The sequence below is a fragment of the Sphaeramia orbicularis genome, chromosome 13, assembly GCF_902148855.1.
Source record: "Sphaeramia orbicularis chromosome 13, fSphaOr1.1, whole genome shotgun sequence".
Classification (NCBI taxonomy): domain Eukaryota; kingdom Metazoa; phylum Chordata; class Actinopteri; order Kurtiformes; family Apogonidae; genus Sphaeramia; species Sphaeramia orbicularis.
The window spans coordinates 2,053,708-2,172,646 of NC_043969.1; the positions used below are offsets into that span (position 1 = coordinate 2,053,708).

The 118,939-nt window shown below is 37.6% G+C and overlaps 2 protein-coding genes across 3 annotated transcripts; one reads left to right on the top strand and one right to left on the bottom strand.

The window, feature by feature from the left end:
* Positions 1-30,106: 30,106 nt before the first annotated feature.
* brip1 (BRCA1 interacting helicase 1) lies at positions 30,107-92,300 on the bottom strand. The gene is made up of 20 exons (XM_030152884.1): positions 92,049-92,300; positions 91,679-91,801; positions 89,687-89,798; positions 87,169-87,384; positions 85,772-85,917; positions 84,569-84,706; positions 75,572-75,844; positions 73,109-73,330; positions 72,698-72,897; positions 71,447-71,579; positions 69,675-69,829; positions 69,394-69,571; positions 69,142-69,282; positions 66,395-66,556; positions 50,477-50,636; positions 50,130-50,251; positions 35,212-35,324; positions 35,046-35,128; positions 34,614-34,925; positions 30,107-32,519 (listed from the first exon to the last, which is right to left on the bottom strand). The coding sequence occupies exons 2-20, from the start codon at positions 91,769-91,771 to the stop codon at positions 31,753-31,755; spliced, it is 3,726 nt and encodes a 1,241-aa protein (XP_030008744.1). The 5' UTR covers positions 91,772-91,801; positions 92,049-92,300; the 3' UTR covers positions 30,107-31,752.
* A 3,295-nt stretch (positions 92,301-95,595) lies between these two features.
* ppm1da (protein phosphatase, Mg2+/Mn2+ dependent, 1Da) lies at positions 95,596-112,216 on the top strand. Of its 2 annotated transcripts, none has more exons than XM_030152647.1 (6): positions 95,596-96,248; positions 98,602-98,830; positions 102,849-102,973; positions 104,611-104,792; positions 106,215-106,439; positions 109,684-112,216. In XM_030152647.1, exons 1-6 carry the CDS (start codon positions 95,726-95,728, stop codon positions 110,047-110,049), a joined length of 1,650 nt encoding a protein of 549 aa, XP_030008507.1. In that variant the 5' UTR covers positions 95,596-95,725; the 3' UTR covers positions 110,050-112,216. The 2 variants fall into 2 exon arrangements, with proteins under 2 accessions (XP_030008507.1, XP_030008506.1); XM_030152646.1 differs by having other exon boundaries at positions 95,597-96,248; positions 109,681-112,216.
* Positions 112,217-118,939: the final 6,723 nt, after the last annotated feature.

Here is a 118,939-nt window from a genome sequence, read left to right on the forward strand (position 1 = left end):
CAGGCTGCATACATTCAGTCAGGCTATGGTTATGAAAAGAACACAGTTTAAAGGATCTGTGAGTAGGATTAAGAGGGATCTCCTTGCAGACACTGGATATAGTAATCATAATTATGTTCAGATCTGTTTATAATCACATGAAAAGGAGAACTTCTATGTTTTCATGAGATAGGAACGAGCATTTATACCTATGGAGAGAGCTCAAAACTGTGGCATCTAGCATAAAAATGCATTCCCATCACCTGCTATCACATTAAGTAGTAGTAGCAGTAGCAGTAGTACTAGTAGTAGTAGTTAAGTAATATAATTTTAAAATTCCAAATAGTGAATAATTCATATTGGAATTTAATAAAATGAGGCCTTCTCTGTCCACTCTCAGCCACCTTTAACAACCCATAGGCTGATTTCCAACTTGAGTACTCAGATCAGAATCAGAATCGGAACTGGGAAAATTCCATTTGGTTTGCAGACATTATTGCAGGATTTGCATGATCATCCAATAACTTTGTCAATATTCACACTGTAACACCTCTTAATGAAAGACACCATGGTATTTGATAAAAACAAGAATTGTTAAAGACTTTCATGGCCCTTTAATAATCCGAATTTAATCATTTTATTTATTATTAAATTAATTAAAGTCATTCATTCATTCATCTTCTGAACCTGCTTTATCCTCACTAGGGTCATGGGGGGGGGGGGGGGGGCTGGAGCCTAACCAAGCTACCTATGGGTGAAAGCGGGGTACACCCTGGACAAGTCGCCAGTTCATCGCAGGGCTGACATGTAGACAAACAACCAGTCACTCTCACATTCAAACATATTGGCAATTTTTTAGGTTGACCAATTAACCTATCGGTGCATGTGTTTGGATGGTGGGAGGAAGCTGGAGTACCCAGAGAGAACCCTCACAGACACGGGGAGAACATGCAAACTCCAATTAATTAAATTATTTAATGAATTTATGTACCATATTTATTTATTTATTTAATCATTTTTAATGCAATAAGAAATTTAGCATTCAAAAAAGCCCAGAATGAAAAAAAAAAACACTTAGCTGTAATAAGTATCATTTGTATTTTTATCTGCCTCCATAGTACAGTGTTAGATAAGGGGTATTCAGGTCTTCAGCGGCAAATGCCACTACCAGGTACATGCTAAACCCTGTAATTTTGCCAGTTGTTCATTAAAACCTGCAAAATCAGGTGTAATCCTCATTCAGCATTAAATGACTTGGAAAGGAGGCCCTCTAAGGCAGGGCTGTCAAACTCATTTTCTTCTGGGGGCCACATTCAGCCCAATCTAATCTGAAGTGGGCCGGAACCAGTAAAATAATAGCATGATAGCCAAAAAATAATGACAGCTCCAAATTGTTTTAGTGCAAAAAATAACATTCAATTATGCCAATATTTACATTTACAAATTATCCAAACAAAAAGGATGTGAATAACCTGAAAAAAGAAATTTGTAAGAAATTTAAGTACAGTTTTATCAGTATTATGCCTCGACTTATCGTTTATACATATGCATTACAGATCATCAGACAAAACATTTATTAACAGGCAGAATATTGTTAAAACTGCACTTAATTTTCTTTAGACATTTCAGGTTGTTCATATTTGTTCAGGTTATTCATGTTTTATTGTTAAAGGATAGTTTGTTAATGTAAAAATTTTCATAATTTAATGTTTTTTTGCATGAAATCAAAGACAAAAAATTGGTGTTGTCATTATTTAAAGATTATTATGATATTATTATGATAGGTGTGAATGTGAGAGTGATTGTTTGTCTCTGTATGTCAGCCCTGCGATGAACTGGCGACTTGTCCAGGGTGTACCCCGCCTTCGCCCCTATGTAGCTGGGATGGGCTCCAAGCGACCCCCGTGACCCTCGTGAGGATAAAGCGGGTTCAGAAAATGAATGAATGAATGAATGATATTATTTTTGAGTTTGATGCCCTAACTTGCACTTTGCAAATTCATCTCACAGGCTGGATTGGAACATTTGACGGGACGGTTTTGGCCCCTGGGCCGCATGTTTGACACCTGTGGTCTCAGGTATTTTTAACTACGTCATGATGCAGTTTCCACTGGTTCAAATCAAAACAAAAAATTAGCACCGGCCGGTTCTCTTTGTCTGCATGGGTTCTCTGTGGGAACACGAGCTTCCTTCCACCACCCAAAGATTTGCACTTATCAGATTAACTGACCAATCTAAAGGTCCCATAGGTGTGAATGGGACAGTGAACGGTTGTTCATCTGTATTTATCAGCCCTGTGATGAACTGGGGACACGTCCAGGGTGTACCCCGCCTTCTAGTCTCTGGTACCCTCATGACACTCTAGAGGACTATGTGTTTTGAAAAAGGAATGAATGAAAATGAATGAATCCAACTGTCATTACAGTTGCCATCAGACAAGATTTGAAGCCAGTGTCTGTGCAGTGGACTCATGGGGGTGTCACATCCACCTGACGGTAGTCCACCTGCGATTCTGACCCATTCAGTACTCCAGTTAGTAGGGGTGTAAGAAAATATCGGTTCTGCAATATATCGCAATATTTCATTTCACAATATTGTATCAATATTAAAAAGTACTGTATCGATATTTTTAGGTATTTATTCAAATGCAAATATTGTGGAGGTTCATTTTTGGGGTTTTTTGTTTTTCTTTTTTGCTTATATATATTTTTTATTATTATTTAACACTCTTTTATTAAATCATGTTAGTTCCTTTGTTGGGATCACACAAAAATACTGTTCTGATGTTACTTCTGAACTAATAGAATATGAACATTTGAACAGGATCTGAAACTGTAATGTCTGTAAAACAGAATTTCAGTTTGAACACAGGAACATTTTGTGATATAACATTAGATCCTGTTGTAATCAAATAAAAATGTGTTTAGTATTTGTGCAGATTTCTGATGTAATTCAATTCTTCAAGGAAATAACCATTTAAAAAAAGAAACAAACAAAAAAATTGCCTTTTTAACAGTATCATGATATATCCTGATATATCGTATCGTGATCCTAGTATTGTGATTTGTATCGTATCGCCAGATTCTTGCCGATACACAGCCCTACCAGTTAGTCACTATAGCTGACAATCACACATTTCTTTTAATATCTGATAACTTTTTAAAAACAGGACCAATGGGCCTGTAGCTCACCGGCATCTTCTATCAAGAATCAATAACAAGTTGAATTGGTGAGGTTATCAGGTTCGGTCTCTATGTTAGAGTCCTGTGGTCTGGATGCAGTAGGTCAGTCTGCAACAGAAGTGGGTGGTACTTTCACTGGAGGAGAACTCAATTAATTCAAACAAAGTCCATATGTGACTTCCAAACAGTTCTCAATAGTAAATATATTGATATCTCTAACCAGGGGGAGTGAGGGGGGAAATAATAATTGTTGTAATAATACAAAAATATAATAATGATAATAATAATAATACATTTTATTTATAGGCACCTTTCTTGGCACTCAAGGGCACCGTACAGTAAAACAGTAAAACAGGAGAGTATAAAACAAGCTTGTTACAAATTTGCTTGTTTTTTTTTGTTTTTTTTTAATAATAATAATAATACCAGTAGCCTAATTTGCTAGTATTATTGTGGCAGTGGTAGCGGTGGAGGCAGTCACAATACAACAATGAGTTTAGTAATTTAATATTTGTAATAATGTATTTATATCAGTTACTGTCTGTTTTGAGTTTATATGAATCAATTTAAATTAATATGGCTATGGGGGTAGGGGGGGGGGGGGGGGTGGAGCCCAGCACGCAGAGCCCAAGGAGGGGAGGACACCATTAACCCCCCACACAATCTAATCATTTTCTTGTTATAAATCATCAAAATATGGCCCATTACAAGTAAAGGCAAATTTGTAATATTTCAATAATTCATAAAAAAATGCAAAAATCTAAATTTCTCAAAACTGTGAACAAACTTTGTAGACATTGTCCTAAGGAAGCTACACATAAAATTTGAAAAGAATCCAACCAGTAGTTGGAGAAGATGATGAAGACAGTGACAAAGACAATGAAGATAACAAAGATAACAAAGACAAAGTGTCATGTCGGCTATTGGACTTTGTCTGTCTTGTCTGTTTTGTTTGTCATTTCCTGTTTTATTTTGTTAAGTTTCCCTCATGTGTCTTGTCTGTTGTCTTTACTTCCTCTCCCTGATCGTGTTCACCTTTTCCCTGATTACCTGACTCCTCCCTGATTATCTCTACCTGTGTCCAATTGTCTTCCCGCCCTCTTGTGTATTTAAACCCTCAGTCTTCCCCTGTTTAGTTGCCAGTTTGTGTTCTACAACTTGTTGTGCTCACTCACCAGCGTGTTTGGATCCTGTTAGTCTGTCTGCCGTTTTTGTCCCTCGACCACTGATTCTGCCTGTGCCTATCCTGCCTGCTCGTCAACGACCTGGTTCGTGTACCCGACTCTGATTCTGCCTACTCCCTTTGTTACCTCAGCCTCCACCATTTACCTGTGCTTCGACCATCCGCCTGGATTACTGACCGTGAGTTCTGCCTGTCCCCCATGTACTGTTGCTTGTTTGATTGCTTCCCCGTGTATGACCTGGCTTGTTTTTTGACCACCCTCTGTTTGTCCCTAGTGGGGATTCCGTTGGGGTTTTCCCGGCTCGGCCAAGCCGGTCGTCAGCCGTATCCACCCGCAGCCCAGACGTTTACCCCCGGAACCAGAGGCTCCACAGAAATTATATTATCTCTGTGTTGTACCTTGTTCTCTGTGAAAGTGTTTAATAAAAACACTAAACCTTATTTTCTTGTGGTCTTGCTTTTGGGTTCAGCCTTTGTACTTAGCCTTTCACACAAAGATGATTTCGGACACAGTGCCTTCACAACAGCTCTGGCCTATCAGCCGGTGAGTTAAAGACAAACTGATCAGGAGGATGACAAACTGAACACAATCTACCTGATGAAATCTACCATTAAAGTTGAAAATATAGCAGTAATTTTTTTCTCAATTGAAGTAACTCGTTTGCATCTTTGTACATTTATAGATATCTGTATTAAATGAAGTTTTTCTGTTCAGTGTGGTAATGTCAGACTCATTTTGCATAATAATCCTAATTGTTTATAGTATATTACATTTTATCCTTAACAATAGTATTGGCATGAGACTAAATATCCAATGTTGGGGCAATAATTTTAACCTTACATCCAAAAGTTTGCTTCTAGTTGAATAAATGTGCACTTTCACTTAGCTGAATGTTTATGACTCATATTTTTTCCTCTAAATGTTGGCTGACAGAGGGATGTTGAACAAAAAGGCTGATCTGGAATGTAAAGTGTACCTGCTAGGATCCCTTCCTCTCCAAGCTATAACTCTGGCACCTGAAAATTTACCACCTAAAGGCAAACAGAAGATGTCTGTAAAGTGTTCTCAGTGATCTCCACCTTCCCCATCCTCAACCTGACACAGGTCTGTAGATCTAGAGGACTACAGAAGCTTTTGTGTGCTAATAATTCAGCAGGTCCACAGAAGAGTCAGCTCACTTTCTTTTTTGTGGCATACCAGACTAATGTGAGTTTAAGTAGAGAGGTCATCCCCCCGGCCACAAAGCCTCCATTCAAACCCAAAAGTTATTCCCAAATGAGAAGCAAATGTTTCCCATGACAGATTTACAACAAACCATCATTTAATTTAAAGCAAACTATGCAGGTCAGTGAAACATATGGCAACAAAGGCCAGGTAGACAATGTATGCCTGATACACAATACACCTAATAAATACAAGAAAAAAGGAGCCTCTGATCCACAGCATCCTTCCATACAGTCATCAAATGGTGATGACTGGCTTTTTTCACTGTCTTTTCCTTTAACTCTGACTTAAAACTCTATCATCTAGTGCAGACCAATCAATGCTATTGACTTGTTTATAACTGGTTAGTGAGACCTCAGCTCACATAACTCAATTACAGGAGTTCAACTGTATTGATTGAAAAGAGATAATCACACGATAACTGCAAAATCAATAAAGAAAGAAGAAAAGAAAATAGCAGATAATAATTTTTAACTTTGTTATGCTTTAGATCTGGGCTGTCAAACTCATTTTAGTTCAGTTCCACATTCACCCCAATATGATCTCAAGTGGGCCAGACCAGTAAAATGATACCAGTGAAAAAAAGCAAAATTATATTATGATAATGTTTATATCTACATCGTTTCCTTAAAAATCTGAATGTGAACAAGTTGAAATGTCTGAAGAAAAACAAGTGGAGTTTTATCAATATTCTGCCTCAGTTTATCAGTTTATCATTTACACATGTGCATTACAACTTACATTACAATTATAAATATACAAAATATTTAGTAACAGGTATAATATTGATGAACTTGCATTTATTTTTCTAAAGACATTTCACCTTGTTTGTATTTCTTCAGATTATTCACATTTTTTTGTAAAAGGATAGTTTGTTAATGTAAACATTTTCATGTAATTTAACTTTTTTTTTTTTTTACACTAAAACAAAGATAAAATCTGCAGGTGTCATTATTTATAGGTTATCACAGTATTTTTCTGGTCTGACCCAAATGAGATCTAATTGCTTTATATGTGTATGTATGGAACCTGAAATAAAATGATTTTTACACTACTGATTGTTAATATCGTCAGTGTAAATTTTGCATTTCACAAATTCATCCTACGGGCCAGACTGGACCCTTTAGCGGGCTGGATTTGGCCCCCGGGACGCATGTTTGACACCTGTGCTTTAGATTAAAGGAAGTTGTGTGCTACAGTATATGCACAACCTTAGATGAATGTACAAATTGATGCACATCTTGAGCACAAGTCCAAAAATCTCAGACTTGCACCACAACAAAGAAGTTAAGAAGTTTAATGGATCAGTGTTTCTGGTTATTACGGAGTACGATTGCATAAATGGTTAATTGTTGGCCTTTAATGCTCTCCTGCTGAGATCCGACTAAAGTATGCGCAACCAAAAAGGCACAAGCTTTCAGCTACCAAATGGTTGCCACAATCACACTTATAGCATTAACCTGCTTATGGTGTAAGCAACATAAGATGAGCCCAAACAACGGATGTCTATATCAAGATTAGTCAACTTATAAAAGCACATAGGCAGATTAGGTGTCTAATTCTACTGACCCCCTGAAATAAATCTGGGTTTATTATCCAAGGAGCTCCAAACCTATGACTCAAGCCAAGTTCTGACAGCTGCACCAGCAGACAGATTGCTAAAGACCCCGTGTTAACAGATGATCCGGTCAGGCAATCCTTATCAGGATACATAAGCTTAAAGAAATCAATTTCATTAGCTATTTACCTAAAGGAGAAGAGGAGCCAAAGCTCTTTACCTTCATTTAAAAGGAAATTACAAAATGCAAACTAATTGACATAAAACACTCGTCTGCGCATCAGTTTAAAAAAAAAAACAACTAAGTGGTAACAACAGATGTACTATTTAGAAACGGTCTTAGGTTCCACAAATCCTTCATCAGTTTCTTCACAGTTTCCACTTACAGTAAGTCATTCAGCAAACACGCTCTTTTTACAGAACTGCTCTGAGCTGCCAGCATCATTTAAACCTGATACTTTCAGCACAACAGCTGAATTACAGCTGAATGGCCTGGGATCATTTATAAAACTACTGAGCCTTAAGGAGTTGGTTTCACTAAATGTTATTTAATAGGAGAAGGAATTTTAAAGTACTTGGAGGTGAAGATATTTTGACTGATATAATGTCCAAGTTTCATGTTGTTAACGATGTGACAAATTTCCAGATGGAGATTTTTTTAGATTTCATTATTGACTGATTTGTAGTTTTCTTGTGACCTGTTAATTGTGTTACTTCCTGTCTTGGCCTGGATGCTCTTCTCAGACAATTTTAACATCACAGACTCTCCCTTATTAAAAAAAAGGTTTAATAACATTAATAATAAATCTGCACACTCCCATTTCTCATTGTTCTGGTAAGACTAATTGATTAGTTGTCAACTACACTGCAAAAAAGGGGTGTCTAAAAACAAGATAAAAAATACTAAATCTGAGGAAAAAGGTACTCAAAACAAGGGAAATATCTGTCCATGCAGCAAGAGCATTTCACTGGACAAGATTTCTTGAATGAAGATTGTTAAATGTAGAAATAAGCCTGTCTACAGATGTATGAACACTTACAATAAGAAATTAACTCTTAAAACAAGACAAATTATCTAACACTTCTAAATCTGTTTTTTTTTTTATCTTGGTAAGAACCAAATAATTTGCAGTGTACTAAATTAACTGGCAACTATGTTGATAGATAACAAGTGGTTTAAGTAATTTTTTTTACATAAAAATCCTCCATCTTTTAAAATATGATTATTTCTGGTTTCTTCCCTTCTCTGTTAAAATAAGCCAACTGTCTTGCTGAACAAATATGATGTTTGAGGATGTCATCTGAGGTTTTAAGAAATACTCAATTTTCTATCATTTTATAAAGGAAACAAATACCCCCTCCCAAAAAAAGAAGACCCAGTCCAATGCAGTTACAAAGTACATGACTATGAATAAACCAATGATGAGTATGAGTAATTGTACTAAGTGCTACCTCTTAAACATCTCAAATTTAATCTTACATAAGATTTAATTAAAGAAAAAAAAGCCTACAGACTAACATCTTTGTAGAGTAAATGATTTCCTTTTGGTTTAATTTAAACCAGCGAACAGAATTCATGCGGTGGTTCAAATAAATCACTCAGATGAAAATAATCACCTTTAATATCCAGTGGGGCGTGAATATGAGGCCTTTTATTAAAGGTCACTATATCACCGTTTGCAGGCCTCCAATCTGTGCTATAACAAAGCAAACTATCCCAAACATGGTGTCTGCATGCCAGGCCTTTATCTAAACATCATCTGAACATGTATTGTATAAAATGCCTCCCGCAGCATTACAAAAGATTATAACAGAAGGTCGTGTGTCAAGATTTTTACGGTAGATGTTTGAGGGATGAGGAGTGACACGTTTATGATGGGGGGGGGGGGGGCTACTGACATCGATGACAAATTGAGATTAACAGTTTAAAATGACACTGATCGATGATGCCGGCGGAGTTGTTGTGAGCGTGCTGCGGCCCACGCCAATAGTGTTGGAGTCTGTGAACGTAGCTGCGTACAGATTGGAGTTCAAGTGTCTGCTGACTGCACCCAGACAGACTCCAAAGCTTTATACGCAATATGGTGTCTGTCAAATTCACAGCTGAACAGCAGGAACCCGAAACTCCTTACATGAGCATCTGAAAAACAGTGAAGGGTGGACCAAAGTGTGTCCCTAAAGCCCCTCGGCAGCAGAGGGGGGCAGAGATGTGGCTTTTGGTTTGGTCTCAGTGGGCTTAGTCAGATTCACACTGTGATCCAGATGGCTGAAATGTTGAGGCTATTTATCAAACAAATCCATTATATAAACTCTAAGGATGAGAACTTCTTGTTTTTCATTTAATCCATAAAGACCCAGTACTACCTTTGTGGCAGTTCCCAAATACATTTTTCTATCAATTTAATCTTTCTTACGTGATTTATCACCATTTATTCGAGTATCATCCTCAGTATTTTTTTTTCTCAGTGAAAATCATGTATTTTCTTATATTTAATTCACTGATCATGTAGATGTTCATAAAAGCTCAGATTAAAGTTGACGACAATTACATCAGAAACAGAGAAAACTCAAGAAAAAGTGACTCTTTCAGCAAAGATTTCTATAACTGAACATAAAACGAGTGTCTCCATTCACTGACATTTGTCAAACAGGGCTGTCAAACTCATTTTAGTTCAGGGGCCACATTCAACGAAATTTGATCTGAAATGGGCCGGACCAGTAAAATAATAACATAATAACATATAAATAATGTCAACTCCAAACTTTTCTCTCTGTTTTAGAGTGAAAAAAGTAAATTTACATTATGAAAGGTTTACATCTACAAACTATCCTTTCAAAAGGTGTGAATAACATGAACAAACTGAAAAAATAAGTGTAATTTTAACAATATTCTGCCTCAGTTTATCATTTACACATGTACATTAGAACTTACAGATCACAGTGGATCTACAAATACACAAAACATTTAATAACAAGCAGAACATTGTTAAAATTGCACTTACTTCTTTTGAGACATTTCAGGTTGTTCATATTTGTTCAGGTTATTCCCATTTTTTTGCAAAATTATACTTTGTTTTAGTGTAAATACAAGAAAATTTTTACATTTACAAAGAGAAACATTTGCAGTTGTCATTATTTCTATGTTATTATGATAGTGTTTGACTGGTCCGACCCACTTGAGATTGAATTGGTCTGAATGTGGAACCTGAACTAAAAGGATTGTTAATATCTTCAGTGTAATTTTTGCATTTCACACATTCATCCCAAGGGCTCAACTGGACCCTTTGGCAGGGCCGGATTTGGCCCCCGGACCGCATGTTTGACACCTGTGTTGTAGAAGATGACAGTGTTTCCACATTTACTACGGAGCTTCTGAACGTCCAAATGGGTCATATCTGATGACCATGAAAAGATGACAAACTGCATTTTACACCAATTATTTACATAGGTTTAGTGGATCAACAGGTATTAAAAATGTTACAGTAGATGGTTTTGGTCACATGTAGCTGTTTGGGTCTTTCAACAAAGAGGAGCCTGTCACAGAAAAATCTAAACACAAAAGAAGCACTCAAGTAGAGCTGAAGCAGTTAATTTTTAATAGTATAACAAAAAAAATACAACTATTCTGATGATCAGTTCATTTGTTGTTCCAGCAAAAATATCAAGATTCGCTGGCTGCAACTTATCAAATTTGATGTCTACTCACTTTTTTGTATTTTATCTGGTTTCTGCGTGTTTCAACATCTTCACCTTTGCAAGATGAAGACACTGATGACGCCTCTGCTGTTGATACATTCATCTATCTTTGTTGTTTTTCAACTAACATTCCATCTGGAGTCAAATTTGTGATTACTAACAGGCTTCAAGTAGCATTAAACTCAGTCTTAAAGCTCTGAAGACGTTGCTCTGACCTGTTTTCAGACTTTTTATTGATTAAATGATTAATCATTGCATTCCGGATAAAATCTGCAGTCTTTAATATGAACAGATGGACACTCATGGCAAGTTTTTATTGATATTATAAGCTAATAAGGATTTATTTTCATGTCATTCAGAGGACTATTGTGTCCTTCCTATTATTTTTTTCTGACTTGACACGTCTTCTTCACTTACATTTATGATGCATGTTTGTTCCTTTCAGTGATGTTTACAGGTCTGATGACTGTTAGAGTGAGGCATATGAGAACATCCTCCCAGTAATAATCTGTGAGGGGATTAACATTGAGCATCATCACACAACTTTAAACTGAAATTCACAGAAACTGTCTGGCTGTATTCAGAACTCATTATGTAAGTGAACATATTGATCTAGAATTATCACACAAAAAAAAATACATTTACCATTCACCACTTGTTCACAAAAGACAAAAACATTGATATTTACTTCCGTCAAATCAACATTTTCTTCATCTACTCTTTGGTTTATAAAATCATTTTTTAAAATAACTTTGGATATGTACTTTAAACTGGGAAAAGAGTTGGTAAATCCACAGATACCTCTAACACGTATCACAGTGTTTGGAAAGTTGGAGTTTGACCTCAATTTACGAGTCACTCAGGGTTAATCTTGTTAATCTGACAAGTCACTGTGATAATCTCAACAGTCTGATGTTCCAAAATCTGCTTCAACAAAGGGAGCATCTACAGTAGCAGTGACAGGATAAACTCCAACTGTAGCTGCAACTGAAAAAGGCATCTTAAGCTGTAGTTAAAAAAAAAAAGACGCAGTTTTTCACTAATGTAAGGTGAACAGTTTTAGTCATTTTTTCCAATTTAGTCAAAGTAAAGATAAAATTGTATTTCAAAAGGGAATGATTTATTTTCAGATTTATGTGAAGATTTTTTTTCATTACAGATGAAAACTTTAATAAAAATGGAATTTCAGTTGTTAAATAGACTCAACATGTTCTGAAAAGGTTCATAAAATATAGGTTTACTGTCACAATAATAATAATAATTTTATATAATACAGGGTGGGAAAGCGAAATGTACAATATTTTGAGGCAGGGATTGAAAGACAGTGTATGACCAATTAGTTTATTGAAAGTCATGAGAATTTATTTGCCACAAGAAAATTGACATAATAGAAAATGTTTTTATTCTCTGTGTCCTCCTTCTTTCTCAATAACTGCCTTCACACGCTTCCTGAAACTTGTGCAAGTGTTCCTCAAATATTGGGGTGACAACTTCTCCCATTCTTCTTTAATAGTATCTTCCAGACTTTCTGGTAATAGTTTTGCTCATAGTCATTCTCTTCTTTCCATTATAAACAGTCTTTATGGACACTCCAACTATTTTTGAAATCTCCTTTGGTGTGACGAGTGCATTCAGCAAATCACACACTCTTTGACGTTTGCTTTCCTGATTACTCATATGGGCAAAAGTTTCTGAAAAGGTATGGATAACAGTGTTAGGTATGATTATGACATTAATATATGTTTGGTTTCAAAACAATTGACGTAGTGCCTGCTGAGAAAAAACAACTAAATGTTCATTGTACATTTTGCTTCCCCACCCTGTATATAAAACAACATTATGTATTATATTATAATAAATAATCATTTAAATTATATGAATAATTTTATCTGAAAACTGCTGAAAATAATTTGTTAATTTACATGCCTTTAATCACTCCAACAAGGCATCTCCCAATGTCTGTAAACCACACTGTTAAAAAAGCAGTCTAAGGATTTACAAATCAATGAGGCCATAAAAACGGGCTAGGGCATTCCTGGACCCTGTGATATTTTGTATGGTGTCTCTGTTTTGTTACCACTGTAAGTCGGATTATGGAGGGTGGGAGTGGTTATTGATTGAAATATGTCTCCTGGCGCAGCATGTGTGCACTCAGCAGAAGTTGGAGATACAAGCGACAAACAACAAAACAAAACGGTCGAACAATTCCATTAAATGTCCTCATGAAGCTACAGAACCTCTGCAAAGGGCATTCCCTTTCCAGACTTTAAACAAGATGTCAACTCTGATTTTAATGAATGAAGAATAGAATAAAAAGGGTTACAGGGCAGGCTTGTTTGAAAACTGTCTGGTACTCAGACAGACCGGATAATCAACCAGTTTTTACAGACTCATTCGGCCAAATGGTCATTGTTGCTGCTGCTTGTGACTGATTATGCCGTTTGTTCTTATAGGCTGATAAGCCACAACATTATGACCACTGACAGGCAAAGTGGTTTCATTTTGATAATCTTCCAACTCATCAGCTTCGAGAACTAAATGTTCACTTGCTGGCGTACATATCCAACCCAGTGAAAGGTGCCACTGAAATGATCAATATTGTTACCACTTATTACATAATGTTATTGCTGATCGGTATGTTTCCAGTGGAAGTAATAGAGGACAAAATCGACAGGTCTCTTTTGTTGTAGTATGGCTCATTTTCATCCAGTTTTATCTAATCACATCTGGTTTACTTTAAAAGGCTTTTTAGTTTTTTTTTTTTAAAACATGACGCCTTTATTATATATATATTTATTGTGTATTTAGTCTATTGTCTTTTTTTTTTCTCGTGATTTTTGTCTATTGTCTTGGTTCTTGTCTATTGTCATCTATAAGTTTTTTGCTTTTTTTTGTTTTTCCTTCATGGCTGTTGGGGGTTTTTTTTTGTTTTGGTTTTTGCTTATTGTTTTTTTTTTATTTCTAGTGACTTGTAATTTCTTGTTGTTGTGATTTTGTCAGTAAAAATAAAAATGATTAATTGAAAAAAAAAATAAAAAAACAACAAAAAAGCATGGTGCCTTTATGATTTATCTGTTTTTATATTGCATTAAATTGCATCATTATGTATTAGCGCTAGATCAATCTTTTAGTTACATTTTTGGTTACTTTCACCTCAGGTCACCACTGAAACACGGTCTGGAGTACTCAAACACAGAATTCCAATGACAGACTTGGAAAGTAGAAAATACCAGATATTTTTTACTCCTCTGAGCACAAGAGTACTACTATTACTACTACTACTACTACCATCAAAACACAGAAATAAATCTCACCGGTGCCCTAGGGTTTCCATTGTACTCATAAACATCTGCAGGTGACCTGGTTTGTTTAATGCACCATCCTCTTCAATCCCAAACCGAGCTCACTCAACTGTGTGTATGTCTGTGTTTGTATACATTAGGTGCTGTGGTGCATGGTCGAGTACCTTTAACACTAGCGTACAAACATCCCATGGGCCCAGCTATTTCTGAGAAACTCCAACTGCTGCCAATGGAAAACACTGTTAAGTGGCATGGTTACAGGTCCAGTCTGACTCTGAATATCACTGATCTAGACACAAACTTGATATGTGTATATATGTATATATATATATATATATATATATATATATATATATGTTAACATATTTAATATTATTTCTTCCTGCTGCTTTGTATTATACTTGAATGGACCTACTGTAACACCCAATAACTTCCCCCTCGGATTAATAAAGTATTCTGAATCTGACAGACACATAGCACCACATGCTCTCATTCTCAGTCTTCAGCTCTAGTGACTCATCCACTTCCTTTCTCCTGTGACTTGTGTAAAGGAAAAATATGTGACAGTTTTGTAAAAAAAAAAAAAAAAAAAAAGGACATTCATACAGTGATAATCCATCTCACTCATCACATCTGAGCCTCTGTCAGTGTGTGGTGGTGGATTAACCTGCAGTCACCCTATCCTCTGCCTGTATTTTCTTATTTTCCTCTTGTGTCACGTTCAGGACATTTGAGTAGGAGGAGTATGCTTTTGCTGCATTTATTTAGATTCTTCTCTTATATCTGTGCAAAGGTGAGGGTGTGTTTATTCGTACTTTAGAACATAACCACTGTGAAACAATGAGAACATAATGTTTTATGTCTTAGTTTTTTAATCACTAATGCCACTCCCTCAGTCAATGACGGAATCAATCAAATTTTATTTATATTGCACCATATCATAAATAAGTTATCTCGTGATACTTCACATTCAAAGCTGGTCTAAACCAGACTCTTAAGCCAATTTACAGAAATCCAACAGAATCCTCCAGGACCAAACACTTAGAGACAGTGGAGAGGACAAACTTCTCTTCAACAGGCAGAATCCTCAGGCAGACCATGACTCTTGGAGGACGGTCCTCTGCCTCGACCATTTGGGGTCCCTTAATTCCTTACTAGACCTTAACTTTCTCCTTTGGCAGAGAAAAGCTTTGTTTTTGAAAAGCAAGAAATGTGGTACATATGCTCTTTATATCCATTGCCACTGACTGTTTAACTAATTCTCTTTGAACATCAGGTATTTAAATAATTTTTACTTCCAACCTCAGAGTTTACTAAAAGAAAGTGTTACTTTGTGTGTTGCACTCCTCTTCTTGTCTGTTTGGAGTACTTTAGGAATACAATGAGCTAATGATAAACCGGTCTATCACAACAGTTACATCACTTCACAGTCACTTCATTGTGTTTATTTAAGTTGATCCAGATAAGTGTGTGTAATTGATTGATTTCTATAATCTTTTCCATCCACCTGTATGAAAACAACTGGAACATCTATCTGACAACAGACTGAATATATTCCTGACTACAGAATGCATACAGTGATGCTACAGAGGAGGTGGGTCTGAAAGTGGCCAGCTGACACAGCAGAGGTCACATGACAAACAATTAATACTCTATGAACACTTAGCCATGAAGCTAAATCTGTGTTTGCAGTCACTTTAAAGAACATGTAGGATGTGTGTAAGATGTAGCGGCATCTAGTGGTGGCTAAATGCACATCCCTTCCCAAAGCTGTAAGAGAGTGTGTGGCGGTCACTTTAACATAAAAAAGTGAAATGACCTGTGTCGAGCCGGTGTTTGCCATGGCAGACTGTGGAAGAGGACCTGCTAGCTTTACAGATACAAAGGGCTCACCCTAAGCTAACTATAAGACAGCATTTTATCATTGTGGATGATTTTGGACTAAAGAAAACATATGTTTTAGTATTTCATTCCATTTCTATTGGTAAAACACAATAAAGCTTACACTCTGATCCTTTACTGTCTCAATGCACTGAAAAACTATTTTCTGCTTCTCTGTTCACTGTGAAGAATTTGTAAAATTCTGGTGGAGGGCACACAATTAAGATCAGTACATAACCTTTACAAATGCAATGAAAGCTGAAGCCATCACCACATGAAATTAGATTTTTGCATTGTCAAACCAAAGCCTAGAATCCCAAACTAAATCTAACTGAATGGTTGTACGGAAGTGGATAGTATCTGTATGAGGGAAACCTTTCCTGGCCATGTACAGTTTTTACACTTACTCCTAACACATAGAGTTAGTCCTTGGTTTAAAGATCTTAAAAGGCAACTCAGTGTAAATCTACAGATGCTGAAATGTACTTAATAGTTTTTAAAGAGCCATATAAATATCACTGTCAGGATGTAGCAATTCTTGGCCTTGCTACAGCTTGACTGAAGGCCTACTGACAAGTTTCAAGGAGAAAACCAACTTCCTGTTTCTTAAAGTCCCCAGACCACAAGCAGATGCTGCTGCTTTTACAAAAAGAGAAAACACACACACGTACTCTAAAAGCGGTGAACCTGGAATTAAATATTAGAGACCATTTTCACCTTTGTGGCAAGCGCTGCTTTTTGCAAAAAAAAAAAAAGATAGCCCACTGCAGATATTTTTGTCAATGACCAATTTGTAGCTAAAACAGAAAAAGAAAAAGGATGAGTCAAAAATAAAAAACACAGCTGCACAATCTGATAAAAGACACATAAAAACCAGTGAGCTGTGTCAGTTTATATCTTTAGTGTTGCGGCTGCTAAAAACCATGGTCAGTACTCAAAATATTGCACTGGCACAGAACATTAGCAAACTACACATTGCTAAAATATATAAGTAAAATAAAGAGGACAAGAGGGTTATAGATTGGTGATTACTAATCAGTCCTATTTTCATAGTCATTACAACGTTGCAAAAGACTCAATTTCCAGAACTGTGACAAATTGGTGGTGTCAATTTGGTGCCCACTTGGTCTGCAAAGAGTAGTTTCAAAACCATAAAATCTATGTCTTCTGTCTTTATGATCCAATTTATTTATTATTTCAAAAGAAAATAATCTGATTTGTTAAATAAGTTGTCTTGTACGCAAATATGACATTCAGTTAATAGCTATTCTAGTGTTGAGTGAAATATTGCAGAGAGCACCCAAATAAGCAACTCCCTCAAAATCCACATCTGACTGAGTTTTGGAAGGCTTTCTTCAGACTTTACCCCAACAGTATTATGTATGAATATTTTCAGACTCTTCACAACCAACACAATCAAAAGAGTGAAGTCTCATGTAGTTCCATAACCCGGTATTATCAGATTAGAGTTTTCTGCTTTGATACTGTTGCTGAACACTTCTTTTGAGAGGTCATGCCTACCAGCTTTGCTAAAGGTCCAAAAAGCTGACTATTATAGAGCCTTCTGAATTCTTCCCAAATCCAAATAAAGGGGAACCTTGTCAGTTTTGAAAACCAGATCTTACCTTTCAGTTTCAGGGACAAAGTTTCTATGAACGCTGCTGATATAGTTAATGAATTGTATTGACTGAGGCTAGAGTAGTACTGGTTTGTGCTGTGCAGACATTAATATACATTTACCTGATCTTCAGCTGTGTTGTGAGGGTAATGAATCTCTGCTGCAATCAGTGCTGCAGGTTGAAGAGGTCTTTGAGACAAACAGCCTCCGCACTGCAGAAATTTGGTAACAGAGCAGTCCTCTGGATTCCAGGTGGCATTATAAGCTTCAGAGTTGAGAAACAACAGGAGAACATGCATGAGACAGCTTGAGAGGAAAAATTACACCAAAAGAATCATTAAAATATTTTACATTCATTCTAAAATGTCCCAGACATTTGATAACACATATCAAACACATATCAATAAACTTCCTATGGGTGTAACAAACACATGTTTAATACTTTTTTCGTAGTAAGGTTGTAGAGCATTCCTGAGGGCCTTCAGAGATGGTAGACTTTGGGCGACCAGTAGTGAGCCTGAGTTGTCTGAAAGGGTGGTCTGATGAGGAGCACACGTGCAGCAGGTGGTTACTACTGCACGGTGAAAAGTTTGCAGAAGAGCAAGATGTGCAAATTCACACACAGCTCTTTTCAACACACCTAGAAAATGAAGTGAACATTGAAAATGGAATCAGCTTCAAAATGGAGCACGTTCACCTGAAGCAGCACTTATGCATACATTTAAGATACTTGCACTTGAAGCTTCATATTTCTACTCCACAATATTTCAGAAGCAAATACTGTACTTTGACTTTATCTTGATTTGTTTTATAGTATGTTCATGATAAGATGAAGGGTGAAGTGTTCCTTTATGGGTCCACTATAAAACTGTCCACATTCTTAAACTAAACACACACTGGAAAATATTTCATCACAAAGATGAAAACAGGCCTGTTTTACTGAGCTCATGAAAAATTATTTCAGAGTTGCATAGTTCTCATCTGACAGAAACACTACAAACATATAATGATCTTACAGAATATGATACATTGCTGTCGAACAACCTTCCAGCAGTTTATAGAATTGTTGAAATGGGCTTGACATTAAGTATACAGAGCAGGAAAAATGTAACATACACAAGACTGCAACAGTAAAATGAATCCAAAAACATCAGATGTAACAATAAGACACTGAAAGGGATCATGATACGGCACAGTGACTACTTTTTTCATCCCCCACTGCTTATTGCATATTTCTGAACTGTTTAGTTGAAGTGAACCATGACAGATTTGTGTGAAATCACCTTGTGCCTCAGGGAGTAGTTCTTCCCCACACTGAGAACAGTGCAGTCCCAAAGTGCATGGCCTCTGGTCTTTGACTCTCTGCAAGTACAACAAACATTTGAAGCCTTGTTGGTAACTGGATTGAAATAAATGCAATGATTGGTGTGTTTGATGGACAGTATACACTTCACATGAAATTTAGGTACAATAGGAATGTGACGATTACCGGTATAACAATAAACCGTGGTAAAATTGCAGATGGTTAGTATTACCATTTAAATTCTAATTATCATGATAACTGTTTGATTACGGCACTTTTCTGGAGAAAACCCCTATGTGAAGATCTGCTTTTATGTCAAATATTTGCGTATAGTTTTAATTTATTACAATTTTAATTTTCTATACCTAATATTTGGAACCAATATTCACTTTTAAAGTCTCTGAAAAGGTTTGTTAAGCATCTGTGTGTTATTTATGCAATAAATTATATACATTTTTCAAATCGGATTTTATGTATTTTTTGTGTTTTTTTGTCCTTTCATGTTTTTATAGTAGGTTAAAGTGAAAAAAATAATAGACAGATGATATAAATGAAGTTGTGCTGGAAAAAAAGATACCAAACATGGGTATAGTAAACATTTGTTTATATAATATATAAAGGCAAAATCAAAAGGACTGAAAAACAGACAAAATAGACTCAGACCACTAAGGGTTAATATTTGAATGTTTCTGCAACAGAGGGTACATTGTGCCTATTATTTTCTTTGTTTTGTTTTGTTTTTTTTTTTTCAAAATACAACTTGGTTAAATTATTTCAGTGTGTATGTAAGTACTTTTTGAACATCTTGAGCACAATTTCAACAATACCGCGATAATAATAACCGTGATAATTTTGGTCACAATAACTGTGATATGACATTTTCATATCTTTACATCCATAAGTTACAACAATGGAACTTGGGTCAAAAATACCTTTTCACACTTTGAATCAGTAGGTCTGAGTATTTTACACAAAGTCAAGAGAATACACTAAATTATCGACTTTTACCAGTTCTTTAAGTGACTTAAGCTCAAGTTATCAAAAGTCGTTAAAAATACTCTACTGCTATTTGTATCTTTAACACAATGTGTGATGTGGAAGGATTTTCAAAGCTTTTAATGCTATGGCAGATTAATAACGGATACTGTCTTTTTTGTCCATGTGGTGTAAACCTGTTTACTTAAATAAATCATGTATTGTATTGCGTCTATGCCAACATCTCTTACGTCTGTGTCAAACCCTTCAGTACTTTTGCAGACCGGATATGTAACCAAGTGATATGACTCACATCCACCATGTTTCCACTGAGTGAAAACAGACTGACTCCAAGTTATTGGATGGTGGCCAACACAGATGAAGGCCTTTAGTGGCTTTATGCTTGAAACAGTCCTCATGACTGAAATAAGAACTATTTTAAGACAAAATGGGAAGTGACACCCAGACAACAAATGAACCAGTTCATTAAAATGGGCAGTAAAGAAACAAACAAACCTGTTACTGTTTTACTGTACCTTTGTTCTTGGAGAGGTCCAACATCTCTGGCGTTTCTGCTTGAAAGTTCTTTGTACTTTTAAAGCTTTGTTGAAAGAAAAAGAAAAGCTCATAAATTTCAGTTTGGAATTAAATAGACAGCAAGAAAAAACAGCAGGTGCAACATCCTTCATCCCCACTGTCATCAGAGTCTGATGACTGGTAACACTTTATTACCTCCGCCAAGAAACAGCGGAGGTTGTTTTCATCGGGGTTTGTCTGTTAGCAAGATAACTCAAAAACTTATGGACGGATTTGGATGAAATTTTCAAGAAATGCTGATACTGGCACAAGGAACAAATGATTACATTTTGGTGGTGATCGGGGGGGGGGGGGGTTTGATCTGCCTTGGTGGAGGTATGTGCTCTCTGAGTGATTTTCTAGTTTCTATTTGGTTCTCTTTATTTTCCTGAGCTGAAAAAAAAATTGATTTCATTACAACTCATTGCTCTAATATGCAGGATGAAGTATGTAATAAATGTGACATAAATTTTTAAAAAAAAGTCATTTAATTACATGCAGCATATCATTATCTCAATAATATACAGTATATACATTTGGGGGAAATTATAATTCATGAAAACTAATCTTTCTTACTTCATCAGGTATTACTTAAATTTTTCTTTCCATCATTCACCCAGTCAGTTATAGTGATGTATTATATGCCTTCCTTATGCAAAGAGTGAAATAAAGGAATTTGCAAGTCACTTGACTAATTAATAATGTTCATGAAATATGTTGTGTTGGATTGTAATAATATATAAGCTAAGTATAACCAGTTTCTTTTTACAGATAGTAAATTCCTCAGCCCTTGTGTTCCAATTTGCATTAGTCAGGTACATTTTAACCCATAAAGATTCCTTTTTTTCTATATTTAACCTTTCCTAAGTGATTTATCACTGTTTCTTGCAATATTTGTATTTTCCTATATCTAATTTACTGATCATGTAGATGTTCATAAAAGCTCAGATTAACGTTAAGGATTAGAAAAAGAAAAAGTGACTTTTTCAGCAAAGATATCTATAATTGAACATAAAACAAGTGTGTCCATCCACTGTCAGTGATCCAACTCCATGGGTTTTACTGGTGAATCAATGTTGTAGAAGATGACAGTGTTTCCACGTTCACTACGGAGCCTCTGAACATCCAAATGGGACATATCTGATGACTATGAAAAAATGAGTAACTGTATTTTACACCAATTATTTACATGGCTTGATAGGATTAGTAACATTTTACACCAGTAGATTATGTTAGTTGCCAGTAGCTGTTTGGGTCTTTGTGGGTTAATGAAGTCAGTTTCCACATTTAGTTTCTACATGTGCAAATCTTGATGTTGTACTCAGTCAGTATCTACTCTTTATGACTGTGACATACTTCTCAGAACAGCAGATAAGCAACAATTCGTTCAAACTTCACATTTGAGTGATTTGGATTTTCTTCTCACTTTAACCCAGCGGTAGGATTTGTGAATCTTTTCAAACTCTCCACAACCATCCCTCTACACTAGCACACTGAAAAAAGTTGGACCAGGTCACCTTCCAGATCTAATTGGATTCATCCATCACATATCTAAGAGCCAGGTTACATGACTTTTCGGCTCTGTTACCTCTGCTAAACATCTTTTCCGAGGTCAAGTTTACCAGCTCTGCTGACAGTTCAGTCAGCTCACATTTTAAGCCCCATTTTAATTCTTTCAGGAAACCAGTGAAGTAGAAACCTTAGAGCTTTGGAGATTGCTTTTGACAGCAGGAATCTTACTTATCAGTTTTGAGGTATTTACATATTAGTATTTACATTTTATACTTCTACCTGACTGCATCTCATCAAGTCAGTGGCTACATTTTGGTATAGCAGGTAATAGAACAAGCCTTTTAAATAGAACACACAGCAAACAGTGGGCGACACTGTAGTAGTAGCCACATTTCAGATTTTTACTTGTGAACAACTCTATCAGTGATTTTGTTCATCCTAACCTTTTTCATGTTTACTAAATTCTCACTCAAAATCAAAACAAAGCTCTAAAGACTGAAAACAAGTTTGTGCATCAGATCATTGTTTTCCTCCTTCCTTTTCCATTATTTATGTGGAGCACTCAGATTTATACAAAACAAATTGGACATATAAGCATTATTAGCATTGTCAATTTGCACATTAAAAAAACTCTGAATGGAAATGAAGGAAATTTAGATAAATGCCAATAAGTGTAATGGAAAGAGATTTAGTGAATAATTGCACCTGTGCATATTCACTGAATTAGACAAGAAATAGTGAAAGAGGTTAAGACTTCACTAGAACATTCTGACCAGTGATTGAGTTCAGTCTGGTCTGTCAGAAACCTGCATGTATACAGACCTTATGTTTGACAGCTTCTCAGGTTAGTGTATGAAACACTTCGTCTAATGCAGTGGTTCCAACCTTTTTTGGCTCGTGACCCCATTTTAACATCACAAATTTCTGGTGACCCCAAACATTTAAAACTGAGACTTTTTTTTTTTTTTGCTAAAATTAATTTGTTTTTGATCATGTAATAGTTTGCTATACTATGCTGTAAATAAATGTTAATTTTAGAGGACATTTAGCCTATATAATGTATATTATTATGGACTGAGGCAGTGAATCCAGGTGTAGATTACTGCACAAAGGGAGAATTTGATTTTCCTTGGTCAGGATATGTACAGTCAGTCCAGCTGTGATTTACAAGGAGGACAATTAACACTGAACAAACAAGAACTGAAACTATGAATTATGAAAGAGCTGCAGCATCTGAAACTGACCACAATGAACATTTGACAGATAAACAGAACCACAGTGCTGCAGTTTCAGACTCACAGTTTGTCATGTCTTTTATGGATTGGCATTGTCTCTGTCAACTCACCAAATATTTTTTTATTTGTACTTTTTTTTAAATTTTTTATCAATTACTAGAAAATTCAGGCGGCCCCATTTGAATTCCAGGTGACCCCACATGGGGTCCCAACCCCAAAGTTGAAAAACACTGGTCTAATGAGAAAACTTTGACCCATGATGATGGTGAGTTGGTGGAAAAGTAGCTCTTAATATTCATGTGACAGTAGATGAAGTAAACCCACATTAATTCACATTTTCCTTTGCAGATGTTCTGATTTTCTGTCAAAATTTAAGATACATTTACAACTCACCTAGTAACATGCTACAACAACGTTTCATAACTCTATTGTCAATCAGAGGGGCCACACTAGTACTTCCATCGAAAACACTTTACATACATTTTGCTGCAATTTCATTAAAGACATTAAAGACTTGTTTCATTTGTACTTTTACTACATGCAAGGGTCTAAATCAGGGCTATCAAACTCATTTTACTTCAGGGGCCAAACAGCCCAATTTGATCTCAAGCAGGTTATAAAATAATAGCAAAATAATAGCATAATAGCCTGTTAATAATGAGAACTCCAAATTAACACTTTTAGTGTAAAACAGTAAAATTTAATTATGCACAAATATGTTTACATTAACAAACTATCCTTTCACAAAAAAACTTCAATAACCTAAAATTTATATTATGTACAATATTATACCTCAACTTTTCATTTTTATATGTGCATTACAGATCATAGTGGATCTACAAATACATAAAACATTTAGTATTAGGCAGAATATTGTTATAATTGTGGAGATTGGAGTTTGGAACTTAAATGAGTTTTACACCCTTGACTATTAATATCTTTAGTAGGGGCGTTAGAAAATATCGGTTCAGCAATATATTGTGATATTTCATCTTACAATACTGTATCGATACTAAAAAGTACTGTATCAATATTTTTAGGTATTTATTCCAATGCAGATATTACAGTTTTGTTTTTCTTTTTTGTTTATATTTTATTTATTATTATTTAACTCTGTTTTATTAAATAATGGTTATTTGAATCATCCTAAAAGCACTTTTTACTGTCTGAGAGGCAGATGGTAGTTCCTTTGGAAACTAGGAGAATTAGAAAAATGTTGTGATATAACATTAGATCCTGTTGGGATCAAATAAAAATGTGTTTAGTATTTGTGCAGATTTCTGGTGTAATGCAATTCTTTAAGGAAATAATCTTAAAAAAAAAAAAAAAAAAAAAAAAAGAAAAACAAAAAATGGCCTTTTTAACAGTATCATGATATACCGTGATATATCGTATCGTGATTCTAGTATTGTGATCTGTATCGTATTGCCAGATTCTTGCCAATACACAGCCCTAATCTTTAGTGTAATTTGCAAATTCATCCCACGGGCCGGACTGGAAGCTTCTGCAGGCCAGTTTTGGCCCAGGGGCCATATGTTTGACACCCCTGGTCTAAATACTCCTCCCACAACTGGTCATCATGTAGTCGTAAAGTTAGAGGCTTGAGGTTCTTGATGCATTGTAAGGACACACACTATACAACCTTTGATGTATGACTTTATATATAATGAAGTTAATTTACCTCTTGGCTTGGCGTGCAGACTTCCTGGACCAGTCACTGCTGGACTACAGTGACTCCATTCCGCCGCTCCTGCTTCCTGCAGACCGCTGAGGTCTAGTAGTTTGGGAGTCACTACGTCGAACACAGGCCTTGCAGAAGCATCAGGTGTATTCTGCTGCTTTGTGGGAGCTTTATATTCAGTGGATTCTCCAGAGTTCCTCACTGCATTGTTCACACTTGGATTTGTTTTTTGGCATGTTTTTTCCTGAACCTCTGACAGCGGATGTCTCTGAGAAACATTCTGTTCACCTCTATTATTTTTTGATCCACATCCTCTGTGAGGTCTGCCCTTTGCGTTCAGGTTTACCACCTTCAACTCAACATCTGCTCTGGCCTTTCCTGCTCTCCTCTGGCTGCTCCTGGTGTGAATCTGCTGATGACTGTCTCTCCCTACACCTCTGCTTTCATAGCCTCCATCTGGCATTCGGAATAAAGTCACAATTTTAGCAAATAATCCAAATGTGGAATAAGCTACAGCAAATGAAAAGCTATTAAAAATAACTGGAACACATTCAGTGGTTTGAGAGACAGATAAGACCATGAATCCTGTCAAGACTTTTGCAGTTTCACAGCAGTTTGTCCAACTTTAAGAAAGTATTTTACAAAGCAATCACTTAATCTACACAAAGAATTATACTTATTCAATTTACAAATTCAACTATATTGTGGAAACTAATGAAACTAATGCACTTTCTTTGTGCCACTGCCTATTTAAAGTCAAATAAAGGAATGAGCATTTTTTGGGCTTTAGGCCACTGCAGTAACACCTTCAACATAAACAACCAGGCAGTTTGACAAAAAGGAATTAAGTAAAAGTGAAGACGTTGCAAAAGCAGAGGTTGTTATTCAGGTTGTACATTCAGCCGGTGCTCATTCATGTGACACTGTTGAAATGAAGTGCCACACAAGAGACTGGTGTCATATCGACCCACACAAGATGAACAAAATGTCTGGCCACATTTTAAGGACTCATTCAATTTCAAGTCCATAATTTGCTACTCTTTACACCAGTGTTTTTCAACCTTGGGGTCCCGACCCCACGTGGGGTCGCCTGAAATTTCTAGTAATTGATTAAAAAAAAAACAAAAATAACAAAAACTTACTAATAAAAAACCTATGGTGAGTTGAGAGACAATCCGAATACATAAAAGACATGACAAACTGTGAAGCTGAAACTGAAGCACTTTGGTTTTGTTTATCTGTCAAATGTTCATTGTGGTCAGTTTCAGATGCTGCAGCTCTTTCATAATTACTTCCACCAGGAAGTAATGTGCTTTGCTTTGCTTTGTGTGTCTTTGTTGTTTGTTAGCCAGATAACTCAAAAAGTTATGGACGGATTTTCATGAAATTTTCAGGAATTGTTGATACTGGCACAAGGAAGAAATTATTAAATTTTGGTGGTGATCGGGGGGGTCAGATCTGTCTTGGCGGTGGTCTGCGCTCTCCGAGTGCTTTTCTTGTTCATAGTTTCAGTTCTTGTTTGTTCACTATTAATTGTCAGCCTTGTAAATCCAAGCTGGACTGACTGTACATATCCTGACCAAGGAAAATGAAATTCTCACTTTGTGCAGTAATCTACACCTGGCGTTTCTGCCTCCGTCCAGAATAATATACATTATATAGACTAGTCGGATGACGCTTCTGAGGAAGACTGGAGTCACAGTCGAAACTGTCAAGCAGGTAACATCTAAAAACTATTCCTTGTCTGAACAAAAGAAAATACTATATTTATATAGACTAAATGTTCTCTAAAATTAACGTTTATCTGCAACATAGTATAGCAAACTTTTAAATGATGAAAACAAATTAATTTTAGCAAAATGTCTCCGTTTTGAATGTCTGGGGTCGCCAGAAATATGTGATGTTAAATTGGGGTCACAAGCCAGAAAAGGTTGGGAACCACTGCTTTACACCCTTACAAATGATATGGTAGGGTTTCTTCAGGTTTAAGTAAGTTCAGTTTAAGATTCCAGTTGAAGATCTATTTCATATCCTGGTGTGCTGAGGCGAGACTGTGATGATGCTCCCCATGTGAAGAAAGAGTGACACTGGGCAATGGTGTGTGTTTCTGGAGGCTCTTGACAGTGGTGTTATGTTTTTATGACTCTCCCATGGTGACTCTCATGCCTGAATACCACAGGCTTCGACAAAGTAAATCCAATAAAATTTGTCAAAATGGATTTCAAGATAATTTAATGCCTAAAAATCCGTTTATTGGATTTTAGACTTTAACCCACAGATACCCTGTATATTTTTATCGGTGTGGCTGGTCTTCAATCACTACAATGAGTTTAAACTTTTCATACCAAGCACTTATGACCTGACCTTCTCATGTCTCACTGTAAATAATTTGATATTTCCAATGTCTATAACCCAATAGTCACACAGCGCAAATCTGTGTGATTTAAACTAATGGGTACAAACTCCTTTTTCTGTTGTATGTGCACTTAGTGATTTTGGTAGAGTGCGACACATTTTTCAAATAAAAATGTTGTCTTGGTGTAGCTTTAATGATTTGAGGTTGGGGAAGGGGCCAAATTAGGTTAATGTGAAAAAACAGTCATTCAGAGCCATTACTGAGTGGTTCAGTAATGTGGGTCTGCCTATTAAGTGCTTTTAACACACATTCGCTGGCCTCTCCACGCTCTGTGTTTTGATGATGTTAACGAGTGGTCATGCATGATTATCTATACGAGGGTCTTGGGCAGGCAGCTGAGAAGCAAAGAAAGGCTTTAATGGAACACTTGTCTCCACCGCTCGTCTACAAAAATCACACATTGGTGAAGTTTGTGCTGTAATGAGATAAATCACCTCGGTGTAATCATGCTTAATCTCATTTTTCTGGCTGCCTTCAATTTATCCTTTTTGATGAGTCTGCATTTAGCACTGGCTTGATTAGACGGCCTCAGCTCATCAGACTTGAACATCAGCTACTGTAGGGGCCATTAAACGGCTGATCTGTACTTCACATGCATACGATGCAAAAGAATAGAGTGCGCAAAAGAAAAGTCAATTAGAAAAGTAAATTAATACCCAAAAGTATACAGAAATAAAACCAGAGACCCAAATGGCTGACATGTGAGTGATTTAGTTTTGCAGGTTTACATAATCAAGAAAAACCCAGTGGTGAGCATCAGTCATATTATTTGTACTACACAGTATATTTGTGTTATTATGAGTTTTATGATGTGGTGCTGTCACACTATATGCCAGATATTGTCTTATGTCTAAACTATGTGGACAAAAATGATGGTACACATAACACCGACAGCTTGTAGGACTTCCTGTTCTGCTTAATTTGGAATATTATCATGATAAAAATGACCATGTCAGAGTAACTTTAAATAGAAGCAAACTCTGAAGCATTCTGGATAATAATCCTATAGATCAGTGGTTCCAAACCTTTTTTTCGCTCGTGACCCCATTTCAACAACAGAAATTTCTGGCGACCCCAGACATTCAAAACTGAGACCTTTTTTTTGCTAAAATTATTATTTTTTTGATCGTGTAATACCTTGCTATACTATGTTTCAAATACACATTAATTTTAGAGGACATTTAGTCTATATAACATATATTATTATGGATGGAGGCAGAAAAGCCAGGTGTAGATTACTGCACAAAGTGAGAATTTTATTTTCCTTGGCCAGGATCTGTACAGTCAGTCCAGCTGTGATTTACAAGGAGGACAATTAATACTGAAAAAACAATGACTCAAACTATGAATTATGAAAGAGCTGCAGCATCTGAAACTGACCACAATGAACATTTGACAGATAAACAGTACCACAGTGCTTCAGTTTCAGCTTCAGAGTTTGTCATGTCTTTTATGGATTGGGATTGTCTCTCTCAACTCACCATATGTTTTTTTTATTAGTACGTTTTTATTTTTATCAATCACTAGAAATTTCAGGCGACCCCATTTGAATTCCAGGCGACCCCGCCTATGGTCCTGACCCCATGGTTGAAAAACACTGCTATAGATGAAAGACAAATGTATATTGCAATAATATTTATTGCAATTATAAAATATCATCATATTTGTTGTCATGGTTTTGTAGGTCAGGCCCATAGTAGCAATGGAACATATGAATTCAATATGTTCTGATACTTTTGTCCATATAGTGCATCTGGTGCTGTGACGACATAAATGGTTTTAGATCTACCTGCTCAAGGACTCCCGTGAGATGAGTGTTTTTAAAACGTTCCTGCCAAAAGTTCCTTCATGTTGATCATGCTAAATGATTCCAATGTTGGGAATATCCTCAAAGAATCATATATATTTTATAAATCACTTCATTGTCTCTTAAAACACACACTTAAGATATGAATCGATCGATAGTTTTAAAGGTAAGTGGATGTGATTTCAGTGTCAGTCCTATTATCAGATTAAGTCTGTACAGCAATCATAAAGCAAACAATAACAAAACAACATTTAGAAATTAAAAATGTTCCAAGTTATTGAAGAATCCTACTACAGAATATGGATCCTAATCCAGATGTGGACATTAGGAGGGCAAAGATATGAAAGAGACTTGTGAAAATTTTTAAGTTTAAATGTCTGTAGATTTTACGTTTCACATGCACTTTCAATACTGCTGCAGGGTGATGGTAACAAAGGTCATGTAAACACTCCACAAAAAGATGATTAAACTTAATGGTTATCATAATGGTGACCGTCATCTTTCCAGAGTCTGTCTGTCTGTCTTTAGTCTTTTCAAAGTATTTTAAATCCATCCATTTTATGACAGAACCGTTTCAAACACCACAATGTTAAAAATCATCTGTAACAATGACAACAAAAGGGTAACATCCCCTAGCAATCGGTAGTGATTACTATTTAAATTGTTTTTTTTTTTTGTTTTTTTGTTTTTTTTTTTACAAAATCTTATCACAAAAAACTGCTAGAAAATGAACATAGAAAAAAAATATTTTTTTGACATGATAGGTTGACGAATACTTCAAATAAAGGTAAACTAATGTGCATCCACACTTTAATGACCTTAAAATGCCTAATTATGTTTAAGCGGGAATGAAAACACACTTCTTTAGATGAAGTGAGGCATGTCTAAAGCCTACTAACGGCCATATTCTACAATCATATCATTAGAACAAAACTGAACAGTCAAGTGTTTCTGCAAGAAAGCAAATGAAGATTTGCGTGTTTTCATGTTTTAATGATTTGTTAAAACATACATTCAAACAGCACTGTAATTTACTAATGTTGGTTTGTATGTGGTTTATGCTGAGAACAGAAATTAATGGCCTTAATAAGACATACTGTCACATGACATAAGAAGCAGCTCTGTGAGATGGAAGCTGGCTTCACTGAAGCCTCATCATCCTCTGTATGTTTGGTAATAGTGTGTGAGCCAGTGGCCGGAGGCAGCTGAATACAGAACAAGACAAACTGTAAAATACAGACAACATGACGTTGAAAATGCCAAGAACACGATGTCACTACGTATGTCATAGTAACCACATTTATACACACACTAATATTCTAGTATTATTCTGAATATGATAATAATCTGAATTTGAAACAGGTATTCTAGACAGCATATTTAGTTTAGATATTCTGAGTTTGGTCATTTCTGAACTAAGCATTTTCTGATTCAGTCATGTAGAATACGCTGAATTCAGAATGTGGTCTACTGCCTGATTTAAATCAGCTCTCAGCAAAGTACACAAACTAAGGAGCTAACAGTCTGTAAAGGTGCAGCATAAATTTATGACCAAAAGAAAAGCCCCCAATTTCTCACTGGACGGAGAAACGAATGAGAAAGTACATTTAAACATTATCAACGACTTGGACAGTAATGAGAATATCTCACCTTTATACGAAGGTGGTTGAAGGAATCAAAAAGAAGAAATGAAGACTACCAAAGCCCATGACTGGGTGTGTTGCAGCTCCAGCCCACCTGGCGGCAGTAATGCCAACTGCTCATACAAATTAAATAAGATAATGAAGAAGTACTACCGCTGGTGAAACAGCACCACCTTCAGTGCTGCAGAGACTTAAGCAGCATCAAATCAAAAAACGTAAGCTTCTACACTGGACCGGACTGGTCAAATCAGAAACCAATTCAGCTCTAGAAAGCTACTGAACTGGCTGTAAGATCCACCCTTACATGTCACAAAATGTTGCACACTGCTACATTAATTAATTATTTTAGTCAAATATGAAGAGAATATATGGTTCAGGTGGTAAACAAAATCATATACAGTCACAGAAAGAATTATTAGACTGCCCCTTGTTTTCTTAAAGAACAAATACAATAACAAAAATAGCTCTTAGTTTAATTTCAGAGCTGATATCTCGCCATTTTCCATGTTGAGTTCTTACATCAATAACTATGGCACTGTACTGCCAAAAACAGTGCTTTTAGGCATTCCATGCTTTCTTTTGCTTGTTTTAGTCCAATGAAAAACACAGGCGTTAGTACTGGATTGCATAACCGTTGTTTTTGATGACTTTTGATGGTCTAATAATTTTTTCTGCAACTGTACACAACACACTTAGAATAATTCACCTGAGATTGGGGATTTTATGGCAGTGGGAAACACACAGCCTCCTGCCTGTTTACAGTCAGCTCAAACCAACTAACCAACAATTTGCAAGGCTGCCATAGACATGAGTGGCCAAAAGAAAAGCTCGTATATCAGCTTCATTGGACAACCACGGATACCATCAAACATGAAAGACTCAGATATAAAACTGGAACATTCAACTGTTTCAGGAATGATCCACCGCCTGTTTCTGATTGTCACCATAACGTTCATGAAACGTATAACATTTAGCTTTGTTTACAACACATTGTGTGACCCAGGTTGTTGGTTACCTGCTGGAGTGGGGGGAGCTTTATGTCTGGACCTGGACAGCCTGCGAAGCCTATTGCCTGTCTGCCTGTTCTGGTTTTCCATCTGCTCTTCCTGCTCTGGCCTGACTTTTTCTTCTGTCTTTTCCTGTGACAGCTCTGTGCCGTCCCTACTGACTAAAAAAGCACTCTGTCCATCAGAGGCAGGGGCTCGCCCTTGCCCTTGGGCCTGCTCAGAGCCAGAAAGTTCTTCTGACAGCAGGACCTGGCTGTGTGACTCCACAACAATTCTCGGAGGTGTCTTGGCCTCACTCTCTTTCTGTGGGCTTCCTTCTTCTCCTTCATCACCCTCAAATAGTTCTGGAGTGAAAAACACAGTCTGGTCCTCATCTTCGTCATTCCCATCATCCAATGAGAGTGGTTCACTTTCACAAGTGGAAGGGGATCTTCTTGTAGGAGGCTCTGGACCCACACTATGAGTTTCTGGTTTTGTTTCACTGAACCCATTTTCAGCGGGTGGTTTTTCCATTCCCTGGTTTTTCTGGGGTAAAGAAGTGTCCTGTTTCAAAAAGGACTCAGAGAAACAAGCTCTCTCTAAATGCATGTTGGAATCACTCGACCCTTTTTCCTTAAAGATTGGCTTCTTGAAGCAGGTGCTGATGGGACTTGAAGTGAAAATGGGGTAGAGGGGCTGAGCTGTTCTTTTTGGATTGTAGATGGGCTCCGCTGATGGATTGCACATCATCTTCAAACAACCTGAATGAGAAAGATAAATTAATATATATTATATGAGAATTTGTTAAAAAAGGGGAAAAAAAATCTACATGTATTTATAAATATATATAAACATGTATTTTTAAACTTAGCTTAACTTAGGACTGGGCATTACAAGGATCTCGAAACAGGGCCACAATAACATTTACATTAATAATGATAAGATCTGGATATTTTTACTCAATATGAATATGTCTATCACACAGCAGCAATAACCACTTCAGACAATCAGTCTGCAGTTTTTGGTTTGCACATTAAAATAAAACGGAAAATGTTTGTACCTTTCTTGTTCTTTTAGGTTTTTGATCATTTAAAGTGGAGGTCATAACAATATCCCAATCACTTTTACATAGTAACAAAAAATATATATATATACAATTGTATATGTATATATATTGGCCTGTGGGGGCCATGTTATGATCTGGGCTTGCTTTGGTTGGGCTTGTTTACATTCAGCAACATTATGTGTCCAAAAAATGACAGATAAATGTTGCCATATTGCATAAGCTTATTAAAACAATGCCATGGCAAATAAGTTCTGCTGTAAAAGCTCATGGTGTGAGACAACAAAATACTTGAGGTTTTGGCCAAGCTGTGTATTATCAATCAACCAATGACACAATATATTCTTTCAGTAGTAAAACTCATCAATCCTCTTTCTTAAGATGCCAGTAAAGTTACAAAGTAATATTAATATCAATACTGATCAATGTGGAGGAAAACATCATGATCACGTTTTTTGCCACTATGTCCAGTCCTGCTATAACTGACAAAAAGACGTTACAACTTGGAAAGCAGGTTTTAAGTGTCAAAATGAAATGAGGCTGGCATCCCATGCCTGTTCCATAAAGAAAGATGTAAATGCAGCCTTACGCTCAATATAGCCCAAACAAAGGTCAAGGGGATTTAATTAAAAGCAACAGTCCAACATCTGCTCATCAGCTCGCTTCAGCGCCACTCAGGCACGCAAAAGACCTTACAGTAATGAGGCAAGCCACTCAACTGATCCCATGGCTCCCACCCCCAACCACAAGGAGGAAAAGGAGGAGGGTGGGGGCGAGTTAGGGTGGAGGTCTGCTACTGCTCTGCTATCACCCCTCATCCACCACACAGAATTCAGATGGACAAACAGCTCGACCTTGTCATGACCCCAAAAACAATGGGTGTTCGCCAAGGCGATGTGCAAACATGTCACCTTGACATATTTTTGGGGGGTGATGTCATGCTCATACATCCTTTAGAGTGGAAAAGTAGCTTGCACACTCTTTTACATGGTAAAGGAAGAAAGACACAGGGCAGAGTAGGTCCCGGTCAATGTTTCTATTGCATAAAATTTAAAATTCATCAAAGGTTTAGGAACTTTTTCATCACATTACTATGATCAGAAAAACTGAATCAAAGCAGATTCTATACTTTTTTGTTTGATAAATGGTGTAAAACATTTGTGTTTTCACATAAATTTAGTAGTTAAGGAGGTTTTATTGTCAGTCTTGTTTCCATTTTTTAATCCTAGACATTCAAACAATAAGTGTCAATAATAACTTTAACACTAACATAAATTTGAAGACAAAAATGCATGATGCCCAGAAATATTGGCCTTGTTGACTGCCTTTTGGCCTATGGGCAAATAAGATCATTTCACTGTGGTCAGTATTTACCCGTTTTCTTATAATAAAGATTGTTTCCAACTTAATATTATTTACATGTGCTCATTCCAATGTAGTGTGATAAAGGGATGACAGATTATAAGTGATTTCAGTTCACTTATATTTTACAATACTGATTGCATACTTCCCCTGGTAGAAAAACTGGGATAAACAACCAAGCAAAAAATGGCTTGAGTCAGCTATCAGCCAAATTTTAATTTTAAACATCAGTATTGGCCCAGAATTTCACACTCAGAAAAACTTTCAATTTACAGACCTTTATTTATTCTGTATAAACCAAATGAAAGCAGAAGTACGATTAAAAAAAAAGTCCCTGACAAAAGTTGAAGAGACACTGATGTTTGTAGGGACTTGAATAAAAAAAATTATCTGGCTGGACTGAAGTCTTGAGCATTTAACTTGAACTTACCTGCATTACCATCTGTTTCTGCCTTTAACTGTTTATCAGAAACAAAGGTCGGGGGACACGTGTCCTGCTGGGGTTCAACTGGGCAGACCGCTGATAGGGGTGTTTGAGGTTCAGAGGCCTTCGACAGATCTGGTCCTGCTACAGTTGTGGGCATGTGACAGGTTGGGAATGAGACGGTAGAGCTGAGGGGTGGGCTGTCTGCAGCGGCCGCCCCCACCTTCTGCTGCAGCTGAGAGAATGCTACTAAAGACTGCATGGCATTACTGAAGCTGTCGTGATGCCGGACGAGCTGGCGGACCCATTTGGATAGACCTGAGATGCACAAACACACACAACAGAGCCAAACGTTCTTTCAAGCCTTAGAATGGATAACTATTGCCATCTAGTGTTCAAGCTGATAAGCTGTTCAGTAGGACAAAGAATACCAAGTACCTGTGATATACTTATTTGGATTATTCCTGTAACGGTCATCCACTAGAATCAGGGCACCCCAGTCATTTCTGTGGCGGATACACCTGTAAAATCAAATGTGAAGATTAAAGATAGAGCACAAGAATAAATCTTAAGTGAAGAGCCAACATGGAAGAGCCTGCTTTACCTTCCCAGGGCCTGATTCAAAGCTCTATAAGCCTGAATCTCATACCAGCGACTGCCTGGAAGCAAACCTCTAGTCTTGCAGTGCTGGTCATTGTACTTCATCTTCAGCTCCACCTGAATAGAAATTATAGTAAAAATCACTGAAGTAAACATTTAAATCATTCAATGTTTCTTTACTGAAAAATACAGTCGCATTCTACAGTTTGTTTTCCAAAATAAAATTTTTGACACTCATTTGGTTTGTACATTATACTGTGTAGCATCAATATGTCAACAATCATATTGTCCACACCAAACAAGGCTGCAGGAAAAAAACCCTATAAGCAGCCAAAAACTCAAGGGAGTCCATAAAACAGGCACTTGTCTGATGTCAGACCAATTCCATTTTAATCCATGTCCAAAAGTCCATTTTCCAATCACTTCCATAGTTTAAGGCTAAACTTTTTGGAACAGGATGAGTGTACAGTTTGTGTTTTGCAGCAACTTCCTGTCCCAAAAATCAGTCTTTTCAGTGATTTCAAAGCCTACTGAACTTGCATTGTTTTTTGCGTAAAACAGTCATTTGAAAAGCCTGACAGTTTTGCCATTTGCAAGTTGGACTAATAAAATGCTTGGGTGAGATCCTCGAAGGAGAGCTGTGTTCAATGTGGACTTCACGGTCCATATTGACCATATAGAGGGAAAAGGAGAGGGAAAAGGAATGTCAACAAAGTTTGTAAAATACTTAAATAAAGCTAAGGTTCTTTCACCATTTCACCTTAGAACACAAGCCTTTTTGCTCATCTTTCCACACCTTGGGTTCATTTATCATCACTCAGGTAACATTCAACAATCATGTGTCAGTCACAACAATTAAAGACTAGAAATATTGCACAAGTTTTTAAAAATCTTTACAAGTATGACTGGACTCCAGACTGGGTCCATCTGGGCCCAATCAGTCGCCACAATTGTCACATTTAGATTTGACCTGAAAGTCATTTAGTGTGTGCCCACTATAGGCATATAAGATCACACCCTTCACTATCTCTCGAATATGAAATATATACAAAATACTGCAAACATTACAAAAACCTGATTAATCGAGTATATGAGATGGTAAGGTGAGTGGGTGAGAGATGCAAGATGAACCAAACCACCAGTGAATATTACTCAAGGCCTGAAAAGGTCGCTATTAGCTGCCCTTACAGACAGATGTGTTCTGAAAGGGGAACAGAAGGGCTAAACAGAAGCTGTGACAGAGCAGCATAGATGTTGGGGGGGCAGACAAGGTGGTCTAGGCGACATGAACCATCCCTGCACAAAAATGCCAGGAAAGCATCCATCCATTTGCATCCGTCGCTGCTGATTTTAGCGCTAACCTTTCAGAATTGACAAGTGAAAAGTTCAGCTGGCGTCTGATGGGTTGCCATGCAGGGCAGGCTGCTGAACGGGGCTCTAACTGCTTTTGACAGGTACCGTGTGTTCGCCCAGAGCCACCAAACACGGGCCCGTGGCAGGTACAGCCTGTTCCATCACGCAATGCCACTGTGGCCTGTCTAGAGCTCGTGTACGTAAACAAACAAGCAGAGTCACCGAACATCCTAAATGTCGCCCCAAAGCTGAACTATGACTAATCACACCTCACCTAAGAATCAGACAAGCAAGTATGCAACACCTGCCCCTATGAAGACCGTCAGAACTGGCACAAAAGGCTTTAAGAGTTTGTACAGTGCAAGCCTGATCTGGTGACGAGACTTAAATTTACACCTTCAAATAGAATAATGGCATATACTGTCTGTGGGAGGGAAATCAAACGGGAACTACATACAGCTGCACATACAGCTGGCTTCATGCTGAGATGTTTGCCAATGTATGAGACAGTTAAAGAATCCACTTCTAAACCCACAGCTTGAGCACAAAGGCCAGTAGCCTCAAGCCGGTGGTGTCATCTAAATCCAATCACAATCCGTTGCAGCGTTTGAGCCATCACGTCTCCCCTCTGTTCCATGTCATTGTCCAATCTAACATGACAGGTTGCATATGTGAAAAAGCCAATTCTGGCTGCTAGCAAATCTCACAAATGTGCAAGAAACCACAAGCTAGAAGGAATTAGTTAAAATGTCAAGAGATCACTCGCTTGCTTTGGCCTTGTCTTCTACAGCTACCTGTTCATCTTTAAAAACATATATTTGACCAGTAGGCATGATTCGCAGCTGAGGGCATCTGTTTGAGCTACATTTTATTCAGTGTGTGTGTGTTTGTTGCCGGTGTGTGTGCGTCAGTGTCAGTGTGTGCGCCGCTGGCAGTCCGGGACATCTTGTGCCTGTCACTGAGATTGCTGAGCGCCTCATCTGTCACATGTGGCTGAGCTGACAGCTGAGTGGCTCGTCTTAAAGACACTGTCCAAGTGTATACGTGTATACACACACACACACACACACACACACACCTTTTGCCAACATGCTCACACTGACACTAAATATACTCAGATACTTGTAATGTTACACTTAAAAGTAAACCTTTAGTAAACTTAATGGTAACACTTTGGATGGTCCAGCTACAGAGTATTTATACCAGGGCTCTCAAACTCATTTTCTTTCAGGTTCCACATTCAGCCTGATTTGATCTCCAGTGGGCCAAACCAGTAAAATAATAACAGAATAACACATAAATAATGACAACTCCAAATTTCTGTCTTTGTTTTAGTGCAAAAAACCCCATTATATTATGAAAATACTTTTATAAACTATTCAAACAAAAAAGATGTGAATAACCTGAAAAAACTGAAATTTCTGAAGAAAAATAAGTGCAATTTTAACAATATTCTGCCTCAACTTATCATTTCTACATGTGCATTATGGATCGAATCTACAAAGACACTAAACACTTAGTAACAGGCAGAAAATAGTTCAAATTGTGCTGAATTTTCTTTAGACATTTCAGGTTGTTCATATTTGTTCAGGTTTTTCACATTTTATTGTTACAGGATAGTTTGTAAATGTAAATATTTTCAGAATTTAATGTCATTTTTTGCACTAAAACAAAGACAACTACAAAAGCACTCGGAGAGCACAGACCTCCGCCAAGGCAGATCAGTGCCCCACCCCCACCCCCACCAAAATTTAATCACTTGTTCCTTGTGCCAGTATCAACATTTCCTGAAATTTTCATCCAAATCCGTCCATAACTTTTGAGTTATCTTGCACACAGACTGACAAACAAACCAACGCCGGCAAAAACATGACCTCCTTGGCGGAGGTAAAAATTTGAAGTTGTCATTGTTTATAGGCATAGTGTAATATTTTTTGTCACATCAAACTGAGAAGAAAATATGGATTCATTATTTTTTGTCGGTTATTCTGCTGTTATTATTTGACTGTAGATCATATTGGTCTGTATGTGGAGCCTGAACTAAAATGAGTTCCACAGCCTTGACTGTGGAATTTTTGCACTTTGTAAACTCATCCCAGGGGCCGCATGGGAACCTTTGGTGGGCCGCATTTGGCCCCCGAGACGCATGTTTGAGACCCCTGATTTGTACCATTTTAACGGATAACATTCAATATTTAACTGAAACATATATATATTGCATTACTTTAGTATTACTGCACTAAGTACATTATTTTGTTTTTTGTTTTGATCCATGATTTACTAGGTGAGTCAAGCACATCTAAGTGGTGTAAAGAGATGGAGAGGATAGAGGAGGAAGACAATAAAAGAACAGACACACTAGAATTAATGTGAGAAACTGAAGTGGAAAAGTCAAGATGCAAAGCAGAGGCAGTTAAACTGATCAAACAGACTGTGATCTGTTTGCGTTTGCAAACCTGGAGTGAAAAAAGTGTAAAAAGAATTAAAAAAAAAAAAAAAAGCAGAGATAAGTCATGTATTAAAAGTAAGAATGTGTTATGAGTGGGTAATGAACAACTACTTCAGCAACTTGCACAATTTATAGCTATAACAAATTCTTAAGCAGGAGTGATAATATAACCTTTTTGGTAAGAATAAATATGGATAATTTTTTCTGATAATTCATGCATTAAAAGTTTGAAAAAGGCAGTGATGTTGAACATATTTTCTGAAGTACGTGCAATGATTCAACTACAAATAAACCAAAACAGCTCTTGAAATGTTACAAATACTCTTTAAACTCTTTATAAGTGGACTACAAATAAAATGTTGCCATTTTAGACACAGCAAATAAAAGCTGCTGAATTTTGCATACCTTTGAATGTTTTAAAAGACCTTTCATCTGCATCTAGAAGCATTGTGTCTGTTTTCAGTCATCTCACACTTGTGGAGGTTTTGACTTGGACTTGCAGGTTGTTGGCTTTAATTTGTATCTGAGTGTTGTGACTCCAAACTCTCTGTCTTGTGGGTGTTTTGGTTCAACCTTGTCTTGGCCTCATGTCAGAACTGGGTTTGAACAGCCGTCTTCTCATGGGAGGTTTTGGTTAGACATGTGTCATTCTTCTGGGTGTCTGCACTAGGAACTGGCCTTACCATTTAGAGCTGCTGCACTGCATCACTTACAGGTGGACTTGGCAACCGCTTTTATATGTAAAATAATTTTACATTACATACAGGGTGGGGAAGCAAAATTTACAATATTTTGAGGCAGGGATTGAAAGACAGTGTATGACCAATTAGTTTATTGAAAGTCATGAGAATTTATTTGCCACAAGAAAATGTCCATAATAGAAAATGTTTTTTTTCTATGTGTCCTCCTTCTTTCTCAATAACTGCCTTCACACGCTTCATGAAACTTACGCAACTGTTCCTCAAATATTGGGGTGACACCTTCTCCCATTCTTCTTTAATAGTATCTTCCAGACTTTCTGGTAATAGTTTTGCTCATAGTCATTCTCTTCTTTCCATTATAAACAGTCTTTATGGACACTCCAACTATTTTTGAAATCTCCTTTGGTGTGACGAGTGCATTCAGCAAATCACACACTCTTTGACGTTTGCTTTCCTGATTACTCATATGGGCAAAAGTTTCTGAAAAGGTATGGATAATAGTGTTAGGTATGATTATGACATCAGTATATGTTTGGTTTCAAAACAACTGACGTAGTGCCTGCTGAGAAAAAACAACTAAATGTTCATTGTAAATTTTGCTTCCCCACCCTGTACATGTAATTAAACTTTTAGCAGATAATACAACATGCAGGCAAAGACGATTTACCTTTGTGGGAATCTTACCCATGAAGGTCACATGTTATGTTAAACTCAAATAATCTCAGTATTAACAACAGTAAGATAAGTGGAGTGAACAATGAATGAGTGGCCTTGGCCAGATTTACCTTTACACAAACTTCACACATGTACTCAAGAATCCATGCAAATCATGTTCACATTAGAAGGAAATCATGTGCAGCACAAAGTGAGCAAGACTCAAAATGTCTGGAGTTGCCTTCAAGTAGGAAAGTGGCTTTAACGTCACCCTCTTAGTTTCAGTACAGACTTCAGAATTCCTACAGTAGAGCGCAACACTGCTTCTAAGAAAAACAGTGTGTCAAAAAATGGTTTCAGCATTTGATCTGACACGTTTGTGTCTCGACAACATTTACAATTTGAGTTACTTGGCTCCAGTTGTTAAAAAAAAAAAAAAAAAAAGGAAAGGAAAGGAAATGAGAGAATTCCACAGAAAAAATGTCATACTTGTTTTGGTTTCAGAAAAAATACTGTATCAAGAATTCCCAATATAAAAGATGAACCATGTAAGAATGTCTACATTTTGTCAAAAAGTAAATTAAAGCTTGAACACGCATTAGCAAAGAAAACTGTTGACTGATGCATTTTTCTACAGCAGGACTGTAGTGCTGCCAAGGACGCTACAAGTGGTGATCGTGTATTTTATAGCATTCCTGCAGTGACTGATGATAAAGCCATATGTACAGACTTTGTGTGTGCCTAGAGCATCTATCATCTCTTCTCCTTGATGATTTCCATGAACTCTTCCATGAACATTCCTCCAAAATCCCCTTTATCCATCCATTTCACATGCTCATTGGCCTCAGAATTAAAACACTCTCTTGGTTGTCTTTAATGAAAGGCAATAGCAAAAGGTTGGCTGAGCCCTTCATTAAGCTAAGTGAGATGCCTTATCAGTTGTAAGTGTCTTTTTATTGCTTGTTAAAGCCACTTATTGTTCAACTCACTCACGCAGGACATGACTGCTCACTGTAAAACCTGCCATTGGAAAAACTCAACATAAATGTAATACCACCTTTGGCAGAGCTTTCTCTGTGGAGGACTTTTCAAGTTCAACCTTTGATCTTTGTCACAATAACACAACAGGCCAGTAAAATGCCATGCTATGTGCTTAGGTTGTAGCGTCGAAGAGTTATGCCTGTCTGGGAATGTGGACCACGCAGGCATCTAGAGAGCTGGAGTAGTTTAAATGGAGAGAAGCAGGGCTTACACATCTTATCCTAGCAATGGGGTGCTGCCGTGTGACTGTGGCACAGAGTGAGGGAGTTAATATGTCTGGGTCCGTGTGTGCTATTAAAGAGAATGTGCACATGTTAGCACTAGTGCATAGAAATGACAATGTAGAACAAGTCACGAGAATGTATGTGTACATGAGTGCAGTAAGGGAAGACATATGGTGTGAATATGACAAGGTGTTAATATAGTGTGTACATGGAGGTGAATATGTGTTTAAATAAAAATAAAATCTAACGCATTAACACATCAGAAAAAAAGGTGTTTCCAATACTAATGCAGGTTTCACTTAGGATATGTTAACGCCATACTGCTTGCCCCGAAACCTCTATGAAATCTACACTGATATAGAGCAGTGGTGGAATATTATACAGTAGAGTTAACTTTCTGGGTTTGAGTTGGAAAAAAATATTAAAATTGGCAGTAATGCATATATTTTACTTCATGACCAAGCAAACATCATCTAAACTTGAAATATTCTCCATAGTAATCGCAATATGATTTTTTTCCATCAGTCACACAGCCCTGTAAGTGTGATCTAATTAACATGTGAAAAGGTTTATGTAGTCCATCTCATACCTAAACTGATCTCAGTGGCTACGACACGATGGCCATGTAAAATATTAAACTCATAGTAAATAATCAAAGCTTCACAGTCCCTATGTACACTGCATACATGCATACTGCTGCTCACTAATTCAGCCCAAAATATTGTCAATGTGACATTCTACATGAACTGGATATTCTGAATAATGCTTTATTCTGGGTGTGGCTTTTTTTTTTACTAAGATATGTGAGAAGACTGTGTTCAAGTCCACCATCAGTGGAATCAGAGAGTTATAGGGGACAAATATCATCACAGAATATTTTTTGCCTGCTGACATAGTTAAAAATAGGACCAAAGACCCTGTAGCTTACCGGCCAAATTAAAAGCTTTGGGAAATGTATCCAGATGCCATTTATTATCACCCAGTTATGTGTATTTATTATATTACAGAAATAGCCAATGTTTTGGTCATATTCCAATCAGATCTGTAAAAAATTCAAATTCCAACTTGATATCATTGATACTTACTGATTCAATCCACTTCCTATCTCTTACAATGGGAACAATTTTCAAAGTCACACCAAATCCAGAATCAGATCCGGATAGAAATAATTTCAATATTTTGTGTTGACATCATCATACAGAAGCTGTATACCAAGTTTGAAGTCAATCAGAACTGGAGTTTCAGAGAAAAAGATGATTGAAATGTTTTCCCCAGAAGAGCCCATGTTAAATTTTCCGTAAGTTCCCGGATCCAGAAGAAGATCCTGATCAGCATGTGGACATTATGTTTTGGTCATCTCCCCATCAGGGCTGGACTGTAGAAATTTACACTGGATATCATTTATATTTACTGAGTTATTGCATCCATCCACTCCCTATCTGTTATAATGGGGAAATTTTTCAAAGTGGCACCAAATCCAGAATCAGATCCAGATCCAAATAATTTCACTAACTTTTGTTGACATGATCATAAAGAAGCTGTATACCAAGTTTGAAGTCAATCAGAATTGTAGTTTCGGAGAAGAAGACAACTGAAATTTTTGTAACGGACGACGATGACAGACGACGCCGACGGAGGCCGCATGACGACAAAAGCTTACGGCCTGTTGGCCGGTAAGCTAAATATCCCAACATGGACAACTGATAGCGGAGGTACCTCCGCCAAATGGCCTGACAGTGATGAAGAACTCCAGGCGTCACCCTTTTTACGAATCTCCTTGATAAAATGTAAGGAATTCAACCTTGGTCCAAACCCTAATCTTCCACCAAGATTCATCAAAATCAGTTCAGCAGATTGTACATAATCCTGTTGAGTGAGGTTTCAACAACCTTCACTCAAATCTTATCTGTTCATCCGTACCTGTGCTCAATTGTCTTCGGAATTGGTGTGTAAGGTCTTGCGTTATGGTCAGAAATGTGTTTTATGATGTTTTGTGAATGTCCTTGACCTATGGCCATCAAAATCTTAATTCAGTTTTAGTCCAGCTCATCTCTTAGTCCTGCTGAACTTTTGTGCCAAATGTGAAAACATTCTGTCAAGACATTCCTGAGTTGTTGCATATGAAACAGAACGGGGACAAAGTAACAGGATAGAAGTAACTCAGTAATGCCTTCTTCCCTGATAATCTAAATGTGCATCTCATACAGTCCATATGCATTCAAAGTACAAGCATGCCTCATCACTCAGAGAATACAGTAACTGAAAAAGTGCACTGTTACAGAATTTCTCTTGAAACACAAATATTCATTAAAATGTAATAGTATTGATTATTCATCAGTGAATATACCATAATCTGTGGTGGAGGACATATATGCCTCTCTACAACCTCTTGAAGAGCCTATTATCTCCTTGACATCGGCCTGAAGCGCTATCTGTGTTGGTTTGACAGGCTTTGAGAGCTAGCTGCATGGCTCTAACAGTCATTAGTGTCAGTGTCCCCATGCTCTCAGCAGAGTAATGGGGTTAGCTCAGAGACCTTTACAGCCCCCCAGGGCTTCTCTTGGGGGCATACTGCCTCTGCTACTGAAAGAGGAGACAATAAGAGGAGGCAAGTGGAGAGAAGAAAAAGAACAAGATGATGAAGAAAGTAGCATAGGTAAAGGCTTGGCTGTAAAGACAGGATGAAGAATAAAGGGAAAATAAATAACCACTAAAATCCACAATAATGTAAGCTTGGTCTGATAGGTGTGAAGGGCTGGACACTGACATTAACAACTCTGCAAAATTATTACAATCAATTTAAGAGCACTGAATAAATGTAGTCCTGTAACAGATGAACTATAGAATTTGATCATTCATAAACCATGCAATCCAGAGAAAATAATGAATGAATTCATCAAGGAATGAATGAACGAATGAAAGAATGAATGTTGTTCTGATTAGATATTTTAACTTTACTGTTTGCACAGATGCAAAAAATAAATAAGTACCAGATAAACCTGAGCATTTAGTCAAAATACTGCTTTTGTGACAGGAAAAAAATGATTGCACTCACTGTGAAGTGTACACTCTTGCAGAACTTTGGCTTTTATTCTTGTGATAGGTGGGCTTCAGACTTTATTTGCAGTTTGTGATATGGTTTATTGTTTGGAGGACACGTCACCAAGCTTCTGTGTCAAGCTATGAAGTAGAGCAGCAACGTCATGTCTGACTGAATATGAAAAGCAATTTTTATATCACATTCACAGAAGTGGGTAGAATTCTTGTTCCATCTCAGATTACAATATATTGCAAGGTCATTAATTTCAGGAATGTAAAAAATTACCTGCTGTCTGATGAAGGCAGTGGGACCTACAGACTTTGTCAGAGCAGTCTTAGTTCACAGTAGACATTATCTGCAGAACCCATTCGGACTAATAATAATAATAATAATAATAATAATAATAATAATAATAATAATAATAATTAGAATAAAAAATAATAATGGAATACATTTCTATAGTGCTTTTCAAGGCACCCAAAGTGCTTTACATTACTGATCCATTATTCATTCACTCTCACATTCCCACTCTGGTGGTGGTAAACTACACACAGCTGCCCTGGACAGGCTGATGGAAGCGTGGCTGCCAATTCGCACCAAACGGCCCCTCCGACCACCAAACATTCATACACATTCACACACCAGTGAGTGACAGTGGAGGCAAGGAGGGTGAAGTGTCTTGCACAAGGACACAACAGCACATGACTAGGACAGGGTGGGATTTGAAATGCCAGTGCTTCAGTTATTGAACGACCCGCTCTACCTCCATGGCCACCACAAATAAATAAATTGGACTGTCATGGTCACTGTCGACAAAAAAATAAAATCAAAAAATAAAACAAGCTCAAAAGGAATACCTTTCTGCAAAAATTCCACACTTGTTTATTTTTAGATTGTATTTATTTATGTTATATTTTTTATTTGTTGATTCATTTATTTTGAGGCCTAGAACATCAAAGATTAAATTTAACACACATAAGATGACACTCTGCACAGGTTTCAACACATATCAAAGGCTGTTGAAGTGAAGCGCTGAATATGTCATTAGACATGCACAGTGGCTTCATGCTTGGTCAGTTTCACCGTGGTCCTAACTGGCTTTGGCTTCCTCAATCTTCCCCATGTCCTTTACATTACTCATCAGCTCAGCTGCCTTTTTACTCTTGGGCCAAAAAAAACATAAAAACTGCTTCGAAGTTGGATTGGTATATGTACTGTTTTTCTCTTATTTAGTTAACACAAAAAAGACAATTATCTCTAAACACATCGATTAATACCATCTAAACATTAAATTCAATAGAGTGTAAATTGGAAAAATTCTGCTGCAACTTAAAGACAGAATAGTTTCTATTAATATAGATATAAATACACTTGAGTTGGTAGAAAATTAAGTACAGCAATTTCATATATTGTCAGAGTCATTATGCCTTTTTTAGTCACTGAAGCTTCTGCCTTTGTTGAAAAGCATTGTGGATTAAAAACCTGAGCTTTATGTGATACATATTTTTACTTTCCATCTGCTTTTTCTTGCACTTCAGTATTTTTTTCTATAAACATTATTCAATTTTATTCAGCGGATTTTAGCTTTTGTCGTATGCAAACAATTTAATGTCTTCTAATTTCTTATAAAATGGGTCTTATCCCTGTTTTTATGTCCCTTCCATTTCTATTTTGGGTAAACCACAGGGTATTTTTCTTTGTAAACCACTGTGACCTGTATTTCTTTCACCAAAACTAAACACATTATATTTACTGTGATTATTACTTGTCAGGATCAGTGTCTTATGGAATTGTAAATCTGTATAATTCAGAAAATATCTGTAAATAAGAGCTTCAGTAAAAAGCTGAAGCCTCTGGACTGACACCTCTCCAAATCATTAGTTAAATGTTGTTCAACTTAAAAAAAAAAAAAAAAAATCGTAATAAATGCAGCACAAAAGAAGATGCAGTGGCCTGAGAGCTGACAGAGGTGAAAGTGGCAGCTGTGGCTGAGGTGAAAGGGACTGGGAAGCTTCAATCATCCACACGTCTTGGCACACTGACAGAACAGGTTAGTGAAAGCTCCGTCGTGCTCTGACAGGAGGATGCGGAGGAGTACAAGGGAGGAGAGGTAGAGGGGGTGGGGCAGGGCGGGGGGCGTGTGGTGGGGACTCAAACTTAAAGGTCAACTTTATCTAAGGACAGGGCAGACACAGCAACATCGCTTTGGGATTTTTTTTCACGGATCACCAAAAAAAGGATGCTCCTACTTGGTGTGTGTATTTAGGTGTGTGTACATCTGCCAGATACACTTTTTGTGACTTGGTATTCAAAATGCTGACAGTTAGCCAAAAAAAAAAAAACAATAAGAACTGGGGACTATACAGACACAGGTTACAGGTCACGACACCAGACACTGGTGTTGTGTAGTGTGTAGTGTGTGATGGTATGTGTGTTACCAACACTGAGTCTTTCACTTTGGAGGTGAGGATCTACAAGAATTTCATTTTGGGACTAATACTAGTAAAACCATCTATGGCATGTTAAAATGAAGTCCCAGTAGTAAGGAGCCATGACAGTGTGCACACATCCTGGCTGACATCCGATGGAGGGTTAGGGGAACACTTGTCCCACTGGCCTATATATCCTTGCATTTGTTGAATTATTTTGGGTTGTAGATCCAAAACTGTATCCCGCATTAATGCCGATTAATGCCACTTAACCAGGTGTCTATGTAAAATTACTTCCAACAATTAGAAAAGTCAGCAAAGCTTACAGATACAGCCACCAAGTCACACAACACTTTGTCTCTCCAGCTCCCTGATACCCTGCCTACCCAGCAATTAATTTTTAGTCTTAACTAGCTCTTAAAGATCACAAATTACCTCCTTATGCTGCTGACTCTGGACTCCTTACAATACTCATTCTTCTTGATTTAACAGCAGCTTTTGACACTATCTCCCACTCCATTCTCATCCACAGACTAGCCTCCACTGGCATCTCAGACACACCTCTAGACTGGTTCATCTCTTACCTCTCTGGCCACACTCAGTTCATTCAACTGAAAACATTCACATCCCACCCATCCCCCCTCTCCTCTGGTGTTCCCCAAGGCTCTGTTCTTGGGCCCCTTTTATTTATCATTTATCTCATCCCCCTTGGTCAAATATTTCATAAGTACAATATTCATTTCCATTGTCATGCGGATGACACCCAGCTCTACCTGTCCACCAAACCCAATTCCACCCTTCCACCCACTTACCTCTCTAACTGTCTACAGGAAATTAGAGCTTGGTTCTCCATCAACTTTCTCAAACTTAACAGTAACAAAACAGAAATTCTTCTTATTGGCACTAAATCCACCCTATCTAAAATAACTTTTCCATTCAGATTGACAATTCCCCAGTTTCTCCCTCCCCCCAGGTTAAGAGTCTGGGTGTCATCCTTGATAACACCCTCTCTTTTCAATCTCATATTAATAATATCTCCCGTTTAGCCTATTTCCACCTGCGCAATATCTCCCGTCTCCGTCCATCCCTCTCCCCCAACAATACTGCAATTCTGGTCCATAGCCTGGTCACATCCCGCCTAGATTACTGCAACTCCCTTTACTTTGGTTTACCAAACAAATCTCTTCATAAACTCTGCTGCCCATATCGTCACCAGAACCTCATCCATGAGTCACATAACACCTGTCCTGCAACAACTCCACTGGCTTCCTGTTAAATTTCGCATCATGTATAAAATTCTACTTCTCACTTTCAAGGCCATAAACCACCTCACCCCTCAGTACCTCAGTAACCTCCTCCACATAAACACTCCCACCCGCAGTCTCAGGTCATCTTCATCTATCCAACTCACCCTCCCACCTGCCCGCTTGACTACCATGGGGTCCAGAGCTTTCAGCCGCTCAGCCCCCCGCCTCTGGAATGCCCTCCCGAAATACATAAAAAATTGTGATTCTATTACCACCTTCAAATCCCAGCTTAAGACTTATTTATTCAGACAGACCTACTCAATTCTATAATTTCACTTTTATCCACTGCCATTTTATGAACCTTTGTGTTTTATATATGTATATGTGTAATTGTAATTGTGTTTTATTTATTTTATTTACTTTTAACAACTTTGTACAGTGACCTTGAGTGTCCTGAAAGGCGCCTATAAATAAAATGTACTATTATTATTATTATTATTATTATTATTATTATTATTATTGACTTTCAATGTTTTAAAATGCAATATGTGAGAGAAAGGCACATGTAAAGAACATGTGTCAAATTTGAAAAGAATTAGGTGAAAAACGTTTGAGGAATTGACAAATTTTCTAAGTTGAAATTTTTACAGATTTGTAAAAAAAAAAAAAAAAAAAATTAAAAATTGAAATACAGCCATCAAACTGTGGACTATACCTCTCCCAGTGGTAAAGAACACGTGTGTCAAAGTTGAAAAGAATCAGGTGAATAGTCTTTGAGAAATAGGTTGGACAAAAATCTTGGATGGACAGATTCCTAACATAATTCCTGGGACACCTGGTTTAATACCCCCGCCCGCCCTGGGGTATAAAACATATTTTGAAGTGTATCCAAGTAAAGCATTACAGTGTGACAAAACATATGGTGCAAACAACAGTAAAATCAGAAATGGACTTTCACTGTTGGTGCTGATCTGACAATAAAGTCCATGATTCAAGCAATCATTTTTCAAAGTAAAACCACAAAACGATATGCATTTCTATTATTAAAATAAAAAGTATGAAAACTGGTTGTTTTCCTGTTTTTGATTTTGTAGTCAAATCAAAACAAAACAAAAACAGATAATACTATTAAAAATATCACACTCAATATGCATACATTTAGACTGTAAAAATATACTCAGATAGATATAGTTAGACATTAAATTCAAATTCAAAGTCCAGCATCCACAGTGTGTTTCTGGAAAACTTTCTTGTGGCCCATGGATACATGTAGTCTCCAATCAGTTGGTCTATTTTAAAGTGATAAATACAGCTACCCAAATGAAACAAAATCATAAAAACACTTACGGTAGCATGTAATCATTTCACAAGACCCTCAAAAAATGTTGAAATATAACACCTGAGAATGAGACTACAGAATATTCTATTATTTGGACAGTGGAGAACATGTCAGAAATTTAGATCCTTGTATTGTCTTCACCTTTAAGTTTATAAAATTGTTTTGCCACACCTGACTGTGCTGCTCTGTACGAGAAACTCAATCATGAATTTAACTTGTCAGTTTGAATGAAAATCTAACCTTTTGTTTTGTATAAAACCATATCCTTTATGTGTCCACCCAAAACATGAGAGTGAACTGTGATGTGATGAACTGCAAATGCAGTGGTTAACAGACAGTAGAGGACTAAGTGCACAACATTTAAAAATAAGTGATGCAGAGGTGAGCAATTCAAGGACTTTTGGGCCTGATTAATTAGTGGGTACAGCTTCTATGATCTACTTACTTGGAGGTCTTTGATGTTTGGGAAGGGGATTCCAATAGTGACCACTGCCCTGGCATTATCATCAGTGAAGTCCAGCCCTTCACTTACTTTACCCCGACAGACCGCGATCAGCAGAGCACCATCTAAAAAAAAAATCAAATGAAGTGCACCTTTAAACATGTATATGTGCTACAAAACCATCTTCACATGCAAAAAGCTGTCAATATCATCATCATCATCATCAAGAGACCATTCGTTCATTCACTCATTCTGCATTTGCAGCCATCAAACACCAGTGAAAGCTCAGACCGATGCGCCAAAACCACTTGCTGATCCAAAGTCCATTTTATGACGTGTCCCACTCTCACCTCTTTCTTCACAGTATTTGATGGCATCGTAGTACATCCTGAGCAGTTCATCAAAGTCCCCTTTTCCCCCGCCACGGGGCTCTGCAATTACAGTTTTGTGTTGTTCTAGCTTCTCCCAGAGTCCGGTGTTGATCCATCGATCTCGGAGTTTGTCCAGCATCTGATCATATCAAAGTAAGAATCAGGTTCTAAGTACTGACAAGAAACATGAGCCAAAAATAGAAACAGATTCCTGAGACTGACAATCCCCCGCAGAAAACAATGCAGAAACAAAATCTGCTGGACAACACACATGATAGACTACATATGTTTGAACATATTTTCTTTCACCTTACTCTCACAAACATTAATACCCTTAAAAGTAAGTAAGTGTATTTTTTAAACTTCAAAGAACTCTAAACATTACATGATATATTCAGACTTTGCAAGACTTGAAAAAATCTGCAATTTGATAATACATTTCCCAAGGATTTGGGAAGATGATGTTGTATTTTTAATTAAATGATACTAAATGTATTTTTCTGTAAAAAAAAAAAAAAAAAAGTTTTTAAAATCAAAACCTGCATTTAGCAAGATTATATTTTATGCACGATCAAATACATTATTGACAGAAGTATGGATGCATGCACCAATTGTTGAAATTGTGGATGAATGCCAAAATTACTTTCTCTTTAATTATTTTTCTTTATTTACCATGAATTTTCACCCCTGTTGTTCAAGGGAGGCAAATTAAAAAAAAACTGTCGTAAAGACTTAAAGGAATTCATCATAATATCTTTACATGAACACAAATTCAAAATTGTGCGACAACCTTAAATATAACAACAGATAAGCATCATGCATCACAACATATGGTAAAATATCTTCGAATTTACTGATAACTAATGAGTCTACCTGCTGTTTCTACGCATAACAGTGGTAATTATACATAAAATCTAAATTTCCCGGAAAAGAAGTGGAAAAATGTTGGAAATATTATTATGCAATGAAAGATCCTTGCAAGTGACTTTTGTTGTTTTTGTGTTATGTGTTCTTAATTTGATCACAACAGCTATTTACATATATAGATTTTGCAAATTATGAATGTTCAATAAAAATTTTATCCGATTCCAGTGAAAAGTAATCAACTGGTTAAATTTAGAATAAACATACTAATAAGGCCCCAACTGTCAACCTCAAAAAACTCAAATTAAAAACAGTATTTGGAGTAGAAATTTAGAATTTCCAAAGCCGTCTGAACTAATTAGAAGTTGTCACATGACTTTTCTCCAGACAATCCATGACATGAAGTGGGAGGGCCTCAGTGAGTTGAGGTAGTGACCAATGAGGTACAGAAGAAAATTCGGGGAAAATGGTGCTGACAAATTCAGGTAACGACAACATTTTTCCATTCTGAAACACAAAGCTTGTGACAGAGAGCAGGAAGCATTTAGCTACCCATGTTTTGCTTGCATGTCCTCAAACAGCTTGGATTTCTTTTCATGCTTCCTATTTGGCAGAGAGCTGATGCGCTTAAGCCTCTCTGTAATAAAATCACTGTTGCTGTACTATTGTTAGTGCAAAAAGTCAGAAGCTCCCAGAGGAGGCACATTGATCTAAAAGCCTTCATCCTACCACAGCCCCACTCATGTCTGTGCTGTGCAGATTATATCCTTGAATAAGCATGGCTTCACAACCAAAGAGCAGCTTCACTGGCTTGGAAATGTGTTAGAAGGGTCAAGTAGAAGTTCTTGTAGTCAGCAAAAAACTTCTCAACGGGCTAATGGTGTCAGGCCGTTAAGCTTGTGCCAGATGCAGATGGGGCAACCAGATAGGAGGAATGTGGGGAGTATTCAGTAACATCTTGTCCCCAGTAGTAAACCTTTTCTGTCTACCAACCTCAATAGCCAAACCAAGTGTTTTGCAAGAACACCACACAAGTCAAAAACGGGTTTACTCTGTGGATTATGTGCAGCGCAGAGGAAAACACTGGAGGAAAAAAGGGACAAGAGTCAGTGTAAGAGTGTTAGTTTCTAGCATGCTAGTGTAATTGCCTCATAACAGTGAACTGAAGCATGGGCAAGATTTCGTCAAGTTGGGGCCTACTAAAGTGAAAGCAAGTGAAACCAGGACAGATGCATTAATAAAACATGGCACATTCACTAAATATGCAGTGTTACATAGACAAGGACCACTTTTACGTGTGCCTTCAACTCTGCAAACCGTTTGTCCTGTATTTGCTTTCCAGTGCGGTCTTGAGCAGAAGATGCATTATTCATGTTATGTACTTTAAGTAAATCTGCCACTAAACAAAACAGCCATTATCTGCCAGGGTGAACTCAGAAAGGAGCCGATTCCTCAAGGATTGTAAGGAGAACAGAGACAGAGCAGATAAAAACCAGTGTGAATAAAGGAAGTAAAATGATTGTACTGGGGAAAGGCCAACACTCTTGAGGCCAGAGATAATATTCCACTTCCCAAAATCCAGTTTTTGTTACTTGGGGCAAAATGGCAAGGCTCCTGCCTTCACTTGCTGCAAAATTAAAAACACTGCAGACCGGTCATGTGGTTGCATATTTTCTACTCTCCAAAAGTTCAGGCCAGAAACCAGATGCTATCATCTAAACTGTCCTCTTAGGCCTGGTTCCAGCACCTCAGAGCAGGGAAGGTGATGTTTCCATCAGATGTCATTCTATACTGGTTCTGAGTTACTCTTACGCCCCATTCAGACCTGGCATTAACATGCACGATGGGTGACCTGATCGCACGTGGACAGCTATAATGCCAGGTGTGAACGCACCCTCGACATATTTAGGACGCACTGACATCCAATCACCCAGACCACATTCGAAGGTGGTCTGAGCCTCATTCGGCTACTTTCTCTCTGCAGTGTCTTCACAAGCAATGAAGGGCAGCCAGTCTGACATCCTCTGCAGCAAAAAAACAAAATAACATTCATATGCAAGCAGTATCATAATTAAGTGATCCTAAGTTGTTCTGAAAAATTAAAAAACTCACAGGAAAATATTACGCGTGCTTCATAAGTGTAGTGCTACCTGAGCGCATTAGAACAAGCTCTACCACATCTTTTCCTCCAAACAAAACCAAAATGTATTTACAGTTGACAGACAACAAACCACAAACTGTAGGGCCTAACAAACCCACTCAAACTCACTCAAATCAACCCTTCTGACATGAAGAACAAGGTCTATATGGGTTATATCCACCAGGCTACCTGAACCAAAAGTTGAAGACATTTTTTCCACAAAATTCAGTCTATGGCAAACAATGGTTGATGACACTTACATGTTATAAATGAAACCCATTTCCACAATTTTTGAAGGGTAACTGAAAACACCATGAGTAAAAACAACAGCATTAGGCCGTGAAAAAAGTACAACAAAACCACCACTCATCTTCCAACTTGTAGATTTTGCATGGATACCTCCCCTCCAAAAAAATCTTTACTGGTGATGAGACTAATGACTGAACAGTTTGTAAGACTGGAAAACAAGGTGTTGTAAAGACAGAAGAGTAATTAAATTAGTTTGGCATTTAGCCATAATGACATTTAATGTCCCCAACAATTGCTGCAGTCTCATTTAACCACAGGAGTTTCATGTCAAAGAGCAAAGCCTGGCAGGCTCTTCATTTTGTGGTAAAAGGTTAGTCTATACCGGTCTATCAACAAAGCACTGGAATACAGAACAAATAACTAAATGCATGCAGAAGTTATCATTTTTTGAGCGCATACATGGAGCAGGTATAAAATGAATTTCAATCATTTGTCATGATCCGTTAAGTTTGCATAATAATGTGATTGTGCAGTTCTCTCAGTAACATCCTGGAAACCTATAATTACTGACAGATCATATTGAATCTTGAGATATAGAGTTTTAAAATACAATTCGGACAGACGGACAAACTGTCTTGGATAAATCTATAATACTATCACTAGTAGTACATACATGCAATGTCCACATTTCTTTAAAAAAAAGGCAGTAGTAGTAAATTGCAAGAAATTACAATATGAAACTGCATTACATTTTCAGTCACATTTAAATTGATGCCTGGTTCCCAGATGCATTGATGTAGGCCATAGACATGGCAAGGTCTGTAAATGGCACAGATGTAGGTGTGAAGCAGAGCATTTTATTGTGCAGTCAAATGGATCTTCAGCACCTTCAGCAAAGGCTTTCAACCAGGTAAGTGTTAGACACTCAACACAGAATTACAGACACAAAATTTACAGACATGAGCACCTGCATGAATAATTTAGGGAGAACATCTGACAGGGAGCTGGTGTTTAGCTGACACTGACTGAGATGAGCTGTAAAATGTCACTCTACAAACTCAAAGTGTACATCCCTTTGTGTGATTTCAAGATAAAACACACTGTGTAATTAAAGACACAGGGTGCAGGGGGAAAAGAATGTGTCATGTGAAATGCGGTTTTCTCTATAAAATTAGATGACTATGAAACCTAAGTTAGACTGAATTGTTCTAATTGGGACTGTGTGATTCTGAGTTAAAACAATATTTATGATTGTAAACTTACACTAATCTTCCTGCACCAGAATGCCCAGGCGACATAAATGGGAATGAGCAGTATTTAGCACATACAAGGGCACAACAAAGAGTGAATAATTTATGGTTCATTCTAGGCATGAAAGGTGCAATGCTCAGCCTCTGCCAGTGACACGGTAAAATGGACCAGATCTTTCTGCCAACTGGGACAGGGTGGTGAAACAATCAGATAGATGCAATGAACTGTGGTCTTTCTTGTACTTTTACACTTTCCCCCTCTTGCCCCCTGCTATCTCCCCATCTTCCACCTCCTCTGCATCCGGCCTCATCTCCTTCCCTGCGTCCCTGGTGTGACTGAGCTGTGTGGCGACACAACGCAGCTTCTCTAGTGCCTGCTGAATAATGGAAGGACTTTGGAGGCGATGGCATTAATGAAACATGCAGCCAGGAGCCACATTTCGCAGTGGCGAGGGGAGACGTGTTGTTGCGGTGTAAATTATTCAACCCCAAAATATCACAGCAACCATCACGCCAAGACTGGTGGCAAGAAGCCACCTGTCACCTCTGGCCTGCCACCCTTCCCTTGTCGACTGCTCTACACGTCCCAGCCACACTGCTGGTGACGAAGAACGCTGCAAAAACACTGCCTGCTGCCCAGAGAAGATGACTCTCACTGATACGTCATTTTCTCCTCTGTAAGTTGAGCATGGACTACAACTGTGTAGAACACAACACCCAGCTATCAGTATAACAGGTGTACCAAACTAAATAAATCCAATTTGAAACAACAAGACTGCAACTCCCCCAACTATAATGAAAGTTACGATATTCAGTTTTTGTTTCAAATGGTAAGAAAGGTTCTTAAACTGTATAAGCCAGGGGGGTCAAACATACAGCCTGCGGGCCAAAACTGGCCCATCAAAAGGTACAATCAGTAAAGGGTGTCAAATTCATTTTAATTCAGAGGCCACATACAGACCAATATGATCTCAGGTGGGCCAGACCAGTAAAATATAGGAGTGCAACAGTACAGGTAGCCCACGGTACAGTCCGTAACTCGGTTTTTGGGCCATGGTTTCAGTACGTGTTTTGTGTGTAAAGAGAACTGTTTTTTTTTCTCCCAAAATTATATTTTTATTTTGCTTGTCAGCAAAAACTGAATTTCACTGTCGGAACAAATCATATCGCTGTAATTAATAAAATAACACTTTCTGTACTAAGCAATTTAACACTTTCTTGTTCCTTAACTACTTGTATACAGTAGTATCAAACCAACACGTGCACACATAGGGCTCAAAAAGTGCTTGAGTCCCTGCCCATTTTGCGTCATTGAAAAAAGTGCCCTTTTTTATTTTTTTTTTAAATAAATAAATTCCTGTTCTGCAAAGTGATGTAAAAGAAAACGGCGGCATAAAAACGCCACAGTTATCTACCGTACGCATTTCCTTGTAATAGTGTGTCACGTTATTGTATGTGTGTTGAGTCTAAGGGCATTTTCACACTGCGTACCCGAGTCCATATCTGAGTACGCTGGACCCCCAAGTCCGCTTAATTTGATCAATGTGAATGCAAACGTTTCGTGCAAGAGTACCGTACCTGAGTCCAGCTCAGAAGGTAGTCCTGAGTACGGACTGTGTGGACTCCATTATGGTACGTTGCAGTGTGAAAGCAATCCGTGCCTGAGAACGGACATGACCTAATCAGCACTCCGACAACGGAAATGACTTAATCACCATGAGACCATAGACAGTGCTCCTGTTGTCTCCTGAAAAAGCCTCAGATCCGCACAGCACGGACTCGCCTTACCGACCGAACCACTCGGTGATATATCAGGAACAACGAAGGTTGCTCTTCTTCTCTTTGCCTCAAACACACTCACAGATAGAAAAATATTCCCTTTCTTGCCGCCATTGTAAACAAATGAACAGAACAGTTGCTCAGTTGATGATGTAAGGGTTTGTCTTCTTCTGACTTCCACACCGCCACCTACTGTTTCAGTCCTGTAACACCAACTCGTACTCGGGCATGGGCTGCAGTACGTGCTTGTGAACGCAACATCTCCGGGAAAGATGTGAGCGTATCCAAGTACAGCACGGATATGGATACCCAGTGTGAAAACACCCTAAAGCCGCTTGTCAATCTGCGGTCTCTCATTTTGGGGTGGGACTTCTCCACACTGTGCGATCAAATGCAGAGAGAGAGAGAGAGAGAGAGAGAGAGAGAGAGAGAGAGAGAGAGAGAGAGAGAGAGAGGAGAGAGAGAGATAGAGAGAGATAGAGAGAGATAGAGAGAGAGAGAGAGAGAGAGAGAGAGAGATAGATACAAGCCGCGGCTGCATCTACACTCCATGTGTAGTTACAGCACAGATGAGACAGTGGTAGGGATGGGAATCGAGAACCGGATCCCCATAGCTTGATTCCTTGGAATCGTTTGCCTGCTTGCTTAACGATTCTGCTTATCGATTCCGCCTTCGTTGCGCATGCGTGATGACATCACGTGTACGCTGCACTGTTTTGGTCAGAACGTGGCCAACATGGCACTGAGGCAGAAACAGTCTAAAAAGACGACACCAGGTCCACTTGTAACACTTGAAAAGCTTCCATTTCTTCAAAAGGGTGGAATCCCTGCAATTTGCTCAAACATTTGTCCACAGCATGTGATTCATTTGATTTGTTACTTAGCGGCGCTTGTGAATCTAGGACATGAGGTGCACAACAACGGGAGACGGGCCAAGTCGAACCGGTTCCACATAGTAGAAATGTGGCAGTAGAGGAATTAGTAAAGCGTCTTTAGTTTCACTTTCACTGTACGCCCCCCCCAAACCGGGCCCGGCGTCACCTATTATTACTATTTGTACATACTGTATATGTTATATTTTCTGTGCAGAGATGGACAATATAAAAGATCATTAATGCAAACACACCCGTTTGTACTCTCTTATTCTCTCGCCCAATAAGAATCGATAAGAGAATCGATAAGGAATCGAATCAGTAAGCAAAATCGATAATGGAATCGCAATCGTTAAATTCTTATCGATTCCCATCCCTAGACAGTAATAAATAGGAGTTCAGATTTTTCTGCCTGCTTCTACATAGCCAAAGTAAAGTACTCACCTGCATTTAAGTAAGCAAATATATAAGATCGTTTACTACTACCTTTACATTAATTACTCCTCTTTCGCAAAACAGCATATGACTTTCATCACAAATTTTTCTTTAAAATTTGCACAAGCCAAGTGACATCCTAATTATCACTAATCCATTAGTCTTTACATGCTTACGCACCTGAATCCCTTTCCTCACTTCGAAGATGACTCCTTCATAAACACAGTCCACTTGTTAACATAACAAACCGAAACGTCACTCGGGCCTTTTTGGAAATTTTGTTGCGAAGTGCATTGTGGGAATGGGAATTCAACACAACATCAATTTCGATGTCTCTTCGTGAGTGCTGAACCCAAATCTGGCCTTTACCTCCATCCACCAACTAGACTCATTCTTTAAAGTGATCTGGCTCGTTTTCTTGCTGAATCTGTGAGAAACCGCTTTTGTTTGGTAGCCATCTTTGTTGCTGCTTCGTGGAATTCCCAAGTGCATAAGGACATGTGTTGATTGTATGACACAGTACACAAATACAAGCACAGCATAGCAATGGAAATAATCCATAAAGATCTTAATTTCATTTGGAAAGTTCTTATCAAGTTTAACTGTATTTTAAATGGACTGACACAAATCTCAGCTACTGTGTTTTGACAGAGAAATCCAAACAAGCACATAAAAAAGGCTTCATTTGAGGCTTTGAGGTTTTTTTCAAAGTCTGATCCCTGAGCCAGCCAAAAGTTCCAGCTTAGTCACACAGCAATAACCCTGAAGTTTCCACTGTAAAAACTCATATAAAACATCACCTCAGCTCTAAAAAAAATTAGGAGGGATATGCTACACTGGGCAAATTGCCTCATGAATCTAGGATGCTCACAAAGACAGACAAAAACAGTCTCACTCTGGGATGGCAGCGATCCTGCAGTTGTGTGATTGGTGCTTGGGAGCTGCTGAGCGCAGTGCGTGCTGGTGGGTGTTTGCCCTGCAGTCCGCTTTGACTTTGACACACGCTTGGCAGAGCCCAGGCGCCAGCGCTGGGTGCGTCTTCACACAGACAGCGAGGCGACATCACCTAATGGCCCTTATCTCAATCTCCTTTAAAAGCATCTTGTATTCCCAGCCATCTTTTCACCTCCACAAAATCCCACTTTTTCCTCCCCCCCCCATTTCTTATTCTGTTTTTTTTTTTTTTTTTTTTTATAAATAAAGCGTCAGTCCCTCGCTCCTGTGGAGATTTGGTCCCTTTCCTTGGCGGCTGGGACCAGACGGCGGGGCTCGCTGTGGTTTTAATGGGCATTAACTGGGGGGCTGTTGAGGATGAAGTGCTACAAAACCACAGCAGAGGAGCAGGCGCTCAAAGAAATTGTGTGCGTCTGTGATTACAGATACGCTTTGTGCGTCTTAAGACAGACTTCATTGAGCTAGCATTTTTGTTTAGTTTAGTTTTTTTTTTTTTTTTTTACATCATCAGTGGGAAAGCATTATTGAACTATTTTATCTCCCATAAAAGCATAAATGTCAAGGGTTAGTCTGTAGAATCACAATGTCTTTTTATATCAAGTATCATCAGTGTGATAAACATTTGTTTTTTCTGCAGTTTAATTTCTTTAGACTAAAACGCTAAATGTTGTTATAATTTTACTTCAGTACATTTTGGAAGTGAGTCAACATTTCATCATTAGAGTTGTTTTGAATATTCTAAGTGTATATATGTGAAATGTTCTCCCACTTGTCAAGTGTTTGTATGGTTATAAAGAAAAGTATAAAACCACAAAGAAACATCTGGTTTACCAAGATGAGAAAAACCCACCTTTTAGACCTGAAAGAAATAATGTTTTGAAATTTATTGTGATAATTATTAATTCATTTATACTGCACTTATTCATAATCCCTTTGGCATAAATGTGAAAGCTGATAATAAATATGGCTGAAATATTATTTAATTGCAAATTCAAAATTCTCATTTTCACAACAAATTGTGATTTTGAATAATGTAAAATGGGTTTGCTTGATTTCTAATGATCAGAATCGGCCCTGAAGGAAGCTTAAATACTGATCAATAAAGTAAAACAAGTTATCCAGTTTTGAACAGGATGGTGTATACATTCCAGTTTGCTGCTGGACAGGGTTTTCTGATGGCGAGATAAGGCAATATAAATATTCTAATGAACATACAGTAGATTGCACTGCATTATTCGCGTCTGTTTTGCCAGATCTGCTGTAGGTCAGCAGGACAGAATACAGATAAACACCCTATGGATAAATAACCTCACTTTAAAAGTCCAAACAAACTCTGTACAGATTCAACATCTAGTATTTATTGACATCTAGCAGATTGTAGCTATCTGAATAACCTCTTCTCCCTCTCCTACAGTGGCCACACCAAACATTAAATGCTAAAGGCAGATTATAGCCGGTATTTATTTCAACCATTTTGAAGTTTTTAGTTAGGGTATAATAAATAGTTGACACTCAGACATTGTAGATAACAGTAATATACCTGAACGCTGGATGCTACATTAAATAGAATGAAATAAAGGAGAAGAAGTCCGTTCTGGGTAACTGTAAAACCACAGCAGTGCAAAATGGAGAACTTTATGAACAAACAGCCACTGTCTGAAGATATAAAGAAGAGGTCCAGTAAACTGAGGACCTTAGGATTTTTAAAGACCAATAAAACAATAAGTCCAGGTAAAAGCTAAGAGCAAAATGATTGACCAATACCAACTTCTATGCAACACTTTTGGCTTCGATTGATTTAGAAATTGGTTAACTGTTGAAACAAACATCTAAGTTTAAGTAACTTATCTATACAGTTGTGGCCAAAAGCTTTGGCACAGGTTGGCAACACAAATTGACTATTTACATACACGTCATTTAGTTGCTAATAAAAGTCTTACAGAATGCTTGGAATTGTTCTTCAATGTACTGTAATGTAAACAGTAAAGCATGTGAAATCAAAATTTATGTCACCCCAAAACTTTTGGTCACAACTGTATATTTAAAAAATGTATAAATCCAGACCACTGAACATCAACTCAAGGTAAGTAATAAATCTGGAGCTGACAATTAAACCAAGTATTTAAGAATTAAGGAAATTCAAGGTTTCCTGTGATTCTTGTCAGTTTCCTTCAAACTCAGTGATTCCTTTTGAGAAACGCAATGTCTGCCATTGTCCGAGCAAAGTTCTGATACCAATAGTTTATAAAATGTCCTGCTGATACTATCAATCAGTCTACACATCAAATATGAAGGACTAAATCTCCATTTCCTGTAAATGTAATGGATAATAACGTTTACCATACTATTGTATGCTATTTATTCTATTCTGGTCTATCTAAAACAAACGAAAACATAACAGTAATTCTGAAAATTAACTTTAATTTCTCCAATTAATTCCTTTTAAAACCCCCTTAATCCTACACACTGAACCTTTAAGTGGTACTTTGTCGCTTACAGTGCAGGTTTTCATGGTGTGAGTGGAACTGCGGACCCTTGAGGGACAGTTCCTGGAGCCTGTGGGCCTGTTTGCCTCACTGCTCTTTCTGTCTATCACAGAGCCAGCTGTGTATGACGGCCTGATAACCATCTCCTAGACACATGAACAGGGATGTCTGAAGATGACCTATCCTCTCTCAGTGTTCTCTCCACGCACACACACGCAGACGGGACTTAGCGGCACCAACGAGGCCTCCACGGGCTCCAATTAATACCCCAGCCCTTCATATCCCCTCATCTCTTCATCTTTAAGAGCTGACTGCAGATTAAATATTAATGCATCAGCACAGAGAGACATAGAAGACTCCTACATGGCTATCAATAATAAAAAAACATCCCACAGCTCATAGTTGCCGTTTGGCTGGCATTGCAGGCTGACAAAAAAGGAAGGTAAAACGAGAAAACAACACAGCAGAGGTCTTAGCTTTCTCTCACTGTTTGGATGGTGGTGTCATCAGCTGTTTGAGACTGCAACTAGATAGCAAGCCAACAAGGACCGCAGAGAAATCAGACGAATGATCGCCGCATGTGACACATGGAAGTACAAGTCAAACATGAACCGTGCAAATATGCCAGAGACAAAATGGAAAAAATATCGAGGGCAGAACAAAACTGTAGACCCACCCTATGATGTGAAATGACACTCTGACAAAACTGCAACTTTACAGATGTAAAGTAATTTGAGATTCAATTGTAATGGGAAGACAGAGGCTCAGTGATGCTGTAATATCAATTGATTGGTGAAACTGTAGATTTTAGGCCATGAGGAGGAGGGATATATTTATTAAAACATCATGTGTGGTTCAATGAACTATATGTTTCTATTAAACAGAGTTCATTTACCTTGGATTTTTTTGTTGTTGACAGTTCACAGTTATTATTTCAAATTAATTATGAACTGGATTTACTTACAGAGTACCATTTGGTAAACACCCAGATTAATTTACATGCATTTTTAAGCACGGATCATGTAGGCACTGCATGAGATCCAAATGTTTTCCTACTTGAGAAATCGCCAAACAGAGATTCTGAAACAGGCTTTTTATGTTTTATGCTCTGCAGAAGTGGAACAGTTTACAAAGATTAGTAAGGTCAGACAGGCTTGTCCCTTGTGCTCAGTCTTATGTCCTCATGGCTGAATTGCAGAGCCAGTTGTAGCGCTTTCTTTGACTATTTGAGGTTTTATTTTGTATTAGATATTGTATTATTGTATGTTTCACAAAAAACTACAAAAAAAAAAACAAAACAAAAACTAGATTTCAGCTCTCATTGAGCTATCCCATGTTAATGTTACTGTTATACATAAAACTAATGATTCACTTACACAACCTTGGTCATTCTGAATAACACCTCACAACAGGTTCAAATAATGACAATTGTCAATCTGGAAAATCCAGAGGATTCCACACTGTTTAAAAGACACAGTGAACTTCGTGCATTTAAATGTTTGACCCTCTAAAAATGGGATAAAATAACTAATACCTAATTTAAAATTGATCCCTATTATTCATACATTTCATCTCAAAGAAATGAAGCCACTGGTTTGGATGTTAGTGAAACACTGAGTTTGAGTGCATCATGCAAGGAGACTAAATGTCCAACTTCTGCAGTTTGTTTAAAAAAAAAAAAAAAAAAGGTGGAAAGTAGCTAACATGACAGAATTTTCTAATTTTTATTTTGGAAAAAGTGTACATGACCCAAGCAGTTCTATAACTGGACATCACAAAGTAAATCTGTGTGGCTGTGCTTTATTCCTGCTGATTACTGTCTATTTTGTCCTTGAAACAGTAATAGACTAAAGTCCAAAACAGTGCAAAGTTTAACAAAGGATCACAAGCAGAAGATATTTAATTTAAGGGGTAACAAGTGAGAAATGCTCTGAGTCATAATGTGGAGAGTCTAAAATTTTTTTATTTCACAGTGACTTTCCTGGAATACGCATGTTAACTGACCCAAATTGCTGAGTGACCAAAGACCCGTGGAACATGTGTAATGTGGGCAATCACATAATGAGAAGTGAAATCCAGTTGGCCCTTAGTAAGCTGATGTGACAACTGAGCAACGTTGGACATTAATTATTCACGAACAAAAATGCATAACAAACAAAGAGGGACAAAGTGTCCATGAGTGTGTTCTGAGTAGTGGCCTCATTAACTGAAAGAGGATCCAGTTCTGTGAGGATAACAAGTATCTAACAAGTACCACTATTGATTAGTACTGATCTAGTTTAACACATGACACCATCGGCAGCTGCTTCTTAGCAGCACAAATCCACTCTGTGTTTTGAAAATTGTTTGTAGTTTTGTATGAAGCAAGTTAATAAAAGTGCCTTCAAACAAAAGGTGAGTTGGACTCCAATGTGTGGTCTCTAGCTCCTCCCAGTGGTTGAATGTGGAAATTAATTACCCAACTATTCACAACGGACGTCTCAAATACAATATCAGGAGTAACTTTTGATGCACAATATAAACGTAGATTGAGAAAGAGTTGGAACTGTTATGAAATTAATTATAACAGGCTTGACACATTGCATATAAAGAGCTTTAAAATGAGATGAAATAAAACTTGCCGAAAGTACATTTGGCTTTCAATTATTTCTACTTCACACTGTATTTATTGTATAAATATTTGTACTTCAAACTGTTAAACAGTATGCACACCTCTATAATAAAGTAGTCTTTTCTAAATGCCAAAAAACTCTGCTCAGACCATATAAATATACAAGGCATGAGTGCGTCAGCAGCTTTTGTAAGCAGGTCATCAGTGCTGAGAACAGCATGCAGATCACAAAAGCCACTGAGTAGATCACATATATGCAGCTTGGCCTGGATTTTGTAGTATTTTTTAATCTAAAATGTCCTCTTAAATACATTTTACAGTTTGCACATAAGAAAAAAGTCATTGATTCAGTGAACATCAGTAAGTATTAAAGTAGCTGAGTGACAACCTTTTACCTGAAACAACTTTGAAACTGCAACTGAGTCCCAATTCATATAAGTGCATTAATTCCTGGAACCCACAGTACAAAACAATTGTATAAATTTATAAAACAATTCCATTTTGTTGAGGATATCTTTTATTACCTCTGCTGTCTCTTAGTTAGAAAGAGATTTTCAGAAATCATTTGGAATTTTCCTTTTTATTTTATTGGTTCTTGGTCGAATGTTAAGAATAAAAAAATTCTTAAAGTTCCCACAGACAAAAATGATCTGATTGTCCATGAAGCCAAAGTGATTGTTGGGATAGTACGTTGTTGTGAGTAATGTGTCTGCCTCTGTGGAGGACTGCATTAGGGGTGAAATGATTCCTCGTGTTATTCGAGCACCTCGATTACAAAGAATGATCGAGGAATTTTCTGTGCCTCAAGGAGTCGCTTATTTAATTGTAAAGCTCAAAGCACGGCATTTCGCACGGACACAAAATGGCACAATACGCTTATGTTACTCACACAAAGGAAGATGACGGAGGACGCGCAAGTGTTTGGATGAAGCAGCGGGAAGATGGAAGAGGCGAGTGAATACAGCAGTGATGACAAAAGACAAAAAACACAATAAAAAATACAGAATATGTTGGAAGAGTGGAAGCATTTCAGACTGAACAGCAAGGTGAACACTGACATGTGTCTGTTGTAACACGGCCCTTCCATAAAACAACAGCACATCTGTGATGGAGCATCTTCTCATAAGACCCCCAGAATGGAGCGGAGGACCCCAGATAAAATAAAATTAACGTAGCGCAAATCCATGAGATTAATGTTAATGTACCTTACTAACATAACGGAGGGCTAGGTTTGTGTTCATTATGGAACTGTCGAATGTGTGGCTAGTTTGTTACGATTTTCACAAGCATAGATTTAGGCAGCGAGCCGTACACCCGTGATTTGCACAGATAATTTCCCAAAAGCACGGCCAAAATGGTGCATGACTTGGTATAAGTTTTCTCTTACCTTGTCATGGCCGAATTTCGGCAAAATCCAACTACTTCTTGCAAAAATGAAGCAAATCATCAATTAAGTGGACGTGTGTGTGTGGGGGTGGGGTTGTAGGTTATGAGACAGACAGATAAGGTGGGGGGGGCCATTGCCTTGATTCTCCTGAATTTAGCAGAAATGTGTCAAACTGTTCATGCATGGACTCGTTCCAAGTTCTTGTTCAAATGTTCTTGCCTCTTATATGCCACAACACATTCCTGTTTTGTCTAAAGTGTAAATTCTGAAACTTAGAGCTGCCAAAGTTAAGTTGCACAACAAAAAGGCAATGGTTATGTTTTTTTTTTTAATTTTATATTTTTGATACTTACAAGAAATACTACGTTGAAAGTAATTAAATTTTATTTATTTTTATTTGTGTTTTATTTATTTTTATTTGTGTTCGCAATTGCCTCTCTGGAAATGTTTCTAGTCAAGAAAATACATTTTGTTGCGTATGCACAATATGAATGTAAGAAATATAACTGTTAATTACCAAAAAAAAAAAAAGGAAACCAATTGGTCCTTCATTATTAAGCGAAATACCTTGTTTCATCTTGTGTATTTATAATTGCTCTTTAACCATGCAAAAATAAGTTTCATCCGATTACTCAATTAATCGAAGGAATTTTCAGTAGAATACTCGAATACTAAAATATTCAATACCTGCAGCCTAGGTTGTATTATTCGAAGGTATTTCTAGTCATCTACTGTGGCAATTCATTAACCATTAAACTCCGTCCTTACTGTTTTTTGTGTAGTTTTGACTCCAAGGTTATGTGGACAGAGTAAAGAACCAAAACTCAGTGCATTGTTCATATACCTTGATTTAGTAAAAAATAAATTTACCTTGTAGGAAGGTAAAAAGCAGAGCACACCCTTGGACATAACTTGGCAGATGTGTAGCAACAGGGCTCCTACTTCATCCTGGAAGGCATATGTTTCAGTATGTTGGAAGGTGGCACAGAGTTTCCTGCCTTGGGGACCTGCACCAATAGTACCAACCCACACCTGCAAAGAAGACGTTCATTAAAGAAAACTTCCAAAGTGTTCACATGATCAAATTATTTAACATCTGCTATCATTACAACTGTGTAAAACTCATACTGTTCAACTGTCATTTGCACTGTTCACAAAATGTAAGATATCAAGATTTGTTTGTATGAAATTTCCAGTCAAACATTAATTTTCTAATATTATTTTTTTTAATATTAATTTTAACATTTCTCCTCAGAGTAAGTAGTTTTTAATCCACTACAGGTGCCAGACAGCTTTAGTTACTAGTTGCTTTTCAGACAACAAGATGATTTCATTTATTTTAATTCCTGAGAAAAAAAACAAAAACAAAAAAAACAACCATTTCTCAAATGTGTTCATTTAGAAGGTGATAAACTGATTAAATGGTCCTCTTCTGGTTGAGTTTAAACTTCTCCATCTTCTGCTAAATAAGCTTTTGAAAAATTCTCTTACATCTGCATTTCTGGGTATCTGCATTTTAGGGAGGCCAACTTCATTACTTTGTAAGCTTTTTGTGTACTTTGTAAGACTCTTTTCAAGATCACTTCAAATTAAACATGAAATTTAAGACCTTACATCTACAAAATAGCAAAAAGTGAAATGAGCCTATAACTATCAACTTGGACCAGGTTACAAAAAGACTTCAAAAAACTACATAAGACTACAAAAAAACTTTATGACTCAAGTTTCTGCTACTAAAGTTCCCGTCAGTCATATTATGACTAAAGATACAACATCTTCATCTTTAGGGGTAAAACACATAACAGATTTGAGGTCTGTTCTGTTTGAGTAGAGTCCTATGGAGGAAGTGGCTCCGTTCTGTGAATACTGAACTATTTTGTCAAAACTAATTACCGTACTTTCCCGACTATAAGCCGCTACTTTTTTCTCGTTTTGAACCCTGCGGCTTATACAGCGATGCAGCTCGAGTATAGATTTATACAGGCTAACAGCCACCAGGGGGCGCTCTAGCAGGAAGTGCAAAAGTGAGACAGACAGGTGGAAGAGGTGATGAGAGAAATTTTAAGCTTAACTTTTAACAATCATTTTGCGTGTCATGCACAAACACTCATCATGGAAAACGCACGAAGAAATGAATATTTTGCAGCTTTTAAGTTAAAAGCAATCGATGTGTCTGTAAAGAAGGAAACAGCTGCAGCACGGAAGTGACAATGAGAGACAACGGAGAGACATAGAAGGTGTGTGACGGAGCCTTTCTGAGGATGTTCAACTCCAACACTGAAGACGACTGCAGTGGTTTCAATGAGCAGAAGGAAGATGAAGATACAGATCAATGACTTTTGTGGGTTTTTGAACCAGCCGTGTTCCTGCCATTTTACTGCCGTTACAGCCACTGTTTGGAAAAAAGCAGTTAAGGTATGGAAATTAAATATTTAAAAAATCTGTCTGTTTTCCATCTTTCTGTGTAAATATCTCATGTCACAACGTGGACACCTGCAGCTTATAGTCAGGTATGATTTAAAGTCAGCCGCAGCTTATAGTCAGGTGCGGCTTATAGTCCGGAAAGTACGGTAGTTGGATAACAACCTGTGATGGAATCTGAAACCTTTAAAGTCATATCAATAGGATAGCAAATGATGACGCCACCTGATAAGATCTAACATTGACTCAATGATCATTTTATGATTGTGTTACAACAGGAGAGGTCCATTTATAACAGCTCTACAGTCTATTATGTGGCTGAAAAATGGACCAAACACACATCCATTTTTACACCCCTGCTCTCCTTTATATTGTCACAAATCTAAATTAAAACAAACCAAACTCACAGAACATGTCACTAATCTCCTATCAGGGCTAAGAAATCCACTCTGCTGTATCACATGACTAACTGTTTAAACATTAGCAGAACGTTCGGCAATATCATAGAACTGATATAAATGGCTCACAATAATAGTAAAGCTTAAGCTACTTAGCTTAGCTGTTACATTTTCATGGATAGTCAAACAAACGGGACTGGAATCTCTCATTATCAGTCTAAGTATCTTTGCGAACATGTATACCTGGAGCTCGCCCACTAATCCTACAAATTATTATTGGTGGTTCTGCTCATTCCAATTTCCATGAGTGCAAAATATAAAACACTAAGAACAAAGCAGACAAATTCTTTACAAAGGTTTTTTTCATCAGCAGATTTAAGACTTACTGATCATTTTGGAGGATATTTGAGACCTACATTTTGGAAAAACATATTTAAGACATCTTAAGGACATAAATGCACATCTATGGATATCCAGTTTAAAATAGTTAAGCACTCTGGATGGTTTACCAACCGAGAGCAAGCTGTTGTTGCAGATCCTTTACTTGTACTTGTAGTGAGGTTTTGAATGCAGAATTTTTACTTGTAGTGGAGTATTTTCATAGTGTAGTTCTATTACGTAAGTAAAGCACTTGAATATTTCTTTCTCTACTTTTCTCTGATCAGTGAAATCTGTCCTCCAAATGCCTCTAATTAGACCACGAGGTGATTTATTACCTTAATTAAATAAGACTGTGACATTTTGAGACTTGTTAAGGGCATTTAACCAAGACTAGACTTCATAAGTAGAGCTTCAGACCTGAGACTTGTTGATAACATGATTGGCCTCCAGCTGGATGGTGAATTTAACCCCAAGTTCAGAGGAGAAGGAGCCCATTGGTGATAGGGTTCCTGAGGTTAGCACAATGCTGTGTACTACCCCACTCAGGTCAGAGAAGGCCTGGAGACACAGAAACAATAAACCACTGTGGATAAACATAAACATCAAAGTCAACCAGATCCATATGTCCTATGGGCAGAGGTCTACATTCTGCCACATCTAACCTCTCACCACAGCAGGGTTGAGGCACCAGAAGCTCAGTGTCAGGACTTCAGTCTTGACCCGGTTGCTCTGCCGTTGTCGGTGGCGTGGTCGCACGAAGAAACCATTGGCATCTGGGATGTCAGGCGGCAGCTGAGTGGTCCACGCATAAGTCTTCTGCAAAGCCACTCTGTAGTCATCAGCAAACCTACAGATACAGGGTAGAGGGGACAACAGACAAACAGTTGTGTGCAATACTAGAGCCTGAATTATGGTTTTGGTTTAGCTAACTGTTTTAGCTCATCTCTGACCTGGAGCTGTCCCTGAAGAGAAAGTCCAGCACCATGAAGAGGTTTTTGAGGACAGTGGATGAAGATGAGCTGATGGTTGGGAGCTGAACCCAGTCTTCTTTACCATTAACAACACCAACACGCTCCTCCTTCTCCAGAACTGCTGCCAAATGTTGCTGTCACACAAAAAGAGAAGACATGTGAGGGAAATAGATCAGAAACCCAATGAAAATATACAAAAAGAGTGAAAAAGTAGGTGGATCTTACTAATATCCCAGCCCCACCACACAACACTTTGCTCCTCCTGCTCACTGATACCCTGCTAAGTCAGAGATTAATTTTGAATTTCTACGTTAAAGACAATTGTAAACTAGATTAAACTAAAGTACTGTCCTTCTTGAGTAGTTTAGTCAGACCAAGACAAATATTATTATGGCCAAGTCTTTACTTTCTATCTGATTACATTTTGCCAAATTGGGTGAATAGTTTTCGATAAATTGGTTGGACAAATTTTCTAAGTTAAAATTTTCAATAATATGTAAACAATCCAAAAACAGAAACTTAGCCATTTAACTTGGCACTGCACCTCTCCTAAATGTGTGTCAAATTTGAAAAGAGTCGGGTGAATAGACTTTGAGAAATTGGTTGGACAAAAAACTCAGACTGATGAAAAAACAGATGCCCACCCACAGGGGTAAAACATTTCAATATCACATATGAAGAACTGAACACCTGCATATTATTACCTGCATATTATTTTAAAAGAGCCTACAATTAAAATTAGGCAATCATGCTTAATTGTGGATTTATCCTGATAAATGCAGCTTCATGAGTGAAGTGGAAGCTGGGCTTCCCATGAAATCTGTTATTTCAGTTTATGCAGTTGTCAGAAAGAAAAATATTCCATATAATTTTTATATCACGCATGCACCAATCAATCAACCAGTGACTGGAATTGGACCGTTTTCAGTTTGACCAATGACTGGAACATCAGTCTCTGATAAATCCAATTGTGTGCATGTATGAGCCACACACTCATGCTGACATGTTTTTGGTGTCTCCCAGAGAGATGAAGACACAAAACCAAAACTATTACAAGTGACTTCAAATGAAATGAATGTCACACATCTGGGCAGTGTTACCACCATGTTAAATTGAGTCATTAGTAATTACTATATCATATCTGTCTTACCATGTTAGAAAAGGATGGATATAGTACAATTTGTTTTCAGCTAGATTGTATTTGTACAGAAAACTCTGTCCAGTAGCCTGGATCACTTTATTTTAAGATTTGTCAGTGTCAGTGAGAGAAGGTCCTTTTGGAAAAAAAAACATTTAAGTGTTTTAATTGACAGTGACAACAGCATATTACAAGCATGGAATTCAATTTTCCATTAAACATAACTCACAAACATATCTGTGTATGCTATACTTTTTACACAGCATAGGTACTATGTTTATGCACTGTTAAATGTCTTGTGTATATGAAGATCTGTTTATCTATTAAAAGTAAAGCTTATTATGTAAGGGGGCTGGTCAAATGACTATGTGATGAATTGCATTTGAGAAACAAAAAACTTTAGAACAGCATCCATGATAAGGACAGGATAGTTGAACATGTCTGTTAACTGCCACACACAAATAATATTTTATGGACATTAGATGACAATATACTGTCACTAATGTCAAACCGCTAAATACAAAACATATGGGCTGCAGATGCTGCATTCAACAGGACTGTAACTTAAACCTGAAACATGACGATGTAGGAGTTAAACAGACAGTTGATGTACCTTCAATATTCGAAAGGTGTCAGCAGTGATGCCCAGACTATAGAAGATGCCCAGCACATCCTTCCCTGTCCACACTTTAGAGGCGCTCTCATATCCACGATCAGACATCAGGCTTTGGCTCTCCTGAATCCAACTATACATACATACACACAGACACACACAGACACACAGACACACACACACACAGAAAAACAACATTTAAATAATCAACTACTAAGAATATCAGAAACACAAATAATGAAACTTAAAATTGCTGAAATCTGATCCCAACTGTGTATGTTTATGAACATTAATTATGCAATATTCCACTCAAAACAAATATGTATGGTATTTGCAGTGTTGTCAGTGTTTTTAACTTAATTCAGAAAAAAATAGAATTTTTGTGCTTTAATATTGTAGACAATCAAAGCCAGTCAGCTGTTTGCAATTTTAAAACACTGATCATACACATTATTAGTTTTACACTAATTAGGAATGTCCCGATCCCATCTCAAATATCAATACAAGGACAAGGCATTGTTTAATTTACCAGCGGCAGCTTTATTCAGCGCAAACATTTTGTTATCTTTTGTTTCTCTCTCAGCTGTCAAACCTGAGTCACAAAAAAGAGCACAAAAACAAAGTGGTCTAACCGTCCCTTGAAATGTCTGTAACATGTCAAAATGTGGGCCTTTCATAAAGCAGTATTTACAGAACTGTGTCCAATACTACCAATTTAAAACAGCACCTTAAAAATAAACAGCTATTAGAATGTAGCAAATACATTCATGAAACTCAGGCTAAAAACTACCTTTAACAAATTTTAGTAGTCTTTACAACAACAATACTGCATTTATTGTAACTGATAAGAACTATTTCTAAAAGACAACTTTTACATCATTATTTGTTATTTGTTATGAATACCAAGGCTGATGTAAATGGACTTCATAATGACATGTTTCAGTCTGTTTAGTTGGTTATGTTTAAAAAAAATAATGAAAACAAATTCTATATTATCTGGATTTGACAAGTACTTTTCAGTATAGCTTAGTATTATCTTATTTACCTAATGTTTTAAAAAAGATATCATGAAGCAGATTACACAAAACAGCACTGCATAACTATATTTAAAGGAAAATAACAGTATTGGATTGAGACGAGGTATCTACAGACACTCCATTATGATGGGTGCAAAAAACTCACAATACAGGAAATCACTAATGCTAACACATACTCTACAAAGTATGTAGGATACAAATATCTACCACTGACTTGATCAAGCTGTAGCACAAGCCCCTGAGCGGTTCATGACCAGACGTTCTGATGTTATTTCTGATCATTCCCTCCAGCTCATCCCGGCACATCAGCAGACTCTGCTGGGTTAATGTGTAGCTGGCACTCTCTCTTGCACAGTCCTCGATGTTGTGCGCCTCATCTAGCACCAAGATCTGGCCTGCCAGATTAATCTCCATCTGGTGACAAAGGACAAGGAAGGAATAACTCAGCTTTTCTGAGTAGTAGTCTTGTGAATATCTGCTTACTTTTCTTATTATCTCTTGGATAAACTACAGTATATTGAATAATTTCAAATTTTACAGTATGGTTTAAAGCTAGTAACATCATTCTTTCTCTCATCCTGTCCATATCTAACCCCCTCTAACTTCTCCTCCACAGTCCACTCACGCTTTCTCTGATCATTGGGTCCAACAGGTAGTTATATGGACAAAAGATGATGTTAGAGGACTCCATAAGTTCACGGGCAGCAAAGTACGAACACACGCGAAACTTTTTGCCCAGTGAAGCCAGGTCTTCGATGTCCCAGGCCTGATGGAGCCCCAGAACCTTGTGAAGTGCTCCCTTTTCTCGGATCCTTTGGATGCCATGGTAGTAGCGACATGACCGCCCCTGTGATGTAGAATTTAAACAGAGATGAAGACAGAGTGGAATATTCAGTTATTTTCTATTGCAAAATAAAAGTGATTTGTTATGAATGAGTTCTTAGGACAAATTTCATCAGTGGAACTAGATCGTTGAGGGTCACCAGCTTTGCCCATTACTTTTGAAATAGATTTTTAAAATACTGTGTCAGTGACTCATCTATTTTATAATTAACTGACTGAAATTTTCAATCACTTTTCATGTAGAAGTACCAATATAATATTGTTCCATGTTTTTATAGTGTGCAAATTTGCTGCTTTTTCTTGTGATTCGTTTATTTGTTACATTTGACTATGTTTAGAAAAGTGAAAGTATTCCGTTTTGAATATTCATATTACATTTTCAGTGTGAAAATTTATGGGGAGTGGCATGGGTATTTTCCAGTTCTAAACCATCCTTATTAAATACCTGTAACCTTTTAAAAAAAAAAAAACACTAATGGTCAGCCTTTGATAAAAACAAATGACAAAACTTAGTGGAAAAAAAGGTTATCTGTAGTCATTAATATTATAATCCCCTGTTTTTGTAACATCAGTGGAATGTCTTATATTTCCAACTTTTCTGACACAATTGGATGTTTGTGCCATTGTAGTGCTTTGCATGTCCTGACACTCACACAGTGAATGTATCAGACATGTAAAGAAGCACCATCTCATGTACCAAACCCCTTTTAATCTGTCAGCAGAGGTGCCTGCTTTAGATGTCCCACCCTCGTCTTTAGTTTAACAGCTTGAGGTGACGCTGTCACACAAATACTGTGTATTGTACTGGTGGACTCTGTAACCTCAGACACAATAATAATCTCTAGATGAAATGGTGTCCATCTCACAATGATGCGCTAAGCTTGGACACTTTGCTGACACTGAACCCTGTCTGCTCGGTGAAAGGCAAGTTGGGGATTAAAGGCCACGCAGCCACCTTTAGGAAACCATGCAGTTTACAGCCCTGCTAAAACGATGTGTATGTGTGTAGAAATCACTGCGTGTCTACACGGTATGGTAACCTGACCCTGCCGAGACGTGCCCTGAGGTGATGGAGACATTGAGAGAAAGGGACATCCACTCTGGTCTGGGGTTATGACTGGGCCAGCTATTTCATACGACAAAGTGAGACAGTTGCCATGAAGGGCAAACACCTCCAATGACAGAGTAATTGTACTCATTACAGTAGGCGCCTCAACTTTAGGACAGTATGGGGGGTTACAAGTGTCTCATGTCTCTAAAGAAAGCTCATTCAATGGCTCATGACATTTTACTGTGTCAAAAAGAGCCTGCTGGACCAATTGTGGATATTGTAGCAGCATAATTGCTGCTCTGAGGCTACATTGTTGAAGGAGTTTTGTCTGGCCTTGATGGTTCACAGTAGGTTTGTGTTACAGAGCCACTGGAAAACTTTACAACAAAAGGCCTCTTCACAGCACATGATGGTGTGAGGTTGTGTGAAAGTTTGTATCAAAAGTTACTGTACTAAAATATGGTGGCATGGTAGAGGGGAGAAACGTTTAATTTCCACAGATCCAGAGTGTGTCATGAGGTGCTGATCCTCACCTAGCACAGATAATGATATTCATATTACAGGTTTTGCTTTGTACATGAAGAAATTTCAATATGACAATATTTCCAAAATACTCCAAAAACATAAAAAAAATAAATAAATTTTAAAAAAGGCTGTAAAATGACCATGGAAATTAAATTTTGAACTGAACAATGCAAAGGCTACTAGTGTTAGACCTAAAAAGAAAATCCAAAAATATTAATAACAAAGAGGGAACAGTCTGAAAAGTCAGAAACTAAAAATATTCTTTCCGAAATTGTTGGTGGAATGCAAGTACTTTATCTAATGTACTGTACACAGAAAAATACTGTAACAATACTTTATGTTTTACTCCATATATATTATTCTATCACACAGCTTTGCTGAATTTTTGATCCTGATAGACTGCTGCTGAGCTACACACAGTTCCACCTGCAGAGTCAAACAGACTATTTTGATTTAGCAGAGGCAAGAACAGAAGTTTCAACGTAATTTTATCAATATTTTCATGTGATGTCTGCACTGCCAACAGTGTCCATGATTTTGACCATAAAGAGAGATCATGCTGCAAAATAGTCACAGAAGAAAGGTGAGCATAACTGTTGTTCTCTGTATTTGGTTGGTGTTTTAAGTTAAAGTTTTATGTGTGGGTATTGTGTCACAGTGCGTCCTCACGTCTTTGGCCTCAAGCAGGTCCTTGCAGCGCTCGTTGCGGTTGGCATGAGGTGCCACTTCTGGGTTGATACAGGTGTGATCTCTGCTGGATAAGATAGTCATGGGCACACCAGAGTAAACAGTGCGCTTGAGCTCGCGGGCGATTTGAGTGATCTGTTTATGTGTACGAGTCCCAAAAAATATCTTGGGGATCTTCTTTTTGCTGTCTTTCTCCTTGTCCTTCACAGTGTCTTTGGCAAAAGCACATGGACACCGAGTGCACGGTTCACTGAACTGAGAGAAGAGACAGACAGAAATATAGACAGGCAATTTAGAGCTCCAATATGTCTGAACATCTTTCAGACAAATGATGTCTGCTTATTGACTAAAATTACTGTTGCTCTAATAGCAGAGTCATTAATGTACTAACAATACAGTATAATACTGTATTATAATGTAATTATATTCATATGATAATAATGTTTAAGCTCTAATAACCAACATTTACTATGGCCTGATATTTACTTGGAAAAGCTCTATTCCTGGCAACAGCAGGCAACTACATTAAAAAACTCACACAATCTGCTGAGCACTAAACAGCAATTACAAAAGGTTGCAGTCCATCGAGTGAAAAATATGGAACATACAAGGGCTAGAGTCAAAATGACCTGATAGTGGAGACCAAAATAGAACAGGACGGAAAATATTGGACTTCAAGTAACATCAAGTGGTTAGCAATACGACTTCTAATGTTCTTTGGTGTGAAACTACAGCATTTAATGTTTTGCAAAACTCAGCCACAAACCATGTTAATTTTTTTACACATGATTTGGTGAGATATTGTCCAACACTTGTTATTTTTTCAATATTCAGTGTGTTAATTATTTTAAACCCTGTGAATTTTTCAGGATAGTTAAACACAAAATGATTGAACAATAACATACTGAGGTAATGTTAACTCATTATGACCTATTTTTGACACACACTATATTCATAATTCTGTTATGCTACACAATTTGTATACATTTTCTACACCTTTTCTAGATGTGAATAAAGAGATTTAAGATTTAGTACAGTCACACAATTTTCAAGGAATCCTGCATCATGAACAGGGTGGCATAACTAACCTGTGAAACCTACGTAACCTATGTTATTTTAAAAAGAAAAGGATCCTTTGACTTGTATAAATTTCTGATTCCTAGTCTGGATTCTTCCTTCCTATTCTTTCAATCACTTGATCCCATAAACCATAATGAACTAATGTACGAACGTGAAAGGTCAGCTAATATGATTGCTGGACAGGTGTGGAATGGGTTTGTAAGCAATCCACAATTACTCTGATTCTGATAGTGAGATTGAGAGCATGTATGATAGCTTAAAGGTGCGGGAGACTTTCGTGACCAATTTTTCATCAAATCTGTAAAAGTCCACTCATATCCTCAGTATCACGAATCTGTAAGTCTTTCTGTCATTACTCACCTGAATCTCTTGCATTATGGTGAACAGTTTCTTTGTGCCATCCACCAGAAACAAACCATGTGTTTACAAACCGAGCCGGGAGGTAACTCGGGCATCTTCGGAATTTTGTCGTGACGTGCACTGTGGGAAATGGAGGTGTGCGCAGCCACCTGACAGTGGCAGCACAACTAAATGATATTTATATGGATGAAACAAACATGACGCAGAAACGGCTGAAACGGCTGGAGGAATATGCATAGAGGGAAGGGAGCTCCTGCCGTTTCCCCGTTGTGTCTGTAGCAGCTGCCGCTGTCAGGTGGCTGTGCAAGCCTCCGTTTCCCACAATGCACGTCCCAACAAAATTCCGAAGATACCCGAGTTACCTCCCAGCTCTGATTGTAAACACATGGTTTGTTTATGGTGGATGGCACTTCGAAATTGTTCACAGCAATGCAAGAGATTCAGCTGAGTAATCACAGAAAGACTAACAGATTCCTGATACTGAGGATATGACTGAGGTTTGACAGATTTGATGAAAAATTGGTCACAAAACTCTCCCGCACCTTTAAAGCAACACTACAGAACTTGTGGTTGCGGGGTCCCCCTAAAGTCAAGAAATGGTATTGTCTGTAATAACCGTTGTAAAATCTCTATCTCGGTAATACTCGCACATTTGTTGACAAGCCACTGATGCTGGCAAACTTCCTGAGGCAAGACAGAAGACATACTGATAGAAATTTGCTAGGGTCTTTCTCAGTGAGCCATCATTAAAATCACCCAATATAAAGTTCAGAGCCTCCGGTGAGCTATTCTGCAATTTCTGTACAGCATCAAATACAGCGCAGGAGGCAGAATTGGCATTTCCCTTTGCAAAGTGAAAGTGAAACTTAAGACACGATACTAATTCCTCTAAGTCTCCTGCTGTTGTGAAGCTACCTCCTGAAAATTTGCAAACTTTAATTTGAGGGGGCAGGACATTTTTTTTTTTTTTTTTTTTTAAACATTTGTTTTTTTTGTTTGTTTTTTCCCTGTAGAACCGGCCCCGGAAGGGAACTCCCAGGGTAGGTAAAATGGGTGCAACGTCCACCAACAAAAGTTCAGTGTCTGGTGTACAGACTTGTTCTCTGATAATAACAGAGCTGCAGTATCGTTCACTAACATACAGACACATTCCACCTCTCTGTGTTTTACCCTTTACTTCAGTATTGCGGTCCAATCGGAAGGGGGTCCCAAAGCCATCAATGGTGAGATGGGAGTTGTGGTCCTGTTCAGTGAGCCATGTCTCGGTGAAAGCCATATGACACAACAGTCTTTAAAATCCTTTTGGAAGCAAACGTTCCCCTGGAGCTCGTATCCTTTATTCCTTAAAAATGAACATGAAAGCTCAAAAGCCCGGATGACAAACTACTTATTGCAAGCGCCCATCAATTACGTGATGTATGCCATAAAGCAGTAAAATTATGTAGTTCTTTTTGTGTAGGGGTCCCGACCCGAACCCAGAAGTTACATAGTGCTAGTGCAGGAAAGACAGATGCTCTGAAGCGATGACAAAAGTGTAACTGAACCTATTGTGAGTTGCTGTACCACCAAAATGACCTTGAAAATATAGTTTGAAGGCTGAAAAAGTCCATTGTGTTGCTTTAATATCACTGTGTAAGTGTAAACACATGCAGTGTGTTCCATTTAAAAATCCTACATTTTGCTTTTTGGTGTATACATATCAAAATACTCCAGCCTCATCACACTTATCCTGTGCCTGAAGACGCTTTCAGAACAACTGTCTTGTAGACTCTTTTGACCAGGCATGGAGACGAATAAAGAATTTGTATCTGTACATAAGGTGTCCTGTCACTCTGCACCAGGTGACCTTTTCTGGCTCTGAAAGATGATAGGCCAGCATTGTGGCAGCTTAGAAAATCTAGCTGCTTCATAATTGGCAGTGGAGTGATGTGGTGGATCCTTTTTTCAACCGCTCACATATGAAGTGTAGCCGGCAACACTTCTGAAATTGATCCTGCTAATGTGTTGAGCTCTTTTAAGTGGCCTACACTTTGACCATTCAGTGGTTCACATAAATCATGCAGATTCTCAAATCCTGAATTTTGTAAATCTTGCAACTATAGTGTCATTGATGAATTTACCTATGTATCATTTAAACACAAATAGTTTTGGAACCTGACTGTTTTTCTTTTCTATTTCTTTTTTCAAATGTCTATCCTTTTGATTTTGGTCTTCATTTACAATTAACACAACTAGTTTCTGAGATAGTTTTCTAAAAGGGGGCACTATCTTATTTAATGTAACATAAGTAAAATCCACAGAGTAAGAAGATCAAAACAACATTTTAACCACGTGACAAAGCCATGCAATAAGTTTAATAAAATGGGATGCTGAATTTATTACATAGTACAGATCAATAAGAGAGATCTAGATGGTGACTGAGGCATCACACGCTCCCAAACTTTTTTATCAGGTTTGCAGGGTGTGGACTCTTTATGCTAAGTTGTATGACACTTTTTCCTGTAATGACTAAACATTTTCTATTTATAGATACGTTTGAAAGTGTCCATGTACACCCTGCTGCCTCTTTTATGTACTGTACCTTACATCCTTTCTCCAACATTTTTTAAGTCAGTCATTGGAATGTGTGATGTAGAACTGAGTGAGGTAGCACTGTTCCAAATGACATGAATCAGTAATTGCAAGAAATCGATTGAACAATGCCTCAACCATTACCACATTGTTGTGACAACATTAGTTGCTTATTAAGTGCCATCCCTTGACATTCTGGTTAAAAACTCTGTTACTACAGTGACCAATTTCATGTTTTGTGGGATACTAGGGAGTGACTGTATGATCCTTATAGTATTAACCATCTGGACATGTATATTCTGGGTCCCATGTATGAGATGAAGTAAGGATCTATCTATTTTTGTCCACAAAGTGAAAAAAACAGTCTATCCACAGGGGTCTGAGAGCTCTTACACTATCTGGTAAATGGACAGGTTTGTGCACACTGACTGCAATGTATTGTTCACTATAAAGTCCACTTGCTTGAGAATGGAAATTCCATAGTACTTTTTCAGCATGGTCTATCTGTGCAGGGGTTATTGAGTCCATTAGAAGAATGAAGATTGCTTCACTGAGGAGCAGGAAATGGCTGTAGTATAGATCCACAACAATACAACTGGCCTGACAAGATAGACCGACACTCAGATGTTTTAAAGAACATCTTGTGAGAAGAGACAGGAAGAGGGAATCTAATAAAAAAAAATAAAAAATAGGACCAATGGCCCTGTAGCTTACCGGCCAAATTAAAAGCTTTGGGAAATGTATCCAGATGCCATTTATTATCACCCGGTTATGTGTATTTATTATACTAGAGAAATAGCCCATGTTTTGGTCATATTCCAATCAGATCTGTAAAAATTCAAATTCCAACTTGATATCATTGACACTTACTGATTCAATCCACTTCCTACCTCTTATAATGAGGAAATTTTCAAAAGTTGCATCAAATCCACTATCAGATCCAGATCAAAATAATTTCAATCCCTTGTGTTGACATTATCATACAGAAGCTGTATACCAAGTTTGAAGTCGATCAGAACTGGAGTTTGGGAGAAAAAGATGATTGAAATTTTTTCCCCATAAGAGCCCATGTTAAATTTTCTGTAAGTTCCCGGATCCAGAAGAAGATCCTGATCAGCATGTGGAGATTATGTTTTAGTCATCTCCCCATCAGGGCTGGACTGGAGAAATTTACACTGGATATCATTTATATTTACTGAGTTATTGCATCGATCCACTTCCTATCTCTTATAATAGGGAAATTTTTCAAAGTGGCACCAAATCCAGAATCAGATCCAGATCCAAATAATTTCACTAACTTTTGTTAACATCATCATAAAGAAGCTGTATGCCAAGTTTGAAGTCAATAGGAATTGTAGTTTCGGAGAAGAAGACAATTGAAATTTTTGTAACGGACGACAGACGCCGCCGCCGGACGCCGCCGCCGGACGCCGCCGCCGGACGCCGCATGACGACAACAGCTTATGGCCTGTCAGCCAGTAAGCTAAAAATGGTGGTCTAATTTCTTTGATCTGCTTGTCTACTTCTATAAATGAACGCACCGTACTGAATGCACAACAGGAAAACTCAGTGGACTATCACAAAAACATCACTAGATGCTTTACTCCCAGTTGTACAGAATGGATGTAGTCTGTATGTGATCTAACCTGTACCCAAGACCAAATCATAGCTTAAAACAATGCCAGCTTCTAGCTCGCCCATTATCACCACCTACCCGGCCATTTTACCAGTCGCACTAATGGTGTGCATCCTCTCTGCCTACAAGCCATTCTCAATATTCCAACCGTCACCAACCACTGGCTCCAACCATGTCACAACAGCATCCCAATTTGTTGGATTTAGATCAACAATGGCAAACAAAAGTCCACTTGTAATACTTAGTGAAAGCTTTCTTTAAGCTTTGTACCATCCTAAAATACATAAAAAAGCATTCTACAGAAGAGAATTCCTCAAGCTCATCACACTTTTCAGAGAATGAATGAATGTATGAGCAGGAAAGTAGTATAAATTGCATGGTTAAGTTTTTGGTGCTAAAAATCAGAAATTATACAAAATGAAATGTTAGGTTTGGCATTCTGTCTTAGACTAATGTGTTTCTGCACCATTGCTGTGTATTGCCAATTAAAGAGTCAATTTCTTCCAGCATTTGAGAATTCTGTTGTTTTAAGACATTTGCATGTTGTGCCATTGTATCTCTATCATTACTTATTTTCTTTTCCAGTGGGGACTCAAATGAAAAACTGAATTGAGACGACTGAGAAGATATCTCCTTAAAGACACAAGTTTGACTCCAGACTATTCTTATGTCCCACCTATTTCTTCTAGTGAATTTTAGGAGAAACACTATGAGAAATATTTGAGATGAAATGGACACAAAAGTGAGACTGAAATGAGAATCTCATATTTGTCTCCTGAACGGTGAAAGAGCAAGCTTTGAGTGGTAAAATTTTCCTCTGGGCCATGTTCACAAAACAAAGGACATTACACTAAAATCAGATTTGCACATGTTCTCTGTTGACTGGCAAGATATTTTATTTCATAAAAATGTATTTCTCCTTTCCTCACAGACTAACACATTTATTGTTAATATTGTGTAACAACATAAATCACAATCTTGCCAAGCATGTTTACTCCTGAATCCTCTGCAAATTACCAGAATGACTGCACATAAGAATGAATGGTATGTGTTGTCACACAGAGCAACTTATGATGGGGATCAGAAGGTAGCACTTCTGATGACAGATGAGGAGCTCACATTACCCAGCAGCTCAGATTTTCCAAGCATGTTTGCCCATCAAATATTACAATGTGTGATGGAGTGCAGGCCAAAGAGCCCTAAGAGAGCCGTCTCTCAGAGTTAAGAGGGATAACGAGGCTTGAGCTCATGTGAAAAATAAACAGAGGTGCTGCAGGGCCCCAACACCAGTTCAGGTTACCTTTCTCCTCTGGAACAGTTACGCTCCACAGCCTGGGCCCTGGGCCTGATCACCTTACCTGCTACTGCCACATTAAATAGAGCCATCCAAATATCCTGCCCCAAGATGGCCAATAATTACTTATTCATTGGCAGGTGAGAGGAGGGGGTGTGGGTTGGGGCAGGGTAAAAGGGCCCGCTGATGAATACAGCCCCTTGTCAAAAGCTACAGCAGGAAACAGCTGACACAAGAGTATCCTTTTACACGGCTACCTCCTGAGATGCCAGGACAACAAGGTTTCAAGCCTGGCCCCACAGCCCAGAGCAGACACCCCTCAGAAAGGAATGCAGATAACTGGCAAAAGGGCCAAACGGGACACCAGCTCTGTTCAAACATATTCTTTGAGCACAGACAAATTCCACCGATGTTCATTCTTTGGTACCAATATAAACTCTAACCTTCAAACAGCATGCATAGTGCATAGTGACATAGGTATCTTATGAAGATGGCGTTTACTGGTTTGCTGTGCAGCACAGGTATGGTGGTGTACCATGTTTCCTCAGTGTGTACCAAGTGTACGCAGGAGCTAAAACCCTCTGGAACTGACAGAACAGAGGTCAGCAGTGTTACTGAACACCTCCGAATATTCACAGGTAGGCTTCTGTTGCTATTCTGCCTGCCAACACCTGAGAGATGGAAATCTCACACTCCAGGGGGCCAGTTAGAGGGCACAGAGGGGCCGCAGGCAGTGGATCGCTTGGGTATCACTGGCGCCTCTTGCTGGACGCCAATTTGCTCCTCATTCCACAGCTTTCGAAGGCTTGGAATTCATTCCAATAAGGGTGGGCTTCAATTGCCAATACCTCAGAAAACATGACACCCAACACCCCCTCCCTGCGATATGACCACACTGTGCAGGTAGGGGCCCTGCTGAATATCTGCCCTCCAAAGCACCTGTTTATCCCTCGGGCGCAGTAACCAGTGGGTGAACCCCATTCAATATTTATCCCCGTGGCTTTCACAGATCAGCGGCCCAAGCGAGGCAAACCCTCTTAATTAAAACTGGAGCTTGCTTCAAAGGGCCCCATTCAGGCCGTCAGTCAGCGCTCGTGGGACAAAAGAGACCGGGTCATGTAGCTGCAGGGAAACCAGAGACGGATGCGCTTTTTCGACTTCACTTTCCCTCCGCCTCTTTTTCCACCTCCCACCATCCGCAGCTCCAGATCCAAGACACACACCTGCGCCAGGTTTACACGTAGTTAGGAGAGGTTCACTAGTCCAGTGAGTGGGACTACAGCGTTCTGTACCTGAGCACAGTGCATGATTATGGGTAACCTTTTGCTGTATGGGGCCTGCACAGACTTCGGTAACGCTGATTATTCACCTCAACAGCATCTTGATACCTTTAAGAAAATGCTGTTACTTGATGTACCTGCTTTGGTTGCTTCTGACTGTATGAAATTGAATACCTTTTCTGAAACATAGCAAAAGTGACCAAAAGTAATAAATATCCTGGCCTTTATATTAATTCACAAGTTATCATGGTGACTGTAACGTTTAATTAAACAGCATAAATTTACTAAAATTAAATATACCAACAAAGCACATGCACAGAACATTCTGTTAGTGCTTAAACAACTTCAGTTTACTTATTTGATGTACAAATTATTCCTTTTACAAATTTACACAATAACCTGTATAAACAGTAAAAAGTGAGGTTTAATATTCAAACTTTCCTGAAAGTGCTCCTATTAGTCATTTCCTGATCTGATTAATTTTTTTTTTTTTTTAAAACTTGTATGGATTACAAATCTCAGGACAGTTCTTGCCATGTACTGTATGTACAAACTCATGCTCTGTTATAACACATGTAAAGTCTCTACATGTTTGCTTAAGTAATCAATTTCATCCACAGCCTTGTTCAATTTTGTGGAGTGTACCCCCACCTGGTGGTCACTGAATGGTGATAAAACCAGAGACCAGAGACTACAGTAACTTGCTGATATGTAAAATTCCTTAATACCAGTATATATCTCTATGTATGTGTACTCACACAGCATGATGACGGCAGACTGGCTGCTGGGCTGTTTGGCTGCGTGATCCAACTCTGATTAGCTGAAGGCTGATTTTCACACTCTGGTTCATCATCTATGAATATTACCCCCTTTTCCAGATGCTGCCTTTTGTGGCCCTGATGAACAAAGAAACAAACTGTACCTTACACACATTATTCTACACATCTGAACCTCAGATCAGCTTAAACTGGACAGCTTGCTGCATAGGAAGTCCTGTTATCTTAATAACATTTAGGAATGCATCTTAACTAACTTAACCAGAATGTTTTTATTTACTCTTTAGTGATGTTAGAGTTTACTACCAACACTAAATATGCAACAAGGTCTTGAAGGTCTACATATTTTCAAGAAGTTGCTTTAATTTGGAATTTGTTTTTAGCCAGCATTTGACTGCATGAAAGTTTTAAAATCTGAAAGAGAAAAGTAAAGTTATGTCTATAACTTTATAAATGTTACTGGACGACCCGCTCAGGAAGTAGAGCAGGTCGTCCTATAACAAGAGGATCGGCGGTTCAAATCCTGCTCTGTCCCAGTCATGTGCCATTGTGTCCTTGGGAAAGACACTTCACCCACCTTGCCTCCAGCGTCCTAACACTGGTGTATGAATGTGAATGAATGTGTAGTGGTGGCCAGTTAGGCCGCTAGCAGCCACATTTCCATCAGTCTGCCCCAGGGCAGCTGTGGATACAGATATAATTTACCACCACCAGCGTGTGAATGATGAGTGAATAAGTGATGAACTCGCTTTGAGTGCCAACAAAAACAATATATAAATCCAATCCATCATGTTATTATCATTAATAGTGGTAGTAGTAGGAGCAGTATTATTATTTATATTAGTATTATTTTAAATTCTTTAGTTGTCTGAATGTTTTTCTTTTTTGCCTGGACTAAATGTCCTCAGATGACATGTTTTACCAAAGTCTCTGAACTATGCAACAACTCAGTAGTGATTATTCCAACAGGAATTGCTCAGAGAAAAAAACATGTCAGTACAGTCAAGTCCATATTTCATAAACTGTTATCAAGTCCTCTGTTCTTCTTTATAATACAGCTATGTGGACTTGTCTTCAAGTAATATGGTGTATTGTATTATCAAACAATTAAAGAGTTACTTCATCATGATATGGGGAAAAATATAGTCTTTCATATAATCAGTTGTAAAAAGCTTCAAAAGGCACCTTGGGTTCAGCAGTGCGAATGCGTTTCCTGTCTGGCTGGAAGTCATCATCTTTCTCACTGTCAGTGAGGGGAGAAGAGCGGAACTTTTCAGACAGACGAGAGGCGATCGTTTGTTTCTTAGGTTGTGGCTCCTCTGGTGGTGACACTGAAAAACAGCATGCACAGTGTTTTACACACAGAGAATGACATTAACTCTGAAAAGACTTCAGCCGCCTCATCAGACTCTGCAAAGACAATGGAAGAGATCATCATGGCAATCTCCCTTCCATCAACGGTAACTGTCTCTGTGGTTTTAGACAAATGTACCACATAATTACAAACTAGTTATTTACTGAACATTCTGTACAGGGTGGGGAAGCAAAATTTACAATATTTTGAGGCAGGGATTGAAAGACAGTGTATGACCAATTAGTTTATTGAAAGTCATGAGAATTTATTTGCCACAAGAAAACTGACATAATAGAAAATGTTTTTATTCTATGTGTCCTCCTTCTTTCTCAATAACTGCCTTCACACGCTTCCTGAAACTTGTGCAAGTGTTCCTCAAATATTCGGGTGACAACTTCTCCCATTCCTCTTTAATAGTATCTTCCAGACTTTCTCGTAATGGTTTTGCTCATAGTCATTCTCTTCTTTCCATTATAAACAGTCTTATGGACACTCCAACTATTTCTGAAATCTCCTTTGGTGTGACGAGTGCATTCAGCAAATCACACACTCTTTGATGTTTGCTTTCCTGATTACTCATATGGGCAAAAGTTTCTGAAAAGGTATGGATAATAGTGTTAGGTATGATTATGACATCAGTTTATGTTTGGTTTCAAAACAGTTGACGTAGTGCCTGCTGAGAAAAAACAACTAAATGTTCATTGTAAATTTTGCTTCCCCACCCTGTAATGACTCACTCAGTGACTTCATGACTCAACCAAACTGGATATTTGAGATGTACAACTCCTCTGACTCACATGTTGAATGTCATCGTTGAGTCATTAGAACAAGTGACACCTTCAAAATACCCTTGTCCACAGTTGAATTAATATTTAACAAACAATTAAATTCTTAAATAAACGAATTTCAGCTCTGTCCTTTTAGGTCTGTCAATTATTGCCTGGGTCCTGCTGTTATTAAAGCTGCCAGACTGATATTTTGCAACTTACTAAATGTATTTAACTGTCAAAAATCACCTATTGGGAGATAGAAAGGACTATTCTAAGGTCCACTTACACACACTCTTGTTAATCTTGTCAATCTGCACTTACAGAGCAATTATATGTGACAACTATATGAATGAATATCAGTGAAACAGATTCCAGTGAAGGAACAAAGTAAAAATGATTTAAAGCCAGAGACTGTTTAAAACTACTGCAGACAAGTGGAAAGATGAAAAGACATTTACCATGTCCAGCGGCTGGGGGCGGAGCTCGCACTGCCCCTTTGCAGGGTGACACAGTGAGATCCACAACATCTGTTTGGACCGAGGCTGAAGCTGCGCTGGCTGAGCTGTGACACACACACTGACAAGGAGTGCTGGCATCTGACTTCTTAAAGTCTCCACTGCTTTTATCTGACTGGCTCTTGTCGTCCACCGAGTTTCCTCCTCCATGTAGTTTAACTGTTATACACAGTGACACACAGATATAACTACAAGTAAAATCAACAGTCAGATATAACTTAGGTAGCCTTACCAACTAAAATGTGGAACTAGATACCTTGTTGTGCCATGTACATTGGTTTATTAGCAGCATAGGTGGAAAAATCTAAATGGACATTCTCACCCCACTGTGTAGCTCCTTTCCTCCACAACTGCCCATTATCAGAACAATGATTCCTGTAACCTCCCATTGTCCTGTGGCGTTTTCTTTTTTAGATGGGAAGTAGTCATTAAGGAATACAATGATTCTCTGGCACTTTTTCCTGACACCTTACATTTTGCAAAAGGGGGGATTTTTCACTGTAACTAAATAAATGTCAGTATTTTAATATTCTCTGGACCATATCCAACTCCTCCAGGTAGGGATAAGTGGAATCTCAAGGTTTAAAGTAACACATTGTTAAGTGCCTTGAGTACCAGAACACCACAAAAACAGCTCTGTAGTACATCTGCTGTAGCGGCTATTTGTCATCAAAATTAAATCAGCTAAAAAGTGACTGAACTTAAGACTTTAACATAATTCAAATAACCATCGGATGTACCTTGGGTTTGTGGTTTACAGGCAAACAACAACCGAGGCCTTTTGTGCTGTCTCTCCTGCTCATCCTGTCTGTCTGTTTGTCTGACTGACTGTCTGATAAAAAACCATCGGCCCACCCAGGTGCATGGTGATCTCCCTTAGTGCTGCCTATTTATGCCCAGGTGCCCACGGTCTAAACCAATAAGAAAACATAAAACAAAAATGTGCTAAATACTAAAGAATGAAAGCAATAACCATGAAAATAAAAAAATATATATTCTAAATATTAAACAAACAAAAAGCAAACAAAAAATAAACAATTAGCCAAAAATACTAAATAAGTAAACAAAAAAGTAAATTAACTTTGAACAAAAAAAAAAAAACTAAATAGACAAATAGCTCCTACATCTGTTATTAGTAACTTGCAAATAAAAGCTCTTTTAAAAAGGTCAGGAACAGCTCATTATACTTATTATTTCATAACATTTTTATACCAGTGTTGTCTGCTGTTTTTTTGTTTAATTTTTTAATACATTCAGATCAATAATGCTATTTTTTTGTTATATTTATGAAATCATCTTCTTTCATATACTGCTGTCTTAAATTATTTATGGTAAGACAGTCTTTCTCAAATGAGGGTACGTGTACCCCCAAGGGTACTTGGAAGAAGCCCAGGGGGTACTTGAAATTGTTTTGGAAAAATACATTTAATAAGTCAACATGTACAGAATACAAAATAAATGAGAATTACTTCTGAATAATAAAACACAATAAATACATCCATATAATAAAATTGACACTCCTGACCTGATTTTATTTTAATAGTTTTAAAAGCTCTGAGCCGCTCCTAAGCTTAGGTAACATTTTAAGAACAATTCTACTTTATATTATTCAAGATGAGTTTATTTGAGGAATTAAATAACTATTTTTTGCTGATGAAAGGTTAATTTATTCATTAATGACCACTTCATTTATTTTTCTTATCAATGAAAGAGGGCATTTTTCAGTTTATTTTTCCACAAAATTTATTTATAAAGATTTGTTATTTTTAATATATTAAAGTTAAATATATGTTGTTTGTTTACAAACATTTGAAAATAAAAACAGACACTTTTGGCATAGGAACAAATTTTATCTAATTTTTTTCAATCAAAAATACTGAAGCGAGGGTTAGGGGTACTTGGCTAAAAAATACATATTTCAGGGGGTACTCCACTGTAAAAAGTTTGAGAACGACTGTGGTAAGATATATTATTTGGCCAAGTATTCCAAGCTCAATAAACAGACAGAAAAGAAACTTTTATGTTGTGCATCATCATTTAACCAAAACATATCACTAAATAGTTTTTGTCTATACTTCCCAGAGCTACACAGTTCTGACAATACAATAGTTGCTGTAATACTCTACCAACTGTGAGATTCATACAACTCATTTTTAGTGTTTTTCAAACAGTAACTTGTTAGGAACTTCTCTGAATGATGTGTGAACACAGTTGTGTAAAAATACACACATACACACAGAACACTGTAAATAGAACAGGCTACACGTCATTTGTAGATGAAGACTTCAGCACCAGGAAAACGAAATTTCATATAAATTACAACATGCTTTAACAAGATCATTTGTATTGTATGTATATTACTCAGTGTGACTTGGTTATACTGTACTGTCATGACCTGAATGAACAATATGAGTACACAAACATGAATGACATAAAAGTGCCTCAAAGCCAGTAGACTTACCAAACTGAGCCCGTTGCCATCCTAGAGCTGAGCAGAGCAAGGCCAAGCTCTTTCCACTTCCTGTGGGACTCTCCAGCAGGCAGTGCTGCCCATATTTCAGTCCTCGCACAATCTGTAAGAAAAGTACACACATAATCCATTTCAAATCCATGATTATACAGTTTGGAACAAAAGTGTGTGAGATGTCAACATTCATTTAATACTAAAATCATGTTTAGGATAAAGACAAAATTTCATAGCACAAACTTATCAGGTCCTACATCCGATGACCATAATGTGAGTTCTCATAATGTGCAAATAAATAAATTGTGTCGTTCAAAGTAATTGGTGTGACCATGGTTATAATGACTTAAACTTTATAAGATATAGACTGGAATGAAAGCTGAAATTTCGATTTTAAAAATATGATTCAATTTTTTTTAACCAGCCTGAGACAGCTTCCCTTCTGTAGAAATGTCTAAGAATGTTACATACTGTAACTATATATAACAGCTCTGGTGTAGCAAAAGCAACAGTCTTCAAAGCAATTGGTTAAGGCAGCAGCATCAGAGTCAGGGATGCTAGTAAACTGATCAAGAGCCCCAAGAATTACTCTACTTTGTTATTTAAACATTAACATGGTGAGGGAAAGAATGACAGTTTAAATAAACACAGTTCTACTACAGTAATTCAGATAAACATATTACCAGACATTGTTTTTAACAAACATGTGCAAAGATAAAGAAATCATAACATTATAATCCACAAGTAAATAGATGTTCAATGAAGTACTATTTCAACATAAATCACAGAAAGAACAGGGCTGACAGAACATGCATGTGCCTCCTCAGAAGAAAATAATGAAGAAAAAGCATGTTGAAGCTCTTTTGAAGATACTCAGATAAGACAAACATACCTTGCTCCATGAATGGGAGGAGAAAATTACTCAGGGTTAACTCAGGTCAGTTATCTCAGCCTCAGGTCAAAATTTGTTATGAATTAACTGTTGAAACAATGTTTAGATCTGTGCATCTGTATGGGTTTCATATTTCAATAGTCGTATATCAATTAGCAGTAAGTGTCTTTGTTAATTCTCATGTGTGGTTATCTATATAAGCAAGTGTATCAAAGTGTTAACTTTATTTCAAATATGCAACAAATCAAACAAAATAAGCCTACCTTAGTGCCTAGAAATAAAACAGATTTCAAGAAAACAACAAATAACGACTTCATTCGCATATTTAAAAAGGAGTGGGAGGAAGTGTAACTTATTTAATCCCTCCCCTTCTCCACACAACAGTCTATCATTTAGCTTCACCAAGCAATTTGGATCTTTTTGTATATTGTTAACCTTGTCATTTTCACAAAATGCACATACTGTACATACATATATACCCACCTACACTGACATACAAAAAATAAATATATGCATACATCCTTGAAGCCAACACAAAATGAATTTACAAATAAATAATTAAATAAAGTGAACAAAAACAGCAATTAAAAATAAAATATAAACAAACAAAAAACACCATAGTACTTTGACACCTTCTGTATATTTTTTTTCGGAGTCTAAATCATCGCTTTGTACCTCTTTTTAAATTGGCTGATGTTTATACATTCTTCGATCTGTTTCAAAATTTTACTCCACATACTGAAACACATATTGCCGTTCTCACTTTTAGGATTTGGAAATTAAGTTGTCCTCTTCATTCATAACCCCCTCCCCTATCTATGAATAATTTTTGAATATTTCCTGATAGTGATTTGTTTATTGCTTTAAATATCTGAGCTACCTGAAATTCAACGACATCTTTACAACTCATCAGTTTTGACTGTAAGAATAATGGGTTTGTGTGATGTCTGTACTCTGCCCCTTGAATGACCCGAACTGCTTTCTTTTGCAAAATCGTTAGAAGATGTTTTGTAGTCACGCGAATGTTGCCCAAATCCTCTGCACAGTATTGTAGATATGGAAAAACTAAACAGTGTAAAATAAGGAGTGATTCTCACTGAATTCATCATGGCTAGCTGGGATGGGTAAGCCTTGCAGGGAAAGTGGATCTTCACCCCTCCGATTGTATACTCTACGGAGGATGCAGCCATGTTTTTCGCTCACTGCTTCACCAAGAACTTGTTTTAAAAAGGAAGAAAATTAACATGAGGTTAGTGTCAAAACCCAACTGTAACGTGCCGTTTGAACATGTCACTACATGTCCTGTCTGATGTAAACAAATGAACGTTAGCTCGTTACTGCACCTGTTTCATTCAATGTCAAAAGTTGCAAATGAAACTGTAATAACACCATTCACTTTTGCCAGCAGTGTGTTATCTTTAACACATTTATTCGTTGCCATACACCATTTCTTTGTCTAAATTCTACCTGAGGCCGCGGATGTTTTTGCTTGGCAAGCTAAGTGGTTTCCTTGCTGTTGTAGCACTTAGCAAGAGTTTAGCAGTCCACCATGACTTGATATGACGGCTTCGTAGTAACAAATGCTAACCAAATGCCGTAGTTATGTCGATAACATTTGTCAGAACAAAACTACCGTGTGTTATAAGAAAAGAATACAGGAGACGCATTTAACTTCACTTGACCAGACCATTCCCGCTCTCAAAAATCAGAATAAGGCACTTGTACCAAGTTAGCTTCATTAGCCTCATTATAGCTAACACTTCCCAAGATTTCCAACAAAATAAAAGCTTTTCCTATAAAATGACATATAATTTGATATAATATTAAGAAGAAGCGCACGTTCTCTTGCTTCTTTCTTCTAACCGTCTAAAGCTCCTTAACTTTCACGGAATAAATGTTCGCTTATGTTTCTAATTTCTTACTTTTTTGAGTGTATCAATTTGTATGCTTTTATTGTGAATAGTTAAGGTCAGATGCATTTTGGACCTTGACGCTGATCAAACTCATCCCGGAACTGACGTCATTAAACATCCGCGTTGAGCTGCGCCTTCCACGAAAAGTGTGATTAATATGTTGAATTTATTATCTTATCATTTCAAAATTTCCGTCTTTTATTTTTCCTGATGTAGTTTCTATTAATTTCAGGACTATAAACAAAAGTAATCGGACTGATCCAAGAACAGAATAAACTTTTTTTTTTTTTTAAATTGGCACAAAGCAAATTTGCATAACAAGAATGGGAAAAATATTACAGAAGAGAAATATAGAAATACATTTGGAGAAGAACTGAATAAACTGTCACAGTGGTGGAAGAACTGTTCAAATGCCAATGTAATGTTATAGTAAATGCCGCCATGTGAAAATACTGCATTACAGGTTGCGTTGCATGTTCATCCATTTGCTTTATCCAGAAAACCACAAAATAAAATTATTAAAAATTTTTGCGACCAACAGTTCTAGGAATTATTGTTCTATTTCTATTGTAAATGGCACAGATTACCTCAGTAGTTGCCCTGTCAAAGTGCAATAAGGAATGTCACTTTTTTTTTAAATTACTCTATCATAGCATTGTAACCCTACACTGGATTGCTTTTTGATAATTTAAATGACTTTTAGTTGAGCAACAAATTCCTAAAAACCCTCAAACTATCCCACTAGCACATAAAAAATATTAACCATACCCATGTTGTTTTGTTTTGTTTTAGAACTATTTTACCTAAAAGCTCAGACAATTCTTTCTACGCTTTACCTTACTTTGTCAACATACTAGACCAAAAAATATACAAAATGACCTTATCTGATCTGGAAAAACATCCTTTTCATTACAATGAAACCCACAAACATGCTCAATGAAGTGTTTTGGAAGTTGAAAGAGTAAAACATAGGTTTCAAATATGAACATATAGGCTAAAGGTATCTATTTCTCTAACTTTTAATCATATCTCGAGGTTTACATGGTCTGTCAATATCAAACCAATCCCTTTTCTTTCATAATGCTTTGATCACCCTGAAGGGTCAAAGATCAGAGTTCAAGCATTTCTTAAGGCATCCACCACTAACTGAACAGAGGTGGCAAAAGTACTCACATTCTGTACTTAAGTAGAAGTACATAGAGCTCCATGATACACAGTGTCCAGTGACTGTAAGCTGTGGGAGAAGGCATGCATGTACAAGACATCAGTGTAATCCAAAACAGACAAAAATGTATCTGAAACCAGTCTCCTTCTTGATCTGAAAGAGAGACATGATTTTATTTGGAAGATAAAGCCAAGTTGTAGGTTTTGTTTTTTAACAAGCTGCTGAATATGAGCAGTAAAAGAAAGGGAGCTGTCAATTAAAATGCCTAGATATTTGTAGGTTGGGACAAGTTCTATCTGAGTTCCCTGAGTAGTGATAAGTGAAGGCAGGTTTGAAAGTTTGGACCTTGAATTTGAGAACATCATGACTTTTGTTTTATCTCAGTGGTTCCAACCTTTTTTGGCTTGTGAACCCATTTTAACATCACAAATTTCTGGCGACCCCAGACATTCAAAACGGAGACATGTTTTTGCTAAAATTAATTTGTTTTTGATCACGTAATAGTTTGCTATACTATGTTGCAAATAAACATTAATTTTAGAGGACATTTAGTCTATATAATATATATTATTATGGACAGAGGCAGTAAATCCAGGTGTAGATTACTGTGGAAATGGAAAATTTTATTTTCCTTGGTCAGGATATGTACAGTCAGTCCAGCTTTGATTTACAAGGAGGACAATTAATACTGAACAAACAAGAACTGAAACTATGAATTATGAAAGAGCTGCAGCATCTGAAACTGACCACAATGAACATTTGACACATAAACAGAACCACAGTGCTGCAGTTTCAGACTCACAGTTTGTCATGTCTGTTATGGATTGGGATTGTCTCTGTCAACTCACCATATATTTTTCATTGTTTTTTTTTTTTTTTTTTAATCAATTACTAGAAATTTCAGGCGACCCCTCGTGGGGTCCCGACTCCAAGGTTGAAAAACACTGCTTTAGAAAAAAAAAGAAAACTAATAAAAACTAACTGAATTAGAGAAAAAAAAAGTCAAAACTAAATAAAACTAAACTATAATGAAAAATAGGACCAATGGCCTTGTAGCTTAGCAGCCAAATTAAAAGCTTTGGGAAATCTATCCAATGCCATTTATTCTCACCCAGTTCTGTGTATTTATTCTATTACAGAAATAGCCCATGTTTTGGTCATATTGTGATCAGATCTGTAAAAAATGCAAATTCCAACTTGATATCACTGATACTGATTTATTGGATCAATCCACTTCCTATCTGTTATAATGGGAAAATGTTTCAAAGTCACACCAAATCCAGAATCAGATCCAGATGGAAATAATTTCAATACCTTGTGTTGACATCATCATAGAGAAGCTGTATACCAAGTTTGAAGTCAATCAGAACTGGAGTTTCGGAGAAGAAGACGATTGAAATGTTTTCCCCATAAGAGCCCATGTTAAATTTTGCATCAGTTCCAGATCCAGAAGAAGATCCTGATCAGCATGTGGACATTATGTTTTGGTCATCTCCCCATCAGGGCTGGACTGGAGACATTTACACTGGATATCATTTATATTTACTGAGTTATTGCATCCATCCACTTCCTATCTCTTATAATGGGGACATTTTTCAAAGTCACACCAAATCCAGAATCAGATCCAGATCCAAATAATTTCACTAACTTTTGTTGACATCATCATAAAGAAGCTGTATACCAAGTTTGAAGTCAATCGGAATCATAGTTTCGGAGAAGACAATTGAAATTTTTGTAACGGACGACAGACGACGACAAATGACAATAGCTTACTTACTCCAAAACTATTATAACTTTGCTTCTGAGGCCTAACTCTTCATCATGAAGTTCATGTTGACTGTGGAACCTGCAGACACCCGGGTCCAACTGCAGGTGGCAGTAGTTAGTTCGGCGGTATTATTTTATGTAGTAGAGGAAGACAAGTTGTGACGTCAACGCGTCGGAGCATGCCTACTACGCTCGAACATAAACAAAGGCAGGACGCTGCGCTACGATAAACTCTGCTCTCCCGATATCGTATATGCCAACAATACCGACAAATTGGAGATCGACTTTTCCCCGGAGCCATGGAAAACGCATTAATGATGCGAGTGAGCGTATTTACCGACCAAGGAGGCCGGAAATACATGGAAGATGTGACCGAGGTCATAGTAGAGCCGGAGCCGGGAGAAGACGAGCCGACGTCGGGCGAGCCAGAGAACAGTGGGGGGGAGAGCACGGAGAGTTCCCCGAGTGGAAACGTGCTTACAGACCGGACTGGTGACCCGGCAGTGGCACTGCAGGGTCCAGAGGCTCCACCTGAACCGACACAGCCAGGAGACCAGACAGTATCAGCCAAAACGTCTGTACCGGAGGTTCAGAGCCCACCGAGAGCACAGCCGAGCAACGCGAGCGCTTCCCGCCGTTCGGTGGCTTTCTTCGCCGTGTTTGACGGTCACGGGGGTCGTGAGGCTGCGCAGTTCGCACGGGACTATTTGTGGGAGTTTATGAAGAAGCAGCGGGGCTTCTGGTCGGAATGTGACCGGGAGGTGTGCGCCGCTATACGGAAAGGATTTGTAGCCTGCCACCATGCTATGTGGAAAAAGCTCCGTAAGTTTACCGACTCTTTTCTGAGACATTTACGGTTCCATGAGTACCCACTGTCTGTTTGAGGTGCATGATCAGAACAATAACACTGTTTACCGTAAAGCTGCTCTGGAAGTTTCCACCGGCTCACCGAAGATTGGTTAATTCACATGCATGCAAAATTATCACCAAGGATTCTTTGGGTTCATCACAGTATACCGTCTGGAGTGTGTGGTACATGTGAACAAAAACCCGGTGGAATTGGCTTTCCTGTTCTTCTTACCCTGAACAGTTCAGACGGAACCATTTACCGAAGCTTTAGCACTGAAACGTAGCTGAGCTAACAGTTAGCAGTAGCCGGTTACGAACAAAGCCCGTCATCACAGACCCAGACGCCGCTTTAGAACCGAGTACAAACTGACTAGACGGATGTGAGTAGCAGCAACAAAGGAACCACTCAGTATTGTATGGTTTCTTGCCATAAACTGCGTGTTTGTTGTATGTAAACTTTGTTAAACCTTTTGGATGTGGTGTGGTTGTTCTGTGAGCCGCCGTGCAGACACCGGCAGTTGGCTCATCTGTCTGAATGTGTCTGGACATGTAGACTGAACAGGAGGACTAATGCAGCCTCACATGGGGTCTGGAAGGAGAATTTCTGAAATAATGGTCCGAAACATTATTTCAAATCTGTGATACCGTTATCGTGGTTCTATAACCGCAAAGAATGGACATCTGACCACTTTTGTGTTGTTTGTATCAGGTCAGTCCAGTTCCAGAGACTAAACATAACGTGCGCGCGCACTTGAAAACCCTCGGCCTGATTTGTCATGCGCACTACTGCCCCCAGTGGCCTGACCTATCAGTGCATGCCAAAGTTTTTGGACAGACGGATGGACGACCAGCTGATGACAACACCCTGCATCCACTGTGGCCAAGAGTAAAAAACAGTACTTAGTCCAGTTCAGAGTTGACCATTTTACCACAAAAATGATGAAGACATGGTTTATTATTAGAGGAATTTCGTCTGGTATAGCATAGATGTGAAATAGTATGATGAGAAAGTGTCCTTTTTATTACCTCTTGGCCGCAGCCTTTTGACATCAGCTGGTTGTCCGTCCGTCTGTCCAAAAACTTTGGCATGCACTCAGTCAGGCCACTTGGTGGCAGTAGTGTCCCTGATAAGTCAGGCCGAGGGTTTTCAAGTGCGCACACACTATGTTTGTATTTTAGGAAACAGCAGCGGCTTCCCAAACCAGAACTTGTGTTTTAACTCGTTTGACTCTTCAGTGGAACACTCTTGTCCATGTTTAAGCAGTCAAGTATAGCTTTTGTATCTGGTCCTGGTCTAGTGAGCAGGAACGGTGAAATGTTCATTTACATGTTTGCAAATGGGATGCAGGTTTCACTAAAGCATAACTGCATTTTAAATCATCAGAGCTTCTCTAATACAAGCTACCACAGACTCAACCCAGTGGTTTTAGATGTGAGTCTGGTTTAATGTGCATGTGAGAAGAACAGTGAAGTGTACAGGGTGGGGAAGCAAAATTTACAATATTTTGAGGCAGGGATTGAAAGACAGTGTATGACCAATTAGTTTATTGAAAGTCATGAGAATTTATTTCCCACAAGAAAATGTACATAATAGAAAATGTTTTTATTCTATGTGTCCTCCTTCTTTCTCAATAACTGCCTTCACACGCTTCCTGAAACTTGCGCAAGTGTTCCTCAAATATTGGGGTGACAACTTCTCCCATTCTTCTTTAATAGTATCTTCCAGACTTTCTCGTTATAGTTTTGCTCATAGTCATTCTCTTCTTTCCATTATAAACAGTCTTTATGGACACTCCAACTATTTTTGAAATCTCCTTTGGTGTGACGAGTGCATTCAGCAAATCACACACTCTTTGACATTTGCTTTCCTGATTACTCATATGGGCAAAAGTTTCTGAAAAGGTATGGATAATAGTGTTAGGTATGATTATGACATCAAAATATGTTTGGTTTCAAAACAATTGATGTAGTGCCTGCAGAGAAAAAACAACTAAATGTTCATTGTAAATTTTGCTTCCCCACCCAGTACATTCTGAAGGTATAAAAAAAAAGTATTGTAAATCTCACATATCATCATTTTCACCAATGACTAAACTGAGAATTTGCCTCTTGATAATATTAATGTAGTTTTCTTTTCTTTTACCCTTACTTGCCCAATCAGATGCTAACTTAAAATGATGCTAAAGGTCCAGACTCTGAATCCATTTGGTGAGCAGAGATGGGAAGGAAGTGATAATAATGAAATGTGGTTTTAAGCACTTTAGCTGTTTAGAAACAGTACATGCCTGTGGCTCAGTATTCATTTCCTTGCCTTCTTTTCTTTCAGCTGAATGGCCAAAGACACTTACGGGCCTTCCAAGCACTTCAGGAACCACAGCCAGTGTGGTGGTTATCAGAGGAAACCGTATGTATGTGGCTCACGTCGGGGATTCAGCAGTGGTTCTAGGAGTCCAGGATGACCCCTCTGTCCCATTCGTCAGAGCTGTAGAAGTCACACAAGACCACAAACCAGAACTACCCAGGGAGAGGGAACGCATTGAGGGTCTAGGAGGAAGGTGAGATTGCCATACAAGAACCTTTGTCAAATGTCTGTCTGTGTTAAATATAACATTCCAAGGTCATGCAAAACCCGCAACACTGACAGAATGTTGAAATTTTATTTTCTAGTATTAAACTGAGTAAAAATGTTGAAAGATTTGGAGAACTTATGAAAAGAATTTTTTTAGCAATGCATCTCTACCTTTTATTGAAATCAGCCATTTTGACATTAAAATAAGCCACCTGTGAGATTTGTGCAAATCAGAATTTTTATTACATAAGCAGAGCATAAGTTAAACAAGACACATTTTTTAATATTGAAAGTCAAACAAGGCTCAGACTAAGTGTGGATAATGTGCACAATGTTTTCCACAAAACGAGAGGTTGACTCATTGTGGATTTTTTTAGGATGATGATTTGTTACAGGAAAAGGCAGTTTAATTAGTCTACATGGTACCTCCTGAAAAAAATGACACTATTGAAAATGGAAAATTGTTGACTTTATTAATAACTGGATAACTGTTGACTTGAACATCTAAATCAAATATTGTATGCTGGATTAGAAAATCAGTGAAATCTAGTCCATCGTCAGTGCATTTTAAAAAAACATACATATTTTTTTAACAATAATAGGATGTAAAACATCCTTTTGGCATCAATTAATCAGCCAAACTAATTAAATGATCTACCTTTTAGTGAAATTCACACTGGATCTATTAAGAAAAGTGGGTATCAAACTCAAACATGTCAGTAAAATAATGCCATGTTTCCACTATGTGGAACCAGCTCGACTTGACTCTGGTACCAGGTCCTATTCCTGGAGACTGTTTCCGTTACAGGATACTACCAACTTTAGAGTACCTGGACGTCGTAGCGATGTGGTGCATTACTTCTGTGTTGTCTGCTCAGAGAGTTGCTGATAAATTTGCTCGTTGCATGTTGTCTCGTTAAGCCCATGCTGAATTTTTATGTCGACCACCTAATCTCCTCGACCGACCATGGTGTAGTTTTGCGGGCTGTCATCATGTGGATTAACCTACCGCTATATTTACTGTAAATTTCCGCATCTGTTCTTTGTAAAAGAAGACAGAGAGAGAGACAACTCTCTGACCAATCAGTGGTCTGCAGTGTTTACATGCCACGTTTTAGTATCCGTTCCCCAGTCTTGGAACCTTGGCAGAGGTGATCCCAAAAAACTAGTACCGGGTACTAGATTCCAGGTCTTTTTTTGTAATGAAAACGCAAAAATCCTGAGTCGAGTCAGTACCACGTAGTGGAAACGCAGCATAAGTGACATTACACTGATTCTGAAGCAGTACGTACTTCATCAGGAGGGATTTTTTTTTTTTTTTTTTTGGCTTCATTCAGAATCATCTATAGGCCAATTCCACATTTTAAATCTTGTTTCAAGAATGTCTTGAAATGGAACCAAGCCCATCTTTATTGTCTTTTCTCCTTGAATGAATCTGCATTGCTGAATTTTGTTCGTAAAGAAATTTGTGAAACAACATGCTTATCAGATTTAGATGAAGATGGTGAAGACAAATTGGAGTAGTATTAAAAAGAATTCCTGAAGTTTGTTTATTTACTTGTTCACTAAAGTATGCTTATTTTCATGTTTATAATGTTGTGATTGATCATAGAAACTATATTATTGGTCCTTGAAATGTCATGGGGAGGTTTTAAAATTATTCTGTGTAGGGATCCTGGAATCAGAGCTGCACATTATCAGTTAGTAACTGAAACTATGACTCGAAATAAAAATAAAAAAACTAAATGCAAACTGTTCAGCCAAGGATTACTGACAAAATGACAAAGTACAACTGACATTAAAATTACACGCTGTTAGATAATTGAAATTCTGGATAAAAGGGCTGAAAGGCTGTCTCTGTCGTGGCATATTCTTTGTCAGCAGATACACCACCCCTACCTCTGTCTGTGACAAAGCAGGAGCCTAATGCAGAAGCATGTTTTTTACACAGCAGCACAACAACATGTTATCTGCTTCAAGGGATAAAGTTCTTTATACTGTCTGTGGCATGTTTGCTGATTAGATGTCGTGGGACTGATAGGCCTGTGGGTAACTTGACAAAAACAAACCTTAGTGCTTTCATGACAAGCCAAACTTCCAGCCTCTGCACAAGTGTAGTTATGGAAAATATTAGGCATGTTTTCATATCTGGCAGTAACATCTGATAAATATTCAAGCAAACGTGTAAAGAAAAACCTGTTTCTTCTAAATTTGGAAGTATTGTAATTGAACTAAGTGAATATGCTAATATTTGAAATCAGGTTCCAGAGTGAACGCAAATCTCAAAATGCCACCATTTCCATGTTTGCAACCCCTACCCATCTTTTCTGAATCAGTGACACCATAGCCCCATCTCTCCCTTAATCTGCATGTGCTGCTGTGTTTGTTTACATCAAGCAAGTTTTATATGTATGCTGTAACATCCAGCTTTACTTTGAAAGTTTTCTGGCCTGGATTGAAGTCTGATGTGACTGAATAGTGTCAAACTTGTGTGCCAGGTGCACCCTCCCTCAAGCACAGAGAGAGGACAGTACAATTGAAAAGGAGACTCAAGCCATGTTGTGGGCCTTGGAGTATTTTGACTGTCTACACAGATCATAATTCACTGGTATTTTTTGCATCACCTTTTCAACAGCAACCAGAGGCTGATGCATTGGGTCAGTATTGATAAGAATTACAACTATGATGTCTGAAAAAGGTCTGGAAAATCTTGTTACTGATGCCTTGTAACACATTCATGAGGGATGACACCCGTTGGGTGCTGTCTTTATGTGGGGAAGTGTTAGATCCAGCTTCACTTTGAAAGCTTCCTGTTTGGTTCCTGCCTGTCAGCCTGTGCCAGCTTGGTGGCAGTGGCTATTTCAGCAGGCACTTTGTTTGACACTTCCTCTCTCCATCCAGCCTCAGTGTCCACCAGCTTTAGCAGCGTATTCAGGTGCTAAGTAGTTGATCTTCCCTTTGAGTTGGTTAATTTTCTGTTGTTTCAATAAACTTTATTAAATCACTGTTACTTGTGGGCCTGCATCCATTATTATGTTTGGTTTATTTCATTCATTTATTTAACCAGGTAAGCTAGTTGAAAACTGATTCTCATTTTCAATAACAACCTGGCCAAGAGGCAGCACACCAACAGAATGAACGACAAAACAGATTACATGTACAACAAACAAACAGGTTGGACAACAGAACAGATTACATTTACAACAAGAAAAGCACTCGGAGAGCGCAGACCTCCGCCAAGACAGATCTGCCCCCCCCGAGATCACCACCAAAATTTAATAATTTCTTCCTCGTGCCAGTATCAACATTTCCTGAAAATTTCATCAAAATCCATCCATAACTTTTTGCGTTATCTTGCTAACAAACAAACAAACACGCAAACACACAAAGCAAAGTGATCACAACACCTCCTGGCAGAGGTAATAAATCACACAATGCCATATAACAAATAGAAAGGGTTGTTCAACCAGCTGTGACATTGCTCCATGTCTTTGTTGTTTTTGGTCTATTTCCGTAGCAGTGTTACAGCACCTGGCATATGAACTACAGCGTTTCTCATGATTTTGTATGGACACACATTTCATGAGATGATGCTGTGTTTAAGGAAATTTTTTTTTTAATAGAAAAGAAATAGATAATTTTCCTTTACATATGGACAAGGCCTAAGAGATTAATCTTTTGTATTTTAAACCTGGCATCTTAAGTTGGAGAATGTTTTGGTCTGGAAAAGCAGGTAAAGGTCACTCCAATCTGGTTTCATAATTTTTAAGCACATATTTAACTCCCCTACCAGCCATGAAAATGTCTGATTAGTCAAAATCTGCTTCAGGAGATTTTCTACAGCCTGAAACCACAGATGAGGAGTAGATGCAAAAGTCTCATGTCCTTTCAGACCACTTCATCATATATGCTGAAAGGTCATTTAGGAGTTTTTACTCATTGATGCTGAAAAACAATGAAGGATTGCAGTTTTATGCTCTTTGTCCTCTTTTATCTTTTCACAGTGTGATTAAAAAGTCTGGAGTGAACCGGGTTGTGTGGAAGAGGCCAAGACTGAGTCACAATGGACCGGTCCGCCGGAGCACAGTCATTGACCAGATACCGTTCCTGGCAGTAGCTCGAGCTCTAGGTAAATTTGAAAAAAAAACAACAAAAACCTATCATTACAGTAGACTGCTGTGATACAACATACTGTGTGTGTGTGTGTGTGTGTTGGTTTGTTTCATTGATTATATTTCTTTTTTAATGAAGGTAACACTGAGTAGCTACACTGTTAATTTGTCAGTATAGCCGTCAGCCCTTTGTTGTTGAATTTATTTAAATCTCATCAAAACACACGTTTATTCTCTTTGTAAAAGCTGATATCTCACTGCTTTTCCCACATTTAGATCGTGTCCTGATTAAAATCCACTATACTTAGGAGTGGTCAAATTCAGACTACATTATCAGACTACACACTTGAAAACAGTTTCTGATTTGGGAAAGCTTTGAACATAGTCAGTAGTGTCCCTTTTTTGTCGTTTCCCAAATTACAAACCCTTAGCATCTGTAAGATATTGGGCTCAAGACTTGAGCAGTTTGAGTGTAATTTTTAAACCTTCACTAATCTAATCCCATTGTGAACAATCAGTCAGTTTTTTCCTCTGTATAGTGGTTGGGTTTAGCTGATGTAAAATTCTACTACTTTAGTATAGACCAGCTACTGGACCGAACCTGGATACCAGATTTTACCACTAGTTATCACACACTTCCACTCAGCAGAAAAGAAATGAGGCAAAGCAAAGACCATGGTTTAAAGTTGACCAATTCCAGTCTACTTTGGGCCAGTAAAGCCCCTCTATGCTCATACTTTGAGAAATTAAAATTCTGAATGATGAAGTTTGTGAATTCATACACTTGTCATATTTAAAAAGACTATCTGAATTTTTACCGAGCAATTACTCTTGGAATTTACCTGCGTCAGTATGGACCACCACAAGTTGTAAATAACACTGTGTTAGTATTAAATACATTAAATAAAGTATTGTGATTATATCTGACTTACTGTTTTAAAAAACAAGTCAACATTTTGGGTGATGCATACAATGGTAAAGAGTCGTCCACGTGTTACTACGGCAGCCTATCCATGTGTTACCACATTCTCATGTCAATAAAACAGGCTTTTCAGTATTTTACTCCACAGTTTATTTTCAGCATAGTGGACGTAATATCTAAAAGATTTTGTCCGACTTGATATCAATTTCTGTCAAGAACTGAATGTTTGCGTAAAGCTTGAAAAATTGATGTCTGTTTCAAATCCACATGTTATCGTGCAGTAATTTGATATTTGTCACCAAAAAATTTTACCTCCTCAAATTTTGTTATGCATAATGTTAAAGTGTTTATAAATACTTTCTTAAATATGTTGAATACATGCATATAAGTTACTCTGCTTACATGACAGAGACTGTTGAACATGAAATATGTCCACATTACCGCTTGATCAGACCCATTTGTATTCTTTATCTTTGTTGGTTCTTCTCTTTGTCATCATGAATTGAATGCTTTGGAGTACCCATTGATTGAGAAATGCAAACATTCCTTATTTAAATTCCTTATGCAAACACTCCTCGATCCATGACCTCTGTACTGACCTATGTTACTGGCTCCTGGACTACAAAGAGTTAGAGCTTAGCAATTTGACAAGTTCAGATTTTTTAATTGTCTTTGTCTCTTTGATAAAACACTTCAGTCCTAATGATGATTATTTTCTCTGATCCTGAACAGGTGACCTGTGGAGCTATGACTTCTACAGCGGGGAATTTGTGGTTTCACCAGAACCAGATACCAGTGTGGTTACCCTCGACCCCCGAAAACACCGCTACATCATCCTGGGCAGTGACGGTCTGTGGAATATGGTGCCTCCTCAGGAGGCCATCTCCATGTGTCAGAACAATGATGAGACAGTGGTAAGCAGTGCTGTATCTGCAACAGCAAGCAACGACGGGCTGGAAAGTGAAGCCATTGCCCTTTTATCTTACAGTGTAATACCACTGATGGCCTCTAGATGCTGGCTCTGACAAATCGATTTCCTTAGATTTGCATTGAATTTCTGTCTAAAATTACCAACTTCTACTAGGAGTAATTCTGGTCTCATCCACTTTGTTTAGGCCCTCTAATTAGAACCCCTTTGGTATATCTTTGCATTATTTTTCCACTAAATGAATTTTAAGACTAACAGAGGGTTTGGATGCCTGCAGTGTTGAATAAAACATACTCAGCCATCTCCGTTGTAGTTGTGAATAACAAGTGACACTAACATACATGTCAAATGCAAATGTTTGAAGGTTATCATTTTCTCATGTTGATATGTTGTCATATTTAGCTTAAATTTCCCCCCTTACTCACCCACAGATGATGACTACAGCAGCAGTCCATACAGTCTATGCTCAGAAAGGTTGTCTGGATGCACCCTGTATTTTCTAACCTGCTCATGTAATACTGACTTGTGACAAAAACTACCCCTGTTGTATTTGACATGAGGTTTGGTTATGAGATCAGTCTTGGATATGATGGTCAGACAAGACCAGAATTACAAGATATCACTACACTGCCTGATGCACTAATTGATTTGTTAACATCATTATAGTGATTTGATGTAAATCGCCTAAAATATAAAAATAACTTGGCTCATTTCTAATTTGAAATTTTTGGGGAAGCTCTTTCTATCTGAGGAAATATCAGCAAAAATTGTCAACCTGGACCGCACAAAGAGTTCACCTGTAACAGCAGTATCTCACAGTGCGTATTCTTCAATGCGACACTTACTCAAACAGTTGGGCTCATGTCAGACTTTTACATGCACTTATTAATAGACTTCAGAATCAGCTTTATTGGCAAAGTATGTGAACGCATATAAGGAATTTGGCTTCAGTTTTTCTTTGCTCATGACGTACAATTTCAACATGAACCCAAACACACTTAAACATAGACCTAAAAAAAACCAAACATTCAACTAGAGACAAGGGCAACAATGGGTTGAGATTTACAGTGGATTTATATTTTCATATGTACAGAGTGCAAATTGGGAGTTTTATGCAGTGAGTGGATGTGTACAGGGATCCAGTCGATTAAAAATATATATGTTTATGTATATATTATTTACAGTGGGTTTATATTGTTATATATTGTAATATGTACAGATGGAGTCACAGTTACTTACCCAGCTGTAGCAAAAAATGTACCCAATAATCATGTGAATGGTGTTGAGATAAATATTTATCGTGACTGAAATGAAAATTTATCCAGATAAATGATTCAGCCATATTGCCTACTCCTACACAGTAGCCACTTAGGACTACACTAAAAATAATAACTTCTCTGTACTACAGGCATCATGTGGGGTATCTAGCGCCAGGCAGCTGGTTAGCCATGCTCTACTGCGCTGGCGTCAGCGGATGCTACGTGCAGACAACACCAGTGCTATTGTAATCGCCCTGCAGGAGCCAGGCACATCCCAGGACTCCCTGCACCATGAGGAGGTGCTGCTTGACCTGGCAAAGGTGTCCCAGTGTCACCCCACCTCCATATCCCGCGCCAACACTCCTCTAATTCAGGTAAGACCACAGGGAATATCATACAACGTTTCTGTCGTGATAATCAGTAACAAAAGTGAGTGTTGATTCTACACCCCCAGGTTCTCAATGGAGCTAAGAATGGTTCTAAATGATCAAACCACTAGTGATGTCAATACTGGCGTTCCATTTTTAACAAACACAAAATGATATATTGCACTAATCGAGTTCTATTTTTCAGATGCTTATAATGAATAGAAACAGTATTTCCATTATTTGTATCGTGGCCCACCATCATCTCATGACTAACCCTAAAATATTGAGTCTCTCTCTTAATAGTGTGGCAAATTATATCTCTGTCATCATCATCATCATCATCTGAACCTGCTTTATCTCTATCGCGCAAAAAAAATATTTTAAATTCAGTGAAGAGCATTGCTTCATTCACACAATGTGTTCATGTGATGCTTGTATTTAGCCCCATGCTTCAGCTCTTTAATGTACTGCAACATTAAGCTTATTAAATGTATAACACATTAAACCAAACAGTAAATATGCATTTTGAATGTGGGATGTTGAGGGCATTTGTGGACTGGGCTTGGAGCCCATAAGGGCAAACCTCACACAGAACTTCAGTAGCCTCTGTGATCGTCTAACAGGAATCATCAGCTGTATTCATTTGGTTGTATGAATGAGTGGGTATATATTTGTATGTCTTTATTTGTACTGTAGAACTTATCAACAGTGAAAAAGTCTGAAAATAATATTTCCACTATTTCACACTTATATGTTCCCCACTAATAGTCTATTTCTTGCCGCAGCACCGCTCAGAGGTAAAGTCTCTTTATAAACAAGTGAGAAATTAAATTTTTAACACAGTGCAATAACCACAACAATTAGTAGCAAGTTGGTTCCATAAAAGGGTCAAAGTTCAGTACCCATCCCTACTGTTAAGTTCTTCCAAACAAAGTTTTATTGTCAGACTGAATTGTTCTGCGTTTTCATGCATCTACATGACACTAGAGGGAAATTATTTGTGAAACTGTCATTCAGTGTTTGTTTTTTTATTTATTTTAAATAATGAGAAAATTACAGACTAAGGATATGACATTTAATCAAGTTATGCCTATCAAAATGAATTTGTTCAAAATGTTTATGGAGCTTCTGTCAAGATTTTTTTTCTCAACATGAATTTAAAAAGTGTTCCATTGACTGTTTAAAAAAATAATTTATACCCTTAAAGGGATTTATATTTTCTCTAATACAGAAAATGATATAGGTAGGTGGAAGAGTATCTTTTCATCTTAACAAAATGGTACATTGGCAAGAAGTGTGACAAAGGCAATGCAATCCAGTTATAACAAGCAGGAGATGTAATATCAGAAAATGACCACTGGGGGGCTTTGTTGGACTTATTTTCCAAGGCAGGTGGAGCTGATGGAGCAGATTTCGAGCCACAATTCTATCATCTTGCAACAGGACTAAAACATTACTGCAGTTTTTCTATGGTCTTGAAGAAATTGAAAAGTCATGGAATTTTAAAGTATCATTTTCCAAGACCTGAGAAAGCCGTGAAATTAAGGAAAATTGCTTCAAGTTTTAGAAAGTTATGGACTGATTGATTGGCTGGCTGCAATGAAATTTAAAACATTGATTATATTATGCCAAACAGTTGATAATAACTATAAGGTATGTGACTGATCCAGATCTTTCCAGAATTCCAGATTTTCCAACCTGACAATATGACCCATGTGGATCATGCAGATCTGCTTGTCTTGAGTTGCTGCTCCTGCTCCTACAGTTGTCTCAACTCACATTGTTGGGACGGAAATCTAGAAATTCCTGAAAAATCTGGATCAATCCCATGCCTTAACTTGAGAGAAAAACTGTGGTGGTACCGTAATTAACTTAAATATTAGTGATGTCAAACAAAGTTTTTAATCAGATTAATCACAAGGTTGCTGTGTTAATTTCAGTTAATCACAATTAAATATCATTCATTTTAATCTATATTAGTTGTGTTTCATTTTGCATGAGTGAATAGACTCAAGAAGAAGGGAATATATATGCACTTAACGTGTTTATTAAACACCTTTAACAGTTTCAACAAAACAACTTGAAACAACTGTTCCATCTTGTTTTTTTGTCCTCATATTTCCATCCAGAGGGCAGTGTGCTGTTTAGTGTCTTCTGTCTTTATGGGTTGGTTCTGCTGCCTGTCACTACCGGGTCAACTGCCCATTAGCACATGTGCAACGCTAACTCTACTTGGACAAACTGCCCGAAATGTGTTGCCAGAGACGTTCAAAGTCATTCTGCACTGCAGATGGATTAGTTGTGTTAAAATTTGTAATCAGATTAATTATGATGATGACTTAATCTGCGTTACCGCATTAATTTTGACAGGCCTATTAAATGTACGATATCATGTGTTTGAGTGGACAGTCTCAGTCTCTTACAGGTTTCTGTGGCGGTTTTTTAAATGTCTGAAATTCAATCAGCTGAACTTAAAAGCTTAAACCAGCAGGAGTTAAAATCACAGGAGAAACAAAGCCAATATTTGAAAATACACACTTTCCTTCTGCATCTGTCTACTCTGGGTCTAAATTAGAAAACTTAATCTAAAGATAGATGACCTGCTGCTGTTTCATGCTGTTTGTGGAAAAGTTAATCCAGTTTTCCAACCTTACGTGTTGAGACCGAGTAAACCAGTAGAACCACATGCAGGTTGTACCTGGAGGCATCTGATAAATGATCAATCACATATTTAACCATCTGAAACACCTTGTGATTAGCTAGAAACCTGCTTCACAAAACAGATTTTCTACAAGTGAGGACAAGTCTCACGTCCTCTCAGACCACTTACATTTATATATGCTGAATATAATTATGGATTTTTTTGCCCTGTGACCCCAAAAAACTACTAATCACTGTAGCTTTAAACTGTCTTAAATCTCATTTCTAAGGTCTTCACTTCATGATTCACGGAGTTTAATATTAGTGTTATAAAGACGCATTAATGTTGCCCTGTATTTGTAAAAACAAAAAAGAATCTGCAATTAACTACAAAACCAAACCAACATGGAAGCTGTAAGCATTGTTCTGCACCACCAATGTTAAGTGTGTGAAATAGTTACATAATGAAATTAAAATGGGAACATGTTAGTTTACTTTGCAAGTAATTCTGGGACTCCCAGATCAAACATGTAGCTTCAGTATCAGTAAGGTTTGAATTTCTGAGTGATGCTGGTTTTATTTATGTATGTATTTTCTCCTGCTGCAGCAGCCCACAGAAGAAGACTCTCCCTCAGCCGTCTGCGACCTCCTTCCAGCTCTGGAGAGACGAGATGGACTATCAGGAAGCAACAGCCTATATCACATGACCCTGTCAGAACCTTTGGCCCTGACCCCGCTGTGTCCGAACAGTAGCGCTGAGCTCCCCGGTCCCACCGGGGCGGCGTGCAGCAGCAGGACACCCAGCAGCAAAAGGACAACAGACGGATCGCCGCCATCAACAGCCAAGAAAGCACGACGCAGGACTGCCGACAGGCCGCCGCTGGCTCAACACAACGCAGAGAAGAAACAGAAGGAGTCAACTAACGTCTCACCCATTCTGCAGCGGCATAATAAGACCACAGTATGTGTGTGCTGAGACAAAGGAACACACAACCACGTCTTCTACATTGGCGCTTGTGTGGTTTTCTGTCGTTAATCTTCATCTCCTGACACTGTCGTAGTCTTACCCGTCACCAAACTGTCCTCATTCAGAAACATACAAGGTTTATTTCCAAGTGCTCGTTTTGGTAAGACATTGAGTCTTTGTTTTACAATTCCTTTTTGCAAATGGATTCAACGTGTCTTATTTCTCCTCTTTTTGGAAACAGTTGTAAGAAATAAGTATGACTAATATTGCTGATGTAAATAATATGAATTTTATAACCAAGTATTATGAAACAACTGTTTCATTTAAAATAAATATCTATATTTTTTATACATTCTTTTATTGTACAGTGAGAACACATGAGAATTACTTTTAGATGAGCTGTACCACAGATGTCATCTAGCGCCTCCTCACCTCACTCTGTCATCATGCAGTCCCTGCGTAATATTTATGTGTTTTTATTCTCATCTTATTTAACCACTGGATAGTTGTCTTGAATATAACTGAAGGTGCTGCTACAGTCAGAATCCAGTAAGCTACTACATTGTGTATATTGATATATAACTATATGTAATAAGTGATGGTAGCATTTTTATTTCTTTGAAATGACATGTTTGACATTAACCCCGCCCATATGTTCACATTGGAATGATTCTCTACTTGGACATCTTACATGTTGTCATTTGTGATGAAGTTGAGTATTTTTTTAATACCTCCACTGCTCCTTCATACAATTCCTGTGTCCCAGAATGCCTTTCAGCCGTCCTCTACTGGACAGAAAGTACTGCAGAAGTTGTGACAGACCTGTGTGTTAACTGGACATCCAGGTGGCTCAAAAAAACAAAACAAGACAACTTCCTTTAGTTATAGAGCTGTGCAGTTTGGTGAAAAGGCCATGTTGTGATTCTCATGGATAATATTGCTTTGTTTGGTTTTCAAGGAAATGTGCAGACCACAGCTCATTTTGTAATGTGTATTTTTATTCCCTCTCAAATGGATAAACGGAAACTCCTTTGAAACTTAAGTTTCACAGGCACTGATTGACTTAATCATTTAGCTCTATTTGATTAACTTAAATCTTTACAGTCCTTTACAGATTTTTATATATTTATTTTGTGCTGCCAGATTTCTACTGTTGGAGTGACAGCGATCAGCATTAACATGCTTAGTTTTGACCATTTTGCCTCTGAAATTTTAAAATAATAGGTTGAAAAATACAAAATGGCACCCAGATTTGATGTCAGATTTTATTACTTTGAGTTTGACATTCTCTGATCCATATTTATTTTGTTTGACTCATGTTCAGTTCAATAACTATCTAATGTCTAATGGAATCAAAGAGACTTCTGACAGTACAATATTTTTCAGCTTTCACCTTTGTCAGCCTTTGAAAACAGTTTGTCTTGTATGATGAGTCTGCTCTACCACCGTGTGTTTGTCCACTTAACATCACTGAGACGTCCTCCTACGTTTTGGCTGATTGAAGAGCTTTCTTTCTCAGCCTCTGTCCTTCTGTGCTGCAGCTGCAGCCGTATTGTTACTGACGTATGCACAAGGCTCATTTGTGAGTAAATACACTGCATGGACTTTGTAAGAGACTATTTTTGCACTATAGTGGTGACCTTAATTATTTTTTAAAGGTTTTTTTTTTCCTCTAATGCAGCTAGAGATAAACAACATGAACTGAATCTATAATGAAAACACCAACTAGAGGATATTTTATGACAATTGTTTAAAAGGACTTATTCAGCTGCAGAAAAATGGCCTCTTACTGTCTAAATTTGTGATGAATTTAATATTATATTACAAAGACACAGCCCATGTGTCTCCTTTAATGACTATGTGTTTAAAGTGAGTAAGTGCAATTTACATCAGAAATTCGTAGCATCAAGGATTTATTAAAAATACTGCGTGAATTTTAAAAATGTTAAATTGTACTCTGCAGATAGTGTCTATCACTTTGCCTGGGATCCCTGTATGATTTTTAAAGACTATTTTTGAGAAATGTCATTTAAATGGTGTTTGAAACCTGACATGCCTGATGCGGACATCCACAGCAAGCAGTGCATGTATATAGTGTAAATGTAAAAAAACACCTATCTGGAAATAAACCTATTGAAATAAAAAGGTCTGAAGTAAAATAACATTAATTCTTGAGTATGAAGTGTGTTATTACTCGGTTTTTGTTCCTGATTTTGCCTTAAATCCAGGCTTCCCAAATGTTTTCAGCTCAAGTACCAAAAGAGAAATGTGGTGTCTACACACGACTGGAATGAATATACAGTGGCTAACCAAAAAAAAAAACAATCCGCACCTGGACTTAATTAACCAAACAGGTAAGATCTACTGCCACTGGAGAGTGGACACAATATGCTGCACAGTTCAGTCAAAGGCCATCAGCTGGGTGGAAAGCATAAAGATTGGACCCTAATTCAATGAAAAGAGCTCATGTGATCTGATGAGTCTAGACTGATTCTGTTCCAGAGAGATGGGCGCATCAGGGTGATGATTACCCATCATGCTTAGTGCCTACAATACAGTCCTGTGGGGGTTGTCTTATGACCTGGGGTTGTTCAAAACCCCTTTAGCTCTATCAGCCCCGCCCATGGGCCGAAAAAATTATATTAATATTCATCTACTATAAAAAATATAATAAATCAGGACAATGAATGTTTTTTTTTTCAACTTTTGCTGAAAGTTTAGACCCTAATATTAATAAAAGTACATCAAAAGTGTATTTTAGTGCAAACTTTAATGTTCAAACATGATTTTTAATCTTTGTGGGGTGTAATATATCATGCTGTTAATCTGATGTTTTCTAACATTTTAACATTCTCTAATACTAGTTATTACTCACTTCATGGAGATAATATGCAAAAAAAAACCAAAACTTTTTGATTACGAAAACTTTTAAATTACAGTCTAATAACAATTAGCTATTGATTTACACTAAAACATATTTCTGCAGATCAGGTTTATAAAGAACAGCAAAGTTACAGTCATGGTATGAATTGCAGTTTATGTGATGGTGTTGTGTTGGATGATAGGAAACTAAAACAACAAAACCCATGAATATGCAAGAGAACAGCTAGAGAATAACTGTCCACTGTAGTGACCAGTATGCATGAAAGGGTTCATTTTCTTAAGAAATTTCATTTTTTTCAGGTAATTCACTACTTTTTTTGTTTGGATAGTTTGTAAATGTAAATATTTTCATAATTTAATGTTTTTGATTTTTTGTTTTGTTTCTTTTGCACTTAAACAAAAAGGAAAAATAGGAGTTGTCATTATTAATAAGTTATTATGCTATTATTTTTTTTGGTCCGGCCCACCTGAGGTTAAACTGGGCTGAATGTGGCCCCTGAACTACAGAGAGTTTGACACCCCTCATCAAATCAAACTAGTTTTCATCCCACTCAGAACTAAGAATAGAAACAACTCATGCTTCTATTTCACAAAGCATAATTAGACCTGCTCACAAGTTCACAGGTGACTCAATATGAAAAAGATCCAGGAGTTATTTTATCTGCAGGTGTTTGATGGAATTCAGAGCCGGTCACAGTTCCCTTTGGCGTTTCCTTCATTTGATGAATTGTTGTGAAGAGTTCATTATTTCTTACAGGCCCCAGTCTTCAGCAGAGTCCAGGGTCAGGACTGCTTGGCCATTGGAATAAACACTGCTGTCTTCGGCTTTCAGGTCGACATAACGGATTCTGTGAGGGAGCTGGATCTTCTTCACGGGCACCTTCTGCTTTGTTTGAACTCTCCAGAGATCCTCTTGGTATTGAGTTAATAAATCCTCCAGCTTGACTGCGTCCTCTGTCTGGCCTCTCTGGGACAGTCTCTTAGGTGTAGGAGTGATGAAGCCGTTGGACACTGAGTTCCCCATGACCACAAATCTAATGATTAAACAGGAATTGAAATTGATGATGATGATGAAATTCTTTATTCAGTCATCACATAATAATACAACCAGTGTCAACAACAACACTTCAAATATTACAAACATTACCAACAGGTTAATGACTGAACAGGCCCAGGCAGAAGCAGAATGCTTCTATTAATGCCTGTCCTACTGAATCAATTCAGCTACACACCATCCAATATAGGAAAAAGAAAAAAACAACAACAATGCATACAAGCAAACAAACAAGCAAAACATAAAAAGGTGAAAATAAACCAGAAAAACAGAAAACTTAACCACCAAATTAATGGTAATTTAATGTAGAATCAAAAATAAATTATTTACCTATTACTTATTAGAGCTTAACAATTGTATCCTTCAAAAACTGCCTTACGTACCATTTTTTTTAAATATCAAAAATGAAAACAGAACAGAGGTAGATATATGTGAATCAAAACGACACACATCCAGATATTTAACACATGAAGAGTTCTTTCTTCTGTTACCTTGTGAATCCAGCAGGTCTGTCCTGGTGAACGTCCAGAGCTGAATGTGAGCTGGTTTGAACGGAGCCCCCATTTTAAAGGCAGAGGTGGTGAACAATGACCACTGTCATCAAAGCGACAATCAATCACACTGAGATCAAACACAAACTGTTAATCACTCTTGATTAATGGATCATATAATCAGTCGGTAAATAAATTATTAACCGATTGTTCCTACAGAACCCCCCCCCCCCCCCCCCCCCCCGAAAAAACCCCCAAAACAATTAGTTCATCTAACTGTTTTGTCTTGTTAATCATCATTGTGAATGTACCTTTATTTTACCTTATTGATTAAACTTGTAGATGGGTCATTGTATTGATTGAGTTACACTGTAGAAAGTAAGATTGGGGCAAATTAATACCTAAACAAATGCAAAATTTCCTAATTAAAATAGACTTATGGTCATTTTTGACCAATAATAAGTTTATTAAATGGAAAAATACATATTTGAATAACTTACTGATTGTATTTTTACCCGTTTCAGTGGAAATTGCTTAAAATTATTTTACACAATAATGTAGATAATGAAAAAGTAAGGAAATGGATATATTCTATGTCCATAGTCTACATTCAACAATTTCCACCAAACATTGTTTCTTTTTTGAAATAACAATAAAATTATATTGTTATGTATTATTTAATGATTTGAAAACCAAATCCATTTTAATTCAAATGCATTGTTATTATAGGATCAGTTATGGAAATCTTGTGAACTGCATGAGATGGGACTAAATAGAGTGGAAATATATGTTATCACATGGATCGAAGTTTCTTCAAAAAAAAAATTCATCAAAACCCACCAAAGTTATTCAAGTAAAGCTACTGAAACTGTACCCAGAGTTTTAGTGGATCAAATATATTAGTTTATTACGCTAAGCTAACATACTTTTTTTTTTTTTTTTTTGCCCAATACATAGTACATCTAACTGCGGTTTTACAAACATTTGATTTGTATTCATTTATGTTTGTGCTTGTTTTTTTTTATTAAATTAAATATCTAGGTTGAGCTTGATTCATAGATTCATATTATTTATATTATATAATCTGAATCTTTTACAGGCAATATTGCCGCTACTGCTGTTCTCACGACAGTATGTGAAGGAAAAATAGCTTTAAAATGTCAGTGATCTGGGATAGACCAACACTCACTGTATTTACTATTCAATCTGTTTTCATGTCTGTGCTCCTTTTGCCAAAGCACACTATACATATACATATACATATACATATACATATACATATACATATACATATACAAATACAAATACATATACATATACAAATACATATACATATACAAATACAAATACAAATACAAATACAAATACATATACATATACAAATACAAATACATATACATATACATATACAAATACAAATACAAATACATATACATATACATATACAAATACATATACATATACATATACATATACATATACAAATACATATACATATACATATACAAATACATATACATATACATATACATATACATATACATATACATATACATATACATATACAAATACAAATACAAATACAAATACATATACATATACAGTACAGGCCAAAAGTTTGGACACACCTTCTCATTCTTTGCATTTTCTTTATTTTCATGACTATTTTCATTGTAGATTCTCACTGAAGGCATCAAAACTATGAATGAACACATGTGGAATTATGTACTTAACAAAAAAGTGTGAAATAACTGAAAACATCTCTTATATTCTAGTTTCTTCAAAGTAGCCACCCTTAGCTCTGATGACTGCTTTGCACACTCTTGCCATTCTCTTGATGAGCTTCCAGAGGTAGTCACCTGAAATGGTTTCCTAACAGTCTTGAAGAAGTTCCCACAGATGCTTAGCACTTGTTGGCCCTTTTGCCTTCACTCTGCGGTCCAGCTCAACCAAACCATCTCGATTGGGTTCAGGTCCGGTGACTGTGGAGGCCAGGTCATCTGGCGCAGCACTCCATCACTCTCCTTCTTGGTCAGATATCCCTCACACAGCCTGGAGGTGTGTTTGGGGTCATTGTCCTGTTGAAACATAAATGATGGTCCAACTAAACGCAGACCGGATGGAATGGCTGTCACTTCAGGATGCTGTGGTAGCCATGCTGATTCAGGTTGCCTTCAATCTTGAATAAATCCCCAACAGTGTCACCAGCAAAGCACCCCCACACCATCACACCTCCCCCTCCATGCTTCACGGTGGGAACCAGGCATGTAGCATCCACCCGTTCACCTTTTCTGCGTCGCACAAAGACACGGCGGTTGGATCCAAAGATCTCAAATTTGGACTCATCAGACCAAAGCACAGATTTCCACTGGTCTAATGTCCATTCCTTGGGTTTCTTGGCCCAAATAAATCTCTTGTGTTTGTTGCCTCTCCTGAGCAGTGGTTTCCTAGCAGCTGTTTGACCATGAAGGCCTGATTCACGCAGTCTCCTCTTAACAGTTGTTGTAGAGATGTGTCTGCTGCTAGAGCTCTGTGTGGTATTCATCTGGTATCTAATCTGAGCTGCTGTTAATTTGCGATTTCTGAGGCTGGTGACTCAGATGAACTTATCTTCAGCATCAGAGGTGACTCTTGGTCTTCCTTTCCTGGGGCGGTCCTCATGTGAGCCAGTTTCGTTGGAGCGCTTGATGGTTTTTGCGACTGCACTTGGGGACACATTCAAAGTTTTTGAAATTTTCTAGACTGACTGACCTTCATTTCTTAAAGTAATGATGGCCACTCGTTTGTCTTTACTTAGCTGATTGGTTCTCGCCATAATATGTATTCTAACAGTTGTCCAATAGGGCTGTCAGCTGTGCATCAACCTGACTTCTGCACAACACAACTGATGGTCCCAACCCCATCAATAAGGCAAGAAATTCCACTAAGTAACCCTGACAAGGCACAGCTATGAAGTGGAAACCATTTCAGGTGACTACCTCTGGAAGCTCATCAAGAGAATGCCAAGAGTGTGCAAGGCAGTCATCAGAGCTAAGGGTGGCTACTTTGAAGAAACTAGAATATAAGAGATGTTTTCAGTTATTTCACACTTTTTTGTTAAGTACATAATTCCACATGTGTTCATTCATAGTTTTGATGCCTTCAGTGAGAATCTACAATGAAAATAGTCATGAAAATAAAGAAAATGTGAAGAATGAGAAGGTGTGTCCAAACTTTTGGCCTGTACTGTACATATACAAATACATATACATATACATATACAAATACATATACAAATATATATATATATATATATATATATATATATATATATATATATATATATATATATATATATATATATATATATATATATATATATATATATATATATACATATTACACCAAGACAATGCAAACCACATTATGTATCTACATATTGTGTCCTGGCCTACAGTTGTCCTGACTCCTGCCTTGTCCCCAACAGAGAATGTGTGGTGCATCTTGAAACACTAAAAGGAACCACACCTTACAACTCATTTGCAGGAAATGGAGAACTCTATCTCTTAAGCTGTTGTGAAATGACAACATTTCTAACTTTTCCTTGAATGTGTTACGGGCCTGAATGAGAGGAACTAAATGAAGTTAACCAGACAAAACATGAAACATTTTCAGTTCCTTTTGTCTACAGAAGGAAATACAAATGTATTATATACAAGTGTAATTGTCCCAACTATCTCTAAACAAAATAAAAATGTAAAAAAAATAAAATAAAATAAAATAAAAATCCTACAACAGGCAAACATGCACCAACATTCAAGATAATAATTAGCACATTAAATCCACCTCTGCTTAACAAATTGCTGTTATTATTTGCTGTAGAATTAAGGTGGTTCAGTTTAGTGTCAGTTAGTTTTATATGTGCATGAGTAGTTTTAGTTTCATGTTAATTTTAAGGAACTGACTAGTTGTATTTTTGAGCTTTTATTTAGTTTTAGAGTTGTGTTTTCAGATCCTGAGAGAGGATATCCCAAATCTGAATAGTTACCGACAAAAGATTAAGAAACTCTTCACTACAACTCCCATGGTGCATTTCAGTGACACATGCAGTCACAGAGTTTCAAATGTTCATGCTTCTACAAAGTGTAAACTGTAGCTTCCAGCTTCAAATTACACTGTGTAGTGACAATTCGAGGCATCTTCCCCATGGAAACAGCAGATGAGGCTCATGGGTATTGTAGTGTTAAGAGTGAAAGGATAAGTTTGCATGGCACTATCCTTTACAGCCCATGTACTACTTACTTAGTATTTTACTTTATTTTATTACTGTTTTATTTTTATGGTCAGTTCCAATATTATGACTAGTAGTCATAATATGTGCTGCTTTTACTAATATAATTGTAAGGTTTAGTTTGGAGTAAACATTGAATGAATACTGAAGATTATAAACCGTACAAGTAAAAGCTACATTTTTGAAGTTGAGACTAAATTT

Bases quoted from the DNA above. Each gene is read 5' to 3' on its own strand.
- brip1 (XM_030152884.1), bottom strand. From the start codon at position 91,771: ATGGCTGCATCCTCCGTAGAGTATACAATCGGAGGGGTGAAGATCCAC. The intron at 87,385-89,686 runs GTAAGTCTACTG...TGTGTATAACAG, and splicing joins ATGGCAACGGGCTCAGTTTG to TTAAACTACATGGAGGAGGA. The intron at 35,325-50,129 runs GTAAGTAGATCA...ATTTCTATTCAG, and splicing joins CAAACATCAAAGACCTCCAA to GTGGAGCTGAAGATGAAGTA.
- ppm1da (XM_030152646.1), top strand. From the start codon at position 95,726: ATGGAAAACGCATTAATGATGCGAGTGAGCGTATTTACCGACCAAGGA. The intron at 96,249-98,601 runs GTAAGTTTACCG...CTTTTCTTTCAG, and splicing joins TGCTATGTGGAAAAAGCTCC to CTGAATGGCCAAAGACACTT. The intron at 106,440-109,680 runs GTAAGACCACAG...CTCCTGCTGCAG, and splicing joins CCAACACTCCTCTAATTCAG to CAGCCCACAGAAGAAGACTC.